At 41.9% G+C, this 144,179-nt stretch overlaps 2 protein-coding genes and 2 long non-coding RNA genes across 6 annotated transcripts; 3 read left to right on the plus strand and 1 right to left on the minus strand.

Moving 5' to 3' along the window:
* The first annotated feature begins 5,008 nt into the window (after nucleotides 1-5,008).
* Nucleotides 5,009-48,052, plus strand: LOC117766746 (neuronal membrane glycoprotein M6-a-like). 2 transcript variants are annotated; one of them, XM_034594091.1, is made up of 7 exons: nucleotides 5,009-5,224; nucleotides 30,088-30,280; nucleotides 31,163-31,319; nucleotides 32,464-32,617; nucleotides 44,244-44,317; nucleotides 44,477-44,542; nucleotides 45,359-48,052. In XM_034594091.1, exons 1-7 carry the CDS (start codon nucleotides 5,188-5,190, stop codon nucleotides 45,509-45,511), a joined length of 834 nt encoding a protein of 277 aa, XP_034449982.1. In that variant the 5' UTR covers nucleotides 5,009-5,187; the 3' UTR covers nucleotides 45,512-48,052. The 2 variants fall into 2 exon arrangements, with proteins under 2 accessions (XP_034449982.1, XP_034449972.1); XM_034594081.1 differs by having other exon boundaries at nucleotides 44,241-44,317; nucleotides 45,359-48,050.
* Nucleotides 48,053-51,149: 3,097 nt separating this feature from the next.
* LOC117766757 lies at nucleotides 51,150-64,828 on the plus strand. Its single transcript, XR_004614743.1, has 3 exons — nucleotides 51,150-51,272; nucleotides 52,103-52,105; nucleotides 64,815-64,828. It is a non-coding gene; the product is annotated as an uncharacterized LOC117766757 (long non-coding RNA).
* Nucleotides 51,771-58,963, minus strand: LOC117766734 (docking protein 1-like). 2 transcript variants are annotated; one of them, XM_034594060.1, is made up of 7 exons: nucleotides 58,831-58,963; nucleotides 57,878-57,956; nucleotides 55,218-55,357; nucleotides 55,004-55,114; nucleotides 54,457-54,526; nucleotides 52,825-52,991; nucleotides 51,771-52,692 (listed from the first exon to the last, which is right to left on the minus strand). In XM_034594060.1, the coding sequence occupies exons 1-7, from the start codon at nucleotides 58,885-58,887 to the stop codon at nucleotides 51,793-51,795; spliced, it is 1,524 nt and encodes a 507-aa protein (XP_034449951.1). In that variant the 5' UTR covers nucleotides 58,888-58,963; the 3' UTR covers nucleotides 51,771-51,792. The 2 variants fall into 2 exon arrangements, with proteins under 2 accessions (XP_034449951.1, XP_034449959.1); XM_034594068.1 differs by having other exon boundaries at nucleotides 57,809-57,956.
* Nucleotides 64,829-76,623: 11,795 nt separating the features above from the next.
* LOC117767944 lies at nucleotides 76,624-78,139 on the plus strand. Its single transcript, XR_004614978.1, has 2 exons — nucleotides 76,624-77,667; nucleotides 77,733-78,139. It is a non-coding gene; the product is annotated as an uncharacterized LOC117767944 (long non-coding RNA).
* Nucleotides 78,140-144,179: the final 66,040 nt, after the last annotated feature.

Genomic DNA, 144,179 nt, shown 5'->3' on the forward strand with positions numbered 1-144,179 from the left:
AAAATTCAGTATAAGCCCCAGGGGCACGGTAAACTACAGCAAATATGATTGGCTGTTGGTGTTTCTTGGATTGGCGTGGAAGACTAAGAACAAGACATTCAAATGAGTTGTAGCTTAGTTTAGGTTTAGGATTAATTAATAGACTGGAGTTAAAAATAGCAGCAACTCCACCTCCTCGACCAAATTCTCTGGGAACGTGTGTATTTACATGACTTGGGGGAGTAGATTCATTTAGACTGACATATTCATCAGGATGCAGCCACGTCTCAGTGAGGGACAATAAATCTATTTTATGATCTGAGACTAGTTCATTAACTAAAATAGCCTTTGATGACAATGATCTTATGTTTAACAGACCACATTTAAAAGTCTTTATTTCCTGAGTTGTTGCAGAGGTTGTGTTAATTTGTATTAGATTTTTGTGTGGAATTCTCCCTCTGTTATTGTTTGATTTAAATAATGTAACGGGACGGTGGACAGACACAATCTCTATGGGTTTGTGGTTGTGTGACTGATCCAGAGGGAGCGCAGAGACGTGTTTAGCACTGCAGCTCTGTTAACACGCTATTCAGATCTAAGAGTTAGCTTAGTAGTTAGCAGTGACTTCTCTCTGTAGTTCAGCTCTTACCGTAATGTTGGGATTGTGCGCCCGTCTTCTCTGCTTCGACTCGTCCACACTGGGCCCGCGCACTCATCCTCTCCTCCAGGGAAACAGTGTCGTGTCGACTTGTGTCGAAAACCGAGTCACTCGTCGGACCACGCAAAACACGACCCGGTAGTTTCATGTCTGCAGGAGACAGACGCTTCATTCACGAGGCTGTGATTGGACGAGCCCTCTACCGCGATGACGTTAACGACTGACGTGGCATGTAGCTGAGTGTGACATTTTCAGAGTAAACCTTCACAACTGACCTTTTCACTTTTGAAGCAGCGGTTATAACAGTTTTTAAATTGTACTTTACATTTATATGGGATGAGTTTGTGACTGAGGACCAGTTTATTCTTTCTGGTGTTAAGTTAATGTACTTACATGATTCTAGCTGTTCTGTGTTTGTACCCTCATAGTTGAATGCACTTATTGTAAGTCGCTTTGGATAAAAGTGTTGTGTTTTAATGGAATACTGAAATAGTTTAATAACAATAGGACAATTGAAGATCAAATTACGAGGCAATTTCAGCAGAGTCAACAGCTTAGTATGCCATGGACATGTGAATATGGTGTTGAGTTTGCCAGTATTTTGGGAGGACAAATGGTTGGAACTTTGACATGCGATGACACAACTGATATGCTTTATGTGAAGCAGTGTTTTGGTGTCAGCAGAAAGACTTCTCTTAGAAAACTGTAGTGGTGCCACTCTCTCCATTCCAACATATTGTCTTGGATGAGCTTGACAGGCAAATGTTGAAATAAATTGCACTGTTTTAAAAAAATTTATAGCATTGACCTTTGCTCATGGTATACAATGTAATTCATTATAGCACACTTACTTACATAAGGGAAATCTATATAAGCTACAATTTCAGATTTTATATTTATTTTAAGCCTGGTGTACTTACCCCAGATATTTTAGTTGGTACCTTAGTCAGTACCTTTTAGAAAAAGGTGTTACCTCTGCAACACTGAGTGAAACTATCCTGATTTGCATTTGTAAAGCTCACAGCATTGTCATTTACTGTGAAAGCCTCCCCTAGGCCTAGGAGCAAGGGGGTCACCTGCCAACATTCTCAGGCTTGTAAAACTGCCAGAAACTGGAACCCTGCGTCAATTCCCGGCAGTTTTCTGTGCTGCCTGCAGATTCCTGTGAACAGCCGTTAACCTGAAATTCCACCGAAATTTGCAGCCACACTAACTGACACAAATTCTTCTTTTCATGCAGTGGGTAGGACAGGTTCCTATGGTCATTCCAAACCACAAATGTGAATAGAGCCCTCCAGCCAGTGCCTCCATTCTTGGAGGGCTAACACAACCGCTAGCAGCTCTTGGTTCCCCATATCATAATTGCTCTCCGCTGGGGTGAGCCGGCGGGAGAAGGATGCGCAGGGATGCTACTTCTGGTCAGAGGTGGATCGTTGGGAAAGGACCGCCCCAACACCAGAGTCCGAGGCGTCAACCTCCACCACAAACTGAGCTGTAGGGTCTGGGTGAGTTAACATAGGAACTGAAGAAAACAAACATTTCAGCTTCATAAAAGCAGCCTCGGCTGCAGGTGACCATACAAAAGGAACTTTCACCGATGTCGGTCTGGTTAGCGGTGTAGCAACTCAACTATAGTCATGGATAAACCCACAGTAAAAGTTTGCAAACCCCTGAAACCTTTAAAGTTGCTTTCTTGATGTAGAAGTGGGCGATTGGGCCACTGCCCGAACCTTGGCAGGTTCAGGCAGATCTGCCCTTTCTCCACAACAAATCCCATGATCTGTGCTCGATCCATGAATCTGAGCGGGCACAGCATGATCAGTAGTACTTATCAAACCTAAATAAAGAACATTTCAAACCTGCACCTATTTACCCCTAACCAAATTAATTGGCTGACTCGAGTTTTAAGGTTTCTACAGCACATTTTAGTGTTCCTCAAGGTTCATAGCTATAGTGATAACATCTATCCTTATTTGGATTATTCCCCTATCATTTCCATCTCTGCTGCAAGAGCTTTGATCATAGCTCCTGTTTGTGTGAGGCTTGTCACAGACTTGATTTCCAAATAACTTCTTTATGTTTTGCGCTTCCCTGCCCTCTTATTGAGTAATCAGTGTCCTGTTTCTGAGTCAACGATTTATTCTTTTGTGCATTCTTTAAGGCCTGCAAGATTGGCATGTTTCTGATTCTGGCCCAGTCAATAATGTCAATAACGTTAACGTCAATGTGTCAGGAGGTTCACTCATGTCACCCCAATTTTGGACGCTTATTTGGTTAGTTCTTTGTCGACATGAAGCATTGTTAGGTCCTACTTGTGGCCCAGATCTTGCAAACAGGAGTGGATCACACATGTGCCATCATTCTACATTGTATTTCGGCGGAATCTGGATATGAAATGTGTCCAGGGGTCTCATTTATAACCGTTGCATACGCACAAAACGGGGCCTGAAACGTACGTTCACCACTTCTCACGCAAACGTTTGGATTTATAAAAGCAAACTTGACAGGAAAATTTGCGTATTTCCGCGCAAACTCTGACCCATGCGTACAAACGCTTTGGAGATGGGAAAGTGGCGATACAGACATGAGGTGGTGAACTGAAGCCAGATTATTGATTCACTTCATCATTTACATTAAAACCAACAGCTTTAGTTGTGCTCACGCGACATATCTGTTCCACACGAACCTGTTAATTGAAAAATATATAAAACAACTTACAGCAGCGGAGTTAGAGAGCCGAGTCATTAACAGTTTTTAATAATATCTTCTAACACTGTGCGTGTATCATCAAATCGCTGCAGTGAACGTGACTGTGCCATCAGGCGCACAGAGCGCACAGAGCACACTCGAGATCACTTACAAGAAATGAAGAAAAACTATTCACTTTCCAAATAATATTCCAGAGTGGAGGTTAGATCCACTGATGTGAGGTAATCGGTCCGGTTGCTCTAAATAAATAAATACTGCCGTGACACTGGTGCGTGATTCTGCGTGATGGATGCACGTGAATGGAAGGATGAGGAGGAAGCGAGGGTTCAGCAATGACTGATCGGCTGATATAGATTCTATAGATCTGTGATCTGTGATCTTTGTGCTGAACTGAGTCCAGTATCACACAGATCGATCGATGGAACCGAACCATCCCAGTACAAAAACGAGCATATAATGATAATTTTGTTAAATTCTATAGATTGAGGACATCACAGCTGTCTCTGAATTTAATAATCCTGCAGTTTTGGATGATTAAAATACTAACAGACAATACAAAAAGTTCCCTCAAATTCTGAGAGGGTGTTTTTTTTTGCCTCCACCTTTGAATTTTTTTTATTTCAGGCTCTGTTCTTTCTATCGTACTCACTCTCTCACACATTGTATTATCCACAGCAGCAGCAGAGTATCAGTGTATTTTCTTTATTAATCACATCACTGCTGTCCCATAAAATCGCTCTTCACCTCCACCTCACTAACAAACACCTCGATGTCAGTGTCAGAAAGTTTCGCTTCCTCTTCTCATCGCTTAATGCCGTGACTCTGTCATGACTCACCGTGGAAACCCATATTGATATGACTTGTTCTTGGTTGATATGCAGCATTGTTTTGGCTTAGTTTTGGGCCAGATCTGGCATATAGGAACAGACCACCCAAGTGCCATCATGCCACAGTGTATTTGGGCTAGATGAGAATATTAAATGTGGGTTGGATCTGGGCCAGGATAAAAACATCACTGTGGCCCAGATTTGAGCCAGTTCATCTTTATTTGGTTCAATCTTAGTCGACATGCAACATTGCAACGGCAATTGCTTATTGAGGCTCATTTTGACATTTGAGTCAAGGCAGGACCGGTATTTGCATTAATGTGATGAGATTGGCTAGAACCTGCACTTGAGTTGGTCAAACACGTTTTTGATTGGCTGGTGCCTGCACTGCTGAAGTTGAGCTTTTCTCAACTGCGGAGGCAAAGTTAAGCAACGGAAACACAATGCAGTTTTGCAATCACCACATTAAAAAATGAGCAGCGTTTATTTTTAAGCTTCCAACGTGGTCGTGTGATGTTGGATGTTAAAGTGGATGTAAACTGACAACAGCCGGTTAACACTTATTTTTATATCACATATTAGGTTTTAATTTGCAATGGCTTATTAACAGTGCATGTATAATATGCTAATAAGCTGTTTCTTTTTATTTCATTTAAAATCATGTCCCAATTAATTAATTAAAATCTAATTTAACATTGTAAAGAAAAATAGTAAATGATTGAATTTTTTCTTTTAATGTTCAGGTTTTCTACATTTGATACGTAGATAATTTTGATAAATATCTGTAAAGTAAGCTAAAGCTATAGATATGCTGGAGAAGTCCAGATCGGCTGAGTGAGAAAGAGAGCAGAGCATTAAAACAGGGACCTTCCTGCGCCTCCATCATCTGCAGGAAGAGAAAGAACACACACAAACATAGTCAGCCTCCCACGTACACACACTGTGCTGAGAGCTAGCAAGGGGCTTTAAACAGATCCACACGAAATATAGACAAAGGGACTGTAACCTGCTACAATGGAGGAAAACATGGATGATTTGCAAAACCAGAAAGGTAGGACATAAGAACAATTATCTCACATTAAATATACCTCTCTGCCATTGTTATGTTCAATCATCTCTCTTTGTATCACTGGCTTACTTTGTGTGCTGAAGACAGAGATATAAGACCATATACATATCCTTTAGGAAACAGATCTTTTGTACATTTAATGTGCAAATTTTGTTGGCATATGTTCACACAGATTGTTTTTCTCATTGTTCTGTTTGGCAGAAATGGAGAGAGAGGCTGACAATTTTAATTGGGCCATCTATAGGTCTGCTTATGATAATACCAGGGATTATACAACCCTATTTTGTTATATTTTATAAAGAATGGATGCATAACAAAGGACATGTTTTAGGGTGAGGATGAGAGGAGCTGGCAGACATTGAAGGGTCAGTGCTGTTTTGGAGGCAGGACAAACAGATGGGTGGACAGATGGATAGACGCATGGATGGATGGAGGAGGTGGGAGTGGCGGCGAGAGGGGGTATGGGGGGCAGATGGAAGAAAAGAGTGGGGGACAAAACCTCCATCTAAAGACTAAAAATCAGGAAGACGAGGGATAAGTGGAGCAGTGATTGATACTTCCATTGGGATTTTCTTTGTTTGCCTCTATTGTTGATGCTTCACGCTTGTCTGAACCCCTTCTCTTCTCTCCCTCGCTCTCTGCATGCATCCTTTTTTTCCTGGTGTCTGTGTCTCTCCCTACCCTTCCCTCCATTTTCTTCATATCTCCTTATCACTACCCCTCTCCCTTTATGATTTTTTTTCTGGAGCCATTCTTTATCAGTGTCTTTCAAACCAGATTTTCTAACTTTATCAGCCTGTCTGTCTCTATCTCTTGTTTTCTGCATCAATATTTTTTTGTCTATCTGTCTCCTCAATCATCTATTTTGTCTCATCTCCTTCTGACCTCCATCTCACTCTGTCAGTACCCTCCCTCTCTGCCTCCCTAATTCCCTGCCCCTTTTACCCTTTCTCAATCCAGTTTTTCTTTTTTGCTGCTTTTCTGTTTCAGATCCTACACATCATATACAATTATGGTTAATCATTCTCTTTATGCATATTTGTGTTTTATCAAATCACTATGATTTTTGTAGACGGTAAAAATGGGCGTGTCCATTTTCTTCACCTTCAGTCTGAAGTAACTGGTGCTGCCCACACAGAAAATAAATGATGGAGTATTTTTTATCAAAAGATTTAACAATTTGAAGTAATGCAGGGCACCTGTTAAAGACATGGAGAAAATCTGTTCCTTGTGTACATCAGTTAAATCAATTAGTCATTAAAATAAGCTATGCATTTTTATAATGATAATATATATCAATTATTTTTGTATTATCCTTAGTGCTGCAGTGCAAACTTTTTCATTTGGAGAAGGAGTGATTGTGTAGCAGTGATCTAGTTTTGGTCTTGAATCTGTTTATATCAAGGTTTAATTGTAAAGCTTGTGGCACAAACTGTAATTCTCATAAATTTGTTGTTAAGCCTGCACTGCAAAACACATAATAAAGATTCTAGATTCTGTTAAGAGTCTACTTTTACAGCTTACCCATTCTCTCTAATGGTCTAGCCTAATTTCAATTGAACAAAAACAATTTGAATGAAAAATAACAATATGTTACAGAGTTATCTACCAGTACCTTCTTAGGCATCCCTAGTTGTGGAAGTCTCATTTTTCCTTTAGCCAATGGTGCATGACTAACAGTCAGACACTTCTGTGGCTTGGATGAAACATGACTTAAACATTACTTGCAGTTTAATAGTCAGTGCAAAAGCTTAGGAGATGTGTAAGAAAATATCTGGTCCATTGGTAAAAAGTTATATTGTACATTGGTATTTCAGTGATCTTCCAGCCGACTGACTTTGCACTCATCACAACAGAGAGAAAGAACTCAATGTTACATACCATGTGACATGAAATGGAACAATGAAAATGACAATTGCAGGTGTAAATTAATAAAGCAAGGCAAAACAGTTCATTATATAAAAATATTAAGGCTTTTGGCATTAATTTCCCTCTTCAGTGGCAATGAATCATTGTAAAAGAAGATACATAACAAAATGTCATATGCAGCTTAAAATCATGAAAAACTATTTAACACATGATGAGAATATACAGCATTTATGTTTTTTTCATGTAAGAGCCAATCCCTTGACCTGACATTGGGCAAGAGGCAACATTATAAGTCAACAAACTGAAACACATACAAACAGTGGCTTCAGGAAGTATTCTGACCTCTTCCCTTTTCTTTATTTTGTTGACAAAGATTTTTTGATCAGATTTTCCTGGAGCAGGTCATCCTGCCCATGAATTACTTGTAGTGGTCAAAAGTTTAGGGTGACAGTTGAATGCCAATCGGGTTCACCACATATATCCAGAATAAACGGGATGGGAGGCTGATGATTCCAGAAATAGACAATTTATTAAAGTCGGACAAATGATTTAAAAAGACTGATCGAACAGCACAGGATCATGTGCAAAGTATGGAGTACTGGCCTGTACTTGATATAAATAACAGATTAAAAAGAGAGAAGTTAAAGGCTCCAGACCCAATTTAACAAAGCTAAATTATCATGCATAAAACAAGCACAGCACACTTTAAGAATCCCAACACTGGTGTGATTGCACCAGTGGATTATCACTGCAAGCGATATTATACAATGAAATAACAGAAGAGGGCCTCTAGTTTATGGAGCCAATAACTCACCAATATTCAAGCCATTAAACCAGGATTGCATAGTACCCGTCAACCATATTGCACATTGCCCATAGAACAAACTAAATAAAATAAAACAAAGAAACTAAACCAATTAATCAGAAAGAAAACTAATTCTAAACAAGGCCAAATAATCTAAATGAAATCTAAATGTGGGAAAAAACAGTGACCGTAAATATTCTGCCTGAAGGCAGCCCTATGAAACAAACATGTCATATTAGGTCACACAATTATTAAAGAAGTTTATCAAAATGTTTCAAAACATTTACAAACATAACGCACATCATTATGCCATACCTTCAATTCATTAAAATAAAGCAGAAACCCACGCTGTCCTTATTGTCTTGACGACAAGTACTAACACAGGAAAAGACAACTACACTTAATGTCACAGACACAATAGTATAGACTCTGGATAAATGTTCCGGCGCATTACTTACAGGTATTGTTCCCATTAGTTTGTGGGTACACGCTGACTGGGGGAGATTACAGCGTGCATGTATGGCGACGCTGATACCGTCTCTCTCTCTCACACACACACACACACACACACACACACACACACACACACACACACACACACACACACACACACACACACACACACACACACACACACACACACACACACACACACACACACACACACACACACACACACACACACAGCTGTACTCTGGGCTCTATGGATAGAAATGGGCTTAATGTTTGCGGAACGTTTTCTGCGTGATCTCCATTTACATTAAAGTGACTTTCAGTAAACTTACCGCAACAAACAATTGGCGTCCACACCTGCTGCGCCCACGCTACACTTCCTCACAGGACCGGCAGTGGAGAGAGAGAGAGAAAGGGAGAGAGCTACTACGGTGTCCCTAAATAAACTTCGCCAACTCCCCGCATCCTATAGGCATCGCCGTCCTGTCAGGTACAATTAGAGCTGTGATTTTATATCTACAATGACATAAGCATAACTGGGAAAGTAACACTGCTAAAACTATCCTGTTTTAGCTAAAGCTTTTTATTAAGGATTGACCCCATTACATAATGTAGAATTGCTTTTAGAGACTTTAATAGAAATGTACGTTTTTTAAAATATTATATAATATTGTAAATATTGTAAGGATGTTTATCTACAGATCACAATAAATCTTGTGTTATGTCATTACAAGTGCTAATAATTATGTTAAGCAATGTAGATCACTTTGGTGTACTTGCTAATGAGAATGTTGTTATTAGATGTAATTGGATGGTTGTGTATTTTTCATTGACTGTATATAAAGATGGACGTAGTGTCCGTGACGTCACCCGTTGGTTTCTGAAGAGTGGAAATGAGGCTCTCAGTGGGCGTTTCACCCAGCGCTATTTTACCGGTGCTGACTCCTCCTAGTTCCTGGCTAACCAATAAATGGGGGAAGAGGAGGAGCATGAGTTGAGCTGAGGTGGACTTAGGGACGACTGACAACTGAACCACGCCCACAGAGCTCAACGTTACCTGGTTAGCTCATGCTAAGGAGCTAGGCTACATGCTACCCGCCGCTGCTAACCGGCTAGCGCTGCGGTGTATATGCTTCGGGATGGTCTCGGCCGTCACAACCAACTTAACTTAAGAGGTAAGTTACCCTGAAACAACAAAAACTATTGATTTATCTATTATCATAATCATACTACATATGCTTACATACCTCAAGTCGTTTTTAATATGAAATTGTGTTAATTTACCGTTTATTTAACACGTCTAATGAACAGATTGAAGCAAGTTAACTAACTCAGTCTGAGTTTTCACATCACTTTAGTAAAGAGTCGTGTGTTAAGTGTTCACTTGATTGTAATTATAAGTTAATATTAATAAGCTACACGTGTAAGTTGCATGTGATAGTAACTATATGTGTCACAATGTTCTGATACAGGCTCGTATAACCACCATTACTATTACCACCTCGTTTATTTAGCCTGTTATGGAATTTACAAGGAATTAGACTCAATGCAGATGTGTAATGACAGTTTAGATATGATTTTAGTCTCCACACACCACTGCTGTTAACAGTTCTCATATTTATTATATATTTATCTGTTTTCACAGAGAGAAGTCAAGGGACTTGATGTGGACTGTTATCAACAGCGCTGTGAGAGATTATCACCTTAAATATTACAGATGAGGTAGAAAGACATTTTATATATTTGTACAATATGTTTATTTCTTTCAGTACATCAGTTCTGGCTGAGATGATGTGTGTTGCTTCCACCTGCTGAACACAGAATAAACTGTAAGTACCAGTCTTGGCTGCTTAACACAGCTGATATTGTATTGTAATTATTATTAATTGTATTGTACAGTATCTGTAAAAATCTTTAATCTGAGGTGTTGCTCCTTTGTCCTACTGATGTGACATAGTGATTTCAGCATAAAACATCCTTTATAGTGAGTTTCTTCTTTTAATTACATGAAGCACTGCAGCACCTGATGTCCTCAGCATCCACTGTGGCAGCAGCAACATGGTGGAGATCGGCAGCTTCAGGCTGGTCAACATGAGGACGACCTGCACCAGCTTCATCTGCACAACACTTCATGCTTACCTCCCTCAACTAAAGATGGCATGCAACTGTTTATAGTTGGCAGTCATTTCTTAGTGTCATGGATAATATTGAGTCAATTTCTATATTCATTATGATTGGTAAAAGCATGGTTATCACAACAATGTTCATCTTTTACTTTATGATTTGATATACTTTAGATGTAAACCCAGTTTTCTTTTTTCTTCTTTGCCATAAGAGACAGAACACGGTCAGCACAGCTGTGTCCTTCAGGCTTGTCCATCCCTAATACAATGACAGGAAACATAAAAGTATGGCATTATTGTAGAGGAAGTGTTACTTATAAACAAAGTTTGTGTCCTTATTTTCTGTGGATATTCAACTATGTATTTGAATATGGTTTTGGATTAAACAGTGCACTACCAAGACAATGAATGTACAGTATGGAGTTTTTCCACATTAATAGTATTGCATATATAATTTAATGTATTATGTATTATGTGCAATACTTTGCTTTGATTGTTGGTAAGCTATGAAAACAGGTATGTACCTGTAGTCAGTGTTGAAGTGATGACTCTCAGTGTTCAGTCTGGTTGGAGTCCAGTTCTGTCTCATGTTGGACATCCACAGGTGCAGGATGTCTGAGTCACCTAGAGGAACATTCAATACAAATACACAGATATGTAAAGTCATACATTTGCCAGGTTAACTCCTTCACAGACTTTTACATGGTAAAAATAAAAGTTTATTACTTCAAAGTTCATCAGATCATAATCACTTCAGTTTAGGAAATAGGTGGTGGACATCAGCCTCAGGTTCTCTATGTGACTCTATTCTAGTAAAGTCACACTTCCTGTAATTTATTTACATGTGACAAACAAATTAATTATTCTGCATGTCCAATTATTCAACACACGAGTGACAGATTCAGTAAAGTCTGCCTAAGATTAACGATGTAAAAACTGAATGTAGCAGACAAGTTTAGTTTTCACTGTAATACGTTACAACTAGGGATGCACCGATATGGAAATTCTTGGCCGATACCGATACTTAAAACAACAATCTAGCCGATAGCCGATACCGATACCGATATTTGTTTATTATAGCCAGTGCATCTTTCTTATCAGCTTTCAGGAAATCATTGTATTCATCAATGTGTCTGCTTTTCAAATGAGCCTTCAGATTTGTGGTGTTGAAATCCTTGGTGGTATTACCCTCTCTTGAAATGTCAGCTGAACATGTCTTGCAAATTGCTAAACGGCGATCTTTCTCTGAGACAGTGAAGAAATCCCACACAGCCGACACTGCCGACATTGTCTCTGCTGTTTGTATGTAGTACCTGTTGCGCATGTGCACACCGGACCCGCATTTCTCCGCGCCGGTCAGCCCGCGATTCTCCGCTTGTTGTTGTATGTAACCCGTTCAATGTCGGGTGTCGGGGGTAAATGACGTTTTCTCCAAGCAAGCCTTTAGCCCCCCCCCCCCTCTCTCTTTTTATCTATATGACTGCTTGTGTGGCTGTATTGGATGGGCAGAGGGGGACATTTAATTATGTGATTGGGAAAATTGGGAAAATTAAAACTCCAGGACAACAGAAGGGGAATACAAAGTATGGGATGCATATTTTATCATTTATATCATATAAAATATGTCATTTATATCGTTTAAAATCATTTTTCAGTCTGTTTCCTGGCGCGATACGCTCGCTCGCACGCCGAAACCATCGGTGAAGGGCGCTGGCGCAGCGCGGCGCATCGCAGCCCATGTGAACCGCACAAAGGTTTAACAGGGGGGTGGATGGGAGGCGCCTGGCTTTCCTTGGGGCTGCGCTGCGCTGCGCGGCGCTTCAGCGCCCGGTGTAAACCCGGCGTCAGTGTACCATAATCTGGATGCCAGATTGGCAGGCTGCAGAAAACATACCAATGAACATCGGCCAATGTTATCGGTGAAAGTCAAGTTTATTACCGATACGCCGATGGCAGTAAACGAGGCGAATATCGGCCGCTACCGATATACGGCCGATACATCGGTGCACCACCAGTTACAACACATCAATACTCTGAATAAAGAGCTTTAGGAGACGTAATGCTACTTTAAACAGCTGCTCTTAAAATGCAGATGTGACGTTAAATATTCACGTTTCAGTTGATCACAGTAAATCTGTTTCTGCAGAATAATAATCTGTGTTTGTGGTAAAACTTTAACTATTTAAATTCAACGTTACGTTACCGTACAGCCATAATAACAAAGTTCAGCTCAACGAGTTTCCCACTGCAGCAGCTGCACTAACGTTATTAATTGAACAATAATCTAATATGACACTAATACGGAAGTTACTAACAATAACATAGTCAAGTCAAATAGGTTGGCGAGATTTTTTTTTTTACATAACGTTAGATATCTAACGTGGTGGAGATGTTCTCCAAACACACACAGTTGCCTTCAGTTTAAAAGATTCATCCTCATAAACTGGAATGCTTCTCTCTGCTGTGTCGACCGGTTCATGTCGGTGTTGTGTCGGTTTAATACCTCCCGTACGGTCCTGTTAGCATCGCCATTACTGCTGGTATCTTGCCTGCAAGCTAGCGGAGCTAAGCTAACAAGCCAAGTACAGAGACACCGATACCTGCTAATTAGGGCTGGGTATTGCCTACAACCTCACGATACGTATCACAATACAGAGGCCAAGTAACGATACGTATCACGATGCACGTTGCTTTTGAATAATGACCATGTCCTGCACAGAATTTACTACAACAGCTGTTCTTTATTATTCCATATACCAACAAAGGCAAAGCCTTAAGGATCGCACAACTTAAAACACTTAAAATGCTGGCCAACAAAGATCTTAAAAGTAAAATAAAATAATTATCTTTCTAATCCCAGAGTTATTAATAAATGCAAATTAAATATTCCTTAACTTTTAAACATAAAATAGCCATAATATTCTGGTTTCACTTGACTTTAAGTGCACATCTATTTGCTGTAAGAATGTCCTGAGGACATATCAGTTCTTTTATAAAGACAAAACTATAATAAATTTTAAAAAAGGCGATGCACAGAAAGGATCTGTCGCTCACTTATCTCTGCCCAAGATCCCCGGACACAGTGTTTTTAATGTCCCTCGTAACTGCCGAGTCTGTTGCTTGGACACGAGCGCTGTTGCACCACTTCAGTTAAGGTCCACAACTCCTTGGCATTCTTCCGCACCTCAGTGGAGAGTAATGCTGCGCAAATTGCGGGCTGCTGCTCTAAGAAGTGCTCCAACATATCACAGGCGCTGTTCCATCTCGTAGCTACATCTGTCATGAGCTTGTGCTCCGGGAGATTAAGTAGCTTCTGCTTTTCATTCAGGGCATGGCTTGCAATTGTGCTTTTCCTAAAAAAAGCCACAATGCTGCGAATTCTTCCCAGTAGACGGGAAACAATTGGCGTCTTGAGTGCACGTTCAACGGCCAAATCCAGACTGTGCGCAAAGCATGTCACGTTCACTAACTTCGCCAGTTTCCTTCCATGTTTGTTTTGAATTGAGACGTGTGCTGTTTTTGCCTATGCTGCCACCTATTGGCATTATTGTGCACTGCACCATAGGTGATGTTTCACTTTCAAAACTGCCGTCACAGCATTTGATGCCGTATCGTTACAGTAGCATCTGCATCGATGCGTGCATCAGCAAGGAGGACGTCACGATATATTGCCATATCGATTTTTTTAGCACAGCCCTACTGCTAATCACTACTAACACATAAATAAAATACAGTATTTTACTTACCAAAGAAACTGGAGCACAGACGTCTTTAACTTCTCTGTCAGGAGATCCAGCCGAACATCAAACTGTATTATTCATCTGATATGTGAGTGAAAACCTCGCCACAGACTCAGGTCGTGTTCAGTGACGGGGATTAGCCTGTTAGCTCAGGTGAAGCCGAGCAGGCAACAGGCTAGAAGATGGAGTGGCGAGCTAACGGTGATGTCACCTGTCCATCAAGTGATAATTATGTTAGAAAAACATTCAACCTCCTCAGAGTTGTCATGAAGGATGAACTTAGTGATTGAGACTAAAACCGTTTTTTTAACCAGGCTGTAAACAGGTTTAATTCTGCTCTAAAGTTAGGCTTTTTAACATGGGAGTCAATGGGAATTTACTCCTTCTTGGAGCCAGCCTCAAGTGGCCACCCAGTGAACTGCAGCTTTTTGCACTTCTGCATTGGCCTCATTGCTCAGCCCGGGTTTTAGCCGCTTGGTGTAACTTTCTTTACTGCCAAAAATAATTTGGATAATTACCAAAAGTATGGACCTAGCATTGCTTATACCAGCTAGTAATGACATATTTGAATAATATAACTTATAAACAATCTTTTATTGTATTTGTTTCTATACAAACAGCAGCACCAGAGTGAACATCTTGTCTTTATAATATTGCAACTTTTTCAAACAAACATAGACTTGTTATTCACTGTGATTAATTTAACAGTTTCAGGACTCTGCTTATTGATTGTAGAGAAATGTGTGGGAGCCAAAGTCTGCCATTTAAAATTCAAGTGTTTGTAACATGGTTAGCAATTACATAAGGTATTTGACATAGATATTCATGGTCAAAAATATGAAAAATCTTCGTCCTTATTCTCCTGCATGTTATTTATTATATATGTATATGTGATTTAAATACTAATGACACCTGCAATCAATGTCAATTCCTGCAATATTTGTGCTCTATAGACCTTACTCATCTAATGTAATTCTTAACTTGACCAGTATTGTCAAATACTATTCATATCATAATTACAATTATGACACCGCTAAGACTGACAATGCTGTTGTTGACTGGGGATTTAGCATAATTTTTCAGGCTAGCGAGACCAATGAGATGGTGTGGGAGACACGGAAGGTCGGGTTTATCACAGACCATTAATGATTTGCTCAACTTCAAACGGGCCCAAGAAACAGGATGTTTTCCGGCTATAGCTGTTTTCCTTCCTTTTAATGGTAAATGGTCTGTATTTATATAGCGCTTTTCTAATCTTGATGACCACTCAAAGTGTTTTACAGTACAGTTTTACATTCACCATTCACACACACATTCATACAGTGCATCTATGTGCAACACTTTTCTCTATGAGAAGGGTTCAGGACACTTCAGCATTTGAAATGGGGAAGACTGGGATAGAACCAATGACCTTCTGGTTAGAGGACAATCACTCTAAACCCTGAGCCACAGCCGCCCACTCCACATGTATCCCATGGAGTTTGGTTGTCTCAGCGGCAGTGGGAAGTTTAGGCAGAGCACGGAAATGAGCAGCTTTGGGAAAACTGTCAACAGTTCTAAGGATTACTATGTTACCATTAGATAACAGAAGTCCTTTGTCAAAATCCTAGGTGATATGGGACTATGGGCAGTCTGAGATTAGTAGAGGTCGAAGGTAACCTACAGGTGGCTGGTGTGAGGTCTTGCTCTGTACACTCACTGTGCTTGCGGAAATGAACTCTTGAATGTCTCTGTCCATGGTAGGCCACCAAAAGTACCGTTTGAGCTGGGATAAGGTGCGGCTAACTCCTGGATGACAGGTGAAGTGCGAGGTGTGCATCCACTGCAAAACCAATGACTGGATAGAATTAGTCACAAAAGAATGATAGGTGGACCATATCCTGGCTCAGGATCCTGGGTGTTACAGTCAGAGATGGTTTCAACAGACATATGTTGGCAGGACAGAGCATCGGGCAAACAACAAAAGGCTGATAAGCACCCTCCAGCCAATGCCACCATTCTTCAACGCCAGCTTGCACTCTGCTGGGGAGAGGCGACAGGAGAAGAAGGCGACAGGAGAAGAAGGTGCAGGAATGCAACTTTTCATCTCAGCCTGCGATAAGCCCCGACTCCAGTGTCCGAGGCATCGACCTCCACCACAAACTGCCACGCTGAATCCGGCTGATCTTCTCTGGGTCTGCCTTCACCTGCCCACTCTCAACAATGTAACCAAGGGAACTCTCTTGACATGAAACTCCAATAATTATCAAAAGAAAAGGGTATTGATTTTTTTTACTGAGATATGACTATGCACATCCGCAAGGTCTTATCCTTCTTTTGGATTAAGAAAAATGCAGTGCCTACACAAGAGGAGGACGGTAGGATGATGCCTGCTGCTAGACTTTCCTTTACGCATTTGGCTTCCCTTCGAGTTATGACAGATTATACTGCTAGGCAGGGGAGCCCCAAGGAGGAGATCCATTGTCCATTGTCATATGGTCTGGGAGGTGGTGAACACAAGGCCAAAGATTTGTAATCTCTGTAGAGATGGAGGTCAGGGAAAAGACGGTCCTGCCAGAAACCCCACTTCTGTGGGCGAGCCAATTATTTTTGTGGGTACAAGTACAGGTATCTTAAAAGTGACCAGCTGATTACAGCACAGGCACTCACCAGACCGTATTCTCCGTAGTTGCTCCACAGGAATGAGACGAGCTCTCCCTAACTTTAGGTTAAGACATTAACCTCGGTTCTCTGAAACATGAGTGAGGTATCTCACTATGGGACACGCCCTCCGCGCTGTCCCCCAGAAGCAATTTTACAATAAGCCATTCCTGACTGGCAGGCAGACGTGACATCTGTCACCAGAGGAGGAACTTCTTCCTGCTATATATAGACCTGACATCACGTCATCACCTCAGTCTAAAAAGTAAGCACACCTCTTCCTCGCTCCAGGCAAGGAGGGTGATCTGGTGAGATACCTCACTCATGTTTCAGAGAACCGGGGTTAATTTCTTAACCTAAAGTTGTCTTCCAACATTCGTTTCCGTATCTCACTATGGGATATGGCGACTGCCGCATTGCCAGATAAGCTTACCTCGAAGACCAATAACTAACCAATCAGTCAGTCAGACAGGCACATTTGTGACGTAACTCACATTCAGGACTGGATGAGACCATGTAGGTACAGTAACATCCAGATTATAAAATCTGGATAAGGTATGAGGCGTTGCCCAGCTGGCAGCCGCACATATCTTTTCAACAGACACGCCCTGGAACAGTGCCCATGATGCAGCCATACCACGAGTGGAATGCGCCCGCAGACCTATGGGGGGTTGTATTCCCCAGCAATGATAGGCTGAGGCAATAGCCTCCACGATCCAGTGTGACAAACAATGCCTCGTAAGAGGTTTCCCCAAGTGTGAAGTAGTCCAAGACACAAACAGCTGCTCTGATTTCCTGAAGCCAGATGTCCTGTCCACATGTCCACAAGCTCGTAATGTGCGCACCGGACAGAGCGCATTCAGCCGTTCCTGCTCCAGCGTGGAGAACAGTGGAGGATGGAATGCCGACAGCTCAATAGGACAATATGATAATGCCGAGTTAAAACCCTTAGGCACAAACGCGGGATTTGGTTTTAGCAACTTTTAAATCCCCCATAAAAAACTGCATGCATGACAGATTCACTGATAGTGCGTGAATATTGCTTACGCGCTTTGCAGATGTCAGCGCCAGTAAGAGAGCCGTTTTGAAAGAGAGCATCTTAAGCTCTACCTGCTGCAGTGGCATGAAAGGTGCGCAAGATAGCGCCTCGAGCACCAGTGTCAAATCCCACAGTGGGGTTAGGCTCCTTGACACCAGCCGCATGCGCCGAGCGCTTTCATAAACTGTCAAATGAGAGGATGCTGTCTGCCGTTTTATCCCCAAAGCCTATGTGACATGCTGAAATAGCAGCTTAGTACACTTTGATAGTGGAGAACGCCAGAACATTGTCTAGTAGTTCCTGTAGGAATGTCAAAATCACAGGTATAGGGCTCCGAAAAGCCTCCACCCCTGCTTTTGCGCACCAATCCTCAAACGCGAACGGTGAACTTAACGAATCAGTTTTCATGTGATGAACGCGAACGTGACGTTCACTCACGTTTATCGTGACGTTCACTAACGTTCATGTTTATTTTTTAAATCATCATCGTATCAGGCCATCATGAAATACCAGGAGCGGGCGAATGTGTGTGTGTGTGCGCTCCCAGACAGCGGACACTAGGGCTGGGTATCGCCTACAACCTCACGATACGATACGTATCACGATACGGAGGCCACGATACGATACGTATCACGATACACATTGCTTTTGAATAATGACCATGTCCTGCACAGAATTTACTACAACAGCTGTTTTTTATTATTCCATATAACAACAAAGGCAAAGCCTTAAGGATTGCACAACTTAAAACACTTAAAATTCTGGCCAACAAAGATAAGATGTTAAATAAAATAATGCTCCTTCAACTCAGAGTTATTAATAAATGCAAATAAAATATTCCTTAACTTTTAAACTTAAAATAGCCATAATACTCTGGTTTCACTTGACTTTAAGTGCACTTCCATTTGCTATAAGAATGTCCACAGCAAACCAGTTCTTTTATAAAGACAAAATTATAATAAAAAAAATAAAAAAATATTTTTTAACAAACTTAAAATTGGCCTTGTACTGGCAGCTAAGGCTTAACATGTTTTCAGATTTTTGTGCAGAAACACCAGTTGATCCACATGCTCAGGTTTCAGAGCACTCCTCTGAGCTCTAACTATGTCTCCAGCGGTGGAGAACACCCTCTCTGCGGCAACACTTGTACCTGGGATGCAGAGGGTATTCCTAGCTAAGTTAGATAGTAAGGGGAAAGCAACCTGGTGCTCCCTCCACCAACTGAGTGGATCCCCAGTAAGAGCCAATGGCTCTGCCTCTTTGTATTTCTTGATTTCATCAAGTGCCTGATCATGTAGTGACATAGGTGAGTCTTGTCTTTTGGGAAGAGAAAATGTCTCTCCAAATAAATCTGCTAGAGCACAGGTAGAGTCCTTTCTTCTCTTGCAGGGTGGGGAAGAACAAGTTTTAGCCTTTTCTTGTTCTGGTACATAGTTCTGGTTCTTCTGAAATCAGAACATAAAAATGTACTTATAACCATAGACTGTATATAAAGCTTATAACCAAGACCACATAGCATTCATAAATACAAAAGATGAGTCACAGTTGTATAGTTATATCATTACATTATACTGCACAACCTGCTGTACCAAAGTCAAGTGAAAAGGTCGTTTTGTTTTTCGGGCAAAAAAACACTTAGTAAACTAAGGTTAATTAACCCCCACCTGAGAAATCCGCGCTGCCTCTGCTGCCACAGTGGTATACGTGTCCTGTCTTTGGTCTTCTTCCAAGAAGGGCAACGCTTTAAAGCGTGGATCTAGTGCTGAGGCGATGCACAGAAAGGATCTGTCGCTCACGTATCTCTTCCCAAGATCCCCGGATACGGTGTTTTTAATGTCCCTCGTAACGGCCGAGTCTGTTGCTTGGACATGAGCGCCGTTGCACAGCTGGGCATGCAGCGGTGCTATAACAGACGGCGTAGGGGTCTTTTCTTCTGACATAACGAGTGTTGCAACTTTTAGCGGCTTCAGGGCTTTAGCCACATCTTCAGCACAGGCCAGGTCCACTTCAGTTAAGGTCCACAACTCCTTGGCATTCTTCCGCACCTCAGTGGAGAGTAATGCTGCGCAAATTGCGGGCTGCTGCTCTAAGAAGCGCTCCAACATATCACAGGCGCTGTTCCATCTCGTAGCTACATCTGTCATGAGCTTGTATTCGGGGAGATTAAGTAGCTTCTGCTTTTCATTCAGGGCATGGCTTGCAATTGTGCTTTTCCTAAAAAAAGCCACGATGCTGCGAATTCTTCCCAGTAGACGGGAAACAGTGGGCGTCTTGAGTGCCCGTTGAGCGGCCAAATTCAGACTGTGCGCAAAGCATTTCACGTGCACTAACTTCGCCAATTGTGCCGCGATTGTCATATTAGAGGCATTATCTGTCACCAACACAGGATCCTTGTCAACAAGCCCCCATTCATTAACCACGTCCCGTAGCAAATCTGCAATATTTGACCCGGTGTGGCTTTCAAACATAGCTCTGGTCTGCAGGACGTGTGAGACCATTTCCCAGTCTGGAGAAATAAGGTGGCATGTGAGAGTTACATATGACTGGGTCACAGAGAGACACACACAGTGAGATTAGAGCTCGTTCACGTGAAGCAGCCGGTCAGTGACTTACCGGCTGCTTCTTAACAGTGGAAACAGTGAAAACACAGAGTTTCTCTGGTCACAGCTGCTCAGAGATCAGCGCCGCCGCTTCTTGATCAGAGCAGAAGCTGCAGTTGGTTTGTACTGAGCTTCAGTTTCTGTGTCCGCCTCCAGTCTTACCTGCTCTCACTTATTGTTTTAATATTTCATCAACTAAAATATGCGTCACATCGTATTACCCGACGGTTGATTGCTGTACGTGGGAAAAAACAGAAGAGGATGACAGCACACTGAAATGGACTTTAGTCATAATTGAATACAAACTTGCTGCTTCTTATTTTATACATTTCCCACAAATATGGGGAGGACTCAAATAGGCCTGCATAGTTCTGTGTTTAATTTATTTCAAAGTAGGCCTACACATGCCAGTATATTTTTGTATCCTCTTCATAAGAGTTTGGTGTTTTCCTTTGTTGTAACAGGTAAAAATAGCAACAGTTTTCTTTATTGTCGTTCTATAATTTCATAAATGCAACAAACTATAGTTTATATATAGATATAGTATAACTATATATTAAACTTTATAAGCTGTCTCATCAAATATGTTTTGCGGCTCCAGAAAAATATTATTTGGGGGAAGAGGGGACAAAATGGCTCTTTTGATAGTAAAGGTTGCCTACCCCTGGTGTAGAAGGAGCCCTGGTGCTTTGAAAAGCTTTGATGACACTCTGTGGAAGTCCAGCTTCTCACAGGCCAAGCCCATAGAGCCATGCGCTCCAGATGAGGGTTAAAAATCTCTCCGTGCGCCTGTGACAGGAGATCCCTGCGCAGAGGTAGAGGCCATGGCTGAGCGCACAATAGCTGGTATATCTCCGCTAGCCAGTGTTTCACCAGCCAGCGGGGAGCTATTATAATTAGGGCATGACCTCTCTCCCGCACTCTGGCAAGAGTAGGAGTGATCAGCTCTAATGGGGGGAAAGCGTACAGTAGAAGATGCGGCCAGTCGTGCGCTATAACATCCACCCCGATTGGAGCGTTCTGGCCGGTCAGGGAATAAAACATCGGGGACTCTGCGTTCTCTTCTGACGCGAACAGATCTATTTCCGCCAGGCCAAATTTTCTCCATATCTGAGCTATCACCTCACCATGGAGTTTCCAATCGTTGTAGCGAGGGCTGCCCTTGGAGAACAAATCTGCTCCCCAGTTCAGTATGCCCAGCACATGTGTGTCCTGAGGGATAACAGATGAGAGCCGCTCCAAACAATCAGTCTGTGTGCCCATGTAGGAAGATGACGTGAGCACAGCCCCCCCTGTTGATATATGCCACCACGGTGGTATTGTCTGTTCTGTCCAGAACATGCTGCCCTCTGAGAAGGGGCAGAAAATGTTTCAGTGCCAGTGATACAGCCAATAGTTTCAGGCAGTGTATGTGAACGGACTGCATTTGCAAACTCCATGTTACACTCACTGCCCTCCCCTCTTGCTTGGCTCCCCAGCCCGCAAGAGAGGCATCTGTTGTAATAACTCTTCGTGCCAGCACCGTTCCCATGGCAATGCCTTTGGTCAGAAAAACTGTGCATCTCCACGGGTGCAGCGCGTGGACACAAGCCATGGAGACTAAGACCTGGCGATGACTGTGGTGCGTCGGGCTCAGTTTGCAGTGATTTCTTTCTGCAAGATATGCGCATTTTCATCCTGCGTCTGTGACTGCGATATCCCGTTGAAACGGGGTGGAGTGGACGCAAATAGAAGCCTGTAACCCCCGGTCACAGATTTTATTACCCACTCTGATGCCCCACAGGCTTGCCACTGTCGGGCTTGAGCCTCCAGCGATCCTAGTGCCTGTGCAGCGGCAGGTAACATGGGCTGCGCCGTTCCAGCGCTCATATTGCCATTTGCAACAGGCAGGCTGGCTCGCTGTCCCATAGGTGGAGCCATACTGCCCCCTTGTGGTGTCATGCGAGCCCGCACCACCATGTTCTGCTCCTCTATCATGTGAGGTTGCGCCCTCAGCACGTGGACTGGATGAGCACCGCATGTGATATTTATTGAACATTTTACAGAGTGGAAAGGGATTTGGTGTTTGTTTGGGCACAAGTGCTTGTGCACTTTGTGCTTTTGGAAACACTCGGCTGCGGCTCCACAGGGCTCTTGCAGCGCTGACCTTTCTCTTCTTTGTGTTTACGTGAACTGTGAGCGCTAACATGACCTCTGCATGCCTTTTTGTCTGGAACAAGCCCCTTGGAACGGAACATCTTTCGCCAGGAGGGAAACAGGGGTCTGGCTGAACCTGTCCTCCCCCACTGGAAGAAGCGTGCTAGGTAACGCGCGTCTTCCTCTTGGCACCCAGAGTGGCAGGATGGGCAGCTGGATCACCCGCCGTCACGCTGGAAGTGAAGGGCTTCTTCGCCCAGGCGCCCTTGAGGTGGCTTGCTCTGAAAAAACGGCAGAAGCTGTTTGGTGGAAGCTTTTGTTCTGGGGAGCCTTTTACCCTCATAGCGCGACATGGTGGTCTCTGTGAGGGCTTCAGGCCAACACAATTCCAAGCTGAGCAGCCACTGTCTTACAGTCCTCGTGCAGGTCCATGCCAGGTCCTGGCTCCATGCTGGGAGCCAGGTTTGGGCTGCATGTACCATCTTCGGTCGTCAGCTTTGCAGCTGGTGGGGTGAAAATGGATTCCACGTCCACCTTGTCATCCTCAGAGCAGAGGCTAATGGACTCCAGTGAGTCGGAGTCACCACCGACGGTTACGCCCTGTCCGGACATTAGGTCGGTCTCGTGCTCGTCGGAGTCATGTAGCGGTGCAACAGCGTCGAGCTGATCGCCCCAGTGGGGCGAGTTTCCCTAGGTGCTCTCCACTCTCTCCTGTGGACGGGGGACGGCTACCCCCATCATAGGATCCAACGCTGACAAGTTAGCTTGGCGCGCTAGCCTGCGTTGGTTGGTTTTTGTGGAAAGGCGATTCTGGCGATGCTAGCGATTCTTGGGCGTGTTCCAGCCCGAGGCATGTCGAACATACAGAGTGGGTATCTGCCCCCGAGATTTTGTTACCACATGTGCACAACCTCGGCAGTACCTTGCTTTTGTCCATGGTGAGGGCAGGAGCAGGGTCCATGGTTGCCATCTCTTCCGATAAAACTGGAAGAGGTGAGTAACTACTATGGTGACTATCTACTAAACTCAGGAAGCTATGCAGCGTTCAGGTAGCGCTCGTCGACAGAGTAGTTAGCCCGTTAGCTACACCTGCCGTCTGAGAGGATGCTTCTAGGAGCGAGAAGAGGTTTTAGACTGAGGTGATGATGTGACGTCGGGTCTATATATAGAAGAAGGAAGTTCCTCCTCTGGTGACAGATGTCACGTCTGCCTGCCAGTCAGGACTGGCGTTGTGTAAAATTGCTTCTGGGGGATAGCGCGGTGGGCGTGTTCCATAGTGAGATACCGAAACGAATATTGAAAGAGAACCTATCCCTGCATGTGCTCCTCGAGAGGTTGTTAAATGGCAGGGTTGGAGAGGTCTGCAGGTGCAGGCTGGATGACGGAGAGATACAGGGGGTATAGGAGTGACGAGAATGGCCTGCCTTCTGTCTGTAACATTCTTGTAGACAATTGTCCCACATGATTGCAAGCGACACAACTGAGTTAAGATCAGTAGGTCCATCTCTGGAGGCTAACAACACTGAGTATTCGGCTGCAGTATACTCCCTGACAAAGATTTACCAAGAACATCAGGGTGATCAAACACATTTCAGATTTTAACCATTAAATCCTTACATGTAAAGGATGAGACATCTGTTTGAGATAGTATGGCCTCTGCCCAATCCAGAGCTCTTCCCCATTATAAGCCCACCGTATATTGTACAGTACCTTGGATGCCTCAGAGGTGAAAGTGACTGGAATTGAAGAAGGAACCCATGACCTTTACCTGGTCACAGAAGAACAGTGTCGGGTCTGGTGCATATGATTCCCTGCAAAGATTGCAGATGTGAAGGTGACTGAGTTGGCTGATTGGCTTGCACTGGGGGAGAGGACAAAAATATGAGGTAAGCAATATGCTGAGTTTATAGAGATAATTGGTCCATGATGGCCTGATTGCATTCCATTAGATTTCTTAAACCATCATGTTCTCCAAGGCATATTTCTTGGTTAGGAGTTTGGTGGATGGCTGTTGGGTCTGTTTGGCCAGTTTGTTCTGTCATAACGTCTGAATTTGGACACAAATACAGAACACAGACCACAGAGACTGTTTAACTAATTAATCGACTAGAGAGAATCATGAGACCCACAGAGGAACAAAGTCAGATAGGAAAAAATTCAACAGGGGTTTAAGAATAAAAAATACAGAAACTAAGTCAGCCATGAAGACAAACACAGACATGACCTGCCCTACTCTGCCTATGATTGGATTTTTTCTGATATTCTTATCCTAATTTACTAATCACCACTCCTACTACCTACCCCAGCAAACAAAACAACAAACCAATCAACAAAAGCAACATTACTAAACAATCAGAGACAGAGTAAGGCTGGTGAGGTTTTTGTTGTCCTAGGAAAAAAAGGTTTGCTACTGAATTATGCGCACCAGAGGTGATTCAGAAGGGATTATACTCTATGCTTATTGAAAAGTAAGTAGGTATACGCCTTATACCTGCATATACCCTGCACTACACCACTGTTTGCAAACTATCAAGGGTGTACTCTGCCTTTCACCTAAGTAAACTGGGATTGGCAGCACCCCTGTGACCCTTATAGAGGGATAAGTGTTTTGGATAATAGATGGATGGATGACAAAAATCCTAGAACAAACCAGGTTAATAAACACCGGCCTAAAACCTTGCTGTGCTCTGAGAGCTGCATCCATTCCTATTTGATCTGTCTGTTGTTGAGGTTTTGTTTGTCAGGTTGGAGTTTTTGGTACACACTTCTTTGGAGAAGCTTTTTTTCAGACAAGTAACACATCCCAACACTTGCTAATTATCTAACTTTTGTTAAATTTAGATCAGTTTAACAGGATGCATAAAACCCACCACTTCATGATGTTGGGTGTATGACAGGAAATGTTTAACTTTTAATGAACTGGGTAGAGATTGACTCACTGTAATTAACCTTTAAATATGGTAGCATGAAGGAAATTTATTTACAAAGTATGTTTTTCAAGTAAAACCAAGAAGAAGAAGGTTACGTATATAATTATAAAAAGTCATAAAAAACATTGACACCATATAATCAGTGGTTTATCCAGGCATGCCACTTTCTGAACCTACAGAAATGAAAATATTTACCCTAAGTTGTGCAATTTGTAAGTTGTGTAATTTGTTGAATTAATTTCTGATTTATTGTAGAGGTTAATGGGAAAACCGAGAGGGCCCCTTGTGCATTATATCCTTTTCATTATTATGGCCACTAATATAAAGGAATTTAATGGAGGGAGGAATAAGTCGATACAAATTGACTTAGCAGGCCTACAGAGGGTGAGAGAGGAGAGGGTCAGGAAGGAGGAGAGAGGGGAAGAAAGAGATACTGGAGAGAATGAAGCGATGGACAAGGGGTTTGCTCCTTTTTCCTCTCTCTGAAGTTAATTGAATCACTTTCCACTAACACAAGAGATGATAAATAGCTTTACTGTGAACCGCTAGCTCACTTGGATGGTTGTGGTTGGTGGAAGTGGTCAACCCCAACCCTGAATGCAAAACACAATTTTGCAGTTTCTGAAGTGACATTTCTTTTACCACCATCAGCCCAAGTTTTGATTTATACATAAGAAATATCAAAACACAGATCTCTATATAATTGAATGAAAAAAGAATAAGTCTTGAAGTACTGTTCTATTCAAGCAGAAGCAAGCAAAGAAGCAAAGAGTCATTTGTTGGGTATTTGATTTTGTAGCTCCCAGCTCTGAATTATGCCATACCGATGTTAAATTTCCTGGCCTGCACTTGTGAAGTCCTGGTAGTGTTTCCAGTTTGTACCATTTTATAGAGCCTCTCCAAATTAATCTGTGCATGACTTAATGACCAAAGTTTGTCCCTCTTCTGCTCATCTTACAGAGTAAGTGATTCAAATTCTCCATTCACACAGTTACAATAAAAATAAATAACATTCTGTTAATGAATTTAACTGTGAATTAAGTGTAACTTAATGGACTAATCTACTTAAATGTTTGTGGGTTGAAGCTGGAGCATTCTGCTGGCTGAATGGTTAGAGCATATGCTACATAACAGCAGTGTCCATAATTTAATTTGTGCCTTGGAACTTTGCTGTGTCATACTTCGCAGTTGACAACCAGATAAAGGCTAGAATGCTGAAAAAACATACATAAATATGTGCTTTTTCTCCTGGCAAGTGTGCAGTTGGAAAAATCATTTTGGTTTGTAATTGAACAGATGTTCAGTCTCATGCTGAGACACTACACTTTAATGGCATTGTATATAATTATGTAGTTATGTAAAGCTTATGTTTTCACCCATGCATGTTTGTTGGTCCATTTATTTACAAGAATACACAAAAACATGAAACCAATTTACACCAGGGATAGGGCCTGGCCCTGGGAAAATCACATTATATTCTGATGCAGATTTTTCACTTGCTTGAACTATGTTTATGTAACTATGTTATGAAAAATGTATAATTTTTGGTTATCAGAACAATTCTTTCATTCTTTTATATTTCTACTATAAGAAATGATAATCATGTGTATTGTTGGGCCTTGGTGTGGTTGTGCATTCTCCTGAGTGCTATTCTAGTTAACTATTTTAACAAAAATATCGTGTCGCTTTAAAAAATTCTTGGTGACACATTCATCGATACTTACAGTATATCGTATTTTAACATATCTTTGAGAGCTGGTTGAGTCAGTCACAAAACTATTAATGAAACAGCTGTGCACTGCCTAACTTTTATGCAGGAGTTTTTCTTTAAGATAATGTCTATTTAAGTATTTTTTTAAACATTTACTACATGTTCTACTTGTTCTCTGATGACTCCTTTTACTTGATTCGCTTGCAAGATCATCCCATATTTTTGCTTTGTCATGATGGGGTTGTGGGCTGGGGAGCAAATGATGGCTCATCTCTTTTTTGACCAACAGGACACTGTCACGGTGCAAACCATCAATCAATCAATAAAATTTTATTTGTATAGCCCATATTCACAAATCACAATTTGTTTAATAGGGCTTTAACAAGGTGTGACATCCTCTTCCCTTAACCCTTAACAAGAGTAAGGAAAAACTACCAAAAAAAATAACTTTAACAGGGTAAAAAGAGGGTACCTGTGCTATAAAAGAATAGAAAGCCTTGCACAGCATTATAGTTTTCAAATAGACAGCCTTTTGTAATCAGTAGTTGTTATCAATACGGATTGAGTAGCAAGTTGTATCTGTAAGTATTGATTCCTGTGTTATTGATGTGCTCATCTCCAATCATGATTTTACAGGCAGTTGAACAATTTAATGGGGATTCATTATTTATTCATCCAGGCTGTACATGCGCACTGATCTAGCCCCGCAGGTAAACATAGGTGAAACATAGGAGAGAGAAAGAAAGGAAGAAAGAAAGAAAGAAAGCACCAAGCACCACACACACACACACACACACACACACACACAAACACACAAACACACACACACACACACACACACAGTATAATTGCTTAACTACTGCCACTGGATAAAAAATTTAAGTCACAAATTATTCCTTATTCAATCAGTACCATGAAGGCCTAAAAATCAATGCCAGCGTCAATCAAATCACACAGTTATTGTTGAGAAATATTGATAGTTATCTGGAAAGAGGCCACCAGGAATGTAAACAATGAAATTGTTGAAGAAAAACAAAAATCAAGTTACAAATACACAATACAAAATTATAAAATATGCAATTGAAGTGTAATAGATAGAGCCATCGCTTTGATGTCATTTTCTATTATAAATAGACAGTAATTCGCTTTTTCGATTGCTGCAAGATACACTAACCAGCTGAATGTGAATCTTATCACAACTTTGTGCGTTGAGACAGCAGATGGATGTTTTATGTCATATTATGTGTAAATATTTGTACCTCTTTCTAAAAAAAAGAAAATAGCCACACATATAGGCTGAAAGCAGTTCCTTTTGTGTTTAGCTTGTCCCAGATTTTACCAGGTCAATGGACCTTTCTTGCATTTTAAGCCCAAGTATGGAAATGTAAAGAGGATTATAACATGGCTGAAATTCAGGATTCATGGTCACAAATACTCGCACACACACAGTGTCAGAAAGACATACACATACATAACTGCAGATATATAAAAGTATAAAAGAGCACTCTGTACAAAAGACCCTAACAATATCAAACACATCCGTCACTGTGCCTGTGCATCTGCCTCAGAACTGTCACACAAATGTAGCCTGAATCAATATTCTTTATGTGTAAAAATAAAGGTAAAATCCATATTTGTCTCCTGCATAACCACACTGAGCGCGTAGCTCATGAGTAATGAATGCTTTATTAAATGGAGTCCGTAAATGCAAAATGGTACCTTCTTACTAGGCATCACAGCTAGTTTTGTTCCTCCATTACTGGCTCACGTTCTATAGTGAAACAGACATCTGTGTGCTGATCATTTCTCACAAACCAGACTTTGTGTCAATTTAAATAGATGCTTTGTAGGTGTATCTGTTGAGTGTGTGTGTCCGTCACTGTATGAAAATACAGCACATGTATGTGCATTAGTGTGACTGCAACACTTGGAGCGCTGTGCTGCTGCCATGACAACACTGCAGGCAAAGTGGGTCAGCAGCCTCCTGCCACACCCCTGTTGGCATGGCAACAAGGCTGGTCAATTAAACTTCAGCAGCACGATGACTCACACACTCACACACACACACACACACACACACACACACACACACACACACACACACACACACACACACACACACACACACACACACACAAACCCCTTTCTGTGCAATGAGGAGGTGAAGGAGGGAGGGAGGAAGAGTGGTGTCTAGGCTTCTCTTTATCTTTGTTCCACTCTCTGTAGGATTGACGCTCTGTCTACATGTATGGTTTCAGTGAAGCTGAGTGGCTGCATGTCTGCTTATATGAAAGTGTGTGTGTGTGTGTGTGTGTGTGTGTGTGTGTGTGTGTGGTTTCACACACACACATGCTGAAATCCAAAAGCTGCTGATATTATGATATTTTTATACGGTGACGTGATGACATCTGCACAATTATTGTTTCACTGTCCAAAGAAAGTGAATGTTAATAAGAACATTATCCTTTTATAGTTTCAGTACCTCTAATCATTAATAAAGCAACAATTAATGAATACACCTTAGGACACAGCTGCTGCTTTGCAGCACTTTTCATTTTGGCACTCTCAACTGAGCTTTGAGTCTTTCGAAGCAGTGGTGTTCACATTTCTGATACACATCTCCTCCTTTGGTATCCTCTGATATTTTTTTTTACATGGTTGTGGATACATATATCCATTACTGGTCTTGGATGTTTCAGTTGAATTGATTTGATGAACTCTGAATTATCTTGTACAATCAGAGTTTCAGTCAGCGGTTGACTGTTGAAGACTAAAACTGTGTGTTTTGTGTTTTTTCAGGCTGTAAGGAGTGCTGTGAGCGATGTGTGGGCAGTCTGCCCTGGGCCTCTCTCATTGCCACCATTCTCCTCTACATGGGCGTGGCCTTGTTTTGTGGGTGTGGCCACGAGGCTTTGAGCGGCACTGTGAGCATCCTGCAGAACTACTTTGAAGTCATCAGAGCCCCAGGAGAAACACTGGATGTGTTTATGATGTAAGTGACTTGTAAGTGTTTTTAACCATCACTTCTTACACAGATCAAAGGACCTCACCTGTGGGTTTTCTTGTTTTACCACAATCACTTTAAATGGCAAATGTTCTCAGCCAAATTCTACCAGCCTTTCTGAATGTTGTAATTCCCCTTCATATACGGCAAAGCCCTTCTCAGATGAACAGTGAGTGAAGTTGAGTGAAGTTTTCTGATTCAAGGGGAATATTTTGTACTATAAACAAGGTACATCATAGTGACCTGTGAGGAACAGCGAGCATTTAAAATAGCACAAATGAAGACTTTTTGATGTTCAAACACCCTAATCTACTGTATAGGTAGCAACAAAAAGTCTTCTCATGTGAGATATAACGAAACATTGTAGAATATACATGACATTAGCATCTTGATACAAGGGAAAGATCCCACAACTAAAATAACCATTAAAAAGAACGAAACAAACACTTTTGTGAGGTCTTTAGCATATATGAAAACTCAAAAAACCTTCCACAGATCTTTTAAGGTAGTGATCACCATCCTTTTCAAGCCTAAGGGTTATGTAACACATCCCTCAACATTCTAGACCTTTAGCAGGATAACTAAGAGCAGGTCCAAGACAGACCTGAACAGCTCTAACTATAAGCTTTATCAAAAAGGAAGGTTTTAAGCTTACTCTTAAACATAGAGAGGGTTTGAGCCTCCCGAACTGAACCTGGAAGATGATTCCACAGGAGAGGAGCTTGATAGCTGAAAGCTCTGGCTCCTACTCTACTCTAGAAAGGTAAGCCTGAATAAATACACAAATAAATAAATACTCAGTGAGAGCTCAGACTGTATGTGTGTGTGTGTGTGTGTGTGTGTGTGTGTGTGTGTGTGTTCTCTCCACAGTATTGACCTCCTGAAGTATATCATCTATGGCCTTGCAGCTGGATTCTTTGTATTCGGAGTCCTGTTGCTCGTAGAGGGTTTTTTCACCACTGGAGCCATTAGGGATCTCTATGGAGAGTTCAAGATCACTGCCTGTGGACGCTGCCTGACTGCATTCGTAAGAACAATTTAGAACTAATAGAGTTATACACTGATATTTATTTCTATTAATCCTTTTAAGCTGGGTATAGACAGCAAGATGTTTCATGGTAAATGACAGTGATAGCTGGTGTGGTTAGAGGGCAAGTCTGGTGATATCATCTTTTTCTTACTGTCAAGAAATTACCCAAACAGTAACTATATATGAAGTTATACAAAGCGTCTCCACTGTACACAAATTAGGTCAATTAACCTAGATATGGGTGCAGTTTTTGCTGGTGACATAATCTGGAACTAGTGTCTGCGCAGTAAGGATCGTGGAGCTGTGGTATGCAGATGTCTGACCAATCAGTAGTAAGTTTCAGCTGACAATCATCACATTTGATCTTGTTTTTAATGCATATAATAACAAATTAAAGCCGAATTAAAATTAAAATTAAACCATTTTTAAGAAAATATTATTTACCTAAATGGAGTGGGGTTCCAGACCTATACTGCAGCCGGCCACCAAGGGGCGAACCAGAAATTTTGGGTTCACTTTTAGGCAACTGTTCACGTCAACCATCTTTATATACAGTCACTGACAGAGACCAAATCCAATGATAAATTGATCCTACTGATCAGTGTTTTGTGTATATCCACAGACTGATAATTTTATTTGTCTTTGTTAAAAAAAACATCAATGAGCCACATAATTGCATTGACTGACCTGTTTCTTTATTATCATAAAAATGACCGCTTATTATTGAACTGCACACATACTGCTTGCTGTTGCCTACTAAATGCAATATTCTACATGTCACATTATCATATGTATAAAATGATCTGGTAATCCTAATTAAAAAAAAAGATATGTTTGATTAAATAACATGCCATCGATGTAAAACCTAACTTTAACTGATTTACGTGTACTTTATCGATCAAATTGTTTTTGTATAGCCCATATTCACAAATCACAATTAGTTTAATAGGGCTTAACAAGGTGCGACATCCTCTGCTCTTAACCTTCAACAAGAGTAAGGGAAAACTACCCCAAAAAACCCTATTAACAGGGGGAAAAAATTTAGAAACCTCTGTATACAGCATAAATATCCTGTTGGGGACCTTTCTTTGAGGACCCCCTAATCCCCCCAACTGCATTATCTGTGATGGTGTGTTTGCAGCTCATGTTCCTGGCTTACCTGTTCTTCCTGGTGTGGCTTGGAGTGACAGCATTCACCAGCCTGCCAGTCTTCATGTACTTCAACGTTTGGTCCATGTGTCAGAACACCAGCTTGCTGGAGGGAGCCAACCTCTGCCTGGACCTGCGTCAGTTCGGTAAGTGCCATTATGACATGAATGATCACTGATGTGGCATATCTGCCCTATATAGTTGTTGTTCTAGTCACTGAAATTTTTGCCATCTTGACTTTGTGGTGGTTTATATTTGTTTATTTAAAACAGGGACAGTGTACATTAACATATTGCACCAGATGTGCACAGGGCACATTTTTATGTGTGGTCCCTTAGTATATATAATGGACATAAAACAATAAAACATGATAATTTCACATCACAGAAATAAAAACACCTGATCAACAGTATTTATACATTCAAAGAGGCCTTATCAGACCTTGGGGAGAACATCCATTATAACTTTCATTTAAACTGATTTAAACTAATACAGCAATATAAATACTGGTCATAAACAGAAAGTTTTCAAGATTATTTTTTTCCAACACTTTTGGAGCTCGTTTAAATATTCTAAAAAATGGTTGCATTCCAGTTAAGCAGATCTGTTAAAGGCAAAGGCAGAATAAGTCAGATTTGGTAATATCAATGATGGTCTTTACTTACAGTCTGTATGTAAATAGTCAAATCTAAAATCCCTCCAACATTGCCATGGCTGTCTCTGTACAGGGCTGTTGCAATGTCTGATGCCTCTGGGGTTTCCCACACACAGCCAAAGACAAAGTGGTTGCTTTTCACCATCTTTTATTAACCACGTGATACAAACATAAACTCACAAAACATAAACTTAAAAGGGTTCAGTAATTTCTGCTGGTCTCCAGCTTTCCAGCTCCGCTCAGTCTCGGTCCCTCCTTTATGAGCTTTGCTCATGTGCGTCTCAGTCCTTTTGCGTCTCCTGTGTTTCTCTCCCAAGTGTCTCCTCTGGCAGCTTAGCTGCTGCCTTTTGAATCCAGGGAGAGTTGATTGGACAATCAGTCTCAGCTGTGCCACCTCCCTGGTTCACCTAGAGGTCTCTCTGAGTCACCTCCACAAGGCCATAAAAACTGGAACACTATCATATTCCTCTTTCAACTTGGTGAAATTTGACGTTCATTGACCTTGCTTTGGCCTGAGAAGAGCTGTACATTATGATGTCATTGAGACCACAGCTACAAGTTCTATTTATTTTGAAAGAAATATTTCATTTTCTTCACTGTGAGATTTAGTAGTGGAAATATTTTTCCTATTATCCATAGAAACTGTTTATCTGCTTTTTGTATTCTGTCTCTGCATCTTTTACATATTAATCCAAGCAAGTGCTGCTCATAGATGCACTGTATGAATGTGTTTGTGAATTGCAAACTGTACTGTAAAGCGCTTTGAGTGGTCATCAAAACTAGAAACGCGCTATATAAATACCAACCATTAATCATTTACCATGGAAAACCACTGTGTAGTGCTACAACCTTAAGTGTAGGGGCAGCTAAGCAGAAAGATAAGTAAAGAAACACGGTCATTTTATTTTGTCATTTTCATTTCTTCTCTTTAGTAACAGTATTTCAATATTTATGAACTGTCTTTGACATGTGATACCTACAGTGAACCTCTATGACACATGTGGACATTGATTAAGGTTCAGTTTTTGTTCTGCATCAGTGTATTTTGTACTTTTTGTTCTACTTAAATGACCTAAGACCTCTTTAATCCATCTTTGGATAGATAAACACAGAGGTGACACTTTTTATGGGTGGATCAAGTCTGATTACTGAAAAAGGAGCGCAGGAGCATTAGAGATGAATTCACTAGCATGGACCACAGCACTTTCGGATGTGAAGGGAAAGGATGAAGATTGATGAAGAATGTCATTGTCAGGCTGTTCTGGGAGGATATGCCGTGGACTGGACGGATGGACACTCAGTGTGGGGATTCCATCTCAGGCACATTTCGACCCAAGTTGATGTTTGGGCTTGATAAATATTAGTGAGGTTGATGCGGATGTAAGAACTATATGCTTGGTTTGGTCTGAGATGCCCAGTTTGGCTGCAGTGGATGCTGCTCCGATGCGGAAGGAATGGGAGGAATTGTGATCGGACGATATACCTGAAATGCAGAGTACGCTGTGTAGTTACTTTTGAAAGTAGAATCTGGTGGCCATTTTTTTTCAGTCTCTGAGACGAAGAGAGGGTGTTGTGATGATGCCATGGCGGTAATCCTGGAGCGGATATATTTGATCAGAGGCTTGTATGGGCTGAGATATGAATCAAGGCAAAAATGGAGATGGGGAAAGAAATTCCCAGCTTATCTGTCTTACTGCGTCGGAGCGTAAATATATGAGTCAGGAGTATACTGTAGATGGACATGTCTGATAGGCTGGGATGGCAAGAAGGGTTGTAAACAGATTCAACGAATTCAGAGCACCTCAAGAAGCCCCAAAAAAGCTAGCAAATCATGACCTCTAGGCAGGGCTGGCGTGTATACTTCTGCTGCTCTAGGCGAAAAATAATTTTACCACCTCTCTTTTTGCAACGTACCATACTAGGAACAACACACAAACGCCAATATGACAAATTAGAATTGATTGATTGATTGATTGATGGAGACCGGGAGCAACCTTTGTTGAGGATATCTAGGACTGCGGTGTTATCGGTTTGGATCAATCTATCAAATTTTATTTGTATAGCCCATATTCACAAATCACAATTTGTCTAATAGGGCTTTAACAAGGTGTGACATCCTCTGCTCTTTAGCCTCAACAAGAGTAAGGAAAAACTACTAAAAAACGAAACCTTTAACAGGGTAAAAAGAACGTAGAAACCTCAGAGAGAGCAACATGTGAGGGATCCCTCTCCCAGGATGGACAGAAGTGCAATAGATGCCATGTGTAATGGAGAACATCAGAAAGATAAGGGTATTTACAGCATTGGTTAGAATAAACAGTTTGTAGCATAACTGAAGGTCAATGAATTGATGGATTATTGTAAGTAATGGTAGAGTATCTGAGTAGACATATTGTATATCAAGCAGTCTTGTAATCATATTCCTCAGTCAGCAGCCACCACGATCAGGATCCACCATCACGATCGGATGCCACCATAGTCCACAATTGTGGTCCACCACCACTATCAGATGCCAACACGATACAGGATCCGCCATTATTTTCACTATCAGCCAGCACGATACAGGATCCGCCATTACGATCACAATCTCTGATTCGCGATCCACCATCATAATCCCTGATGTGTATCGCGATACAGGATCCACCATTATGATCACAATCTCTAAATCTGGGATGTGGCTGTCACCGTGGCCCTGGATCTGCGGACGATAAGGCATAGAGACTCCGGGGAAGAAGTCAAGTCAGTAACATGTATTGATGAGACATACATTTTTTGGATGTGATAAGGAGGGAGAAGAGGGAAGAGAAGTTCCATGTGTCGTGTGTCCCCCTACATTCTAGACCTCGATGGTGCCGAGGAAGGCTGCCGTGTCTCAAGCTCCCCCACAGCTCTGCTCTTTTTTCTGTTTTTTTGTTATTTATTCAGCTTTATTCTGCATTGTGCACTCTGACAAAGCGAGCCCTATCATACTATATGATAGAGAACAACTTCTGCTCATCGGGTTGACGGTGAAAAACACTTTTTCACCGCCCATGGCGCTGTTTACCTGTCGTACCTGGAGCACGGAGGCGACGAAGGAAACAAGGGTCGCGGGCCGGCGTCCTAGTCCGGCTGAGGAAACGTGAGAACCGGCCTCCACTACCAAGTATTCTTCTGGCTAATGTTCAGTCTCTGGATAACAAGCTGGACGAACTTCATAACAGGATGGTTTTTCAACGGGACATTAAGTTTTGTAACGTGATGGTTTTCACGGAGACTTGGCTCGACCCCTCGATCCCGGACTCCGCCATTGTTCCCGAGGGGGTCTCCATTCACCGCCAGGACCGGACAACAAACTCGGGGAAGAGCAAGGGAGGAGGTGTCTGCTGCATGGTGAACAATTTTCAACCTGTCACTGCTCCAGTCTGTAGTCCCCGCATGTTTCAAGGAGACCATCATTGTCTCTGTTCCCAAGAAAACAAAAATCCTCTGCCTGAATGACTATCGCCCAGTAGCACTCACCTCGACCATCATGAAGTGTTTTGAGCGGCAAGTCAAACCCTTCATCACCTCCTCCCTCCCTGACTCTCTGGACCCTCTTCAATAGGTCGACTGCAGATGCCATCTCCCTCACCCTTCACACTGCCCTCTCCCACCTGGACCAGAGGGACACATATGTGAGAATGCTGTTCATTGACTACAGTTCAGCATTCAATACCATCGTGCCCCTGAAGCTCGTCATCAAGCTCAGAGACCTTGGGCTCAACACCGCCCTCCGTGATTGGATCCTGAACTTCCTGACGGGCAGACCATAGGCGGTGCGGATAGGCAGCACCACATCATATAGGCTTTATGGTAAAGGCAGGTTTTAAGCCTACTCCTTAAAGGGGACATAGCATGCAAATTCCACTTTGTTAGTGCTTCTACACGTTAATGTGGGTATCTGGCATGTCTACCAACCCAAAAACTCTGGGGAAAAAACACTCGCGCGTTTTGTTATGGTTCCTCTAAGTCAGAAACGTCATGCTTGAGCGATTCGATTGAGCTTCCTGGGTTTTGTGTCGTAACAAGGCACTGGAAGTCTCCCTACATGGTCTTGGCCCCCCCCGTCCCCCCACACTCATTACGCCGGGTTTACACCGGAGGCAGCGAGGCTGCGAGGCAGCGCAGCGCCGTTCCCAAGCGCGCAGCCGCCGGGCTGTTCACACGGGACGAGCATTTCTCCGCTGGTCAGCCCGCGATTCACTCACATGTGGCATTTGTCTGGATCGTTGGGACTGGGAGGCTGCAGCAGTTGCTTGGGCGCGACCGCTCGCTCTCCCATGCGTGAGCTGGAATTTGTGTCAGCGCCACACAGCCAACAGTGTGGAAGACTTCCGCAGTGTTCAGCACTACTGTACGCCGGGTTACAGTAGTTACGCCGGGTTAACACCGGACGCGGAAGCGCCGCTGCGAGGGAGCGCAGCGCCGTTCTCAAGCGCGCAGCCGCCTGGCTGTTCACACGGGACGTGCATTTCTCCGCGCTGGTCAGCCCCATAGACTGTATATATAAGGTCAGCCCGCGATTCTGCTTTCTCCGCTTGTTGTTGTACCCGTTGAATGTCGGGGTTCGGGGGTAAATGATGGTCTTCATAGCCCCCCCCCCCCCCACCTCTCTTTCTCTCTCTGTCTGTCTGCTTGTGTGCTTGTAGTGGATGGGCAGAGGGGGACATTTAATTATGTGATTGGGAAAATTAAAACTCCAGGACAACAGAAGGGGAATACAAAGTATGGGATGCATATTTGATAATTTATATCATATAAAATATGTAATTTATATCGTTTAAAATCATGGGGGGAGAGGGGGGAGGGGGGAGCTGGCTCATTAGCATTTAAAGGAACAGGCACTCAAAACAGGTCACTCTGTGGAGGGCTGTTTTATACAGGGTAAAAAGGGTGCTGTTTTAAATGATCCTTGTGGTATTTTGACCAAAGTATGTTACAGACATTTCATTAAGACCCCAAGGAACCATATCAACTTGTGGTAAAATGGGCATGCTATGTCCCCTTTAATGTAGAGAGTTAGGGTTAGGGTGTCTGCCTCCCGAACTGAAACTGGGAGATGATTCCCAGGATGAGTATGGACTTTCTGGACCATTCATGCCCCCAAAGAATGGCAGCTATGACTATGGGATATATCTCATGAAGCGCAGATGAAAGACAGCAGGAGTCTGAATCGAGAGATTTAAGCTCTAGGGGCCAAGCAGAGGTGAAACCATCTCCATCTGCAATAGCCGCCGAAACCTGTGGAAGGAGCTGCATCTGTGAAAACTTGGATATCCTCAGGGTTAGTGATGAAGTCATCAGAGAAGAACAAGTTGCGACAAGCACATTTCCATTTTGCATGCATCGTCCAGGACAACTCTATCATGGAGAGAGGGGACGGCTGCAGCTCTGGTCGACAGGTTAGAGACGAAGGATTTCCCTTGAGGAATTATGCGGATTGCATAATTGAAATGGCCAAGGAGGGACAGTAGTTGGCGTTTGGTCGATCTGTGCACCAGAAGATTGTTTGACAAGAACAGAGTGATGCGTTTTTTTTTTTCTGCAGGCAAAAATGCCTGAGAGGATTTTGAGTCCAGGGTGATGCCGAGAAACTCAATGGAGGTGCTGGGACTTGAGTGTTTCTCTTCGTTAAAAGGAAGGTTTCTGATAAAGCTTTTGTAACAGTGAAAAGCTCAGAGGTGTGCTGAGGTGCTGTTCTGGTCAGTCTGCTGGTGTGGTTGGATTGTGCGTGGGATGGAAGTTTTCTGGAAGCTGGTGAAAGGAGAACTCAGGCACCAGCTGATGTCTTATGCAGAAGAGTTTAATGTAGACTTAATACATCAAGGAGACCAGAAGGCAGTGGCGGATTTAGCAATTTGGGGGCCCAAGACGAACACAGGCATGTGGCATCCGTTGTTCTCTACCATTTTTAATCCTTATTTATCTAAGAAAGTCTTACTTGTATTTCTTCCCAACCCAACAAAACATATTAATAGTTTTACAAATGTAATCACAGTAAAATCTTATTTTCATAAACAATATGATCTCTGTACAATAAGAATGTACAGTATTGTCCATTCACATGGAAGATCTGTTATCTATTACCTTGCTTTTCAGCAGGATATCTGATTGATGATGATGGGCCTCTGTCTTATATCTTGTTATAATTAAGTGAGAAGATAACACACAAGACAATAGGAGGTCAATTTACAGAGTTACAGAAATAATAACAAAATATACTTTTTAAAATGATTACCATTTCTCTTTGTCCCTTTGTCCCCTGTCTTTCTCTTACTCTCCTCCCTTGTCCCTGCTTTCTCTTTCTCTCCCTTGAATGTTTTTATTTTCATGTCTTTCTCTTAAAAACGCGCTCACGTTTTTTTTAATCATCATGTAAAGGCCATCATGGGAAATACCAGGAGCGAGTTAAAGTGTGTGTGTGTGTGTGTGTGTGTGTGTGTGTGTGTGTGCTCACACACCCACTCACTCAGAATGACACATGACAGAATGACACTCAGAGAGCCACATGTGAGGGATCCCTCTCCCAGGACGGACAGAAGTGCAATGGATGTCAAGTGTAAAGGAGAACATCAGAAAGATAAAGGTTTTAGCAGCATTGATTAGGGTAAACATTTTGAAGTATAACTGAAGGTCAGTGAATTGGTGGATTAATGTCATTAATGGTCAAGTGTCTGAGGAGAAATACTATGTATCGAGCAGTCCTGCTGCAATCATAGTCTATGGTCAGCAGCCAGCAAGATCATGATCCACCATCAAGATCGGATGCCACTATAGTCCACAGTTATTGTCCACTGCCGCCATTAGGATCCATCATCAGCTGCCACCTCGGTCGTGGTCCACTACCAGTATCTGATGCCAACACGATAAAGGATCTGCCTTTGTTATCACGATCAGCCAGCACGATGCAGAATCCGCCATAACTTGAACTAGTTCATTTTCATCTGTATGAACTGAACTATAAACAAGTTATTTTTAAGTGTGAACTGGCTCAACACTGTTTGTGTTTACGCCCTGAATCACTCAGTGGACGCGCTCATGGAATAGTCCATTGTAGTCCACCTCTGCCAGAAGGTAAAACAATATACCAACGCCAACAGAGTAACATTAACAATTGTGACCCCCAAGTCTGAAGATGTCTCACAAAGCATCCCAATATATCTTCCTCACTTTGCGTCACCCATTCCAACATCACATCCATGAAAGGCTAGAACTGCTGTCACTCTCTATGTTACATGTAGGTGTTGGCATCCTATTGGATAGTTAAGCCTAAAGTATGCACTCCTAAATCACGTTTTGTCCTGACGTCTTGCCACTGGTGTAATGCCTCTCTGTCTGGGGCATCTGAATTGGGTAAGAAAGTAGTGGAGCAATTGTTCAAGCTGTGGCTGGGTGGGAAAAGGCTCTACATAGCTCGCAGGAGAGGGATGTACAGTCTGCAAAGATACGGCAATAAAGCTGGGAATCTAGATCACCTTAGTAGGTTCCCTGACTGAATCGCTGTATCCGGCCAGCTGCCTGGGTGGCGAAATGGACATGGTCGCTATAGAAGCCTGTACCTGGATGAAGGGATGTATGTAGGGATGAGGTAGGGAGGTAAATGAATGAGGGGAAGGGAGGGTGGGTCGAATTAACTGAGACAAACGCAGCAGGATGGGTTGACCAGTATAAGAAGGGTTAATGGGTAATTAGAGGAGTGGTCAAGGCGTGGTCTTGCTCCCAAACCTAAATTAAATTATTAACTTCATTACTGAAGGAATCGGACAAACAATGTGTAACTTAGTTGTTTTCCTTTTGTTTAGCACAATTAATTCAATCGAGCTTTAGAACTTTGTATGAGATCTGTGTAAAATGTCTACACCCAATAAACAAGCGTTAACACATTAGTAAGAGGAAACCTCTGTTGTGATGAAGGTGATTGATGAAGATTAAGTGGATTCAGCTTCATGAAGTGTGACTTTGAAATGTTGAGAAGTTTATATACTCATCACTTGAAAGAATCCTGATTTGCAGCAGGTGAACTTTGGATTTAGGCTGCAGCTGAAATGAATGTAAAAGCTTCTTCAATAGCATCACACAGAGACAATCAAATGTCTAAGTGCTTTAGGGAATATTTTTAAATTTACTATCAGTGAGTTATGAGCAGCTTACTGTACGTACCCTCACTGTTTTCACACATTAGCCTGCACTTACATGTCAATCACATGATATATTAAGATTCTATACTTCTCTTATGAATGTAGTCAGTCAGTAAATTTGAATTAGTCTCCTGACGTTGTTTGCTGTAACAGTTTCACTTTCTTTAATCTCTTTCTCTCCACTCAGAAATACAGTGCACGGGTTACTGAAGCAGGGTTTGTCAATCCAGACTTTCTTTGTTAACCCTGAGTTAAATCAGAGTAGGTTGAACCAGCCTCATAGTAAAGGTCTCTGTTGTCACTCTCCCTGACTGAGCTGCTGGCCTGACCCAAAATCCAAGGCAAAACAGAGAAACATCACAAACATAATAAAATTAACCTTCAACACATCATTGCTGTAAAACAATACAACACACAACTCAGATAAGATTGTTTAATAATCTGAATAATAATAATATGATCTGAGTTTGTGTATGTGTTATTGTTGATTGGCATTGGCAGAAGGTCTATGTTTGTATATATATATATATATTTTTTTTTCTCAGTTGTGGATTTCCAGGGATTAGGCAGATGGGACTGTGATCTGCGTCCTGTACTAGGAAGGGAGTTCAACATACAGAGGATATCTTTCATTTATCTGGCTGAACATAACCTGAAAAACACAGTCAGGCAAAGCAGTCACATGACACTGGATATTAGGGATGCACCGATATGGAAATTCTTGGCCGATACCGATACCGATACTTAAAACAACAATCTAGCCGATAGCCGATACCGATATTTGTTTATTATAGCCAGTGCATCTTTCTTATCAGCTTTCAGGAAATCATTGTATTCATCAATGTGTCTGCTTTTCAAATGAGCCTTCAGATTTGTGGTGTTGAAATCCTTGGTGGTATTACCCTCTCTTGAAATGTCAGCTGAACATGTCTTGCAAATTGCTAAACGGCGATCTTTCTCTGAGACAGTGAAGAAATCCCACACAGCCGACACTGCCGACATTGTCTCTGCTGTTTGTATGTAGTACCTGTTGCGCATGTGCACACCGGACCCGCATTTCTCCGCGCCGGTCAGCCCGCGATTCTCCGCTTGTTGTTGTATGTAACCCGTTCAATGTCGGGTGTCGGGGGTAAATGACGTTTTCTCCAAGCAAGCCTTTAGCCCCCCCCCCTCTCTCTTTTTATCTATATGACTGCTTGTGTGGCTGTATTGGATGGGCAGAGGGGGACATTTAATTATGTGATTGGGAAAATTGGGAAAATTAAAACTCCAGGACAACAGAAGGGGAATACAAAGTATGGGATGCATATTTTATCATTTATATCATATAAAATATGTCATTTATATCGTTTAAAATCATTTTTCAGTCTGTTTCCTGGCGCGATACGCTCGCTCGCACGCCGAAACCATCGGTGAAGGGCGCTGGCGCAGCGCGGCGCATCGCAGCCCATGTGAACCGCACAAAGGTTTAACAGGGGGGTGGATGGGAGGCGCCTGGCTTTCCTTGGCACTGCGCGGCGCTTCAGCGCCCGGTGTAAACCCGGCGTCAGTGTACCATAATCTGGATGCCAGATTGGCAGGCTGCAGAAAACATACCAATGAACATCGGCCAATGTTATCGGTGAAAGTCAAGTTTATTACCGATACGCCGATGGCAGTAAACGAGGCGAATATCGGCCGCTACCGATATACGGCCGATACATCGGTGCACCACTACTGGATATCAACTCGATAAGTAAAACCAGGTTTTCCTGGGTAAATGAGTAAGTAACAGGTGCACTTAAAACCCTGTTAGAGGATATGTTGTTTTCTATGCGTCTGTGTAAGAACAATAACTCCCTTCTTAAATGTGTCTGGATTTTTACTTTTCAACAGGGTCTCCAGGTTCTCCACATAAAACCAACACACAGTGAGAGGCGTTTTATTGTGTGTCTCTAAGCACTGCCCTCTGCAGTACAAACATAGAAACTACAAATGGGCCTCTGTAAGCAAACTGATGAAAATTTTTCATGGGCAGCAATCACAAATAAAAGAAAATAGCTGGCTCATTAAGGCTTGGATTCTACACTCCCAACTGCAGCACAAGGGGGTCATTCTCCCAGTAAAAACTGTAATCAGTTTAAATGCTCTTTCATCACCGTTAAAGGGATAGTTCACCCAGAAATGAGAATTCACTCATTATCTACTTACCCCTATGCCGATGGGTGGGTGAAGTGTTTGAGTCCACAAAACACTTTTGGAGTTTCATGGGTAAACTGAATTGACAGCCAAATCCAATACAATTGAAGAAATTAGTGAGCTATCTTCAGATGTAAAAAAAACAACAGAAAAAAACCATGCCTCCATACTCCTCGTGTGGTGTCATATGAGTGTCCGGAAGCCCCGACATTTGAATTCGACTTGAAATGGCCTCATTTACACAAAGTTTTAATCCTCTGATATCTTCCTACGAGCTGCATTCAGTCATACCGTCAGAAATGCTAACGTCTGCTACTTTAGCCACTTCTGGTGGACTTTTAAGCTTAAAACAAGCTTAAAATGACCTCATTTCGAGTTGAATATGAATGTAGGCTTACGGACACTTTAATGACACAAAACGAGCAGTATGGAGGCATGTTATCTTTTTCCTGTTTTATTATGTCTGAAGATAGGTAACTAATGTCTTCAATTGTATTGGATTTGGCTGCAACACTGTTTACCCCTGAAACTCCAACAGTGTTTTGTGGACTCAAACACTTCACCCACCCCTCCATCTGCATAAGGGTGAGTAGATAATGATTGAATTTAAATTTCTTTGTGAACTATCCCTTTAATGTCAAAGATGGATGCATGAAGCAAATAGACAGTTTGTGCCAATTATATATTGTTTATTGTTAAGTAGCTGTGACCATCCTTGAGGAGAGATGGTCACAGTTTGTGCTGATGATATAGTTTTTCTCTTTTTCTTTTCTTAAGGAGCAGTGACCATCTCTGAGGAGAGGAAGGTGTGTACAGGATCTGAAAAGTTCTCCAAGATGTGTGAATCTAATGAGGTAAGAGAACACTGGGAGATAATCAGGCAGGATCATGCTGTTTTCTCTTTCCTCTAGCTTTATATTTGATGTAATTTAGATGAAAATATCATGGTTTGTGACTTCTCAAACTCAAATTAATTTACATTTGAAATGACAGCTGTATTGTGTGTTTTGCAGCTGGACTTGACATTCCATCTGTTTGTTTGCGCACTGGCAGGAGCAGGAGCTGCTGTCATTGCCATGGTGAGAATCAGTACTTATTGGCACTGACTGGTATGCCCTCCAACTTGTGGGTAAAGCTTACAGTAGGAAACAAATGAACACACATTATCTGTCTTATCATTAGAAGTAAAAAATAATAGAAAGGCCTCTCCACCTAGAGAGAGACTGAGAGAGAAGGGCAGAGCAAATCTAAACTTGTATGTGTGCAGTGATACAGAAGATGAGTCAGCATGCTGTTCAGATATCTGAGGTGTGGAAAGGATCAGTCCTGTCAGATATACCCCACAAAACCACATGCATACAACATTCATTATGCATTAATTTTCTCTACCTGCTTATTCCTGCTTAGATTTTCCTGCATTCATCCCACGCTGCTTTTGAGAATATAAGTTAGAAAATAGACAAAGATCATATATTCTATTTCTATTTAATTCCAATTTTAACCTGCACTTACAGGCTTGTGGCCTTTTGTGGGCAGCATAAACAAGTTGTAAACACAGCGTCGACCAAGGATGGTTTAATCTACACTGGGTTTCAAGATATTTTTAATTTACATTGTTGAGTGTGATGTCAAGTTCCACAGACCAAACCAGAACTGCAGTCTCATGTCTCCAAAATGTAAATGTGCCATATTTAGCTATGAAGGCTATTATTCATCTGCAGCTATTAAAAATAATTCAGGTTGAAGTTCAATGGTAGTTGCCTCTACCAATAGGCTACAATGGTTGCCCCATACAAACGGCTGATGTCTGTTTGCACTGTTGTAAAGTGTATGTAGTGCACCTGGTTTGCTCCATTTGTACTATTTTTAAGGTTTACCCTGACTCTTCGTCTCAGGTCCATTTCCTGATGGCTCTAGCTGCTAACTGGGGCTACCTGAAGGACGCCAGCCGGATGCAGAAGTACGAGGACATCAAGTCGAAGGAGGAACAGGAGCTGCATGACATCCACTCCACACGCTCCAAAGAACGCCTTAATGCCTACACATAAACATCCCTGTCAGACACACTGATGATGATGCATGCGCACACAGGCACTCACACACACACAGACACAAAGGGCATGATACAAGCCTAAGTCAATCAGAGATAAATAATATATACATAGGTGAAAAAGACAACAAAAACATGTGTTCAGACACAGATACAGAAACAAGTTGGCAGACATTAACAAACAAATTATGACTATACACTAATACCAATATCATCCTCATGTCAGCAGTAGATCATTGGCTCTGGGGGTCTGTGCTAACACCATGTGAGTTTGCTCCATGTATATTTTCAACACAAAAGAAAAAACAAAAATGAGGAGGAGAAGAATAAAAAAAATGTTACACTTTGAATTTGGTCCCTGTTTTCCTGAATAGTCGTATTAAATTATCCTGAGTTTGAATTTGCCTTTTTTTTTTTACTATTATTTAAAGATAGCAAATATTTTAGTGAAAGGTTGCTCATTAGTTGTGGCAGCAAACTACACCATTGCTCAGCATGCAAAACAGCTGTCACAGAAACATATCATAGAAATGTAACGAGCTGTTAGCATAACACACAAAGGCCAACTATCTACAGCAGATATGTGCATGAGTCTGGTATCAATGAGCTCATCATATAATATGGGAGCCACTCCTGCTCAACAGCCTTGTACTTGCCGTACACCATACACGTTATCACTCTCTCTCTTTCTCTCTCTCTCTCTCTCACACATACACGCACATAGATGTGGCTGAATGGTCGGTGTTGTGCAGGTAATGTTGTATGGTGGTGTCATGCTGTGTCGCACCACTAAATGATGACTGGTATTGCAGAGAAGTGTGGGCCTTGAGGAAGCATGTACCCCCTGGTTACAAATAGGATGCTAATTTTTCCTACCCTTCTCCCTTTTCCCTACTTTTTCATCCAACCTAACCACTTTCTCCTATGTGTCACCTCCTCATCTTGAGCCCACATACAATAATTGTTCTGCATACTTGTTACACATACTGAAGACAGCATGTCACACAAGTAGTTAATTCTTGAAATTAAATTCTTGAAATGTTTAAGCAGGTGGGTTATTGTAATAATGATAATTAGACAAATTATGGACTGATAAAGTACTCTGATGATCATGAATCAATTCTAATTCTCTTAATGTTAAGGCTTCTGTCATCAGAGTAAAAGTTAAAGAATTTCAAAGAGGCCATTCAGGCTTTGCGTGCTCCCTCCCTTTCATCCCCAGTTTGTATAAACTTGGGAATTGTCCTCAGAAACAGCACATCATAACAGCACAAGGTTTTTTGAAATGTGTACTATTTTCATCACTTTGTTGAATAATGTCTTTTTCTCACTTTTTGGGTTTTGCCACATTTTAATCGGCATTGTGTAATTTTGGCATGGGGGTATTTAAAAGTGGCAGTTGTGCGGAGATTGGGCTTTTATCACTTTTACATTTTCATGTAACGATTTTTCATTTCAGTGGTTCTGCAAGAGGCCCTGTTATTTTCCTTTCTTTAATTGAGCCCTAATCTAAACAAAATGTACTTGTCATTTAATTTTTCAAACATCACTGATGCTAATGTGACAAACACTGGTGAACTGAACAGATGGTTACTGTGACTTCTGGGTGGTGTCTTGGTTGTGGCTTTACTATTTACTACGGTTTTTGGTCTCAGCATGTTTGGGTTTAAAGATAGAGGATCTTTCCAAAAAGCATTTTCAGGAGCAGCTTTTTGTACCAACATGTGAGGAGTTTGGTTGAGTTTCAGAAGTCGGTTTGATACCAAAATGGATGTGACAGTATGCAGTGGTGGGAACAGGTAGAAGGAGATGAACTCAGCAGTAGCTACAGGGACTCCATTGGAGTAGTATTGTTGGTAATGAAGTCCAAAATGAATGATTCTTAATTAGGAACACTTTATATGATAAGTTTGTGGTTTCCAGATTAGGCTATACACTGTATTACTTCTGGATGAGCATACCTTCATGGATTTTCTATCAATCTGCAAAGATTGGATTTTTAAAACTGTCATAGTTCTAACTGGAATATTGTTTTGAAATTACACTTAGACTTGTTTCAACCTTTAGTTATGATACCAAAACTTTATTATATTGGTCCTTCTGGAGGGATACATTTTTTTGTAAGCGCAAAAGTGAGATTAGAAAATGTATCAAAAAAACTTTTTGCAGGGGTTACATTTGTATTCAATATAAAATTGAATTGACCCAGCCATTAGAATAAGATGATTGTATGTGTTGTCCTGGTTGTAGCTGTGAAGGAAAGAGGTGATTCTCTATCTGCCAGTAGAGATGATTGAGAGATTATTCATTGTGTCTGCAGAATGATTCCTGAACGAATGATGAAGATGGTGATGACTGGTTTAATTTGATGAATATACCAGCACACATACACACAGATGCACTACACCATGACATTACTCTGAGCCATAATTCTTTCTTTACCAATATCATTTCACTATTTTACTATCAACTTTTAATCTCTGAAACGTTTTAAATGTGAAACCATTTAATTAGAAATATAAATGTGTTTTTTCATTTTTTTTATGTGCAGTATCAAGCACTATACCCAAATTGACTCTGTATAAAGATATACATATATGTGCAACAGTTGAGGGGAGAGGTCAAGATAATGATCTCCTGCTGGTCCGGAGTCTGGAGGGGGGGTGATTCGTTGCCAATGTCCTGAGCTTCTTCTTTCTACGAAAGCTGCATTAACACACACAGGAATTGTATTTGCTTCCTGGGCAACACAGCAGAAGCTGTACATGAAAAACTATTTACACAGAAAATGGTGGGTGTGCTGCAGATTATCAAGTTCTGGGCCTCTGCGAGATGATTTTCTTATGGTATATTATTTCAGCTAAGTATATTAGCTGAAATAAAATAGATGGCCCTTCACAGTATGGCTCTGATACAATTTCAGTTTATTTTCACAATAATTACTAAAAGGATAACAGTTCAGTATCATGAATAGACTAGATAGAATCTAACATTTGTCTGTTAAATACTGATGAACCTGTTAGTTTTCATAGAGACAGAAAGTCAACAAAACATCCAAAACACATTTCAGTGTCCAAAAAGGCACTGAAGTCATTTTTTACAAACCACATGGAATCAAATTTCTTCCAGTATGAAAGTGATACAACAGACTTCAAATATATTTCTTTGTGTTGTGTAAATGCAGTTGCATGTGACACAAACAAATTGAAAAAATGTGTACCATCAGTATAGAATACTACTCCTTCAGACTCGTGGCCTGTTCAGGGGTTTCTTGGCTGCGTACAGTCAGTATTTTTAAGGGTCTAGTTTTACAGTAACAGTATTTTTTCATTTAATTGCCTGACAATGGATGTCATGTCAGTGTTTTTAACATCAGGTAAAAGAAAATAATGTTTTTTGTGCACTTATTGACCATTGTGAGCTCTCTCTCTCTCTCTCTCTCTCTCTCTCTCTCTCTCTCTCTCTCTCTCTCTCTCTCTCTCTCTCTCTCGTTCTTGGTGTGTAAGTGCATTGTGGTCCACTGTGGGACCTGTGTGTAGTATTGCAGCATTGGTAATAACCTGAAGAAATAACAATGAAAATGAATGCATACATAATAAAGAAGATAATATTGTACTAGATTGAAAAAAAAAAGAAAGAAAATCTAGTTGTTGTTTGTGGCATGGTTATGCATTCAATGGTCATAATTTTAATGATTAAAACAAAAATATTAATATTTCCCACTGGCACTGTTCTGCTGTTTTTTGTTTCAAACTTTTCAGTGTGAAGTTTTGCTGTTTCCTCTTGATAATGGTGTTGCTAAGCTTGCTTGCTTATTCCTTTGTTTTCCACCAGAGCAATATATTGTAGCAGTTTGCCAGAAATCTATACACATAAATCGCTGGCATACAAATGCATGAATCATCTATTATTGCAAGTCCTAAGTGATATGATCACGTTGTTATTGTTTATGCTAATAAAACAGATTTGCAAACATGGTGTAATGTATTGCTCTGGCCACCCATTATCCTTTATGACAATAAACTCTTGAATCTTTACTCACCTCTGCTCACATCCTCTTCCTCTTTCTGGGCATAAAGGCTACTGTCTCACCACAGTTGCTTGTGTCCGCCTCCGATTTTTGTGACTATATTTGACTTTGACCGTGACTCGTCTGATTTTCTGTGCTGATGTGCTTTGACATTGCATGTTTATAAAAGAGTCACTGATGCATAAGTAACAGCTTCAAATAATAAGCAACAAGCGTAGTCAGCACAGCTCAAATATCCAGAGCACTTTATGTAACAGACGTTAATGAGGCAAAAATTATCATTCAAGCTAGTTCCAGTAAATTTAACAAAAAAATATTTACTTAAGCAGTTTGAGCAGAACACAGAGTGATCTTTACCAGAAGGTGTCACTGTGGCCTAAATGATTTACTGTTTGAACAGGCAAAAGAAGATTCAGCTACTGTTTAATCCAGTAAGAGAATGTGAGCTGCTCTTATTTTCTTAATTTCTTTGTCCTTAACTCTGTAGTCCACGTCTCTTTGTAAAGATGAATATGTGTATTGACATGTACTAATCCTGAGGCTTTCTTGTCTACCTGCTGACCACAGCTGAGAATGGACCAACTTAAACATTCCATGATCCTGACCACAAATCCATTTGATTCAGAAAAACTGCCCATGTCAGTGAGATAAAGCACACAAAATCTGACCTTCTGTGCAACAACAGCTCAGCTGCTTATCACAGGATGAAAAGTCAGATTCTCTTAGCCTGAACAAAGTCCTTTCTTGTTCATCGTGAACTGAATCACAAATCTAAAAGTCGATGATGCCGTGGTCTGTGACCTTATATTGATCATCATGTTTTCCATTGTTGCATTATGTCAGTTTGGACATTTTGGACATAGGGAGTAGAGTTTTTTTGTCTCTCCATGATATTCAAGACTTTTTGTACTTCACTCTGGTTGTTTAGTAGCAGACTTTATCTTCTTTACTCCTTCAATTTTGTACATATCTGTGCCAACAGCTTGGGCAGACAGTGTCTTTTTTATTTGTAAAGACATTAACTTGCTTGCATATATAAATAAAACAAAATAATACACTTGTGTATTATTGTGAGTTTTTGTCTTCATTTCACTTAAAAGCACTGTCACACTGCAACATGAATATTGAAAAAAACATTATCTATGACAACATGCCAGCACAAATACTACCAGTTTAGAATACACACACACACACACACACACAGATTGGTGAAAATCTAAAAAGTTGTAAATGGGTTCTTCCTTGGCACGTACCCTTCCACCAAGTTTCAAGAAAATGTATTCAGTAGTTTATGTGTAACCCTGCTAACAGTCAACCAGAAAGACAAACATTAACGAAAACATAAACTCCTTGACATAAGTAAATATAAATATCCTTACTAGAGGTTTCTGACTTTCCTAAAAATAATCAAGTTGCAGGTGTAAGGGTATAATTCTACAACTCTAAATATCTATAAGGACAAGCATGTTACTCATGCATTCACAAGCAAAATAGCCTGTCAGACATGTACTATACTCATACTACTTCCCTGAGAGTATTAAAATTGACACAAATGGACTCATGCTTACCATTCTTATCCAACATCCATTATTCTTAATGAGAATGGTTAAGGGATTTGGCAACTTCTAACATTTTGTCTTAATAACATACAGTATTAATCGAAGACCTGGTACCATTTATGTGAAATCATTCTGATGATCAAATGATGAAGTTGAATGGTTGAATTAATGTCTATTTAAAAAAGAAAATTCTGTTACATGTGTCAGTGGTACATGCTACTATGATCAGAAAAACATGAGAACTTACGATGCAAAACACTAAAAGATACTAAAATAACAATACCTCTTTGGTTTCCTTTATTTACAAACAGCTATACATGTATTAACTTTAAAAACAACAATTTTGTTGCATGTGTAACATGTAATAAATGTAACATAAAATCATGTGTTAGAATTTCAGTCAGCTTAAATATGATATGTACTTTTTTTCACAAAATATTTGTAAATTGTCTTTGTTTACTCAGGATGTGTTATCATCTTTGTGCATTTCTTAAAATCTGTAAATGTAGCATTACCATTACAAGAGGTCTGCTAATATAATTGTTATCACAAAAACAGAAAAGGTTATGGTCACTTAATGAGAATGATAATGATAAGACCAGTAAGGACATGTCATGTCACTCACTTATCATGACATTTTTTGATATGTTAATATTAAGTCAGAAAATGATAACCTAAATGATGACATCATCAATTGTCCATGTCATTTGTTTCTGATGTGTTGCCAGAAACAGAAAAAGAGGGAGCAGAGCAGGGAGGGGTGGTGTTAGAGGATGTTGAGGGACAAGATGACTTGCAGACTTGAGCATACAGGTGGGCAAATGGGTCATGTGTGTTTTCAGTATTATGGAAGACCTTCTCCTTCTCATTCAAAGGCTCAGTATAAATGGGGTCATCATCTGTAAAACACTTAGTTTTTTCTTTGCTGTGGAAGATGAGATGTTTACTCTGGACTGGACCAACTCTGTCATAAACCTCTGAGTAGACTGAATCTGGGTAGTCCGTGTCAAAGCAAGGATGTGACGTTGAGGAGCTAGGAAGGGGAGCAACAGTTGCTCTTGAAGTGGGGGGTTTGAGTGGAAGAACAACTGCAGGGTCCACATACAGAGCCAAGGACAGTTGTAGTTTTGATACAGACTGAATGCATTCTGCTGGGTTAGCATATACAGGGTCTGATTGGCAACTTTGATGACCTCCAGAGTGGCTGTCATTTGTGGGAACCAATGGCAGAGGCATGAGAGTGATAGGAGCTGGCTGTGCTGATACACATTCTGATTGTGAAACCAGTTCTCCTTGAATACGAATACTCTCTTCAGAAGCTCCACATTTCCCCTCCTCTGTCCTCAGGTCCCTCTCCACAATAGCCATACCGGTCATATCAGGTATTTTGGGGAGAGGGGAATTGGTCTGTTTGTATGTTGTGATAACTCTCTTACCCTCTTGATTTTGGTTACCTGTTGTAATAGCTAAAGTCTTTCGGTTGATGGTGCTCTGGATCAGGAAAAATATTTTCTCAGCCTGCGGTGTCTCGAAGGTGAATGTTCCAGGACCAGAGTCACAGCGTCTCCCTGCTTCAATGGTTAAAGCCAGCTGGTGGGAGAAGACAAAGAAGAACATAAAGCATGTTCTGACCAGCAGCACTTAAAAAAGAAATACAATGAAACACTCCGGTAATAATTAATTGTGAACAGTAAATGGAGACATTATGATTGTTTATGATACCTTATCTTTTCCATATCGTCTCAGCAGTTCATAAGGCCACTCCCTGACAAGTTTCTTTCTCTGTGTTTCTCTCAGCTGCAGTGCCTCCTGTCCCACCTGCAGCCAGGCGAACCCCTGTAGACCACAACGTGTTGCTGCATCCGTCCTCTGAACTATAACCCAGAATTCTGCAAAGCAGGAGAATATTCTCTGTTATAACTATGCACATAAAATAAGTAATCATTTTTCAAAATGATCCTTCAGGAATAAAGAAGAATTTTTAGGTGTTAAGACAGTAAGATTGCACAATTTCTTTGCAAGGTTCGGGCCTCTAAGTAAATCACTAGTGGCATTATGGAGCCATGTTTTTATGATGGGGCCTGGTTTGGTGTCTGTCCTCTGTATGTGCACTGCGATGCATTTGCACAATTCCATTAATTGATAATTGGTAGCAGGAGTGAGGCAAGAGACAAACCAGTCTCTAACCCCTTCAGACAAAACACACCTGTGTTAAGTGCTGTGAAACACCACTTAAATAAAAGTATACACATTTTCTTTTACTTATGACTTATCCCACAACAAGAGAAATGCAAAAATAACAACAACACAGAAAGTTATTGAGCGCCAAAACTTAATAAACAAACAAAACATATTTTACGTATTCCCTACGATTCACTTGCAAACACAATATGGTTTGCAAATACAAAACACCATTAACAAACTAATGCATTTTGTTTCGCAAATACAAAATACACCTGACAAACAAATACACTAAATATTTCTGATATATAATCTTCAGGAACAAATAGTCTTCCGCAAAGTCCAAAAAAAATTATTCCACAAGTTACAAAAAATGTCTCCTACATGTAGAAAAATAAAGTACAAAAAATATATCCCGTTAAGACAAAAAAATTATATTCTACAAGTACAACACAAAAAAGACTTTTGTCATGATTTTTCCCCATTGTGTCAATCTGAGGATTTTCCCAGTTGAATGCAACCCCGATCAGTCATTGTGGAAGAGAGAATGATGGCTTTCTGGCAGTGTAAGCTAAAAACACTAAATATGTGACCTGGTGTGATGCTATCTGTCCTTGTGTTTTTGTGTCACCTTAAATATGTCCTTCTCCCTCAAATATGTAAACTGTCCTTTGGTCCCTTGAAAGGCGCTATAAAAATGTTTGTTATTGTTATCATCAAATGAGTGATGTGCATGAGTCAACACTGCGGTAAAACCAGCTGTTGTTTGTCTCTCCGTAGTCAAACCAGCCACCTCTAAATTTTGAGTTTTCCCGTATACAGATGTTTACAGTACATTTTGAAACGGCCCAGAGCAGCATTTTCTGTACTTGTAAAAAAAAAAGTTTTGTAACTTGTGGAAATCATTTTTCTGTGCTTTTATGTTCTGTTTCTGAAGCATTATTTGTTGGAAATATGCAGTGTATTTGTTTGTCAGATGCGTTTTGTATTTCCGAAACAAAATGCATTCGTATCTGATTGGGGTTTTGTTTTTGCAAACCACATTGTGTTTGCAAGTGAATTGTAGGGAATTTGTAAAACTTGTTTAGTTTGTTTTGGCATGAATTTAGCTTCATACAGTTAATCAAATGGTGGGGAAAAAAGAGAGGAAAACCAATGAAGTAGAAGATTTACCTTCATCTGATGAGGCATATATCTGGTTCTCCTCCAAATGAAGCTGATTTGAGCCTGAGCGACCTCCTCCCTGAGAGAACATAATGCATGTACACCAGGCATTGTATACAAACTGATATTATACTACAATATGGAGGGCCAAGTGTCTCAGAATTCTCTCCCCTCTTTGCCACCCACCTCTCCTCTCTTCCCTATTTTTCTGCTGTATAGCCACCCACATTGAGTCTGGTTCTGCTAGAGGTTTCTTCCAGTTAATGAGGGAGTTTTTTCTCTCCACAGTCGCCAAAGTGCTTGCTCATTGTGGTAACTGTTGGGTTTCTCTACAATTTTTAAGGCCTCGACCTTACTATGTAGAGTGCCTTGAGATAATGTATATTGTGATTTGGTGCTATTAATGTATAATTATATAATTTAATTTATTTTGTAGTCCACAGAAACAAAATAGGTATGCTGCCTTCTTTTTTCCAGTTTTTTTCTAGAATAACTCAGGTTTAAGACAATTGTCACAATGTGACAATGTGACAAAAACATTTCTGTTTCATCTCACCTGAAACATGCTGTGACACAGTTTTTTGACCCAGTCCACACAGTCGTCTTTGAGTGCAGCAAACACCAATGTTCTATCCTGTGTTTCCACACAAAATGCAGACATGTTCTCCTGCAAGCAGCAAAAATAGGATCTTGTAGTATTTATTTTAACCATTATTGCTACATGGAACGATTGTAAACGGACTATAAATATGTAAAGATTATGACCTCACCATGGGGCAGGCCTCAGCGTTTGAAGGCAGTCTGACAACACTGATCAGCTTGGACAGTTGAACCACCTTCAGCTTTTTCTTCCCAAGAGGCTGGTGGTGTCTCCTGACTGCGGTGCCATGATCCACTTCTGCACCACCACCTGGGGGATAAATGACAGACACACAGAGACAGGTCAGCCAGGTTCAACTACAAACCCATCCAGACTTAACTAAAACAATCAGATCGATTCCATTGTAACTGAGAGGGTTTGTTTTTGATCTGGACCCAAAAGCTGACACATAGATGGATTGGTTTGTGATTGAGCAAAAAAGTATTTTAATAAAGTGCAGAGGCAGGCAGGTAACAAGCTTGGTGCTGGCTGAGACTGAGCCTGTGATCCAGTGAGCTGGAGATAAGGCAGGCAGGTTGGCTCTGGCGATCCTGAGGCAAAAATAGAAAAAACATGAGGAGGATTTACGAGTTACCAGGTGTTGGACTCACGCCAAGGGCCAGGACTGCCGCACTCACACACATACTCACATGCAACACAGGGGAGGAGGCGAACAGGAGGGGAGCAGAGAGAAAAGGGGGAAACACTATAGAGCAGGGGTATTCAACTAAAATTTAAAGAGATCCAGTTAGAGAAAATTTCTGGAAGCAAAGGTCCGGAAGATCATAATGTCTAACTATTTGGTGTGATATATATTTAAGTAGCCTAGTAGTTGTATCAACATCTGCATGTACTAAATACCTGACTGTCAAATCAAATGAATTCAGTACGATTCAAAAACTTTTGGACAATATTTATTGTCACGTAACAAAGAACTGAACATATATGTATGATTGCAGATATGTATAATGTTCTCTCATTAACTAAATAAAAGTAGGGCTGCATTTCAAAATAAGAGAAAATAAATAAAATGTGAAAATTGTGCATGTTCAAATAAAGGGCTTAACTTCAGAAAAATAAAATAAAGGGAGCAAAAGCTTGAATTTCCCTTTTTCTGTTTCACATCTTGACTCAAAAGTCTCAACCAATTTTACAGATAATAAATCTCAACACATCTTAACAATTGAACAGTTTTAGAATCACTTTCTTCCCCTCTTATATCCCACTCCCCCACTTTGTTCGTCTGTTTCTCTCCCTTTCTCCGTCTCACTCCTGTTTCTCTCCCTTTCTCCGTCTCACTCCTGTTTCTCCACTTTCTCCATCTCACTCCTCTGTTTCTCTCCCTTTGTTTTCTCTACCTGTATCTCTATCTTTCTTTTTCTTTCTACCGTCTTTTCATGTGTAACTTGCCTCTAACTCTCTCATCTGTCTGCACTGTAGAGTCGCAATGTTTACCGCCTGGAATGCACAGACTTGATTGGCTGAGTAGTATCACGTGGGATGGCTTAACTCGCATGCAATTGGTCTGTGCGTTTCCTCATCCGCTAAACCACTACCGTAAAGACTACAAAAGCTGCACCGGTTACAAATAGAAGCGCCCCGTCAGGTTTTAAATCATAACCTTCTGTTTTGGCTGTAGGTCCGGGTCCGTACGGGACGGCTTCTGGGTCCGGACTCGGACCACGGCCCGCCTGTTAGTGACCTCTGCACTAGAGGAACAGCCTGAGCCGTGACAGTAACGACCTAATTTCCAAGAGAGAAAATATCATCCAAGAATACACAAACCCACCCTTGAATCTTTTAATGGAAATTCAGGCTGTATTAGATTTTGCAGATGGATTAATGGATGTGAAGGGCAAGGACGAAGATGGATGAAAAAAGGCCCTGTTGGGCTTGTCTGTGAGGATATGCTGTGGACTGGGCGGATAGATACTCAGTGTGGGGATTCCGTCTCAGGCACATTTCCGCCAGCTGATGTTGGACCCCCAAAAGTCAGATATAAATTGAGTGGAGTTGACTTTGGGCTTGATGGATATCGTTGAGGTTGTTACGGATGTAGAAACCTTATGCTTGTGATTACCAGTGGCGAAGGACCTTTAGGGTTTAAGGTTCAGTGTGTAAAGGGCAGGCAACATCGTCTCAAACTGAGTGCTCATCACTCCCCCTCCATTCCTGAGCGTGAGGAGGGCTACGGTGGCCCTCATGCGTTAAAACGCCAGACGACCTCACTGAGCTGTCTTCTCTCCAGTGAGGAGGAGTCTATAGATCAATATATTTACTAATGTCACCTGTGTATTTCGTATGTAAACAGTAGTTGATAGTTTACATGTAGAAAATATGTTACCACGCTGTGGTAGTGCTTTATTACTGACGTTTGGTAGCTGAATTAGCTGAATGCTAATGCGGGCTAAAAATGCTAATGGTAGCTAACGTTAGCCAACAGAGTCGTTTAGCATGATAACAGGGAGACGGTGTTAGCAGGAGACACATGCCTTCTCGGTTTACGCACTGAAACAGCTGACAGCTGTACTGAGTTGAGCAAGAGAAGAGGGGGAAGTCCTGGAGCTGCAGCAGTGAGGAGGAGGAGAGAATGAACCACTGGGACCAGACTGAGGCTACAGGTTTCTGTTACAACATGTCACCTGACATCACCTGACTGTGTGTCTATTACAACACTGAACTATAACCATGTATGGCCAAACCCTCCAATATAAGACCAACCTAGCAATAAAGTGAAACATCACACCAAGACAAATAGTTGTAGAAGTAGACACTGTAAGGTTGCTGTACCTCCCATATTCTGGATCTCCAGTCGACCCACTTCTCTACTGGTGGAGGCAAACAGAGACAACAACACTGGCTTCCAGTTCTGAGAAGAAAGAGATGAATGGTTAATGATTGGTAATGACAGAGTAATCAGAAACTGGTTAGGACAGTTCAGGGCGGTCTGACTTTGCAGTAATTCAAAAATGTTGTACACACATTACATATGGTAGTCCTCTATACTTTTCTCCACCTTTCCTTCATAACACCCCCCTTCCATTCCCACACACCTGCAACATGCTCACGCTAAATATTGTCTTCATGAAAGCAGTTTCAATCCTTCCAAATTTGATAAAAAGAGGTAAACATCCTTTCTCTGTTGTCCATATATACAGGTACAGAAGAGCATCAGCATGAGATAATGGAAAAGTAAGTTTTACAGTGCAGTTAACAGTGATTAGTAATGGACTCTTTGTATTTCAAACTTATCTATACTAATCGCGGTTAAAGGTTAAAGTTAAATGTGTACTTCAGTGCAGAAGCAGTAGCACACAGCATAGGTGCATACTACCTGTTAGTACTTCACAGGAATGTGTTTTGTAGAAACTGTTGTGTTTCAACATGTTCCTTTGGATTCTTGCGCCCGTTTCTCATTTGTGCAGAACAAAGAACAATTGATCCCAAGCTATGGCTCATGTCTCATTCCATTAGCAAACAGTTGAAACTGAATAAAACTGGTTGTGAATGTCACTTGTTAGGTACTGTGCAGAAGGCACAGAGCCATAGTGTATTATTAGCTTGTAGGATAGTATATTATCTCGTAAAGACGTATGCCTTTATTTTACTGTGATCCATACACAGAATAATTACCAAGCAATACAAGAAAACAACTGTATGCTCAACTGCAAATATGTGACTCAAGTGCTCACTAAAACAAGAAGGCAAAACAGCAGAATGTATGATCATATGTCCATACTCACTTTGCCAGTTTTGTATGGTTGGAGGTAAACCTTCCCTGTTTTGGTGTAGGTGTCCATCTGGGAAGCAAATGCACTGCCCTTTAGATTAGGAAATAGGTATATGGGTTTCTGTCTTTTTTTTCTCCTTTGGGTTGGGTCACGCCCACACAGAGACATTTTTGAAATATGATCCTTACCTGATATGCGTGTACACACAGGTAGAAGCAGTTATGATTGCAGAAGAGAAGAGATTCAATACACTTTTCTGTAAATATCTACTGACAAATACATATATATTATTTTATGTCTAAACAGCAATCAATAGTTAGTTAGAGAATTAATAAATATAAATTATGCGGCCTACTATTGACATTAAAGATGAGCTTAAGGCCCATGTTTGCCATATTAACACATATACTCAAACACATATATATGGATGGCTGGATATATTCTAATATAATTGATATTTTCATTCACATTTTGTGAACACCAAGGAGGCTTTTCTGACGGCTCAACAACTGGTGAGGAACCAAAGAGACAGGCAGAAATACAGTGTACAGCATTTAGATTAAGCACAACAGACCCATAATAAATATTACCTTGGTGAAAATAGTTTTTTAAGGACATAAAAACTAGTATGACCCACAATTTTCTCTTATTATACTCACTATAGACAAATCAGAAGTTCTAATTCTCTTTACTAAACACCTCAGAGATGCATTATCTAATGATATAGCTACTTTGGATGACATCGCCCTTGCCTCCCGGAAAACCACCAGAAGTCTTGAAGTTATCATTGATTCACACTTGTCCTTTGATTCATATTTAAAATTTAAATTATTTACATTTCACGGACTGCCTTTTCCACCTATTTAGGCTGTTTTTAGCCTCAATGTCCCCTCCATAGGCATAGTGGTAAGTGGATAATGACTGAATTTCCATTTTTGGGTGAACTATCCCTTTAATGTCTAATCAATACGCATTAGTAACCCCGGAGTCCTTTTGATATATAGTGAGCAGAAACTGAATCCAAACGCACCACTAAGACAACAAAGTCAGTAAATTAAAGTTTAATGTGAAGTTTCCTCAGATTTATTCTATGATGATTGACATAAGGAGTCTCTGGCATGGTCGCTGTGCTTGACGTAATGTGGTGTGTGGTGTATAAAGAGCAAAGCAGCATTGAAGGAGATGAAGCCAGGAGGGCTTCCACAGAGTGATTGGCAGAAGGCAGGAAGGAAGCAGGATGCAAACTAATCGGCGGAAGAATTGGCATCTGATGCAAACAGAGACAGAAAAGAGTGTAAGTACTCAGGCGAATGACAGAGAAAACAATAGAACTTAAACCAATACTAACAATACTACCGCATAGTAGGACTTTATAATCTGGTTATGAGTAGAGGGTTGACCAGGGTTCGTTGCATTTCGAGATGAGGATGCGCCTAAGATGGCTGCCTTAAAGCTCCCTATAACACGTGAGGCACTTGTTATTGCTCAAAAATCAGACCTCTCTCTTACTAAAGGCTTTTTGTCCATGTCTAAATCAGGAGAACGTGAAAGCTGTTTGTGTCCATACTTTTTGAGGATGGGGTCTTGATGCAGAAACGGACTCCACATACAGCTAAGTCAGTAAGTGCAGAGGATGACTTAACTGGTGATTGGAGCATGGTGGTTCAGATTGTTGTCCCTTCTGCTTATCGAAAGCAGGTACTGTCTCTTGCACATGATCACCCATTGTCCGGACATTTGGGTATTACAAGAACCTACATTAGAGTCCTTAGACACTTCTTCTGGCCTGGTTTAAAAGGGGATGTGGCGCAGTTCTGTCATACCTGCAAAATCAGTCAGATTGCAGGAAAATCAAATCGTTCCCTCTGCTCCTCTCTACCCTGTATCAGCCCTCGGTGAACCATTCGAGCATGTGATTGTAGACTGTCTTGGCCCGTTACCTAAAACAAAGTCTGGTAATGAGTTTTTGTTAACAGTAATGTGTACTGCCACACACTTCCCAGAAGCAATTCCTCTTTGTAGGATAACGTCTCCCCTCATTGTTAAAGACTTGACAAAGTTGAGGATGGTCTTGAACTGCATGATGCGAGTCGACAATGTCCCAGACTGCTCAACTCTTAGGTACTGTCTGAGATGTCTTCATTTCTTCCCCACCTCTCTGAAGAACAGAAGGCTGCTATTGAGACTCTAATTCAGGCCCATCAAACTACAGTACAGTACTTATTGAGCTGTGTGTCCACTCGTACTAGTGAACTGTTTGTTGTTCCTCAACTGCCTTTTGTTAGCTGTGGGATTCTTTGCTAGACTTTTGGCCATGAAGCTGTAGGGGAGAGTAGCCATTTGGTTTCAACATTGTTTTCTCCTTTTTATGTGCTGCCAGGGAGGTTCAGCTTTTGTACTTATCTTTTTGTTAGGCAGAAGTATGTTTGGTTCTAGTTAGGGATGCGTTTTGTTTGTTATTTTGTTAGGCTCTCCCTGAAGTCATTTTGCTTCTGTTGTTGGCAATAAATAACCTTAACTGACCTGCTTGACTCTTGACATCTTTTAATCTGGTCATATGTTACTCCCCCTACCCCTAGACCAAGTTGGGGACGTAACAGGAGGATATAGAATCTGTAGCCTGTGATAGAATGTACTGCCAAACTGTTTCTCAGGGGATACACACTGTGGCCTGTACCACTGACTGACTGACCATCATCGATCTCTGGAAATAACTGACTGAATTTATTGACTACATGGAGGCAATAAATTTGTATCCGTCTCCACAAGGACACACGTGTCCTGACAGTAGCTCTCTTTTATACAGTTTTACAAATCCCAAAGGTGACAAAAGCAACTCACTTCTCTTAAATTCAAGACAGATCATGTAGATATTGTGACCAGTCTGTCCAGCTTGGACACTTGAGCCATTATTCACTGCTACTGCTACTGCAATGTTTTAAAGTAGCTGTGACAAATGTTCCTTTTTTTCCTTTTTGCAATAGAAAAGTAATGTAACAATTGCCATTCTTGCCTCACAAAGTATCACAGGTCCTTGTCACAAAACCACAAATGGAAATGGAGGTAAATATTTTAATTACTGTGACATTAAGAGTTTGTCCACTGTGTTCCTGAGAGACTCCAGCATGGTCTCTTAATGTTGGATCCTTCCGTTAGTACACCAACATATACATGTTATTCAACTGCAGAACACTACATTGTTAATTTCCACAGGATAGTATTGCCTCAGATCAAATACAGCCATTGTGCACTTACAATGATGATATAAACATTTGAACACCATTATTGTGGGCCAAAACCTCTGCTTACTGCTTTTATTCACTACAACCTAAATATTGTGTCACCACGGGTGCCAAAGACATGTCCTCCTTCCTCCCTAAATTGACTACAAACATTGCTCTTTATAGTCAATTTTACCTGTATACTTTTCTAACTATGCATTGAGCAATTGTACAGTGTCTCTGATTCTTACACATCATTTGATTCATTGTTAATATCAAACCATTGATTGATGCAGCTAGAAAGTGAATGTGTTTCACAGGAAACAGAATCCTGTGTATTTAGCATAAGATAAATTAGGTTTCAAGAATGGATGGAAAGTAAATTGAAGTCGAGGCAGATGAAGGTTCAGGAGTTTCATCTAAAAACCTACAATGAGTTGGAGTGTGAAAGTATGCTGATGTCAGGTTCCAGCTTCCAGGACAGGTAAGGGCTCCAATGAGTCCAAACAGACAGAGCAGGCAGGCATCTAAACAGAGTGCTGTAGTTGGACCATAAATGTGTGAGTGCTCAGTTAGCAAAACAGGGCAAAGAAGGCAAAAAGTGGTGCTACTACCACTGAGGGTGTTTGACAATGGAGTCTTATGGGTTTAACCAGTTCTTATATTCTGCTTCTAGTTTGCAGAGTTGTTTTGTCAATGTGTTCAGGTGAGCTGGTAGATAAACAAGGACAGGTAAGCTCTTGTAGCGAGTCTGCGACACAACACAAAATCACTCCGACACCACAACTCTCTTTAGATCTCATTTACTGAATGAATCTGATGTGACAGGGACTGCATCAGTTCACATCCTCTTCTCAGACTACTGTCTCCTTCAGCTCCAAATGCAGACAGAGTATAACAAAACATGTATACATTGTAGACAAAACCTGTCAATTGAAACGATCGTATAGTGATTCATTTTTGACAATCATACCTGTAATGATACAACATGTGACAGGGACTGCATCAGTTCACATCCTCTTCTCAGACTACTGTAAAGGATGCATGAAATAATAATGTAAACCAAATGCAAAATAAACATAAATGTGCCCTGCCTCACATGTCTAACCCATTACAGAGTAAACACAATAACTCTACGTGTACAAACAACCAAGCATAAAATAATAATGTAAAACAAATGCAAAACAAAATAAATATACCTATGTGTCTGGCCATCACAGAGTAAGCACAATGACTTAATGTGGGTTCACAAACAACATTAGAAAAGTAACAATACACTTCAAATTTGCTCTACACAAATCCCACAAGAAAACTACATCTCAGATAATGCGATGTAGAATCGCCAGGCGCGACTACATCGCATTGTCTTAAAGGGGACATTGTATGCCCATTTAACCACAAGTTGATATGGTTCCTTGGGGTCTTAATGAAATGTCTGTAACATACTTTGGTCAAAATACCACAAGGATCATTTCAAACAGCACCCTTTTTACCCTGTATAAAACAGCCCTCCACAGAGTGACCTGTTTTGAGTGCCTGTTCCTTTAAATGCTAATGAGCCAGCTCCCCCCTCCCCCCTCTCCCCCCATGATTTTAAACGATATAAATTACATATTTTATATGATATAAATTATCAAATATGCATCCCATACTTTGTATTCCCCTTCTGTTGTCCTGGAGTTTTAATTTTCCCAATCACATAATTAAATGTCCTCCTCTGCCCATCCACTACAAGCACACAAGCAGACAGACAGAGAGAGAAAGAGAGGGGTGGGGGGGGGCTATGAAGACCATCATTTACCCCCGAACCCCGACATTCAACGGGTACAACAACAAGCGGAGAAAGCAGAATCGCGGGCTGACCTTATATATACAGTCTATGGGGCTGACCAGCGTGGAGAAATGCACGTCCCGTGTGAACAGCCAGGCGGCTGCGCGCTTGAGAACGGCGCTGCGCGTCCGGTGTAAACCCGGCGTAACGAGTGGGGGGGGGGGGGGGGGGGGGGGGGGGGGGTGGGCCAAGGCCATGTAGGGAGACTTCCAGTGTATTGTGACAACACAATACACAGGAAGCTCATTCCAGTCACTCAAGCATGATGTTTCTGACTTAGAGGAACCATAACAAAACGCGCGAGTGGTTTTTTTCCAGAGTTTTTGGGTTGGTAGACATGCCAGATACCCAAATTAACGTGTAGAAGCACTAACAAAGTGGAATTTGCATGATATGTCCCCTTTAACAATAACTCTAACACTTCTTACAGTATAGACTTGTGCTTTACACACTATAGCTGTAATTGCTCTTTCAGAAAGTAGTCACAGTAACATGCATTAAATGTTGGAATGACACTTAGAAGCGGAACACTCCATAAACATACCTGTCTCCTTCAGCTCCAAATGTAGACAGAGAGACAGGTTCCTGAGGGCGCATAGTGCTATCTTTAAAAAGCCCACGATTAAAGACCCACCAGCTCACGTTTCAAACAGATTCTCTCCACTCAACGACGCACCCGTTGAGAAGCAAACTCTGGTCATTGGCGACTCAGTCCTGAGAAACGTGAGGTTAAAAGATAAAATGACAACCCAGACTTGGGACCAGGAAGCAGAGCTGCAGTGCTACACACTTCTCTGCTTAAACCTAAACTAAGCTACAACTCATTTGAAAGTCTTGTTCTTAGTCTTCCACACCCATCCAAGAAATACCAAAAGCCAATCATATTTGCTGTAGTTTACCGTGCCCCTGGGGCTTATTCAGAATTTTTAAAGGAATTCCCTGAGTTTTTTTCAAACCTAGTCCTAAAACCGATAAAATTATTAATGTCGGTGACTTTAATATTCATGTTGACAATAAGAATGATAGCCTTAGCATAGCATTTATTTCAGTACTAGACTACTATTGGTTTCAGTCAGTGTGTACACCAACCTACTCATTGTTGTAACCACACACTTGACTTTGTATTATCATACGGTGTAAAAATTGAACATCTAATAGTACTTCCACATAATCCAATTCTATCAGACCATAATTTAATAACCTTTGATTTTTCATTATCAGAATATATGCCACTAATAAAAAACTCCTTTTCTAGATGTCTACCTAATAGTGCTGTAGCTAAATTTAAGGAAATAATTCCAATTACATTTAAACCCGTATTATCCGTCTATACAACCAACGAATTCTTTAAAAACCCTAGCTCCACTGAGATTGACCATCTTGTCGATAGCTCTGTAAAGTCATTACGATTAACATTATAATCCATAGCGCCTCTAAAAAAGAAACGTGTAAAACATAGTAAATTAGCTCCCTGGTATAATTCCAAGACACATGAATTAATTTTAATTTTAATTAATTTTGGATGATAAACCCTATTTTAAGGTCTTTCTACAATAAACTAGAAACATAAAGACCAAAAACTCAGACATCAGCCCACTGTTTATCTGCCTGGGCTCTCCTCTGCAGATTCCCTCGCTTCGTGACGCGTTTGACGTCAAACGCGTCACAAAGCGAGCAGCGAGCGCTTCTGCCTCCGGAGCAGACATTGCATTTACGCTGTTTTTGAAGCAATTACTGGATCAATTAAAAAAATTACAAAACGTTTGTACTCATAAACCTCCATATTCTTAAGAGACATTCTGTGGAGTGTAAATCGCTACTCTTACTCTTTACTTGTTTTACAGTCTATGGCATGCTCTTACTGATACAGTGCGACCCCCAGTGGACTGATTAGGAATAGCAGCTACTTTTATAGAAATGCAATTTATGTCTTTCTGTAATTTTCACACTTAGCAAAGTCATCCGGCGGGCCGAGCTGGACCCCCTGGCGGGCCGGATGCGGCCCGCGGGCCGTATGTTTGACACCCCTGCCTTAGAGATACATTATCTAATGATATAGCTGCGCTAGACGACATTGCCCTTGCTTCCAATGAAATCGTCAGGAACTTGGGAGTGATCTTCGATCCCGATTTGTCCTTTGATTCTCACTTAAAATAAATTTTTAGGGCCGCCTTCTTTCACTTGCGTTGAATTTCAAAAATCAGACATGTCCTTTCTCAAAAAGATGCAGAAAAACTAGTCCACGCCTTTGTTACATCCAGACTTGATTATTGTAATTCCTTATTAACAGGTTCCAGCAGTAAGTCGTTAAAGACTCTGCAGCTTGTCCAAAATGCTGCAGCACGTGTCCTGACAAGAACCAAGAAAAGAGACCACATTTCTCCTGTATTAGCTTCGCTACACTGGCTTCCGGTTAAATCTAGAATAGAATTTAAAATTCTCCTCCTCACCTTCAAGGCCCTTAATAATATGGCACCATTATACCTCAAAGAGCTGATATCACCTTATCAACCCACTAGAGCACTGCACTCCCAGAATTCAGGCTTACTTGTCGTCCCTAAAGTCTCTAAAAGTAGATTAGGAGCCAGAGCTTTCAGCTATCAAGCTCCTCTCCTGTGGAATCATCTCACAGTTTCAGTTCGGGAGGCAGACACCATCTGTATGTTTAAGAGTAGACTTAAAACCTTCCTTTACGATAAAGCTTATAGTTAGAGCCGGTCCAGGCCTGTCTTGGACCTGCTCTTAGTTATGCTGCTATAGGTCTAGAATGTCGGGGGACACATGACACACGGAGCTTCTCTTCCCAGCTTCTCCTTCCTCTTCTCCATCCTTATCACATCAAAGAAATTAATATCTCATCAATACATGTTACTGACTTGACTTCTTCCCCGGAGTCCCTTTGCCTTATCGTCCGCAGATCCAGGGCCGCAGCTGCGGTCACATCGTGGATTATGATCTGTGGATCGCGTATAAGAGATCGTGATCGTCATGGTGGATCCTGTATGGCGGATTCTGTATCGTGCTGGCTGATCGTGATAATAATGTTGGATCCTGTATCGTGTTGGCATCTGATAATGGTGGTGGACCACGATTGAGGTGGCAGCTGATGGTGGATCCTGATGGCAACAGTGGACAATGACTGTGGACTATAGTGGCATCCGATCTTGATGGTGGATCATGATCTTGGTGGCTGCTTACCATGGACTATGATTACAACAAGACTGCTTGATATTTAATATTTCTCCTCAGATACTTGACCATTACTGACAATAATCCATCAATTCATTGACCTTCAGTTATGCTTCAAAATGTTTACCCTTATCAATGCTGCTAAAACCTTTATCTTGCTGATGTTCTCCTTTACACATGACATCTATTGCACTTCTGTCCGTCCTGGGAGAGGGATCCCTCACATGTGGCACTCTCTGAGGTTTCTACGTTCTTTTTACCCTGTTAAAAGGTTTTTAGTAGTTTCTCCTTACTCTTGTTGAGGGTTAAGGGCAGAGGATATCACACCTTGTTAAAGCCCTATGAGACAAATTGTGATTTGTGAATATGGGCTATACAAATAAAATTGTATTGATTGATTTATTAACTGGGTTAACTCGGGTGGAAGTTGTAAGGATATAGAATATAAATATACAGAGTGTTTATTAAATTAACACACTTGCTATATTGAGTTCTGACGTCGGGCTCATGATTATTCTAACTATTAATATAATATAGTAACTAGTATTTTACACTGGAGGTGTAGCTGGGACGGAGACTAGTCTCAGCAGAAAAAGTGAGAGAGGAGAGTACTCAAGCTACTCTAACAGAAAAGGTAAGTACATTTAAGTAAATTACAGGTATAATTGGACTTTTTTAAGGTTAATATTCACATTATGCATATAAACAACTGCCAAAACACACAATCACAGTAAGTGGTAAAGACATAACATTTTTGGTAGATTCAGGTGCCACAGAATCAGTCATTAATTGTGAAGAGCTTGATACTACTCCTAAAATGATTGGAGCAACAGGTGCAAGAGTCATAGAGAGAAACACTGTACCATTGTCATGAGGTTGAAGGAATTTTTAACATTCATTGTTGTTGTCACTACGCTGCCCGATGAATCTTATTGGTCGAGATTTGATGTGTTCATTGGGTTTTATGCTAATTTCAACACCACAAGGCATAGTAGTAACTATAGTCCAAAGAAGTATGGAAAGGAGGATTTGATATATGCATATCAATGGAAGATTCCAGACTCTGCATTCACCTCTGTATACAGTGCCTTGCATAAGTATTCACCCCCCTTGGACTTTTCTACATTTTGTCATGGTATAACCACAGATTCAAATTTATTTCATTGTGATTTTATGTAATGGACCAACACAAAATAGTCCATCATTTGGAAGTGGGGAGAAATATTACATGGATTTCAAAATTATTTACAAATAAAAATCTGAAAAGTGTTGAGTGCATATGTATTCACCCCCTTTACTGTGAAACCCCTAACAAAGATCTGGTGCGACCAATTGCCTTCACAGGTCACATTTCCAAGTCACATAACTAGTAAATAGGGTCCACCTGTCTGCAATTTAATCTCAGTATAAATTCACCTGTCCTGTAAAGGTCTCAGAGTTTGTTAGAGATCGTTACTGAACAAACAGCATCATGAAGACCAAGGAGCTCACCAAACAGGTCAGGGATAAAGTTGTGGAGAAGTATGAAGCAGGGTTAGGTTATAAAAACATATCCCAAGCTTTAAACATCTCACGGAGCACCATGAATTCCATCATCAGAAAATGGAAAGAATATGGCACAAGCGCAAACCTACCAAAACAAGGCCGTCCACCCAAACTGACAAGCCGGACGAATAGAAAATTAATCAGAGAAGCAACCAAGAGGCCCATGGTAACTCTGGAGGAGCTGCAAAACGCTGTGTGGCGGAAACCCAACACTGCCCATCACCCTGAGCACACCATCCCAACAGTGAAACATGGTGGTGGTAGCATCATGCTGTGGGGATGCTTCTCTTCAACAGGTACAGGGAAACTGGTCAGAACTGAGAGAAAGATGGATGGAGCCAAATACAGGGCAATCCTTGAAGAAAATCTGATGCAGTCTGCAAAAGACTTGAGACTGGGGCGGAGGTTCATCTTCCAGCAGGACAATAACCCTAAACATACAGCCAGAGCTACAAAGGAATGGTTTAGATCAAAGCATGTTAATGTCTTAAAATGGCCCAGTCAAAGCCCAGGCCTAAATCCAATTGAGAATCTATGACAAGACTTGAAAACTGCTGTTCACAGACGATCTCCATCCAATCTGACTGAGCTTCAGCTTTTTTGCCAAGAAGAATGGACAAACATTTCCATCTCTAGATGTGCAAAGCTGGTAGAGACATACCCCAAAAGACTTGCAGCTGTAATTGCAGTGAAAGGGGTTCTACCAAGTATTGACTCAGGGGGGGTGAATACCTATGCATCCAACAGATGTCAACTTTTTTGTTCTCATTATTGTTTGTGTCACAATAAAAGGTATTTTGCACCTTCAAAGTACTATGCATGTTGTGTTGATCAAATGAGAAAACAGTTTTAGTGGGGGCTGGGTTTCATCTCTTTCTCCCAGTGTCCAGTGCGTCAGAAATGTGGCTCTGCAAAATAAGATGGCTTTGGACATGATGCTTGCCAGCCAAAGAGGTGTTTGCCACATACTCAGGACGGATTGCTGCACATACATACATTTCTGACAATATGACGCATATCGTTTCCCATTTAAATGACCTATTGTCCAAGGAAAAGAACAAGGACACTCAGATTCCATATTGGTGGAATTAGTGGTCATTGTTAACTTAAACTGGTTGAAAAATGTGTTATTGTAGTTTTTGACACCAATTCTGATTTTCATTTGTATACTAGTGTTGTTGGCCTGTTGTATTGTCCCTTGTGTTAAGGCTTAGGTTACATCCTTAATCAAGTCTACAATTGGACAATATGTTCAACTTCATGACTCTCATTTAGAATGGAATCCTCCATTTCAAGATGATGAGTTTGTATAAAAATGATTACTGTTTAGTGAGCATAAAAAATGCTCACAGGGGGGAAATGTAATGGAAATTTTGTCATTTGTGGAAGTGATATTGCATGAGCAGACATGTATGTGGAAGATTGACCAGATTGTTTATCTAAAAGGGCAACTTTAGGTTTACAATATATTGCTCAGAGATTTTAACTTTCTTTTTTTTCTTTACCTCTTTAAAGCCTCAACTTTATGGTATTTCTTTGTATATGGTTGGGGTCTCACTCCAGGGTCTTCCACAGCGACATGAAGGCTGGATGGCTCCCACACTGATAAGACATCAGGAGGGTAATAAATACCTTTACATACCCAATGGTAGGGGCCTGTGGGTAATAAGAACACAAACCTAGCCTCTGTTCTTTGCATATTTGTACATGTCATTCAGGGTGATTATAATGTGAGTCTATCTGCAGATGCTGAATTAAACTTACAGAAAGAAGTGTTTGACTTTGTGCTTGATTCACAGAAATTGCCGCCACATACTTTAATCTGATTATTTAATTTCTTACTTTTGTATGTTTTTTTAATCATCCATAAATCTACCAGAGGCTAAAGGACTGAAGTTTTAGTTGATGATGATGACGTAAAACAACTGGACCTCATCCAACGATCACGATGACTGGTGTCCACAGAAGGAAGCCATCATGTATGGAGCAAAATATTTGGTGCCATTCTTCAGGATATGGAGGAGAGAGACCGGATAACAAAATCCTTAATTCTTTAATGAGAGGTGATGATGATGTCAATAAACCACCTTCAGTTTCCTCTGAGATGACAGACCAACAGACCTTTATGTTTGATTGTCTCTATTCTCAGATTCAGTCTCTTACCTTTTACTTTAAAGTTGGTAGAAACATTTTTAACAGAACTTGCTAATTCTATACCTAGAATTTGTAAATGGATGAACTTCAGCAGTCACAACCTTCACAGGTAAGTATTCACCAATGTGACATGAAGAGTCCTCAAACGTAAACATCTGGAACTGTACAACCTGAAGTTCCCCAAGATTCATTTTAACGTCGATAAAGAATGTTTACTGCTGTTAACCCTTTAAAAGTATGTAAGTGTTAACAACAAACACGAGTAAGTGTTTATTTAACCTCTGATATTTATGACTAAACTGTTCTGAGCACATTTTCCATTGACTACAGATGACTTGCCTGTTTTTTGCAAATTTACCTCTTTCCTTATAATAAATCAAACAGGACACTTTGGTGAATTAATGTTTTCGTTTTCATAAAATGTTGTCATAAGACACATAATCAAAGTATTAACTCATATCTTAACTATCAATGATTGATTTGATTAAAACCAAAATATAAAAAGGGTTACAGTTCCAACAACACGTTCATCAAAGTGTTTTCGTTTGATTATAATACTGTGCATGTTGCTGCTGTGACTTTTTACCAGATGTGCTCCTTAGAATCATGAGTAGTAAAATAGTTTCATAGATAACTTTTCTGGACATTAAACTACATACATTTTTAATCCAACAAAAAATGAAAAACTGTTGTGGATCAAGGTAAACATGATATTCACTGTAGGAAGATTAATCTTTAGTGCTTAATATTTAGTGAGTATAATTTACAGCAGAAATGTTGAAACCACAATAGTAAAGTAATATTTCATATAAATCTTATTGTTAGGACCAGGTTTTCCACCTCCTCCTGTGCTCAGTGTTTTCCCTTCCCCCCCTGTTTCTCCCCTGTGTGAATTCTACCTGGAGCTGGGAGGAGCCTCCTGTGGCATACCTGCGCAGCTGTCTTTCATCTCCTCATCAACTCCACCTCACTCTATAAGACCTCAGCTCATCTCCCCTGTCGTCGCCAGATCGTCCGTTCACCCGTGTGGTAACTAATCTCGGCTTCTTGTGACTACATGTCTCTTGTTTTGTTATACTTATTCACCCGTGCTCCCTTTGCCACAGAATCAGCTGCGCACCTTCCGTTTGTTCAACTCTTTCTGCTCCGGCCTCACCCTGCCTGGACTTTTGGATCCCCACTGCCTGCCACCACCACCCCAGCTCCGGCTTTGAACAATAAACCTTTTTTACTACCATCCACCAGCTGTGTTTGTGTTCTGCATTTTGGGTCCGCTAAGAAAACAGATCATAACACTTATAGCATTTGTCGTCTTTTCACTATAAGAGTAAAGTCCAAAGACTGGAGTAACATAAGCTGCTCTTACATTTAAAATGTTTAACAGTGTGTAGTTTAACTAATGATTGTGATGGAGGATAAATGCAAACAGTCCAGGAGCCATTACTCATCAAAGTTCATGTAGCCGCTCACATCTGTTCTGACATCTCTTCATGTTCTGCAGATGAAAAGACTGATGGACACGACACTATTTAACGTTAGCTCACACACTAACTTCAACTACAACTCTTTAGGCTTTTCAGATTATTAAACATGAAATTGACCTCAGATGATCATAGCTAACTGTGCTAGCAGCTAGTTTTCAGCGCAGTTGGGAGCTGTGGTTGGTAGCCGTAGGTGGGTGTGTTTACACTTCGTGAGTTCGAGGTCAGAGGTTGGACCCAGCTCCTCCCTTTTATCCAAATATGGTAACGTCCGCCTCAGCCTGGCACCAAATAGCCAAAATGGCGCTGATCAAATTCGAAACTCTCGACTTCAAAATGGCAATTCACAAACCAATTGATGACGACACGGTAGGTTGCCACTTGATTGCCCTCCTGTGCCTGCCGATTCTCCGGCTCTGCGCCGCAGCTCGTGGCTACCAGCTAAAGGAGCTAGGTCAAGCTCCTCCCTGGCTGGCATGGCGCTAAGATACTCCAGCTCGGATCTTCTCAAACTCAATCAGCCCACCATTCCTGGATGCCTGGACACCATCAAACACCCTCACATGCCTAATGGACATTAAAACATGGGTGCAAAGAAACTTTCTAAAACTCAACTGCAATAAATCTGAAATCTTAATCATTGGCCCAGACTCCCTTACCCGCCCAACTCTGGAATTCAAACTCAATATTGATGGCTCCATCGTCAGCCCCTCCACAGAAATCCTTGGAGTCATCCTCGACCCCACCCTCTCATTCCTGCCCCATGTCAACCATATCACCCAAACAGCCTCCTTCACATCGCCCGCCTCCGACCCTCACTTTCATCTACTGCTGCAGAAAAACTCATTCACGCATTTGTAACATCCAGACTCGACTACTGCAACAGTATACTCTTTGGTGCCACAAACAAAGTCCTTCACAAACTCCAATATGTCCAGAACTCTGCCACCCGCCTACTTACCAGTACCCGCTCAACTGATCACATCACCCCAGTCCTAGATGACCTCCACTGGCTTCCGGTAAAATACAGGATAACCTTCAAGATTCTACCAACTACAAGACCCTTAACAACCTGGACCAAGCGCCTAACCCGGGGGTGACAGGGCATTTTCAGTCACCGACATTGGAACTCATTACCACCCCACATCAAAAATGACCCTACACTACTAACAATCAAAAAGGCCTTAAAAACCCACCTCTTCAGACTCCCCAGCTAAACCCCTCCACCCCATGTTTTTATTTTCTAAGTATACCTGCACTTTAATATGTAAAGTGTCTTTGAGAGCTTTGAAAAGTGCTATATGAATGCGATGTATTATTATTATATTATTATTATTATTATTATTAACATACCACATTGCATACAGAACCTACTTCAGGATTCTAACATTTTATCATTCAAGTACTGATTCAGGGTAATTGGGTAATTTTGGTAATTTTACATCATGGTATCCTTGTTTACGTTACCATCTGTATAATAACAATAATAATACATTTTATTTAAAGGTACCTTTCACAGCACTCAAGGTCCCTTTACAAGGCAGAGATTAAAACAAAACAACAAAAGAAACAATGTATCAAAATAAAATTAACAGTGAATAAAACATTAGCCAGTTAAGTTAATGACGGTAAAGTTGAGGTGCAGAATCTTAGAAACAATGCGGTATTTGACCAGGAGCCAATGATGCTGCTGAAGGACAGTAGTGATGTGATTAATGTCGGGGGTTCTGGAAATGATAGGGCGGCAGAGTTATGAACTAGTTGAAGTTTATGAAGGAATTTATGAGAGAGACCAAAAAGAAGGGAGTTACAGTAATCGATCCAGGATGTTACCAGGGTGTGAATGAGAATGGCGGCGCTGTTGGGTGTGAGGGATGGGTGGAGGCCAATAATCTTACGTAGATTGAAGTATGCGGACCGAGTAACATTATTAATGTGAGCTTGGATCTAGTGTGCTGTCAAGGATGACACTTAGACTCTCAACGATAAGGGAGGGAGAAGCTAAGGAATTATCAATAGTGAAGGAAAAACTGTCTGATTTTTTTAAGGTGGATTTAGTGCCAATAAGGAGAGCCTTGGTTTTATCACTGTTGAGTTTGACAATGTTTCAGGAGAACAAGGATTTTATTTCCTATAGGCAATCAGAGAGGGAGGTAGTCAGGAGGATGGAGGTAGGTTTGGTTGACAGGTAGAGCTGGGTGTCATCCGGATAGCAATCGAAATTAATGTAAAATTTACGGAAGATATGGCCAAGACAAAGTAAATAGATAATAAATAGAAGGGGCCCCAGGACAGAACCCTGGTGAACACCAGTAGTGACTGGAAATGGCAGGGATTTGAAAGATTTGAGTTGGATGATATGCATGTATGACACATATGACACTTAATCATAAATACACAATTCCATAAGATGAACAAATGTGAAAGAAGTGTTTCTAACCAGTATGCTGATCAGTAAGCCTTTAACAACATATAGGTCCTTCGTCCCGACCCTTAGCTATGACCTTTAGGAGCCAGGACTGCAGTCAGACAAAGAAATCTGCCTTGGCATTTTGGCTCAGGTGCCCCACCAAAATCATTAAAGGGGACATTGTATGCCCATTTTACCACAAGTTGATATGGTTCCTTGGGGTCTTAATGAAATGTCTGTAACATACTTTGGTCAAAATACCACAAGGATCATTTAAAACAGCACCCTTTTTACCCTGTATAAAACAGCCCTCCACAGAGTGACCTGTTTTGAGTGCCTGTTCCTTTAAATGCTAATGAGACAGCTCCCCCCTCCCCCCTCTCCCCCCATGATTTTAAATGATATAAATTACATATTTTATATGATATAAATTATCAAATATGCATCCCATACTTTGTATTCCCCTTCTGTTGTCCTGGAGTTTTAATTTTCCCAATCACAAAATTAAATGTCCCCCTCTGCCCATCCACTACAAGCACACAAGCAGACAGACAGAGAGAGAAAGAGAGGGGTGGGGGGGGGCTATGAAGACCATCATTTACCCCCGAACCCGACATTCAACGGGTCTAACAACAAGCGGAGAAAGCAGAATCGCGGGCTGACCTTATATATACAGTCTATGGGGCTGACCAGCGTGGAGAAATGCGCGTCCCGTGTGAACAGCCAGGCGGCTGCGCGCTTGAGAACGGCGCTGCGCTGCCTTGCAGCCTCGCAGCCTCGCAGCGGCGCTTCCGCGTCTGGTGTAAACCTGGCTCTGTGTGTTTGTGCCAGTGTTACAGTAGTGCTGAACACTGCGGAAGTCTTCCACACTGCTGGCTGTGTGGCGTTGAAACAAATTCCAGCCCACGCATGGGAGAGCGAGCGGTCGCGCCCGAGCAACTGCTGCAGCCTCCCAGTCCCAACGATCCAGACAAATGCCACATGTGAGTGAATCGCGGGCTGACCAGCGCGGAGAAATGCGAGTCCCGTGTGAACAGCCAGGCGGCTGCGTGCTTGGGAACGGCGCCGCGCTGCCTCGCAGCCTCGCTGCGTCTGGTGTAAACCCGGCGTAACGAGTGTGGGGGGGCGGGGGGGATGAGGTGGGGGGTGGGCCAAGGCCATGTAGGGAAACTTCCAGTGTATTGTTACGACACAAAACACAGGAAGCTCATTCGAGTCACTCAAGCATGAAGTTTCTGACTTAGAGGAACGATAACAAAACGCGCAAGTGTTTTTTTTCCAGAGTTTTTGGGTTGGTAGACATGCCAGATACCCACATTAACGTGAAGAAGCACTAACAAAGTGGAATTTGCATGCTATGTCCCCTTTAAGACATCACCCATCAGTACACCACCCTTCAGGATCCACATAAATATAACTGGTAATTCATGTCGCCATTACCAGCGCCACCTTTCTTGCACCTAATTTATTATTCCCAAAACTGTCTACAAAGCTAAGCAGTAAGTGCATTGGGCAACCCATGTGGTGTGTGATATTTTTTAAACAGAGCTAAGAAAACAAAACAAAGAATGTTGTTCTGCCTGGGGGTCACGGTGGACTACCTGGATTCCCGAAGCTGTGCAGGGATTATTCTGCTCTGTATTACCACAGTTTTCAATATATGAGACTGTTGATTTTCGGTCCATTCTGAATGACCTGATCTTGTTGTTCTGACAGTCTCTGGGATGATCAAGATGTGGGATATGATTCTCCATGAACTTCCAGTGGGTAAGTCGATGTCGTAAGACCTTGGCGTTTCAGCTGGGCCTCTGATGGTTCCAGCCTGTTTTGTGTTTTTCACAGAGACACTTTGTCCTGGCCTGAGCTTTTTCCTTTTCTTTATGTGGTGTTTTCTGTTGACAATGTTTGTTTCCCCCCTCATCTCTTATCATTCCTTTGGTAAGCCTAGAGGTCACGCCACTGTGAGTCTACAGTCCCTGACAAAAGTCTTGTCGCTTGGGTACAAGTTGACCTTAAGTGCCCCTCAAATATATTTGTAATCAATTTTTTTTTACAAGAAATGGCTAATTTCAATCCCAACAGCTTTTGAAATAATGTTTTGGTGCCAAACGAAACTGCTGAAAAGCATTCTAACGTTCACAGCTTGGTAAAGCCCACTGAGTCAGTTTTTGCAAAGACAAAAGTCTTGTCGCCTTGTCATATGATGCACCCAATCCTAGATTACAGCCTCACCTGTGATCAATAATTGATCAATCAATTAGTGGGTGTGTATAAAAAGAACCCCAGCGCACCAGACCTTCACATCAACTGCAACTTGACCTCTGACAACATGCCTAAGATTCACCCTGAGACCAAAGCGTTGATTATCAAGAGGCTGAAGACCAGATCCACTGCTGAGGTGGCTGACACCTTCAATGTGTCTCAGCGTCAAGTACAAAGAATAAGAAAAAGATTTGAAGAGACTGGAGATGTTTTTGACAAGCCCAGGTCCGGCAGACCCCGCAAGACAACTGCTCGGGAGGACCGTTTGTTGGCTCGAAAATCCAAGGCCAGCCCCTTTTCCACTGCAGCAGAGCTCCACCAGGCCTGGTCACCTCAAGTCCCCGTGTCAACCAGGACAGTTTGTAGAATTCTGTCTCGAAATGGCCTCCATGGTCGAATCAGTGCCCAGAAACCAGCACTAAACAAAAGGCAATTAAAAAAAACGTGTGGCATTTGCCAAGGCCCATAGCCTGCTAAAAGGATGGACGCTGGAAAAGTGGCAGAAGGTGGATTTCTCAGATGAATCTTCGGTTGAATTACATCACAGCCGCCGCAAATATTGCAGGAGACCTACTGGAGCCTGCATGGATCTGAGATTCACCCAGAAAACAGTTAAGTTTGGTGGCGGAAAAATCATGGTCTGGGGTTACATCCAGTATGGGGGTGTGCGAGAGATTTGCAGGGTGGAAGGCAATATCAATAGCCTAAAATATCAAGAAGTATTAGCTACCTCTTACATTCCCAACCATACAAGGGGTCAAATTTTGCAGCAGGATGGTGCTCCATCGCATACTTCCATCTCTACATCAAAGTTCCTCAAGGCGAAGAAGATCAAGGTGCTCCAGGACTGGCCAGCCCAGTCACCAGACATCATTGAGCATTTCTGGGGTAGAATGAAAGAGGAAGCATGGAAGACGAAACCAAAGAATCTTGATGAACTCTGGGAGGCATGTAAGACTGCTTTCTTTGCTATTCCTGATGACTTCATCAATAAATTGTATGAATCATTGTCGAACCGCATGGATGCAGTCATTCAAGCTCATGGAAGTCATACAAGATATTAAATATGGATCTCACAGCACCACTACTTAATTCACTGATGTTATGCAACATATTTTTGTATTTGAAGTAAATTATTTGTTCAATTTTCACATTACTCTCTGTAGGCGACAAAACTTTTGTCTTGCCAAAATCTGACCTTTCTGTGTTCATTAAATGATCAATCTTTCTTCAGTGAAGCAAATTTATTTTAGTATATTAAACATAATTTGGGAGGGTTTTAGCTTTCATATGAGCCATTTCTAAAACCAATGGATAAATTAAAAGTCAGGTTATAAGCTGTTGTTTCTACAACATGGATAAGTGACAAGACTTTTGTCAGGGACTGTAGTTTCTCCTGACTGACAGGCAAGGGTGTTCTAATGATTTGACTGTGGATGAGCTATGAGAGAAAGGAGTAGCTGTGTAAACCATGTAGATCGTCCGCCTTATTGAGGAAAGATTTCACCTTTGCACAGCCCTTTCTGCCCCTCTGTTACTTTTAGGATAGCGGGGGCTGCTGGTCACATGTGTTAAGTCGTATTCTCTGGAGAAGTCTGTGAATTTGGTTGCAGACAAACGTTTCCGGGAATCCATGACGTGCAAAGACGCGGGCTGTGGTACTGAAGGAGAGGTTAGTCCAGGGGAGACAGTGACGAAAAGCTAGTCATTTATTTTGAGTTTGATTTGTGTTTAATAGTTAAGTAAATAAAGTGATGCTGCACAGCAACAGTTGTGTCACCGGCTGTGTGGGAAAGCCCTGTGGCATGGTCAACTGCCATACACAGCCAGATGATGATCCTCTGGTACAGGTGAAGGTGCTCTCCCAGTCCCCTCACCTGACAGTCTCATAGGACTTAACTAAGTGTGACATCCTCTGCCCTTAATCCTCAACAAGAGTAAGGAAAAAATACAAAAGAAAAAGACTTAACAAGAGAAAAATGTAGATCCGTCTCCCTGGATTGACAGTAGTGCAATAGATGCCACTTTAAAAAAGGGGATATTTACAACATTGAGTAGAATAAATGGATAGTAAATAAATTGAGGAGTTATTGTCAGTAATGGTAGAGTATCTGAGTAGGAATATTGTATATCAAGCAGTCTTGTTGTAATCATAGTCTACGATCAGCTGCCACCACGATCAGGATCCGCCACCATAATCCACAATCCAACGTCATGATCCACTGCCGCCATCAGCGTCCATCATCGGCTGCCACCTCGACCATGGTCCCTAGCACAGAACCGTGAGTAACACCGTGGTTAACTTTGGTGCGCACAGATGACTCATCATTAATTTGCACAAATTGGAATCGATCTGACAAATAGTATTTGAACCAGGTTAGGGCGTTTCCTTTAATGTCAATTAACTGTTCTAGTCTCTGTAATAAAATTTGATGATCAATAGTGTTGAATGCTGCACTAAGATCTAACAGGACGAAAAAAGACACAAACTTTTGATCTGAAACTATTAGAAGGTCATTAGTGAGGGCTGTATCTGTGCTGTGATGAGCTCTAAACCCTGACTGAAAGTCTTCATATCTACAGGGCGGCTGTGGCTGAGGGGTAGATCAGTCGTCCTCCAGCCTGAAGGTTGGCAGTTCGATCCCCGGTATTCCCCATCTGCATGCCAAAGTGTCCATGGGTAAGATGCTGAACCCCGAATTGGCCCTCATAGAACAAAAAAAGTGCTGCTAATAGATGCACTGTGTGTGTGTGAATGGGTAAAACTGTAATGTAAAGTGCAGAGTGGTCATCAAGACTAGAAAAGTGCTATATAAATACAAAACCATTTCATATACATTACTTTCCTGGAGAAACTCCCACAGCTGATTTGCTACAACCTTCTCGAGGATATTAGACAGGAAGGGGAGGTCTGTAGTTGCCTAAAACCTCTGGTTCTTTGAGAAGGAATTTGATTTCAGCTAGCTTAAATGTATGTGATACATATGTGGTATGCCCCGAAATATTTTATTTAATTACCTTAACAGTAATTTTTGCGATTTTCAGTGTCTAATATTATTCCTAATAACATACGTGATAGTCACGTGGGTTTATGTTTCATATGCATTATGGAGAGATCAGTAAATGACAGCAGCACTCAGGTGGAACTTTTGGCACGGGAGCAGTTGCACCTAGTACTGTCTCTTTGGGGGTAACTTCCGCCCACATGTCAGATGCTGTCTGGATGATGAACTGAATGCTCCGTGACTTCAATGCTGCTGCATTCATGCTATATTTTACAGGTTAGTAGTGGGTGAGAGTCATCTACATTAACTCCTTACAGCTTAGCTTTATCACCACAAGTGTTATTGAGACATATTGATGTCGTTTTGATTATTTTGTCAGACTGTTAAAAACTTTGAAACTCCGCTAGACAGTGAGGCGGGAGGCACAGCCTAGGGGATGTCTAAAATAAGGGCGACATCACATTTCGCTCAACATATGAAAACATGCACAGAGAGACACACACACACACACACACACACACACATCGACTCAGCTCATGTCTGTGACCTACTGTATAAACATAGATTTATTTGACATTCATCACCATATAATGATCGATACTTTTCTTCACTGAGTAAACTGATTCTTCAAAGCTGTTCATTTATTTATAGTTGAGACTGTACTTTGCATCTCTCGCAGTTATTCTTGTATTTGTATTTCACCATATTCATGTCTGTCAGGGACCATTCAAAAAGGCAAAAGGACAAGAAGTAAAAAATGACATTTTCTCCTTTAATATCGAAAGTTGCAAGCAAGTCACAAAAGTAAGTAAATTCTATGTAACAAAAGAAACTAATAAAGAGCTACAAAATTAAGGGCACTAACTCAAAAAGAGGCCAACTAAGCAATAAAGAACACAAGTTTAACTCAACCAAACATAACCAAAACTGACATCCTCCCACATGACACAGGGAGATTTTAAAGACATGGACTAATCTCAGACAAACACAAGGGGGGGACTGTACTATGTACTAACATTAATTAACTAACACACTTAAGATGTGCAAACATAAATACAATATATATAAAAAAAACAATCTACAAAGAAATGTTTGTGTAAAGCAAATGATAAAGAAACAATAAAAAGAAAGGATTTGATAATTCTTAAATCAAAGTCTCCCCCCTTTTTCAGTCTCTGATGGCCTCTTCCACTTCCTATGGGCTGTCTTTAAAAGGCCATCTTTGCCAGGTGTCAGGCCTTTTACTAGGGGAGCTCAGTGAGACAAACAAAAAGGTAAGTGTTAGTAACAACTCAAAAGACCATGTGACAAAATGTGTGCACCTAAATTAGAAACAAACATAAAGAGTGTTACATTTGAACATAAAGGACTATGTGTTGTCATTATTTGTAAATGTTTGGGTGTAAAATGTGATCAAATGTAAATAAATACTAACACTGGTAGGCAGCTGCTAATGTGGCCACCACACACTCCCCCTCCTCTGGACACTCGCTGGAACAGCAGGAAAGGTAGTCTGCAGTGGAATTCTGTTTGCCTGGTATGGGATGAACCTCAAACTTGAAGGGCTGCATGGCTAGGTACCAGCGGGTTATTCTACTGTTCGTGTCCTTCATTCTCTGTAGCCACCGCAAGGCCTTGTGGTCCGTTTCCAGGATGAATTGTCTTCCCAATACATGAGAAAGTCCAGGGCCCATTTGACAGCCAGACATTCTTTCTCCACCGTAGAATACCGGGTCTCCCTCTGGTAGAGCCTCCGACTTATAAATGCAATGGGGTGGCGGCCCACCGAGGGTCCTTGGAGGAGTACTGCACCCCACCCACGATCTGAGGCATCAGTTTGCAAAATGAAAGGTTGCTCAAAGTCTGGACAGTGGAACACGGGATGTCCACTCAAGGCCTGCTGGATGTCTTTGAAGACATTTTTGGCTTCCTCTGTCCACCGACGTTGGCTGGGCCCCTTGAGACTGGTCATATCTGTAAGCACAGCCGCTCTGGCAGAGAAATTCGGAATAAACCTGTGGTACCAACCTGACATGCCCAAAAAGGACTTGAGTTGACTTCTGGTCTGGGCCAGAGCGCAGGATTGGATGGCCTGTACTTTCTGGACCTGGGGCTTGATGACCCCGTTGCCGATGACACAGCCCAGGTACGCTGTCTCCTTCAAATTAATATCAATTAATATTTACAATGCACAATATGTAGCTTCTCAGTTCTGCATCATGTTCTGCAGAGGAGCTGTTACTGCAGCACAATGTTTTTACATATAGGCTTTGATTTGAATATGGCCACAAATATGATTATTGCCTTGTATGAAAGTAGTCCCTTGTACTCAAATAAATACCAGTACTACACAGTATGAAGCCGTGCATTTTTCCGCTCCTGCAAATATTTCACAATAAAAAAAACTTTTTAAACAAGGGAATGGATTCCATTAACAAACTCTGGAGTGCTTTTATTTTGAAAAGACTTACAGAAATTTGTTTGTGACATAAATTCATCAGATAAACATTAAAACTCAGGTGAAAGATCATTTTCTCTGTTTATTCTGCTGTGAACCAAAATGTGTATCTGTCTATGTGTAGCAGGTATTAAAACTAATAGTGCATTCCACCAAAAATCCCTCAGCTTTTGTTAATTATTGCTGTTTATTGTATTGGGTGTTTTACATGGGTTTGGCGCCCTCTATTGGTCGCGGGCGGACATTGTGTTTATTTTCCCGGCTCTCGCCAGAATGCACTGGAGCTGGCCGAGAGTATTTTGTACAGCGCGACACTAATGTGTAAATTTCTAAGCTGAAGGCATATGTAAGTGTTTAGAATGATTCATTTGCTTGTAATATTATCATAGCAGTCGAGCCGTTTCATTTTGTTGGGTTCATTTTCATTTGTGAGTTAGTTAAGAGTGTTTTAGCGAGCTAGCAAACATGTTTTATGTTTCTGTGCATGTGCGTTGGCGTTCGTCATTTTGTGTCCTCAAGTATGCCGTTTGAACTGTATATTTTTTTATGTTAGGCATTTACTGAAGACGAATGACCAACGCTGTTTCTTTTCTTCTGCTAAAACACTGAACAGGTATGTTTTGTTGCATAGGACTATTGTTGTTGTAAATTGAAAATGTTAATCTTTTCATGATGTGTGACTGTGGTATGAGTGAATGTGATACATTCAAAGACAATTGTAAATCATAGTTTTGTTATTTATTTTTATAAATCCTTAAGTATTTTTGCATTTATTATTTCTTATATAGGCCTTTTTGTTTGGTGGGTGAGGGGATCTCTGTCGTGTATACAGGACTGGGGTCTTTTGTCTTGTAAACGAAGATAAGGATCTCAGAGACAGATGGTTCAGGCCAGAAGTCACTCCAGGGGGCTGGGACAGAGATGGAGACAGGATGTCTGCCCACCCTGATCATACATCGAAGAGACTCATAGATAACCTTCTGCTCCTCGCAGGGAGGGGCCTGTAATGTATAAATGTATTGATTCTCCTATGCTCTTTGCTCATTGATACACGTCACGCTAGGTGATGTGTGGCGTGAGTCCACCTGCAGGTGTTAGAATTGAACTTACCAAGAGACAATGTATGACTTTGTGTATGATTTCCATGACAGTACCTAACAGGATAAAACATGTACAACAGAGACAACTGACATCATGTCAAAACTGGACGGGTCCACCTAAAGAGTACAATCTTTATCTTCAGCTCTATAAGCTACCTAGTAACCAGGTTCAGAGAAATAAAAAGGGTGATCAAGCCTCAAAGATAAGACTGTGATGTACTACTTTTGTGTTCCCCTCATCAGCTTCCAGCTTGTATATGTGAGCCTGTGGGTTTTTGTCTATGACAGTATATACTGCCGCCGCCCACTTGTCTGCAAGCTTCTTCTTTCCTCTCTCACCTTTGTTGGCGAGGAGTACTCTGTCACCCTTGTTCAGGTAAGTTCCTTTGACTTTTTGATTGTAACCCCTGGCCTGTTTTTCCTGCTCTTTGATGCAATGTTTTTGCGCAATAGTTACTGCCTCTTGGAGGTGGGACATAAGTGTATTCACATAGCTGCTGTAGTCACCAACCACAGGGTCCTGTAACACTTGTTTGAACATGACATCAACAGGTAGTCTCGGAACACGGCCGAACATGAGATGGAAGGGAGCGCATCCAGTCGTCTCATGCACCGTTGCATTATATGCAAAAGTTAGAGTCTGTATTTGTTGGGGCCACTTGGCCTTCTCTCTCAATGGCAACGAACGAAGCATATTACCCAGAGTCCTGTTGAATCTCTCAGTTCCTCCATTTCCCATTGGGTGGTATGCCGTAGTGTGTGACTTGGAGACTCCTGATAACCTGAGTAGTTCCGCTATCAGCTCACTTTCAAAATTGGCCCCTTGATCTGTGTGGATGCGCTCTGGAAATCCATAGACACAAAAGACGTTATCCCATAACCTTTTAGCAACCTGCTTTGCTGTCTGATTTGCGCATGGAAATGCGTGGGCCAACTTTGTGAAGTGATCTGTCAAAACGAGAACATCCACTGAACACTGTTTGCTGTCTTCTGCGCTCCAAAAATCCAAACACACTCCATAGGAGCTGAGGTCCTGATACTTGCGAGAGGAGCTCTGGTGGATGGATCAGGTGTCTTAGCCAGGATGCACCTCTGACAGCATTTGACGTAGTCTTTTATCTGATGCTCCATCCTAGGCCAAAAGAATCGCTGTCTTGTCAGTTGAATTGTTCTTGCCTGTCCCTGATGTCCAGCTAAATCATGCACACCCCGCAAGGCCTTTTCTACGAAACATCGAGGTAAAACAAACTGGTGTCTCTTTTGTTTACTTAAGGGATCCTTGGTAACACGGTAAAGCACTCCATCAAGAACTTTAAGTCTCTCCCACTGCTTGATGAGCACCAAGGCCCCTGTCTCCAAACCGACTCTCTCCCTCCTTGAGGGTCTCATTTTCCGACTCAGAAACGGCAGAACTCTTTGTCGGAGCTCCTCCAGGGAGAAGGTAGGTAACAGGTTGTGTCCTGGTGGTACGAGGTGCTGAACAGACTGGACTAACTGAGCTGCTCTACACTCTGTGGCACCATCCCATTGGTCATGAGCATCAAGAAGTGCTTTCACAACTCTGTTACATGAGAGTGGGAGAGGATGAGACTGATTTGCATACCCTGGTGTGGATCTCTTTGTCTGGAAACACTGTACCTTTAGACGAAAGGCATCTTGAACCCCATCTTCCCCAACTTCATCAGATTCGGTAAGTAGACTGTCATAACACTCTGTGATAAGCCTCTGACCAACTGTCCTAGCGAATGGGTCCCGACTGAGGGCATCAGCCACGTATGTTCTTGGTTCCTGCAATGTGCTTTAGATTGAATGTGTATGGAGCGAGCTTGGCAACCCAGCGCTGTTCGCAGGCGTCAAGTTTGGGTTTGGTCATTATGTATGTGAGTGGATTGTTGTCTGTCCACACTGTGAAAGAAGTGCCTTTTAGCCAATGGCTGAACCTTTCACACACACTCCACTTAAGCGCCAAAAACTCTAGCCTGTGAGCTGGATACCTCTTTTGGGAACTGCTCAGGGTCTTACTTGCGAAAGCTATGGGACATGCTTTACTTTCACCAACTGGTATTTGTGACAATACTGCACCAAGCCCGTCCAAGGAAGCATTGGGCGAATCAGTGGGCGTGAGAAATCAGGGTGGGCAAGAACCATGCAGTTCAATAGATTCTCCTTCAGACTGACTAAAGCAATGTCACATTCTGGAGTCCAGTCATCAGGTTTAAGTTTCCTGTATGTCCCCGCATTTTCCTTTACTTTCCCTTTTCCTCTTCTCTTCTGTCCAGCAGTGAGAGCAAAGAGTGGTTTAGCGATGGAAGAGCAATTGGGGATATAATGCTGGTAATAAAATACCATCCCCAAAAAGGATCTGATCCTCCCCCTCAGTTGGTGCAAAAACGAGCAGGTCATCCAAGTAGCATAAAAGGCTGCTGAAGTTCACCGAATATACTCAGCATCATGCGCATGAATGACGCAGGACTATTGCACAGTCCCTGTTATACTCATGCAGGCCTAGTGGCGTAGTGAAAGCTCTGTATTTCTTGTCCTCTTCAGCCATTGGGATGTTATAAAAGCCAGATGTCAAATCCATTGTGCTGAAAAAGGTGTTTCCTCCCAAAGCAGCCAAACAATCTGATTGATGTGGGAGCGGGTGGGCATCCTTTAATGTTCTCGCATTCAGCCAACGGAAATCAGTGCAGATCCTCAAACTTCCATCTTTTTTCCATACCAGCACCAATGGTGAGGCATAATCACTCACAGATTTCCGTATGATCCCCTGCTCTTCCATTTCTGTCAGAACCTGTCGTAGTGTCTGATACTGAGCAGTGGAACTCTCCGATAAGGAAGGCGAAACGGACGATCATCGGTAAGTCGGATCCGATGGACAAAGTCCTTTGTCTCACCACAGTCCAATGCATGCTTTGAGAAGACGTCATTGTAGCGCTCAAGTAACTGAACTAACTTTTCTTTCCCCTTGTGGTCAGAATGACATGATTTTATGTCAAAGTTGCTAAGACCAACATCTCGCAGTCTCTGTTCAAGGTCTGAAAGATTGGTGGAAGTGGCGTGTTCTTCAGGGGCAGTTTTCTCAACCTTGCTAGAGCCTTGGAAGACCTCAAAATCCTCAACAGCCAAGCAGGGGGACACATCGGCAAGCTTACAGTTTCTTCTTAGCGTAATGGGTCTATCAGACAGATTGGTGACCTTCATGGGGACCCACCTGTCACCCCACAGCGGTGTCACCAACCATGATGTTTCGCGGCATTGATTTGGATGAAGTGGGTTCAACAACCACAGTACTTCCTGGGGACATAGGTGTATCTTTAGGTAGCTTACCCCAAACAAGGTGTTCTTGCCTCGCCAGAAGAATGACAGACTGCTTGAGCTTGACTGTGCCAATCTTGTTTGGCAGCTCCTCACCCCTCCAATGGGATGTGTTTGCCATGAGGTCCAAGAACTGCTCACACTCAGGAGATGATGAGAGACTGTCATTGGCGATGAGCCGCCAATAATCATCACTGTTTTTCAACTGGTGCATAAGGAACTTTATCACATTTGTGCCAATGATAAGGTCGTCTCGCTGACCTGGTACCACAAGAGCTGGAACAATGCAACTGTAGTGGAAAATTGCACTGACCAGTGTCTAAGGTAGTGGAAATCCCCCTGACCAGGTGTCTCACTGCTGTGATACTGTCTACCTGACAGGATGGAACCCTTATTTGGCGGTGTCTCACTGCTATGACCTTGATCAACAGGGTGTATGCCCTTATTTGGTGATGTTTTCTTCCAACTGCTACAGCGGACGGACAGACACAGATGATGATCTCATGTCTTTCATGTCTTTTTTTCATATTATGTTTTATGAAACTTTGTATAAGTTCTGGCTTTTGTGAACTTGCGGCCAGTTCCATTTTGAGAACCCGTGCTTGTTGTGTAACCTCTGCAGAGCTTACTATTATAAAGACTCAAAGGCAACTCCAGTCTGAGAATTTCATTATTTCAAATCTCAAGATGAATTTCCATCACACAACTCTCCCCATACACTTTCAGTTCAACCTCGTACATACATTTTGGTTTCGTGAGTTTTCCTCCCCACCCTACTAAAACTACTTCTTCGTCCATTTGTTTAGGTTCTGACAATATGTTTTCTTTGAGCATCTTTTTCTCTGCTTCCTCACTGAATGTACAGGCCATGGAACCCGAGTCTAGCATTCCTCTCATCTGGAATTTATTATTTACACTGACTGGAGCGTAGAACAGTTCATCGTATGGTTCAACTGTTTGTGTGTTCTGAGCTATCACTTTCACACCAACTGGTGCTGTACTGCACGCCTTCACAAAACACTGTTCAAGTCCATTGTCACTTTTGAGGGTTTGTTTACTGTCACCCACACATCCCCTCCCCAAATGTGAGTCGATTACTTTAAAGGCTGCTGCTCTCGAGGTGAGTTTGTGACCTGATGCTCCTGTCTGAAATTGTTATTCGGACAGTTCCTCTTAATGTAGCCAGGCTTGAAACAAGACAAACACAAGCGCTCGTGTCTACAGTGAGCAAGAGTGGAGTGCTCAACAGACTTGCAAACCCTGCAGAATTTCTTTTGTAACTGGTCGGGTGAGTGCTGTCTAACTGCTGCCTGATTGTTTTGAGCAAGTGTACGGTTGAGGAGGCCAATGAGAGTCTTAATGCAATTGTCATCAATCTGAGGGTTAGGTGTGGCACTCACTTCCAACTGGACAGGAGGCGACACTGCGCAGCTAGCTGAAGCTGACATATCAACTGCAGTTGTTTGAACATGAGCTGTCACATTTCTAGCTGATGTAGGGCAACTTGGCTCGGTAAATAACTTTTCCTTCAGTTCAATTTGATAACGATCAACCTGCTCCTGTATTTAACTAGCAGTCCACTTGTCTGGTGCTTTGAACTTTAACACTGCAGCAAGAGAGGGATCTGGACAATACTTTACAAACATCATGGTCACCTCTCGACTGGGATCATCAATGTGTCGTCCTTGTCTCCTCAAGCCCTCCTCAGCTGCGTCGACAGCCTTGTTAAGGCGGATCCAATATTCAACTGGGTTATCTCCTGTTACAGGCACTGTGCTATAGAAGTCAGCAAGAGGCATACTTGAACATGTTGCATCACCGAAATGTTGTTTCAGTATATTCGTTATCACTTTTGGGTTCTCGTGGGGTTTCAGTGATGGGTTGCTACGTAGGGTTATCTTCACTACGTCTTTAGCTTTACCCATTAGCTTGGATAAAATCTCAAGTCGTGTACCCCTTTTTCTCAAATATGTGTCCATAAGCTCCTCCCACTTATTTACAGAATGCTTGTCTGAACCATCTCCTCTAAAAACAGGAGGCTCTCTCACATCGGACTGCATGACTAACTTCACACCAGTCAGGTTAAGAGCTGAGTCAGTGAGTGTATGGCCTGCACCTGAGTTCTGAACCTGTGCGCCCTCATCTGTCTTAACCTCCCCCTTTAACTGAGCTGATAGAGTCTGTCCCACTTGCTGAGCGATGTGTGTGATTAGATGATTTAAAGCTGGGTCACTAATGTCTGGAATTGCTGAAGGCATTTCAGCGGATCTATTGGTAGGGAATAGACTATTAGATAATCTGGTGGAGCTAAAGGCTGGTGAGCCCACATTACCTGGAGCTCTAACTGGAGTATTACACAGCTCACTTAAAAGTCTTCCCCTCCCAGAAGTAAGACCAGAATCACCAGTAGGAACATATTCTCCCCTTCCCACATTGTATGCCATTTTCTTCTGATTAAACACTTAGGTGAGTGCCAAAGAAAATAATAACTGAGAATGTTCTTTCACATTAGGCAATGAAAAGAAAAAGAAAATACAATAGGCAACAAATGTTTTTTTTTCAAGTGAAATACAAAAATAAAATGGAATCCCAATGTGACAACGTCACTTCAAGATAAAGTTATTTTAACTGTGACAATATCACTTCAATGCAAGACAAAAAAAACAACCTTGGGATGGCATTCAGCAACCTCCGGTGACCAAGCTGGTGTTGATCCACGATGGATCCGGGTCACGGCACCAATGTAACCGGTCTATCCTTTGTGCCGGTTACCTGCGTTGTGTGTCAGTTTATGAAGTAGAAGACCGGGACTTGATTTTCGGCACAGGACTTTTATTGCTGCTGAATGTGCTCGCTCTCGGCCAGCTCCAATGCATTCTCAGTACATTTACAAATCTTGCCTAATAAAAACAAAAAGGCCTGTATAAGAAATAATAAATGCAAAAATACTTAAGTATTCATAAAAACTATGATTTACAATTGTCTTTGAATGTATCACATTCACTCATGACCAATAGAGGGCGCCAAACCCATGAAAAACACCCAATACAATAAACAGCAATAATTAACAAAAGCTGAGGGATTTTTGGTGGAATGCACTATTAGTTTTAATACCTGCTACACATCCACCAGTGCTGCCGTCTGGAATCGTGACCTGACCAGCGCCCCCTGAGCCTTAGTGCCCAGTAGGTCTGTAAGAGCAGATTTTTTAGACTTGAGATCTTTAATATGATCTCGATTTCCAGAGGATTCTATTAAATTCAGCAATTCCACAATTTCCGTCTCTAGATCCTCCATAGATCTGGTAATGTCTCTTGTAACATTGAGAGTATACTGCTGACAGAGCTGCTTTATCTCAACCTTCCCACAGTCCCACCACAGTTTTAAAGAAATAAAAGAATTTTTTCTTTCTTTAAAACCGCTCCAAAAAAACATCCTTAAAATGTGTATCGCATAAAAGAGACGTGTTAAAATGCCAGTATGCACTTCTGGACTTTAAATTAGAGATAAAAACGTTGCAAAAAACCAGCGCATGATTGGTAAAACCAACAGGCAGTATGCCGCACTTTTTGAAGATATTAAAATTATGTTTAAAACAATAAAACCGGTCTAATCTCGCCATGGAAATTAAATTGCCTCTGCAATGAGTCCAGGTGTACTGTCTTTTATTTTCATTCAGTCTTCTCCAAACATCACAAATGTCATGAGCCTGCAGCAGCTGCCTCAGTGCACGCTGCGATGCATTCTGGGGCTCTAGGTGATTCCTGTCTAAAACATAATTTTCTGTACAATTAAAATCTCCTCCTAAAAATAAGAAATCTTCAATTTTAACTTTGCTTAAAACTGTGTCTAAAACCTTTAAAAAACAGACTGTCGGGTCCTAAGACAGGAGCATAAACATTCATAAAAACAAAATAAAATTGCTCAACCTTTGCCCTGACCACCAGTAGTCTGCCCTCCTCCACCTCCTCCACTTCCAAAGATTCTGGTGTGAAACTCTTGGAGAAGATGATGCCCACACCCCCACTGGTTGTGTTTAGGTGGCTCAGGACCACCTGCCCCCCCCCACTCTCTTTTCCAGTCATTCTCATTTTCGAGTCACTATGAGTTTCTTGTAAAAACATCACTTCAGCTCTTTTAAGTTTCATTTGCTGGAACATCAGAGACCTCTTCATAGTATCTCTGGCTCCGTTCATATTCAAAGAACTAATGTTTAAAAGACTCGTGTTGTAAAATATAAAAAACACACACAAAAACAAGACTGATTGGTAATCAGGATGTAAAACTTTATTCATCATCTTCATCATTGTTTTTCTCTTGTCTAATTTTTGGAACAATCTTCTTTAGTCTATATATTTCCTGGTCAGTGAAGCCTCCTCTGCCTTTGCTGCTCATGTGCAACCGGGCAGAGTTTGAAAGCTGCTTTTTATCAGAGAAATAATCTTCTATTTTCAATCCTTTCATATTCTTTGTTTTCTGGAGAAACACTTTTATCTTCCCCACACTGTAACCGCTTGTGCTCTTTTGGCTTCCTGTCCTGAAGTCGGAGGATTCACTGTCAGCAGAGTCGGTCTCCATGTTGGACTCAGACTCTGCTGCTCCTCTCCCTCCTTTCTTCACTGTTCCTTTTTTTGCCTTTGAGCTTCCACTGTTGCTCCTGGTCTTTCTTTTCAGATGAGGAACTTTAAGCACCTCCTCATCTCCCTCCATGTCAATATCACTTACTTGATCTACCTGTTGGACCCCCCCTGTCACCTCCTGTCCTTCCTCACTCACCTGATCTATCCGTTGGACCCCCCCTGTCACCTCCTGTCCTTCCTCACTCACCTGATCTACCTGTTGGACACCCCCTGTCCCCTCCTGTCCTTCCTCACTCACCTGACCTTCCTGCTGGACCCCACTTGTCCCCTCCTGTCCCCTCCTGTCCCCCCCACCCCACTCACCTGCCCTTCCTGTTGGACCTCCCCTGTCCCCTCCTGTCCTTCCTCACTCACCTGACCTTCCTTTGGGACCTCCCCTGTCCCCTCCTCACTCACCTGACCTTCCTTTGGGACCTCCCCTGTCCCCTCCTGTCCTTCCTCACTCACCTGACCTTCCTTTGGGACCTCCCCTGTCCCCTCCTGTCCCTCCTGACCTTCCTGCTGGACCCCCCATGTCCCCTCCTGTTTTTCCTCAGTGTCAGCTGTTTTATTTCTCTGTGGACATGCTTTAGCTTGGTGTCCTTCCTTTCCACAGCTGAAGCACTTCGTGTTGTTTGATGTCACAAAAATCACATAATCAAACTCTTCCACTCTGAGTTTAAACACCAAGTTCAGGTCCTCAGTCCTGTTATTCATAATCATAAATAGATGCCTTCTGTGCGACACCACGTGTTTTAACAGAGGAGACTTGCATCCTGAGGACACTTTCTTTAATTGAGACACTATCTTTCCGTGTCTGGACAGTTCTCTGATCAAAGTCTTGTCTCTAATAAACGGGGGGACGTTAGACAGAGTAACTTTAACCGCTGGTGTGGCGAGAGGCAGAACAGATACGAACGTATCGCTCACTTCAATCCTGGTCGCCACCACCGTGTTCCGCCTTCTCTACGCTGTCTAAAAAAATGACAACCGCGTTGTTCATTCTAGCAGCGGACTTCACGCTGCTGTGCCCCACCACCCTCCCCATGGCCAGGCTACACTCCTCCACCGAGCAAGGGAAGGCCGGCGCGATCTTAATGCCGTGCTTCCGGGTTAACTTGGTGAGGTCCATGGCGTTTAGCACACCAACCAGCACACGGCCGACTGCAAACACTCACACACACGCACCACCTAACACCTCCTCCGTGTACACAGCAACACCAAAAAACCCTATAACCGACAATACACTATATATATATATATATAAACAGAATTATCAACAAATAGAACAAACCGCTCATTAACCGCAACCATCTCTCAGCTCACACACACTCCAGAGAGAGCGAGAGCGAGAGCGAGAGGTTTGGTTGGTTGGTTGGTGTAATATAAATAAATGTGGGTGCAGAGAGACAGAAATAAGGGGAGAAGTGTTCAGTGCATAATGGGAATTCCCCCAGCAGTCTAGACCTATATCAGCATAACTAAGGGATGGTTCAGGACTCACCTGATCCAGCCCTAACTATAGCGTTTATCAAAAAGGAACGTTTTAAGTTTAACCTTAAATGTAGAGATGGTGTCTGCCTCCCGAACCCAGAGTGGGAGCTGGTTCCACAGGAGAGTTAGAGCCTGGTAGCTGAAGGCTCTACCTCCCATTCTACTCTTACCGATTCTAGGAACCACAAGAGAGCCTGTATTTTGGGAGCGAAGTGATCTATTAGGACGATACGGTGTTATGAGCCCTTTGATATATGAAGGGGCTTGATTGTTATGGGCTTTGTATGTTAGGAGCAGGATCTTGAATTCTATTCAGAATTTTTCCGGGTGAACCAAACATTATTTGTGGAAAGGAAACATGATTGATGATTTTTTGTTATCCTCTTTTAAGGGCACTATAGGTCTGTTAATTTAGTTTCTTGAGTATTGTATATTCTTAAAACTTTTGGGGGGAAAATAAACCCAACATTTTTTTAAACTTAAAATTTATGTTGTGTGCCTTGACTGCTTGGTCCACGGAATTTCGTGGCAGTGGTGGGATCATCCAGTTATTTTTTTGTTTTTTTTCTCCTCTTCCACCTCCCTGAGATCTCAAAGTTTGCAGAGAGGTAGAAAAAGTGGAAAGGGAGGAAGAGGAGATGTTCCAAATCGTCTCACTGCATCAGAGGCACAAGTGAATTGTGAGGAGGAGAATGGAGCTTCTGGAGGGGTGGACCCAACAATATCTAACCTAGTATCCCTTCTTCGGTCCCATGTGGTCTAGCAGGAGGCCAATATCCGACAAGAGCAGCGCTTTAGAGTACTCCAACACCAATTCAAGCTCTTACAAGTAGAAGTGCTGACTTGCACCTCCCTAGCCCCTGAGTCTCTGATGGCTGAGCCTGAACCACCTGAAGTTGACGTCACTTCTCAAACTGCTCCCAGTGTAGCGTGAGGGAAAGCGGGGATAGTGAAAGGTTGCCACAACGCCACCTGGGGAGTTTCACCTCCAGGAAATACTAAAGTATTGTAAGTGCAACAGCACAGGTTCGTTTGAATCACGGGGCAAGAGACATGTTTAACTAGTACAAAAGAACTTTAATATAACTCCAATAAATGCAAACAAAAGCACAATGAAACAAACAAACAGAATACAAATTAACATATGAAATAAAACACTTCTGACAAGATCACAGGGACAGGGCTGGGACTTACCACGGCGACGAGAACCAAAGAAAAAGGGGAAGGATTAATAAACTAACCACCCGTGACACTGCAAGCCAACAAAACGGGTTGTGAAGAAAACACCACCACCAGGAATTGGGTCGTCGCCTCAGGCCCACAGCACCTGACCAACAATAAAAAGATAATTAAAACATGTCAGGGTTGAAAACAACAAAACAAAGCAACAAAATAAACCAAATACAAACCAATGTAAATGGGATTAAATGTTACTAAAATCAGGGCGTCCCTCCGAGGTGGTCACTCCACGCGCCGTGGAGGTGTAGCGTGGAGAGCCACAGTGAACGAGACAATACTTTTAAAAATGACACACTTCCTTGGTCCGAGCCAGGCAGTCTTTAACTGTTCGAACCGTGCCTTTATCAGCCGCAACAGTTCATAAAAGTGTCGTTTAAACACAGTTTCAGAAAAGCCAAAACACAGTTTCAGAAAAGCCAAAACACAGTTTCAGAAAAACCAAAACACAGTTTCAGGAAAGCCAAAACACAGTTTCAGAAAAGCTAAAACACAGTTTCAGAAAAGCCAAAACACAGTTTCAGAAAAGCCAAAACAGCAGGTCTGTCTGCAGCGTGGTGGCCAATGATGGCCGACGAAGGAGCAGGGCCTCTAGAAAGGCGAATAAACAAATTTAGTAATTCAAAGGACAAAATAACAGAATTTGATGATTAATGGGACTATACGCACCACCCTGTCAAGCCAAGGTACAGCCACAGCAACCCGGAGGGTGGGAGTCTCCCCAGCCGTAGCTGAATCCAGCTGTAGCATAACATGAACAATCAGCTGGGGTAAGATAAGCAAGAGATAGGCAGACAACGTTACTTACCAAGCAGACCCGTAACTGCACCCCGAAGGTCCCCGGCGGAGCGATCCCACGCCAGCGGTCAGTCGCACTGCGTATGAGGGGGATATTTAAGGGAGGCGCTGGCTGTTGCACCACAATGCCAAACTCCGCCGCGGCAACAAAAGTACCTCTTCAACGCTTAACCCGAAGACCCACCGGAGAGGAGCAGAAACGGAAGGAGGGCGAGCCAAGCACGGCCGCCTCCTTAAATACGGGGCGCCTGACGTCGCCTAGCGACCAGCGCGCCATTAGAACAGGTAAAGCGCCCCGCAGCGGCAGGGAGGGAGCGCGCATCTGGCTACATCAGCAATGAGGGTGGCAATCAGTCCTATGCCTCAGCAGGTCAGTCTCGGTTTCATGAGCCTAGATTGAGAAAAGCTTACAGATGCAAAGCTAGAAGTGCATATGTACACATTGATATTAATGACTCTCCTGATTATGATAAAGTTGAAACAACCATTCTCAAAAAATATGATATAAATCCTGAGACGTATAGGCAGAGATTTCGCTTTCTTGAAATAAATCCTGATAAGAGCCGAAAGGAGCTATATGCACTGTTGAAGGAGTTGTAAGTTAAATGGATAAAGCCAAAATGTACAACACTCCAGGAAATTGGTGAAATGATAATCTTGGAGTGATACTTGAGAATGATTTTTCCTGAGTTGCAGGTTTGGATTTAAGAACACTATCCAGGTTCAGATGCTGAGGCCGATTAATTGTCTGATGTTGTCATGGCTGCACAGGAAAATGGTCAGCCTTGAATCTACGCCGGATGGGAAGGATAGGCCCTCAGTACAACCAAGTGGGTAAGCCTCCAATGAGGGAGATCCAATCCTCAAAGCCTTCAGTCAAAATGGTGGTGTGTTATTTATGTGGAATGGACATGTCGAGGTGCCCCCAAAACTCATCCAAGATAATACAGATGTGTTTTGTACCACAAAGTATTGAACCAAGTGTTAAATTGGACCAAGGTGCAAAAATGACTTCGATAGTTAATGGTAAAACCCTAAAGGCACTCTTGGATTCAGGCAGTGACCAAACTCTTGTCCATAGGCATTTTGTACCACCAAGTATTTTCAGCACCGAGGCACAAAAAACGTTTGGCACCAAGAGCTTGAGGACTACCCCATACCATCCTCAGATGTTGTAGAAATTTGTGAATGACACTGGTACAGACTGGGATCAATGGCTGCCCTATCTCCTTTTCGCATATAGAGAAGTACCCCAGGCCTCCACTGATTTACTTAATATCATTAAGTCAGAAAATTGATATCCCTACTGGGTTACTCCACCCTGGCTGTTCCCCTCAGTGTCTACTGATTTCATTTTTCTGGCAAGGACATAAAGATATAGCCGTTTTGGTGGAAGATAAATTGTATACATTATACAAAATGTTTATTCCAGTAAACACAGATAGATCCAAAGATTATATTACAGGAAGAACAAGTTTTGGTTTTAGAATACCAGAACCTCAGATCATTTGTCAGTTTACACGGTAAAGACTGTAGTGATTGCGGCAGCATTACGGTGGACAGAAGAGTTACAAATTAGTTAGTTTTTTTGTGCATGGATTCGTACTCAGCATTGATGTTGTTAAAGTCATTTTCAGACAACAGTAGGCAAGGTTTAGGGTGACTTGAGATATTTGAGACTGTATAGATTTAAAAATATTAATATTGCGACTACTTTTATGTGGATACCGACGCAGAGAGGGATAAAGGGCAATCAAGGGGTGGATTTGTTGGCTAAGCAAGCGCTAAATCACGAAGAAGTCATGGACATTTCACTCGGAAGCAAAAACAATATTCAAAGGAAACATTATTAAAGAATGGCAGCATAGCTGGGATGCAGCACACACAGGGAATGTGAGCACAGTGAGGACAGCGAAAAGGAGCACCAAGGAGGAGAAAATTGTGACTAGGCTGAGGATAGGACAGACTAGACTTAATAATACACTGCACTTAATAAACAGAAATTCTACATTATTTTAGGCAATTACTGCCAAAAAGAGGAGTCAGTCAATGTTGCCCGAAAAATCTCAAAAGGGAGTAGCTATTGGCTCTCTGAAATGTAACAAAGTCACCAGGTTTGTCGCTAGTCACTAGATAAGACATTTAAGTTGCTAGGGAAGGTGAAAAGTCACTAAAGGTAGCGACAAAGTCGCTAAATTGGCAACACTGGAGTCAGTGGAGCATATAATGCTTCACTGCAATAGGTATGTTAGAGAACGAGAACAAGCTAATGAGGGAATTTGCAAAGCATGGAGTGGAAGTACAGAGCTTGGAAATAGTATTTACCATTGGAAAAGGGAGTATGCTCCATTATCTGAGGGAGACAGGATCGGTCAAAATAATTTTATATGGCCTAGATAACTCTGATTCACACACCAACAAAGTAGCTTGCCACCCATTTATGGCATTTATTACATAGGGCAATAAGAGATACAGTAGATGACGGTAATGCACCTTGACGTTGGTTGCCACCCGCCAATAAACAGAACAAAGAAGAAGAAGAAGGTACTTTTTGGAACTAAAATGGTTCTTCTATGGCATCACTCTGAAGGACCATTTTTGGTCCCAGTTAGTCGCTTTAGTTTTCTGTGTGTAGCCTTCTTGTCACCACTGACCTGATGAGAGTGCTAGGATGATTTATGGAATGGATGGGTATATCAATCAATCAATCAAATTTTATTTGTATAGCCCATATTTACAAATCACAATTTGTCTCATAGGGCTTTAACAAGGTGTGACATCCTCTGCCCTTAACCCTCAACAAGAGTAAGGAAAAAAATACAAAAATAAATAAACTTTTAATGTGGGGAAAAAGAACGTACAAACCTCAGAGAGGGCCACATGTGAGGGATCCCTCTCCAAGGACAGACTGAAGTGCAATAGATGCCACGTGTAACAGAGAACATCAGAAAGATAAGGGTATTTACAGGATTGGTTAGAATAAACAGTTTGTAGTATAATGGAAGGTAAATGAATTGATTAATTATTGTCAGTAATGATTGAGTATCTGAGTAGATATATTGTATATCAAGCATATGCACAATGAGTATACAGTATAATACTTACAATAATAAATGTACCTTTACATTTGTATAGTATTAGTTGAAAAGAATGAAGGAATTATTTGACAAAAAAATATGGAATACCATAAGGCAGGAAGGTACAAATTTTACAAAATATAGGCTACTGTACATCTTTCAGGTGTGGTTTCTTGTTCATGCAAAATGGAAAACTGTGTGACAACATATGTTTGGTACAGGCTTAAAAGAAGAAAGGCTTTATTTATAGTGCATACAATGTGAAGGCACCGCGAGTGGATAGAAGAGAGGGCAATAATCACTTAATTGCAGATTACAGTTGTCAGAAAATGTTATAAGTTTTATCCTGCTGCACTGGAGTACCAAGACCCTAATGTCTAATTCATATCTTGCACATTAGCAAGAGGAGGGTGAGGGCTGCAGGCATGAAAGACAGCGAAGCAGAATGTAGGCATATCTAATGCTCCATCTGGTCTTGAACATATCAGAATTTCACACTCACGCTCCTCTTCTCCTACTTCATTGTGTGGCTGTTGTTTTTTTGTTCCAGGTCTACTTGTGTAACACCATCCCCAACTTCATCACGTACCATTTAGACTTTTCCTCAAGCTAATTCTGTCCTTACCTGGGTTAAAGACTTGGCCAGGGAGCAGGACATTAGGGACTACGGACAGGGGGACAACATTTTCCAAATTTTGCCCTTCACGCACACCAGCACCATCCACCCACCATCCCTTAGCTCTGATACAACAGTCTATTTGAAATAAGCCCTTGGTTGGCCATCAGCCTTGTAAAGGCACAAACGTAGCCTCTCACAACTATTTCCAATTCTAGTTTTATAAACCAATGCTCTGTTTTGCAGCCATGTACCCTGAGTGTGCAGAAGGAGCTGGGACAGTGAACCAACCCTGCAAACAGATGGGGATATGTGTCCGTCCCTTGAGTTCTGGTAGAGCAGCATGGGGAACCTTTTTCGTAAGAAGGTTAATTTGAATTTTTATAACATCCTAACAGCCATACTAAATTACTGAACACTGAATAGATTATACTTTTTTACCTGTTTTGCATCTCTGCTCTCGTTTGTGTTGTTGTGATTTTAAATATTGCTAATCCTAATATAGGGTATTAATTCTGGATTTTTGTTAATGTAAAACAGAATGTAATGTAAACATTTTGCATCTGTGAAAGGTTTTTGTTTAACTGGACCAAGAAACAGACACAGACACAGGAGCGGAAAAGGTAAATGGGTATAATGATTATTTGCAAGGGGAATGGTGATTGTGCACAATAAAGAAAGAAATGAGCACTAGAAGTTTGCATGTAACTATAAATAGAAAAACTTGCTTTTTAACATAAATCAGCCGACAGTTTATGCCAACTAAACTGGTAGAACAATCTGGCAAGGAATGGCAGGAGAACCAGGGTATTTGTATTGCTGGGTTGATGAGAAGATGGAATACAAGTCTGCATTGACCAGGTGAAATGAGAAGAAAGCTGCGCCCACAACACACACACAGTCACTCACCACAAAAACGTGCCTGTGTAACACTGTCTCTGTTGACAGTTGACTTGAAGGGACATTTAAAAATGTCAATGTTTTTTACAGTGTAATTTAACTGCCCCAGCAATATATTCCACATCTGAATGCTTAATGAGTTCCAAACATACTGTATTTTTACAGAGTAATATGTTAGAATTGGTCTATGTATCTTGTAACACGTTTGAAGTGGACTTAAAATTGTGATGTATTAAACTATTTTTTAGACAGCTTTATCTTTGCAATGTACAAATACTGAAAATCTGTGTATTTCACTTTTTAATATTTTTTTCTTTGTACTTTTGTAGGAAATAAAAATCAATATCTGATATTTAATCATGATAAGAGGTTAGGAGCTGCCTCTCAGCTTGAGGGTGTTTGCATTCACATAAACAGTGTAGAAACTTCAGCCTGTTTTTTACATGCACTCAAATGGTAAAAAGGAAAGAGCGATGAGCCTCACACTGCTCTCCCAGTATCAATATAACCACCCCGGCAGTTCAAAGTCACCATTTCATCATTCTCATAGTCTCATTGAGCATTCCAGTGTTCTATTTAATATCCAGAATGCTGCAGTAGACTCTAAGTACTTCAATGACTGACTGGATAATATGTCTGTTCTTGCCTTAGGGGGCTCATGTAAATCTGAACTCAATCAACATCCTTCTCTACCCATGCCAGCTTCGGCCATATATGGTAAACTGTCATCGACATAGGCTACTTTACAGCAAGCAATCACAAGCCCATTAGACTATGTGATGCTGTGGAGCAGAATGATAGAGAGAGCATGAGACAGATGGAGAAAGAAAAGAGGAAAATAAAATAGAGAGGATGTCAGGATGTTGAACTATAGGGACACATGAGAAGGAAGAGTAATAATGCATGGGTGGATGAGTGCTTCTAATTTCAGAAGTGATTCAGATGGAAAAATTAACAGCACTGAAGGTGAGTGGCTGAGGTGGCTGTCATTCATGCCAATCCGGTGTCGAGGGCGGGTCTCTCTGCCCCTGTGCTTCACGAGGGCACAGAGCGAGACCAGAGCACAGCCTGAGCTGCCGACGGGTGCATCCCTCGCATTTCCATTTGTTTTTAAACCATTTTTTTCATTTATTCTATAAATTGCCTCGTTGCTATGCCGTCTCTGGAGCCAATCATTGGATTTAACAGAACAGAGTTGTTGGCGTCCTCCTGTTGCTACAGTATGTTTGTGAGTTGCCTCCCGAATGCTGTGTGACCTCGGCTGAATCGCGAGCGCTGTGTGGCGGCGCTGAAAGCTTCAGGAACCGCGAGGAGAGCAGAGGATTCCGAGCGCCGGGAGAGAAATGAGGAGGAAACAGCTGTCTGTGGCTGGCATTGTATTCGCATGGAAACTGCTGCTGTCTCTCAGGTGAGACCTGGCTGTGTGTTCTAACACACCTGGCTTTTTACATGTCCATGTAAAGTTTGAAGGGAGCTCCTCGTTGTATGTGTAGCTAAATAGTTTGCGACTGATATGGAATAGTGTATTTATTTGGTATCGTGGCAAAGGGTAAGTTATGCTAACGTGTTACTCAAAAATAAATTACATTTTATATCTGTTTAAATTGCTACATTTGAATACATTTAAAAAAAAAGGTATTTTTATTCAAGTTTAAATCTTTTGTTACATTCGTGTTTGGTATTGGCATTTAATTACCCCAGAAATGTTAATGCAGTTTACTTAAATATATTTATCTGTGGGTCTTTGGTTTGTATGTTCTTATTTTATTTTTAAATATTGAGGACCCGTATATTGTGTCATATGGTGTACTTTTAATATGATAATGTTTGGCAAGGACACCTCATAACTCTTGAGGTGTCTTTGCCAAACATTATTATGTTTATGTTAAAAAAAGCATAAATCTTGGTTTACCCTCCAAAAATTTAAATCAGCCTTAAATACCTAGTGTTTTTTGCCTTAACCTTTCTCAACAACTAATTATTCAGCGATTACGCCTGTGTGTGTGCGTGCGTGCGTGCGTGTGTCAAAATCCTACATCTATTTGTCAGTCTAGTCATGCATTAAAGATCTCAAAAACAATATAATATTGCTAATCATAGTTATCATAGCATCTGGTGTTACCCATCTGAAGGACTGACTGTTGATATAAGAGTTTTTTTTTAATAGTGAAAAAGTATGAAGCCAACATGGAGGTAGAGGAAGAGTTTGCTGGTTAAGAGCCTGAGCTTATATATACAGTATATCTCTGTGATCCTCTCACATGATGCACCACTTACGAAAACATGTATATCCAAGGCACACGTTTACACAAGTGTGAAACAGGAGAAATAGACCAACAATGTTTATAGATACAGTAAAGAGAGGGAGCGAGAGACGTCTTGAAAGACCATTTAGAGCTCAGCTGTTAGCTGAATAATCCGAGACTCAGCAGTCGATTTACTTTTTTCAGTCAGTGAGCAGTTACTTGAGGTGACCAAAATGTTCCCAGATATTGCTGCAGAGTGAGGGCTCCTTGCTTTCACGCTACCATCCATAGCAGAATTATTCCACTGCGACAAGTTGTTCTGCCTGCCTGATTTTTTGGGGATTGGTACAGGCAGCAGCAGACCCATACTAGGTATGAGTCTGAGTGAGCAACTTCATACGATATATTTTTCTGGCTTTGTATCTAGTATTGGCAGAAAATGTTGCACATTCGTTAGCAGGCATTTGCTTGGAGAGCTAACTTGTACATTGTTGTCACTCTGCATATCCTGCTGAACATCCTTCCAAATCAGGATAGTTGACAAAACATTGCTCAACAGTCCACCTGTAACAATTTTATCGAAGCACAGAATCCACTGCAGTAAATAATAAAGAGAAGTATAATGCTGATTGATCTGTTGCTGCATTATTGGCCAGTAGCATCATACAGTAGTGTTGGTGTGTTTTATAAAATTTGTTAAATTTATAGCCTCTTAGAGGGGGGGCAAGAACAATTCAATGTGATTAATTGTATGGAAGTGGAAAAGGGTGCATACTTCTGGGCATTGTCTAAATGAAGAGAAGTGAAATGGGCATAATTGTGAGATCGTTCAGGGAAAGTTCCAGAAAATGTCAGACTTGGTCCCAACTCTGCAATTTATCTTAAGCCTTGAAGAGAGCAGAGATGCTGTAATATCATGATGTTGTGATGTATAAGGTGAACTGACTTACCCCTATTGATCCTCATAGTTAAAAATACAAGCACTAATATGAAGGTGCCATCAGAAGTCAGGAGGTCAACCAATTTCTCGGAACACCACTGGTCATTGGAGACCATAGTAGCTGGGGGCTCTGTTTTAGTTAGAAGTAATAATATCCATTGGATCTTGTGGAATGACAGTTGAGTTACTTTCTGTTCCACAAGAATGGCTCGTGAGATACAGTCTTCAAAACAACCAATAATAGCAGATTTGCAAAAGGCAAGAGCAGAGCCAAATTATATTAACTTGATTCCCTATATATTTACCCTCCTCTTCCTTTCTCCCTCAGCTGCACATCCTTTAATAATAGGGATGTTCACTGTTTTTAACTTTTACTTGCTTTGGTATTTTAATTTAAAAATAAATAAATGTGGATTAGAGCAAAGCTTAACATAAAAACCAGCTGAAAAGATCAAAACTGCAGTAAATCCTCTTGCAGGGTCATGGATGAATTCAAATACCAAATTTTAATGGGCTTATAGTCTGTCACTCAACGGGAGCTGGGCTGGATCTGCCTTCAGGTTGTGAATCCTGCGTAATACTCAGTATTTGTTTCTCCCTCTGTTACCTTTTGTAGTTTTATTTTTGTTAGTGTTGTTCTTTGTTTAAATGCAGAGGAGCATTATCAATAGTCACTGGCCATACCATACTATAACAGTGCATCTAGAGGAATGTATTAGATATTAAACATTTGGCAGCTGTATGTTACTGTGCATATGTGCGGTGTGCTTAGCATGAGTGAAGACATAGAGGTTTATTATAACAGTTGATTTCATAGTACTTTTTCTCTTTTCTCATTTCTGTGAATATTATGAAAGTCCCTTCCTCAACTGCTGTATGTAAATGCATTAGGAGGTCAGATTCACAATGGTGTTGAATCTTTTGTATTTTTTGTTGATTGTTGTCCCACTAATTACTGGAAATAATGTAATTTTATTGGAGACAGAACAGGATCAAATGACGAACACAAATGTTAGTAAGTCAATTAAGCAGTTTCACTGCAAGAACTTTCCCCAGGAGCTAGGAACCTTTGCAAGAAGTCTGTTCATTTCCACCACAGGGACCCCTGTCTAAATAAGTTTTGAGGAAAATAAATCAATTCAATTTTATTATGCCTCCACGCCGATGACAGCCAGTGGCCGGAGGCATTCTTTTTTTAGTTTTTTCTGCTCGTACATTAGGGGTGTGCGATATTAGGAAAAAATGCGATACTGATAACGTTGTTTAATATCGCGATGATGTTATGACTTGCGATAAATACACATGAACAGTCCCTGGCTATGGACGCAGAGAACACAGACAGCTCCACAGCCGGGAAAAGGCGCACAGCCCGGTCACAGCGCCACCAAGTCCGGGGCAGACACCAGGGAGCCATACACAGCTCCACTAAGTCCACTTACAGTGTTAATGTTTGGACCTTGAAAAGTAATTTTTTTTCAGTCTTTAGCGGCTCTGTCAGTAATTTACTGCTCCTCTGTAACTCTATCATTCGCGCTGCGCCGTCTGCGTCAAACCAAACAGAGCGCTCCCCGCCACCTCCTTCAGCTCCATACTTTTACTAAGTTTATAAAGTCTGTTTTTTTTTACCCAGACTGAGTTTACACATGTGCCTGATCACACTGTTTGTTTGTGTGTGTGTGTGTGTGTGTGTGTGTGTGTGTGTGTGTGTGTGTGTGTGTGTGTGTGTGTGTGTGTGTGTGTGTGTGTGTGTGTGTGTGTGTGTGTGTGTGTGTGTGTGTGTGTGTGTGTGTGTGTGTGTGTGTGTGAGAAGAAAAGAGCAAGCGAGCGGCTGCTCTGAAGAAAGATTTAACTCATTAATATAAGAATCAATCATTATGTGATGATCAGTGTTGATATTGTGGCGACAAACAAATCTACTTTTAAACTGTAGTGAGTCAGAGACGTCAGCTGAGAGAGAGAGAGAGAGAGAGAGAAAGAGAGTGTGTGCGCTGTTACTTCCCTCAGGTTCTGGGATCATAAATAAGCTTCATAATTCTTTTATATAATCAACCGCTCTTGATGAATCTGACCTGGGACAAAACGTGATCACTAGAAGTTTCAACAGTAGAATTTAGTCGGAGGAGGCGGAACAAATTTGTTTTCAAATTCTCTGTTTTCTCTCTATTCTCTTCTTATTATCTTCTTCTGACAATGATTCACTGACGGAAAAACCCGTCAATGATCTGAATGTCTTTCATTTATCATCTAAAGCCAAATATATTGACATGCAGAGCGTGAATCATCATGGATAAAAATCAATAACGTGAGCTTGCACATCATTAAAACAACAATTACGATGGCCTCACAAAGTATGTTTGAGTTTTTCTCGAATATGATATTTTAAGATCAACTTGAGGGAAATGTCTTTTAAATTTAGTACAAATATTCCCTTGGACTCAGGGATCACCTGATTAGAATTTGGTAGTCAAAGGTAAAGGTCACTGTGGCCTCCAAAACATGATTTTGACCTCTTGAATGTGATATCTCAAGTCCGCCTAGAGGGGATTCCTTCAACTTTTGATCAGTTGTCACGTAAAGATGAAGTGATTCGATTCAGCGGTCAAATGTCACAATGACCTTATATGAATCTGAACAAAAAAACATGTCGAATTAAAGCTGCAGGGAGACATGGTTGGGGCCTCGCAGTCCACGCACGTCGGGGTGTGCTTTGGCTGTAGTTGCTTTGTAGTAGTTGTAGTTGTAGTTGGTTGACAAGGCTCGGTATTGTGTTGTGCGTTTGCACAGTGCATGGAATAGTTAAATGTCATATCCTGTTGATGCATGCATTTTGTTGCTTGGTGGTGCTGTGATTAGGGATTTCACGATATGAAATTTTGGTGCCACGATTATTGTCAGAGGAAATATCACGGTTTCACGTTTTTGCGTGCGTGCGTGCGTGCGTGTGAGCCGCTCCTTCGGAGCTGGTCAGAAACCAAAAGTAAACAAGGACTTCTCCTCTCGCTGTTTTTCAGCCAGCGTTGGTGGAATTAAGGCTGTTACATCAGTTTCCTCTTCTCAACTAACGTTTCAGTGGGTCGCGCACACAAAACGTGACTTGTGAGAGATTTCACTGCACGGCGGTTACGTGACCATAGTTAATAGTGAAAACTGTGACTGCAAATGGCAAAAACCAAGCAAAAATTATATTATTCATTGAAATTTTGTAGGGGGCGCTATCAAGCCATTTCCCACGACCATATATGGGCTGCACTGATCCGATAATAATATACGATATCGGCCCGATATTGACTCTGGTATCAGATAATGGGGCTGATCCATGGGGCCGATCTATTCACTTCAATTCTAACTTTGCAATGCTTGCTGCATCATGCGTCAGGAGCACGCCCAGCATGCAGCTAGACTTGACTCACGACCAGTGGCAGCTGGCCAATAAAGGGGGCTAGGGCGCCGCCCTCCCTTATTTTATTCTTTTATAAAAAAAAATCTAACATTAACTATGATAAACTTGTTTGTTTACATCCCACCGCAAGCTGAACGTGCTGCGAGGCTCAACGCCCAACTCGCTGATCAGATACTAGGAGTGGAGAGAAGGAGAGAGAACACGTATTCCCCTGTTATTGTCATTGGGGACTTTAATAAGGGCAACTTAACTCACGAACTCCCCAAATACAAACAGTTAGTTAAATGCCCGACCAGGGGAGAGAATACTCTGGACCATTGCTACAGTACCATCAGCAGGGCTTATCATGCAGTTTCCCGCGCTGCTCTGGGTCTATCCGACCACGCTCTTATTCATCTGATCCCGGCCTACAGACAGAAACTCAAAACTTCTAAACCTGCTGTGCTGAGATCTAAGAACTGGAGCAGCAGTGAAGCTGTGGAGGAGCTGCGTGACTGCCTGGACAACACAGACTCTGACATTTTTAGAACTTCTTCCAGCAGCCTGGACGAATTTACAGATGCTGTGACGTCATACATCAGCTTCTGTGAGGACAGATGTATTCCAACACGCACCAGGGTGAGTTACAACAACGACAAGCCCTGGTTCACAGCAAAACTCAAACAGCTTCGTTTGGAGAAAGAGGTGGCCTTCAAGAGGTTCAGACTGGCTAAATACTCGTTTGGCAAGGAGATTAAGGAGGCCAAACGACAGTATTCCAAGAAGCTGGAACAACAATTTGCAGCCAACGACTCCTTGTCAGTCTGGAAAGGCCTTCGGGTGATCACCGGCTGCAAAACCAAATCCCCCCACTCTGTGGAAGACCTTCAACTTGCAAACGACCTGAATGACTTCTACTGCAGATTTGACAGACAATGGACCAGTTCTAACCCTACCCCACATTCCGAACCCAAAAAGCAGAGGATCACAGACCTTAATGACTACAGACCAGTCGCCCTGACCTCTGTAGTAATGAAGACCTTTGAGCGCCTCGTGCTGACCCACCTCAAGGCCATAACCAACCACCTCCTCGACCCACTGCAGTTTGCCTACAGAGCCAACAGGTCTGTAGACGACGCAGTCAACATGGGACTCCACTTCATCCTCCAGCACCTTGACTCCCCCGGCACCTACGCCAGGATCCTGTTTGTGGACTTCAGCTCCGCATTCAACACTATCGCCCCAGCTCTTCTCCGAGACAAGTTGACACAGCTGAGCGTGCCTGAGCCCACCTGCAGGTGGATCACTGACTTCCTGACAGACAGGAAGCAGCGAGTGAGGCTGGGCAAGCTTGTCTCTGAGCCCCGGACCATCAGCACTGGAGCCCCACAAGGTTGTGTGCTCTCCCCTCTACTCTTCTCCCTCTACACCAACAACTGCATCTCCAGCCACCCCTCTGTCAAACTCCTGAAGTTTGCAGATGACACAACCCTAATTGGATTAATCTCCAATGGGGACGAGGCCGCCTACAGAGAGGAAGTTGACAGCCTGGCTTCCTGGTGCAGCCAGAACTTCCTGGAGCTGAACGCTTCGAAAACTGTAGAGATGGTAGCAGACTTCAGGAGGAGCCCAGCCCAAACCGCCCCCCTCACCATGTGCGACTCCCCAGTTAAAACAGTGGAGTCTTTCAGATTCCTGGGGACTATAATTGCACAGGACCTGAGGTGGGCTGAGAACATCACCACCATCATCAAGAAGGCCCAGCAGAGGATGCGGCAACTGAAGAAATTCAACATGCCGCAGAAAGTGATGGTCGAGTTCTACACGGCCATCATTGAGTCCATCCTCACCTCATCAATTACCGTCTGGTTCGCTGCCTCCACTGCCAAGGACAAGGGCAGACTGCAGCGGATCATTCGGTCAGCTGAGAAGGTCATCGGCTGCGACCTGCCGGCTCTCCTACACCTGTTCCACTCCAGGACCAGTAAGAGAGCAGGCAAGATCATTGCTGATCCTTCCCATCCCGGCCACCACCTATTCCAGAGACTCCCATCTGGAAAAAGGTTCCGGGCCATCAAGACTAAAACCTCGCGCCACCTGAACAGTTTTTTCCCCATGGCAGTGGGGCTCACAAACAAGCCCCCTGCATCACACTGACTCCGCCACTCCCCTCCGCACATAACTTATAACTTATATATTATTGGCACTATCCCGGAACCAATCACTGCACCTTAGCACCGCACGTGCCCATAACATAACTTATTGTTCTTTCTGTATATATTGTTGTTTTTATGTCCGATTGTTGTTTTTATGTCAAAATGCACCAACCACACCAAGGCAATTTCCTGTATGTGTAAATATACTTGGCAATAAAAAGAATTCTGATTCTGATTTACATTTTTATGTGTTTAAAATTCCCAATAACGCGTGTTGTATAAAATATAAATAATTATGTTCAGTGGAAATGTGTGGGAAACGAACAGAGCATACAGTCTTTGGTTCAGGGGCACTGGAAACGAGTAGCCAATAAGGGACTGTTACTGGGCAAGATACGCGTATAGCAAAGTAAATTTGGCCAATCAACACAGTCGAAAATAATGCCCGAAGGGCGATGCTGCTAGCGCCCAAGCCCTGTCACTCAGTGTCGGTGGTGGAGGAAATCAGAAGGTACTAGTGACATGACGGCTGCGGGTACGCATGAAACAGCATCGCAGCCGTGATACATACACCCAAGGATTATCCCGTAACTGGTACAGCACAAAGGCTTGGCAAGCAGGAAGTAGCCATGTAAATGCAGTCTTTTGCTTTCCATGTTGACTTTTTAAAACTGCTGGAACATATACAGCATGGACTTTTACTGGAGTAAGAGATATGAAACATTTATCCGAGAAAATACAGAAACATGAGTCTATGAGGGCGCACATGAAAAATACAATGAAGCTAGCCATGTTAGGCACAACTAACATCGCTGCGCAGCTGGATGCAGGCCACAGGATTGGGGTGAGAAAACACCATGAAGAGGTGGATAAGTTGACTGTGTCATATTCAGCGTGTATTTTCTTTGTGTATAGCTTACTCATAAGATACCCAGCAGTATATGGCACCTCCCTTCATTTTGTCTTAATAGTGTTTGTTAATAGTACTGTATATGTTTCAGGAATGTGTACTTAGTAAACACCAGAAACCAGACTCAGTCTGTAGTCTAATGATGCATACTCCACTTACTATATGAGCACAAGGGCAACAACTAATAATAGTTTACATTATTTAAATCAGAAATGTTGTGAGGGGTGGTGGTAGCACTGAAAAATACAACACAACAAACTCCATCAAGCACCTCCAGAAGTGTCATGCGAGCACGCTTAGCTCCTGCAGTTGAACAAAACAAAAGAAGAAGACAAAACGACAAAGAAGTTAACTGAACTGCACAAGAAAGTTTGCAAACACATATCAGAAGAGTAAAGAGATGTAAAAGCAATGAGCTTCACCACAGATATCTGTAGCTCAAATGTGTTACCCTTGTCGCTTTTAGGTTTAACTGTCCACTGGTTGGACACGAGTTGTAAACCCTCACAGTGCGATGCTTCAACAAAAAACTTTATTTTGTACTTTTGACCAAGTTAGTTAAGCTACTAAGTTTGATTTCTGTTTATTTTGAATGCTTTTCCAAGTTGCTGCTGGTGCACAATTATTTATTATTTAAATATAAGTAACAATTCAGTACATTTATATCTATGTGTTAATTTGTTACAAAAGTTACAAAGTTAGGAGGGTAATGTTTAAGTCAAGCCTGATGCCATCAGTCTCTTCCACACTGCAAGGTATACAGTTTATTAATTCAACAATGGTATCGGATCGGTATCGGTCATCGGCTGATATGCAAAAACCAGGTATCGTATCAGGACTGAAAAAGTTAGATTGGTGCATCCCTAGACCATATGCAAAACCCATATTCAATGGGTTTACCCATAAGTAAATGTTTGTCATTTTTGATGTTTGCTAAAATTCATTAGTTCTCATGCATGTTTAGCCTCCTAAAAATGCAATCAACTGCAAAATAATACTCATCAACATTCGCCGTTTTGCCACGTGAAAAGGTGTATATAATGTAGATACTTAGCATTTTTTTTCTTTAATTTTTTTTCTTTTTCTATTGCCTTTTTCTATTTCTTTATTCTCTTGTCTACCTCATTTTGATGTGCCTGCTGCTGTAACAACTGAAATTGTGGATCAATAAAGTTTTATTTTATTTTATCTTATCTTCCATCAGCGCCACTGCACTGAGGCGCATTACTCCACTGGTCAACAAGTGACTCTGCTCTTCTGATCATCACACTTAGAACTGATATTTATAAAAACCTGCTGAATTTGTATTTATGATACTGGATAAATGGGGTGTCGCTTCTTCTGCAACAAAGAAGTTAAAACACTGCGTTACGTCGTAATCTGCAGGTGTGTGTGTGTGTGTGTGTGTGTGTGTGTGTGTGTGTGTGTGTGTGTGTGTGTGTGTGTGTGTGTGTGTGTGTGTGTGTGTGTGTGTGTGTGTGTGTGTGTGTGTGTGTGTGTGTGTGTGTGTGTGTGTGTGTGTGTGTGTATTTCCCTGCTCGTCTCTGTCCCTCTTCATACACAGACTGATAATCACATGGGCTATTCACCATCTAGTCCTATATTCTAAAATAGTTATTAATCGATGATGTTGGATCTTGACTCCAGATCTTTCCGGTCACTTTAACCCTGATGTCCTGACTGTGCGTATCACGTTACGTCTCGTGTTGTGTCGCAGGTTTAAACATGTGTCTCATGAACTCTAGCGAATCAAACGAACACTAAGGCCCAATCCCATTCACCCCTTGGCCCTACACCTACCCCTTGTTTTCAATGGTTATCTTGCCACTTAAAACGGAGTCACAAGTGGTAGTGGTTGAAATCGTCATCAGTAGTTGTTGATGTAAACAGACGAGACAACACGTTTTGCAGTGGATGTCATTGTGATAACATTGTTGAGAGCTTAAATACACCCATGCTATTGTTTGCAGTTACTAAAGTGACAAACCTATAATATCGAAATAACATCTATGCTAATGCAAGGGTTAGAAGTGAGGGTCTGAAAAATCTTAGCCCTACCCCTCCTTCCCAACAGGTATAGGGACAGCCTACCCCTACACGTGAACGCCCAAATCGAAGGGGAAGGGCTAAGGGCTAGGGCCAAGGGGTGAAATGGCATTGGGCCAAAGTAAACCTCAGTCCTGTACGTGTCCTAATAACTTGTGATCAGTGATGGTGTTTATTGTTAAAGCGAGCGCAGGTCAGCGGGGGAGTGAGGGAGAAGCAGACTCCGACAGAGACTCTGACACAGGACGACCGGACCTTCAATGTGCGTCTGTGCTGAAGCAACGGTGTTATAATTTTTCAGAGGTAGAAATCCGCTGAAACTATGAACGTAGTTGAAAACATGATAATGTTCAGTCCCTGCATCGATGCAGAGTCATCTTCCTCTCTGCAGGAACCCAAACATTAACGCGTGTGCTGCTGCTGCTCCTCCTCTCTGTGATGTATGCGTCAACCTAACTTGATGTTGGTGTAACTCTTTTCCAGCACTATGCTCATTCTCATTGGCTGTTCGTGTTGTCTGTCAAAACATGTACGGGATGAGTTCAATCGAAGTTATATCGACATGTCTTAAATTTCTATCGAGGAAAAGTTATACCGTGATATAATGGAATGATGGAAATGGCCATAACCGAGCAAAATTTTTAAATTACCTTCAAAATGGCTAACTTCCTGATGGGTTTACGGTATGGGTCTTGTTTTGTAAGTCTAGACATGGTACATATATACTTTTGGCGTGTTGCCAGAAACATGTCATTTCTTGTTGCCAGTAAGGGGCTGTAGGAGTCATTGGAATGAAATAGTCGGGAGCTTTCTTGTCAGCTGCCCCTCTCGGTGTGCGTTTATTCACATGACTTTTACCTGCAACAGAGAACTTCCTGGTGCCATCAAAACATCTGCTTTTAACCCCTCCCGTTGCATTTGTTACCATGGTAACCCCGCAGTTCTTTGCAGGAGCGAGTAACATTGAAAACCACATAGTGCAAACCAAATAATAGTGTAAACCACATCAAACAGGCTTTGGAGAATTCTGTCCATCGGATGTGTCCACTGCAGGGCACTATGATTTAGACTGAACACACGAGATTCCTATCAAAGATGTGAACTTTGGTGCAGATTGGATTAGGGCTTTAACTAACGATCAATCTGACAATTTTTTTTCCGATTATTGATTGGATAAGAAGACAAAAGCTACATTAACAGCGGTTAATTCGAAAAGTAATTTAATCTTCACACAAGTTTGATCCTGAATCTGAAGAAGAAGAAGCTCAAGCAGACTTCAGAAGCTGAGTAGGATGTTTTGAGCTGGTGAGTCAAAGATTTTTTAAAATCTTTTGTAAGCTTTTTTTTTTTGTGTGCCTTGGTACAGTTACTTACATGTAGTTAGCTCGGCCGTGAATGCTAATTGTTACTGTCCACTGTCTCGCTATTATCATAAGGAGTTTGGCTGAATAAACAACAGGACGGCTACAGAAGTTTCATGACTGATGAGATATTTTATTTTTAGACCAGAGAACCTCCCGCTGCGTTGAGCCCATGTGAATGGCAAAGAAAGTCCAGGCACAATTCTCCGGAAATCCTCCGCAGGACATGAAAAATGGCTCATGTGTATGGATGTCCTGTACATGGGTCAGAATAGAGGTACATTTTGCCACTCTCCCCGGCACAATGGTTGAGGATGCTACAGTCCACAAGATGCGGCAGAAGAGCTGCAAGAGGAACAGTGGATGTGCCAACACTGAACTCCTTGCAAGACACAGTTGCCTAATTGATTTTTTTAAAGAATTGTGACACATTATGAAATGTTTTTTTATTATATGTGGAGCCTTTGGAGACGTGGGTGACACTTTTACATTTAAAAACCATGAAAAAGTGTATTTTGCATAATATGGCCGAGAGTAGAGCATTCACAGAATCAATGATAATTACTATTGTTCAATAAATCTAAGTATAAATCGAGAATCTTTTTTTCGTATTCATATTGTACTTGTAAAGGGATTTGAGAGGTCATCAAGACGAGAAAAGCGCAAAATAAATACAGACCATTTACTGTATCTAGATATTTTACCTAGATTTATCACTTGGCCAACAATATCGGCAGATGTAAGCCTTTTTGGTATTGATGGTATTGACATTTTTGGTATTGGTACTTTTATTTTACAGAATGAACAATGCAAAAAACATGTGCATTTGTGTTTACGTTTTCATTGAAATTTTTTTTCCTAATTCTACAACAAATGAAAATAAGAACAGAAAGAATGGCGGGTGTATTTCTTACTAAGTCAACTATGAAGTAGTTTGGGTTGGGCGGTTCTCAAGACCATAACCCACTAACCTATTTATTTTAACCTAGCCACTTCTGACATTGCCGATTGTTGCCATGTGAGTTTGTAAATAGAATCCATTTCCCCCATTTCCCCCAATCAGGCTATTACTATAGAACTATTACATGCCCTGACCGACACACTCTGAACAGGCAACCACACAGTGCCCAACATCATCATTTGCATGTGTGTGTGCATGTTTGTTTGAATGCATGTGTGCGTTTTTGTCAGTGCATGTCATATACAGCCAAAAGAACACTTTACTGCTAAAGGAAACATGTCGCTGAGAACCACAGTCAAGTGGAGCTCCGCCAGCCTGTGTGTGTTGGGAAAGTGATGGGGGAGGCGAGGGTGGTACAGTCTTCGAACCAAATTAATATTTGTCTGAAAGCAGTATTGAACCCCATCCCTGTCACAGCACTGGGCTGTCCTGGGCTGTAATGGTAAAAGTACCCCAGGGGTGGCTTGGAAATGTTGTGTTACTGATTAATCCAGCAGTTCCTTTGTCTGAATAAGTACTGCAGTTGCAAATAGGCTAGAAATGCTAGTAGAGGACCCGCCCCCAACCCTAACCCCCCCTTGTAGTTGTTTCTTGGCCTCTGCTCTCTGGCTGAAATCAGCGTCATGATCTGAAAATATGCAGAGAGAAACACAACTGTCTGATGTGTTTGTGTGTCTTCCAAAGGCCCATTGCCCATTGGCTATCCACTTACTGAAAAGCTGTGTGTACTTGGGTTAGCCCAGTCCTTACGTTTGCATGTTTAAAAAAAAAAACTGTGGTACATTATGCATTGATACATTATGCATTTTTGAATCCTGCCAGACACAATGGCCTATGTTTGAGGTGAAAATGAAAGGGCCTGCAGTAGATAATCGCATATTCCAAATCTGGAGAGCAGTGATTGGAGATAATTTGTGCTTATGTCAGTGCACCAACTAATGACTCAATTCTTGCTGCATTGTCAGTCACACAGAAGAGCCAAGATGACGAGCCCCTGGCAAATACTTAATTATTTTGTGGTGAAGCTGAACACATCCCTCCATCTTTCATGATAAACATCAGGGCCTGTCCCAGTTCGATTTTTCCTTTTGGTAAACACATGGAAAAACATGTCATCCATGCAGAATTGATGTTGTTCCAGTAGGTATTGGATGGCTTTTTTTGTGTTTGGAAAGCCTGTCTGACACAAGAAATGTTAAAAAATTTGCAAAAACCTCAGGAAAGAAAACTATTTTCAGATACCAGACAGTATAATTGAAGTGATATTTCCCTTTAAGTTGGCATGTGCTTGTCTGTTCTTTCTTGCTTTGGAATGTTTTGATCAAAGCATGTTCTAACTTTTCTGTTAAAGTTGCACATTTGGCTGTGTGTGTTCATTAGTGCATTGTATTTCCTCGAGTAGCAACAGCTTTCTCTCTGCTCCTTTATTTGTCCCACAATGGGGAAATTTGCTGTATTACAGCAGCATGAGTCAAAAATACATCAGCAAGTAACATGCACTACTTAAGTGTAAGGAATATATATTAAAAAAAATTGAAATATAGAAACATGAATGTAATTAAAACAGTATATACAGTGTAAAGACAGGAAGTAATATGCAGTGTGAATGAACTACTTGTAAGTTGCTTTGGATAAAAGAGTTCACCAAATGACATGTAATGTAATGATATTTACAGTGAATGGATTGCACATGAGCAGTTGATATTGCACAGACAGATACATATAACACAGTTAATATTGCACAGTTGAGACTTAAAATGTTTAAGTGCAGGACATAATGATTGTGGTGAGTGTAGTATTTACTAGGAGCAGAGCTGGTTGTATAGTCTTACTGCTGCAGGTAGGAACGACCTGCAGTATCTCTCCTTCAGACACTTAGGGTGAATCAGTCTGTCGCTGAAGGAGCTGCCCAGTGCTGTGATGGTGTCCTGCAGGGGGTGGGACTAGTTGTCCATCAGAGAAGACAGCTTCACCATCATCTTCCTCTGTCCCACCAACTCCACTGAGTCAAGCGGGTATCCAAGGACCGAGCTGGCCCTGCTTATCAGTCTATCCAGTCTCTTCTTGTCAGCAGTGGAAATGCTGCTACCCCAGCAAACTACTCCAAAGAAGATGGCAGATGCGACCACGGAGTCATAAAAGGTCTTCAGGAGCGCCCCCTGCACTCCAAAAGACCTCAGTCTCCTGACCAGATACAGTCTGCTCCGGCCCTTCTTAAACAGTGTTTACGCTAATGCATTTTTTAAAAGCCCCTACAAGGAGTTTTTAACTGGTTATGAAACAGTCTAATTTTAATATGACTGCCTCTTTATGAGCTACAACAGCAAATGAGACAATGATGGAGAAAATTGACTATTCTCAAGGTTTGTCGCGGGGACAGATTACCCGCCAAGTCAGAGCAACAATTTACGACAGTTGGGCTGGAAAAGCCTATGTTTAGGCAGAGAGAGAGGAAAGAGAAGCAGGGGAAGCAAGCAGGGCTATGTGCTGGGCTATGTGCTAGGCTAAAGGCTAGGCTAAAGGCTAATCCGTACAGACCAGCACTCCCGAGTCTGTTCTTCGCCAACTCCAGCTCTCTTACAACCAGTGGTGTATAAAGTACTTGAAAGCCATACTTGAGTAAAAGTAGAGAAATCTTACCTGAAAGTGACTCTGGTAAAAGTAAAGGTCACCTGTAAGAAAATGACTTGAGTCAAAGTCTTAAAGTAGCTCATATTCAATATATATGTGTATCAAAAGTATCTGGTGTTGAAATGTACTTAAGTATCAAAAGTAAAAGTACAAGTACCAAAATTAAAAATGCAAAGTGCTTTTTCTAGTAGGCCTATACAGACACAAAACAACCCAAAATTGTTCTGTGATGGAAATCTGGAAATACAAGAGGCTGGAAACACCAAAGTTATCTACGTGTATTTTAATAGGGGCTTTCTGCAGAAAGGATCAACACAGAGAGTCACAAGGATCTCAGAGTGAAGATGGAGAACAGTCCAATACAAGGATCTTATATAGGAGGACTAAGGCTGTCTCTCTGAACCAATCCAGACTGGTTCTGTAGGCGCAGGTTGAGAGAGGAATCTAAACACAAACAACTGATTTACATGTGTTTCCTAAGGAGATAGGCAGACGTACATTCCGTTCTTTGGAGGGTAAATAAGTGGCTAAAGGGTCTGGCAGTTTTCAGGTCATAAACAGTTCAGACCATAAAACAGCTCAGGTCATAAAGTATTTGGACAGTTTGTATATATGTAGATACAGGTCATAAAAGTCTTGAGACAGGCTGCAAAAACTTACTTTCCAAATACAAAATAGTTTGTCAACCATACTTAGTTAATTTTTCTACTACAGTTCTCTTCAGGATTTATTTCAACTGACTGAAAAATTATAACAAAAATATACATATACTGTATAATTTTACAAATTTTTAACCCCAGATGCTGAGGTTCAAATAGTAATGGACTAGTGCATCTGAACTTCAAAGAACCAACACAAGAGAATAAACAAGTGCCTCTTGTGTCTGCCTAAGAACACTAATAGACCACAGTATAACCACTAAAAAATTCGGTAAATATCACTAAACATGGACCTTTCACTTTCTAATCAGTAGCAGGAATGACACACAATGATAACTCAGCAAAAGGAAACAAGTTCTAGGCACACAAAATAGGATAATTTCTCTTTTGTTAACAACCTGGACAGTGCTAGTACAGAGAAGAAAAAATCTGTGGACAGTCTAGTTTTGCTGCAGGCCATATTTCAGACAGAATAATAAATACTGAACTGAACCGAGCTCCTGCATGAGCACCTGGATAATTCTAAAGGGAATAAATGGATGGGGAATGTGCTCGTGTTGATTAAGTCCCTACCCCCCTACACACATCGCTACTACCCATTGGATGGTTTAGTGAGGTCCTCGGATCGGCCCTGCCAGAGTTGGTCACGGCCCTGGCGGAGCGCCGAGAAGACGATCAAACTTGACTATCTAGAGGAAGTAAAACTCTTAAAAAGTTTCTGTAGGTGAATCTGCAGAGGGATCATTACCGGTACAGCCTGCTCGACCCCGGTCGACCAAGGCAGCCCGACCAACCTCCGGACGCTTAGGGTCTCATGCCGCCGGGCCTGCGCATCTCCCGAGGCAGGGGGCACGCGAGAGAGAGGTGCGCTGTGCGTGAAGGCGCGCGTTGCGCCAACCTCCGCTGCTCAAATAACGAGCCAGTTTTGAGAATATAAGAAGTAGAAAGCACAGAAATTTGTGTTCAAATGTAGCGAGTAAAAGTAAAAAGTCGTCAGGAAAATAAATACTCAAGTGTTGTGCCATAATGCATTAAACGTGATACCATAAAATGGTGTGCCTTTCGGCATTCAATAAATTTGGTTATCAAAATAAAATATAAAATATAAATATTTTATTATTAATATTAAATAATAACTTTAATTGATTAAAGTTACCTCGGGGCCCCACCCTTCAAAGGAAGAGAAAAGATAGCCAATTGATTGAATAAGTCTCATAAAAGTACTAACTACGAATTTGGAACTCTGATTAACAATTAAATTAATAACTATAACCAAAATTACCATATAGATAGTTAGCTAAGTTGAAGGATATGGAGTTCTTGACAGTGTAGAGGTTGGCAAAATTCACTTATGCAACATTAATAAAAAAGCATTTGTGAAAGGAAAACATTTATTATGAATATAATAAAGTATAAAAACACAAATTACTAACAGTGTAATTACTAAACAAAGATGTGTATATGAGTATACGTGTGTGTGTCTGTGTGCTTCCAAAATGGCGGCTGGCCAAAGAGATAACACCCTTCCCCCACCTATTGGAATGTTTACGACCTGTAAAGATAATGAGGTGAAGAGTTATGCGTGTGTCTGTGTGTGTGCCAAATTAGACAAAGTTACTAGATTGGATGCAACGAAAGACTGTGCAGAGCATAACAGACTAACATTACTTTCTCAATAACTTGTACCCAAAATATCACAACACCACAAATAAAACTTATAAACATCACACAGAATCGAATAAACAGTCTTGCTTAGCCTAGTATAATTATTAAGCCCAGTTGTGTTACCCGTCCGTGGAAAGTGGAAAAAGGAAGTTGCTGTGCAGTTCGCAGTTTTGTGTCGTCTTGCAAGTCTGTGGCTCTTGCCTTGGTGATTTTGTTGAGCTGTGTAGCTCAGTTGCTGGTTGAAGTTTTCCTGCAGGACATCGCATCGCTGCTAGGAGGGTTGTAAGAGCTTGGAGTATGAGGAGGTTTCCTTGGTAAGATGAGCTGGAAGCTGCACCTTTGTGCTCCTCTCGAAGAGTTGGATGAAAAAAGAGGATGTGAGCTGGAGAAGATGCTCGACAGCCTTCCCTCCTGTGGAAGGATTGTAGGAAGAGGCAGAAGAGGGGGAGAACAGGCCTTATATTGGCCCGGTGACCTCACAGGTCATGGGGTCCAGAGTGACCAATGGGAGTTGAAACTTGTGTCCCCTGGGGGGGTTTTCACACCTCTGTGTGACGTTGATGCCCGCTGGGAGACTGAGTTCCTTGCTCTGGTTTTTTATGGCCCCTAGGAGACTGAGTCCTGGAGGAACATGCTGCTTCAGGCTTTGACGGCACATGTAGGCCGAAGTGTGGTTTCACAAAAAACCATGGCCCAACACAAGTAAAGTACAGATATGTGAAAAATCTACTTAAGTACAGTAACAAAGTATTTGCACTTCGTTACTTCCCACCACTGCTTACAACCAAGATGGATGAGATCAGTGAGAATTATAAACAGCTGTATACATGGATCATGATATGTAATCAGCTGACGTGCTGTGGTGAGCGTATTTTGTCACTTTCGGTATTCGTTGGTGTTTGTGTATTGATCGCTGCTCTTCTACATCTCTCCTTATTCTGCTATTATCTGATCCACTGAGGCTAATTTGGAGGCACACTTACACTCTGGCTGTTTTTCGCACTAATATCTTTCCCTGTCTTAGCGACTTCACAGTGATTTACACACTTCTCCTGTCTGGTGTTAGCTGGCAACTTAGCTTTAGCAGCTAGCGATGGCTTCTCCTTCTCACTCCCCTGCTCTCTCCTGCCCAGTGTGCTTGATGTTCAGTCACTCCTCTGCCTCCTTTAACGATAACGGTATGTGTACTAAATGGTCTGTATTTATATAGTGCTTTTCTAGTCTTGTGCTTTTCAGAACAGTTTTGCATTCACCCATTCACATAAACATCTATGTACAGCACTTTTCTCTATGAGAAGGGGCAATTTGGCGTTCACCATTCAGTATCTTGCCCAAGGACACTTCAGACACTTAAATGTAGTTTATTTACCAGGATGGAGGCAGGGATTAGCCATTTGGAATCGTGGCTCTGCACCATGGAAAGTAAATCTTTAGTTGATGTGTGCAAGCCAAGCTGCTTTAGCTTCTCCAGCCCCCCCCCAGCAGCCCCTGAGCAGCCGCGAAGCCAGGGCGACTGCGTGATTGTCCGAAATAAGAAGTGTAGTCCTAAACCAAAGCTCCCGGTTCACCACGAACCTGTTCATGTTTCCAATAAATTTTCGCCACTTAGCGACACACCTACTGAGGGACCAACGTGAAGTTAGCGACACCGGTGACCACTGTTAAATGTTTTCCTTGGGACAGAGCAGGTGACATAGAGTCATATTTAAAACTGCTGGCTAAGGGTAAGCGTAATTACAGTAAATTATTGTTATTCACGTCGGCAGTAACAACACTGTCAGTCAGTGGTCACATAAATCAATATAGATTCGGTGTTTACATATGCAAAGACATTGATGACCTGTACAGCCGCATGTCATCCTTTCACCGCTGGCTCTTGAGGTGGTGTCCACAAAATAATGTGGACTTTGTGGATAATTGGTGAAGTTTTTGGAGAAAACCTGGTCTGATTAGGAGAGATGGCATTCATCCCACTTTGGATGGAGCGGCTCTCATATCTAGAAATATGGTGACCACTGAAAGCGCTTTACAGTACAGTTTGCCACTCACCCATTCACACACACATTCATACAGTGCATGTACGATGGCGCCGAGGAAGGCTGCCATGTCTCAAGCTCCCCCACAGCTCTGCTCTTTTCTCAGTTTTTTCTGTTTTTTTGTTATTTATTCTACTTTATTTTGCATTGTGCACTCTGACAAAGCGAGCCCTATCATAAGTTATGATAGAGAACAACTTCTGCTCATCGGGTTGATGGTGAAAAACACTTTTTCACCGCCACCAGCAAACAAAGGAGAATACCCATGGCGCTGTTTACCTGTCGTACCTGGAGCACGGAGGCGACGAAGGAAACGAGGGTCGCGGGCCGGCGTCCTTGTCCGGCTGAGGAAACGTGAGAACCGGCCTCCACTACCAAGTATTCTTCTGGTTAAGGTTCAGTCTCTGGATAACAAGCTGGACGAACTTCGGAGCAAGATGGCTTTTCAACGGGACATTAAGTTTTGTAACGTGATGGTTTTCGCGGAGACTTGGCTCGACCCTTCGATCCCGGACTCCGCCATTGTTCCCGAGGGGGTCTCCATTCACCACCAGGACCGGACAACAAACTCGGGGAAGAGCAAAGGAGGGGGTGTCTGCTGAATGGTGAACAATCTGTGGTGCTCAGATGTGGAAATTATTTCTTCGGGCTGTTCTCCGGACCTGGAGCACCTCATGATCAGATGCTGACCTTATTACATCCCGAGGGAGTTTACATCGGTCGTTATAACAGCGGTGTAAATTCCGCCACATCCCGACACTAATCAGGCACTGGACGAGCTGCATGTGGTTATCGACAGGACAGATACATCACGGCCTGAGGCTGCGTTTATTGTGGCCGGTGATTTTAACAACGCCAAGATGAGGAAAGTCCTGCCGAGATACCATCAACACATCAGCTGTCCTACGCGTGGTGCGAACACACTCGACCATGTTTACACTCCCTTCCGGGATGCGTATAAGGCCCTCCCTCGCCCCCCATTCGGCAAATCGGATCACGTCTCAGTTCTGCTGCTGCCTTCCTATAGGCAGAAACTCAAACGTGACAGACCGGTGACTCGGACCATTCAGCGGTGGACCGACCAATCAGACTCGGCTCTACGGGACTGCTTCAGCACGACGGAGTGGTGCGTGTTCCAGGATGACAACATCAACACGTACACGGACGCGGTCATCTGCTACATCAGCAAATGCATCGATGATGTCGTACCCAGGAGACTTTACAGGGACAAGGTGGAGTCTCACTACAAGGGCTCCAACACAAGGAACATGTGGGCTGGACTCAAAACCATCTCTGACTACAAAGCAAAGACCAGCAGTGCTGATGTATTGTCTGCATCTCTCCCAGAGGATCTGAACACCTTTTATGCACGCTTTGAGAGCAACTCCCCGGCTGTGGAGATACAAGAGGCCCAGGAGGGCCGCTGCCCCCCTGTAATATCCAGGGCAGACGTGTGGAGATCTCTTAACCAGATCAACACACGCAAGGCACCTGGACCTGATGGTATTCCTGGCTGAGCTCTCAAGGTGTGTGCAGATCAGCTGGCAGATGTGTTCACAGACATTTTCAACCTGTCACTGCTCCAGTCTGTAGTCCCCGCATGTTTCAAGGAGACCATCATTGTCCCTGTTCCCAAAAAAACTAAAACCCTCTGCCTGATCGACTACCGCCCAGTAGCACTCACCTCCACCATCATGAAGTGTTTTGAGCGGCTAGTCAAACCCTTCATCACCTCCTCCCTCCCTGACTCTCTGGACCCTCTTCAGTTTGCCTACAGGCCAAATAGGTGGACTGCAGATGCCATCTCCCTCACCCGACACACTGCCCTCTCCCACCTGGACCAGAGGGACACATGTGAGAATGCTGTTCATTGACTACAGTTCAGCATTCAACACCATCGTGCCCCTGAAGCTCGTCACCAAGCTCAGAGACTTTGGGCTCAACATCGCCCTCCGTGATTGGATTCTGAACTTCCTGACGGGCAGACCACAGGCGGTGCGGATAGGCAGCACCACATCATCCACCCTGACTCTAAACACCGGCGCCCCCCAGGGCTGCGTGCTCAGTCCTCTCCTGTACTCCCTGTTCACGCATGACTGCGTGGCCACCCACAGCTCCAACATCATCGTTAAGTTTGCTGATGACACGACTGTCATAGGCCTGATCACCGGCGACGATGAGAAGGCCTACAGAGAGGAGGTCAGAGCCCTGACATCTTGGTGCCAGGACAACAACCTCCATCTCAACGTCGGCAAAACGAAGGAGCTGATCGTGGACTACAGGAAGAGACAAGGAGTAGAACATGCCCCCCCCTCTCCATCAACGGGACTATGGTGGAGCGAGTCAGCAGCTTCAGGTTCCTTGGGGTCCACATCAGTGATGACCTGACCTGGACCCACCACACAGACTCCATCAGGAAGAAGGCCAGACAGCGGCTCTTCTTCCTCCGCAGGCTGCGGAGGCTCAACATGGATGCCAGGATTCTCTGCAATTTCTACAGGTGCACCATAGAGAGTATCCTGACTGGCTGCATCACCGCCTGGTACGGCAGCTGCACCGCCCTGAACCGTAAGGCTTTGCAGAGGGTGGTGAAGTCTGCCCAGCACATCACCAGGACGGAGCTACCATCCATGGAGGACCTCTACACCCAGCGGTGTAGGAAGAAGGCCAACCGGATCATTAAAGATCCCTATCACCCCAGCCATAAACTGTTTTGCCTGCTGCCGTCTGGCCGACGGTACCGCAGCATCCGGGCCCGCACCACCAGGCTCAGAGACTTTTAAACTCCTCCAATCTGCAATAGCTCCACTAAACCAGCACCTTAGCATATTTGCACTATTGCACAATTGTTTTTTTTCTTTAGGTGTATATATATATTTATTTTCTATTTTAAACTTTTGATATTCTATTTTATATTATTTTATTCAATATTGTTTTTTGCTTGTAATATTCGGAGCATTGCTATAAGAGAGCCTGTGACCCAAGCATTTCATTGCCAGCGACTGCTTAATGTAATTGTTGTGCATTTGACAATAAACTCTTGAATCTTGAATCTATTAGGAGCACTTTTTTTCTATGAGGGGCAATTTGGGATTCAGCATCTTGCCCAAGGACACTTCCGTATGCAGATGGGGAAGACTGGGATCGAACTGCCGACCTTCTGGTTGGAGGATGACCGCTCTACCCCTCAGCCACTGCCACCCCATTAGCTCAATAGTATAACACTCAAATACGTGTTTTAAAACAGACATCACAGAAGCTGGAGAGGAAAATAGCCTCATCAATTACAAGAAAGCACTCAGAAATGCTAGAAACTTATATTATTCATTAATAATAGAAGAAAATAAGAACAACCCCAGGTTCCTCTTCAGCAGTGTACCAGGTTGACAGAGAGTCATACCTCTACCGATCTATTCCTCTAACTCTGAGGAGAAATGATTTCATGAGCTTCTTTACATATAAAATTATAATCATTAGGGAAAAAATCCTACACCTTCTCCCCATGAATAGCACAGATACATCGTCGAGCAGAGAAACCATAGAATTACCTGTAGCACCAGATTTATATTATAAACACCTTTTCTTCGATATATCTTTCATCCTCTAAACCATCAACTTGTCTACTAGACCCTATCCCAACTAGACTTTTTAAGGAAGTTTTTCCTCTAATTGACAGTTCCATATTAAATCAGATTAATATATCTTTGTTAACCGGCTGCGTACTACAGGCTTTTAAGGTAGCGGTAATTAAACCTCTGCTTAAGAAGCCCACTCTTGATCCAGATGTTTTAAATAATTATAGACCCATATCAAACCTTCTCATTTCCAAAATCCTTGAAAAAGCTGTTGCTAATCAGCTATGTGATTACTTAGATAGTAATGGTTTGTTGGAAGACTTTCAGTCAAGATTGAGAAATATAGATTGTGCATTGAGCAGATGTTGTAAATATGTATTGATATTAATGTGAATATGGTGCATTGAATAGATAAAGTTACATAACTGCCTTTCTTTCTTTTCTTTGTATATGTATGGGCGTACATTGAGCCTTTAACATAAATTGCAAAAATAAATAATATGACCCTCCGAAGTAGGTTTTTTGGAAGCTATTGGGGTGGTAGATGTCGGCTTACATTTGGAATTAAAAAGTGACCGTGGGCTTGAAAAGGTTGTAGACAACTGCCATAGATTATAAGACTCTATTACAGAGACTTGAACAACATGTAGGGATTAAATGAAAGGCATTAGGCTGGTTTAAGTCATATTTATCAGATAGATTTCAATTTGTTAATGTTAACAATGGGTCCTCTGCGCACACACAAGTTAGTCATGGAGTTCCACAAGGTTCTGTCCTTGCACTGATATCTTCACCTTCAGGCAACATCATCAGAAAGCACCACATACACTTCCATTGTTACGCAGATGACACCCAGCTGTACATATCTATGAAGCCTGATGAATGTAATCACTTAGTTCAACTTCAGTAATGTCTCAAGATCAACATCAAGGCCTTGATGACGCACAACTTTTTACTTCTAAATTCAGAGAAAAATTAAGTCATTGTAATTGGCTCTAAACATCTCAGAGAAACCCTATTTGAGCAGATAGTCACCTTGGATGGTATTAGCTTGGCCCCCAGCTCCACTGTGTGGAACCTTGGAGTTATGTTTGACCAGAACATGTCATTTGACCTGCATATCTCTAGGACTATCTTTCTTCCACCTGTGCAAGATTATGAAAATTAGGAACATCCTGTCTCAGAAGGATGCTGAGAAACTAGTCCATGCATTTGTTACCTCCAGACTGGATTACTTTATTATCAGGATGTCCCAGTAAGTCTGTGAAAAGCTTCCAGCTGGTCCAAAAAGCTGCAGCACGAATGCTGACAGGAACCAGAAGGAGATATCATATTTCTCCTGTCTTAGCTTCTCTGCATTGGCTCCCTGTAAAATTAAGAAAATAATTCAATATCCTAATCCTCACACACCAAGCTCTTAGCAATCAAGCCCCTTCATATATCAAAGAGCTTATTACACCGTATTGTACCAATAGATCACTTCGCTCCCAAAATGCAGGCTGATTTGTGGTTCCTAGAGTCTGTAAGAGTAGAATGGAAGGTAGAGCCTTCAGCTACCAGGCTCCTCTTCTGTGGAACCAGCTCCCACCCTGGGTTCTGGAGTCAGACCCCATCTCAAAATTGTTTGATAAAGCCTATAGTTATGGATGGATCAGGTGAGTCCTGAACTAGGGATGAGTGAGTACACCATTATCTGTATCTGTTCAACCAACAAAATTATCTGGAAGGGGCGGGAGTTAAACCGGACGTTGGTATTTTAAGCCTGACATGGATATGGGTTGATCAGAAGTTGCAATATTTATTGTTTATTAGAAAACTAAAAAATGTACAGAACACCCTTGTTTTTGGTAACAAGAGTAAGAGAACTATTCAGAACAAGTTTTTTGTAAACTTCAGTGAATAAACTTCAGGAAATCAATGAACACAACACATGCAGTATTAAGAAGTATTTAGTAAAATGCCGGTTTTTATACTCAACATTTTCTTTTTGATAGAAATTATTTTTTGTGTGAGAGAGAGGAGCGCTCGCTCTGTGTGCGTCTAGCCGGGGAAGGCGAACTCTGACTAGGCCAGTGGAGCCCACGAATGCTGCCTGGCTCTCAGTCTATTATTGTTATTACTATTATTATTATGTTAATTGTTGCTGCTACCATTAATAATCTTTACATCCATAATCGTCACTCATTGTTTTCAACAACTAGTCTGTCAGAGTTGAAACCTGATGCTACACAACTGTTCCTGGTCTCTCTCTCCTCTCTCTCCCCCTCTCCTCCCCCGCCACCCACATAGTCTGGTTCTGCTAGAGGTTTCTTCCAGTTAATAAGGGAGTTTTTTCTCTCCAAAGTCACCAAAGTGGTTGCTCATTGTGGAAACTGTTGGGTTTCTTTATAATTGTTCAGGTCTTGAACTTCTATGTAAAGTGCCTTGAGATAATATATATTATGATTTGCCTCTGTACAAATACAATTTTATTTAATTAAAAAAATATAGTTTTTTGTCTTTATGTCTCACAGCTTGTGGTGCTTAGAACTGACATAATCAATCAATTACCTTCCTGCACTCTTTCGTTTGAATTTCTACTCCTCAAACCCCAATGCATCTTTTCTCTTTTTCTGCTTCCTATTTTACTAGTTTCTTATCTAAGGTTTTCGGTGACATGGTCACTGAAATTGCTCAGTGCACAGTGTGACAGCTGTGCTGAGATACAGTAAGTCTGGCGTTGCTTACATACATGATAAACATATAATTGCATTGATTAATATGCATTTTCTAACATTTACAGGTAAATGTGAGATGACATATGCACACCAATGTGCCACACTCTGGTTTATGCAAAGAAGCATTAGTCATTTAACTATTTCTAACATACATGATCAGATTAAGCTTAGCATGCTGTATTCATGCACATTATGAGAATCTTTATAGCGCCAAAAGAAAAAACTGTCTGCAGATATAAGATTATAAAGCTGAAGTTCAGTCCAAGCAGATGTACAGGAAAATGGAGATGGACAGATGTGGACATCTCTGAGGAAAAAGTGGGATAACTTGACTTAAAAGTCAAAGTTCACTTCAAATGCTGTTCAGGGTCTGAAAAGCCATGGAATACATTTCGCTCTGACTAGTATACTAAACATACCCTCAATCATGGATTCTTGGTAATGTTGTGTGGTGGCAATTTCTATTGTATAATGATACACACATAACATTGTCTTTCGGAAAGTTCAATTCTAACACCTGCAGGTGGGCTCACCCCACACAGCCACCTATTGTAACGTGTATAGAATGAGCACAGAGCACAGGAGAATCACTTCACTTATACAATCAGAAGCCCCTCCCTGCGAGGAGCAAAAGGTATCCTTCAGCCTCTTGAAGTCTGACCAGGGTAGGCAAACTTCCTGTCTCAGATCTCCGTCCCAGACGCCTGGTGTGACTTCTGGTGTGAGACAATCTGTCTCCGAGATCCCCTATCTTCATTTACAACATCAAAAGACCCCAGTCCTGTATACAATGCAGAGTTCCCCTATCTTATCTCTATCAGACACACTAAGTAACCCCTGCTGTGACCATTTACTAAGTCACACATGTGGGGGGCCATACACTTCCTTCTGCAACTTTCGTAGTTAAGTCACAGAAAACATTTGTTCATACTTTCTTCTACATACACATTACACAAATGCAAATTCTGCCATTACAGTTGCTTTCCTGTTCAATTTTTGCTGAGAATGTTTGTTGCCATGCTGTTACATAATCATAGGGATATACCAAGGTCTCCTCACCACTCTCTGTATGGCCAAATGCAAAAGGCTTCTTCTCTCTGTCTGTTCGTGTCGCATTCATGGGGATGTTTTGTTGCATAATCAGAGAGCTAGTGATAAATAATTCTGTCAGCACTTCAAAACCAAACCTCTCCCAGAGAGGGCAGGGCTTTTTAGCCTCTTAGTTTCAGAGAGCAGTTGATATGTTGTTATTTATTTTCAGATGGATGCTCAATCAATCAATCAATCAAATTTTATTTGTATAGCCCATATTCACGAATTACAATTTGTCTCATAGGGCTTTAACAGGGTGTGACATCCTCTGCCCTTAACCCTCAACAAGAGTAAGGAAAAACTACTAAAAACCCTTTTAACAAGGTAAAAAGAAGGTAGAAACCTCAGAGAGAGCCACATGTGAGGGATCCCTCTCCCAGGACGGACAGAAATGCAATAGATGCCACGTGTCAAGATAAAGGTTTTAGCAGCATTGATAAGGGTAAACATTTTGAAGCATAACTGAAGGTCAATGAATTGATGGATTATTGTCAGTAATGGTCGAGTATCTGAGGAGAAATACTATATATCAAGCAGTCCTGCTGCAATCATAGTCTATGGTCAGCTGCCACCACGATCATGATTAGCATATAAAATCATCAGCATATGATTTTATATGCTGATGCATATTATTAATTTGTTACCTTATCACAATGAAGTTTGAAGAACGGTTTTAAGCATTGCACAACAGATAGAAAATTCATGTTATGAATGGAAATCACCTTTGCTATTGACTATATCATTTATATGAACACAAAAGTCTGATTATCTTATTCAGTTTCCCATGAGCTTTGCTTTCCATCTATGAAAAAATCATCCATAATCTTTGAATTTCTTTTTTCTTTCTGGGGTTTATGTTAAAATTTGGTCTTTTGTGACTTCTGGTAGGTTTTTGTCTCTGTTTTGTCTCCCTTTCTTGTTTCCTTGGGTTAATAGCTTGTGCCAGGCCAGGGATGTCCGCTATATAGCTTCTAGTTATTTGTCAAGGTTTTTTTTTTTTTCTAGCTTTGTGCTGCTGCTCCCCAAGCATCTTTTGAAAATGTGTCAGGGAAACACTTGGGGGAGATCTTTGCATCTCTACGTGTAACTATGAAATGCCTGTGTTGCTTCAAGGGCAGATTCACCAATGTTCAACTTGATTTGCATGGTTTTAGCAGTGCATATTTGAATGGTATTAAACTTCCCTCCCTAAAATATTTCCCAGCATCGAGCTGCAGTCCAGAAGCAGCTAGTTTTTGTAAACATTTGGACTAAAAGCTGTGACATCTAATTCTTTGCTTTCTTGCCTCTAAGGCAGGGCTCCAATCTAACTTTTTCCTATCGTAGCACTGGTGCTCCTTACCGAAGATTTTAGGAGAACCAGCACAAAATGTAGGCGCTGGAGAAACTCACACAGCTGACTGGCTACAACCTTCTCGAGGATTTTAGACAGGAAGGGGAGGTTGAATATTGGTCTGTAGTTGGCTAAAACCTCTGGGTCCAGGGTGGGTTTTTTGAGGAGGGGTTTGATAACAGCTAGGTTAAATTACTGTGGTACATATCCTGATGATAATGACAGATTGATTGTGTTCAGTAACGTACTATTAATTAGGGGCAGAATTTCTTTGAGTAACTTAGTAGGAATGTGATCTAAGATACAAGTTGTGGGTTTAGATGACAAGATTATTGTGGTCAGCTGAGAAGAAGAAGCTATCTAAATAATTAGTAGGATTCTCAGCTGTTTCTGAGATCTGCTTGAGGGTATATTAATGTCAACTGAGGGCAGGAGATGGTAGATTTTATTTCTAATAGGTAGAATTTTTATCATTAAAGAAGTTCATAAAGATATTGCTACTTAGGGAGGGAAGAAAACTGGGTTAGATAGAGGTGTGACTCTCTGTCAGCCTGGCTACAGTGCTGAAGAGAAACCTGGGGTTGTTTTTATTTTCTTCTATTAATGTTGAGTAGTAGGCAGCTCTTGCTTTGTGGAGGGCCTTCTTATATGCTTTAACACTATCTGTCCAGGCTAGGTGATTTACAACACAGTTGTTGGAGCGCCACTTCCTTTCTGGTTTTCTTGACGCTTTTTACTATGTTTAACACGTTTCTTTTTTAGAGGCGCTATGGAGTCTAATGTTAATCCTAATGAGTTTACAAAGCTAGCGACAAGATGGTCAATCTCAGTGGAGCTAGGGTTTTTAAAGAATTCATTGGTTATATTCACGGATGATACAGAGTTATGTGTAATCCAGTTATGTAATTGGATTATTTCCTTAAATTTAGCTACAGCAGTTACAGGTAGACAGATACAAACTCAGGGAATTCCGTTAAAAATTCAGAATAAGCCCCAGGAGCACGTTAAACTACAGCAAATAGGTTTGACTGTTGTGATTTCTCGGATTGGGTGTGGAAGACTAAGAACAAGACTTCCAAATGAGTTGTAGCTTAGTTTAGGTTTAGGATTAATTGATAGGCTGGAGTTAGAAATAGCAGCAACTCCAACTCCTCGAGAGAGTCTCGGGGAATGTGTGTATTTATATGATAGGGGGGAGTATTTATTTAAGCTGACATATTTTTTAGGAAGCAGCCAGGTCTCAGTGAGGCACAATAAATCAATTTTGTGATCTGAGCCTAATTCATTTACTAAAATAGCCTTTGATGACAGTGATCTTATGTTCTAGAGTCCACATTTAATTGTCTTTGTTTGTTGTGTTGTTGCAGAGGTTGTGTTAATTTTTATAATTTTTTTGTGTTGAATTCTCCCTCTGTTAATGTTTGATGTAAATAATGTAATGGGACGGGGGACAGACACAATCTCTATGGTTTTGTGGATGTGTGACTCATCCAGAGGGAGCGCAGAGAAGTGTGTAGCACTGCAGCTCTGCGTCCTGGTCCCAACTCTGGGTTTTCATTTTGGGTTTATAGACTGAGGTTTATTCCTAGATAATAGAACTGCTCCATACCAAGTGGGATCTGTTTCTGTTGTTAATTAGGCAATCGCCTCGGGCTGCTCAGGCTGCACTCGGAGCCTGATGCTCTTTGTGCTCTTTGTTAGTCAGTTGCCCCAGGCTGCACATGCTCCTCATGTACAGATGCCCAGTTCAAAGGTTAAATGCCTGATGCTGCTCATACACTAATGCCAAGTGTAGGCACACAAAGGTTAACTGTTCACAATCTCGTCATTCACAGATGCATAGTACAAGCATATAAGCACACAAGGTTTTCTACAACAAGGCGCCGTCACTTATTGGTAGCTGAATCTACGATCTGGCAGTGTTGAGATGGCAGGGCAGAGTATATGAAGCAACTTGATTAACTGATGAAGCACATCTGGTATTCTGTCCCTACACCTGTAGGAAATCAGGGGAAAACCCTGTTTCTGCGTGCATTTTGGGCACCGCAGGAAGGATAAACGCGTCACTTCCTGTGTCATGTGATGCGAGACCACGTCCACTAATCATGCATTACGGTCCATGCCATCAAATATAGACCACATCGTAAAAATTGTATATAAATTGAATAAATGTTGTTATCACTACCTCTTAATTGGCGCTATCACTACCTCTTAATACAAACAACTAGATTTGTTCAGGTCAGGGCTCTGATGAACCGTGAGGAATTTGGGGCTGATTTGACAATGCACAGAGGAGTTACAAAAATGTCCTTTTTCACAGCGAATCGGTAGGTGGTGCTATGACCATGAAATACATTTTGACATATGGATCTGTTCAAGTAATCCAAGTGTGTTCATGTGTGAGGAATTTGTTGCTGATTGGACAATGCTCAGTGGAGTTACAAAAACTTCCTTTTTCACAATAAATGAGTTGGTGGCGCTATGACCTAGAGTTAAGTTTAATATAGATCTGTTCACGCTGGGACCTTGATCATGTGTGAAAAATTTGGTGCTGATTGGACAATGCACAGTGGAAATTTAACAATTTCCGATGTCATGGGGAATCCTTGAAATTTGACATCACGCCACTGACACGCCTTCAAACGAAAACTCACAGTTTTCCCAATACAAAGTTTGACATGGCTGTGGTCAATGGACAAGAAGTACATAAAAATGTAAGACATGTAAAAAACAAGACATTTCCCGTTGCCACTAGGGGGCACTGGGATGGTAAGTCAAAGTTTTTAATTGGATGTCGTCATGCCAGGACTCTTGTCATACATGTGAAGTGTGGAGTAGATTGGACCATGTATGTCCGAGATACGATAACGTCCTGTTTTCATGGCGAGTCATTTCAAAATGACGCCATCCCATAGTCACACCGTGTGACGAAAACTCACACTTTTAAAATGTTTCAATCTTTAAGTGGTTAAGATGACACTCACCAAATTTGAAGTTGATCTGACAAAAGCTCTAGGAGGATTTAAAATGCATGTATAAATCAGCCAAAATGGCCACTAAATTCAAAATGGCCGACTTCCTGTTGGGTTAATCAAAATGGTCCCTGAGACTTTTTTGTTCGTCTGTACTGTTGGGACCTGGTATTTGTGAACTACAGTTCCGCCATATGTGTAGTCAAAAGCCTAAGGCCGCATGTTCTTTGTTCTGGAGAAAACCAGAGCCTCCAGAACTCAGTCTCCCAGGGCGCGTCAACGTCACACAGAGGTGTGAAAACCGACCAGGGACACAAGATTCAACCACTATTGGTCACTCTGGGCCCCATGACCCATGAGGTCACCGGGCCAATATAAGCCCAGTTCTCCCCCCCTTCTTCCTCTTTGTACGCAACCCTCCGAGAGGAGCCCACCTCTCTGTCTGCTCAACTTCCATGGAGGAGAGGTGCAGCTTGCAACTCACCTCATCAAGGAAACCTCCCAATCCAAGCTCTACCAACCTTCAAGCAGCGACTCGAGGTCCTGCCTAACAACTCGCACAGCAGAACCACAACCAGCAAAATGACTTCACTGGACTTCGAACAGCACAGCAACCCTTTTTTCCCTTTCCATGAACAGGTAACACAACTGGAATTCTGCCAACCTCTACACTGTCAATAACTCTATATCCTTCAACTTAGCTAACTATCTATATGGTAATTTTGGTTATAGTTATTAAATTAATTGTTAATCAGAGTTCCAAATTTGTAGTTAGTACTTTTATGAGACTTAATCAATAAATTGGCTATCTTTTCCCTTCCTTTGAAGGGTGGTGCCCCGAGGTAACTTTAATCAATTCAACTATTTTTAATATTAATATTCAATATTTTATTTTGATAACCAAATTTATTGAATGCCGAAAGGCACACCATTTTATGGTATCACGTTTAATGCATTATTGCACAGCAGTACCAACAGATGGTATTACCGACGCCTTACCATTGCTCAATATTTTGAGATCAATCATCATATTTTTACAAAGTTTCATTGTAAAGTGGCCCTACAGCTGATTGAAGTTAACAAATTGCACCATTGTTTTTCTTTCTTTTTCTTAGGTGTATATGTATATTTAGATATATATATTTTATTTTCTATTTTTAAACTTTTGATATTCTATTTTATATTATTTTATTCAATATTTTTTTGCTTGTAAATATTCGGAGCATTGCAATAAGAGAGCCTATGACCCAAGCAAACGAGCTACAACCAACAACTCTGCTTCTAACATGTGACAAGCGCAAAAATGAAAAAAACAAAAAGAAGAAAATATATCCCGGTGAATATGCATTGACACACTCATAGAAGACACAGACGGAGATTTCGAGAGAGTTTGTGGTGATAAGAGCTGACTTTGGTGCCGGGGTGCTGTAAACATGATGACGTGATCTCTGCAGCACACTTAATATGTTACTTCCGGCCTCTGCTTGCTGCACCTGGCTGCTCAACCTCTCGCCTAAATAATGCAGAAGATTTGTTGCTGTTGTGAACACGTCTGTGCAGAGAACATCCCTCTGCATTGTGCATGTGTGAAAGGCAAAGTCTGGACTGGGGCTGCATGATATATCGAAAGCGTCATTGGGATATCAACATGCGATATCATCAACGTATCGCAAAACACTGCCTTAACTGCGATAAATGGTGTTCCATGTGCTATTTATTCATGCGCTGCATGTCTATCGGTGGTGGAAAAGTGTATAACCAGCTACCTCCTGGCAAACCACTGCATCGACGGTTGTCAGAAGGCAGGTGTTACAGCATTTCCTTGCTCCCTGGAGCAGTCAGAATAAGTCGGTTCTCCACGCAGCTTGGCTGGATCATGCAAATGCCTATGCGTGTGTTCCCCAGGAGCTCATTACTTTCGCTCTCAACTTTTTCCATTTTCTAGCATGTATCCAGAGCTTTGTAGGAAACTACTCAAACAACTATCACGTCTGCTACACAACTGAGGAGATCTCAACCGGTTGGTACTAGATGCAGAAAGGAATAGCAATGGGTTGCTTCATCTCTCCCATCCTTTTAACAACAGCATTTGAGATCATTCTGATTGGTGGAAGACTGATATTCAAAAGAGTCAGATCCCCTAAGCCAACAGCAACAATGGAGTTGGACAACCTGGGAGGCTGTAAACAACAGGACCATTATGTGGGCAGACGGCTGATCCAGTTTGTCAGGCAGGAAGGGCGAGAGTCAGAGCAGCTGTGCAAGGGAGTAGTCTCTCCTGTTCCTGGAGGGGACTGGAACATGAGATCACTGCAACCTCCCTTCGACGGGACATCGTACTGTGGTCTATCCCCACTAGGACGGTCATCATGGCTGAATTGACAATCCCATGGGAAGAGGGTGTTGGGACCTAGAATTTGTGAACAGTAGTCACTGTTCACAAAAGTGGGATTTTCGTCAGTAAACGGCACAATCAATTTCTGTGGACGTTCAGGTGAACGATTGTTCACAGGAATCTGCAGCCAGCACAGAAAGCTGCCAGGAACTGCCGGGGATTGATGTGGGGTTACAGTTTCTGGCAGTTTTACAAGCCTGAGAAGCTTGGCAGTTGACCCCCCTGCTCCTAGGGGAGGCTTTCACATGTAAATGATAAAAATGTTATCTTTACAAATGCAAATCAGGATAGTTTCACTTAGTGGTGCAGAGGTTACACCTTTTTCTAAAAGGTACTAACTCCCTTTTAAGAAAATCTCTGGTATAAATACACCAGGCCTAGTATAATTATAGAATCATAAATTGTAGCTTGAATAGATTTGCCTTATATAAGTAAGTATGCTATAATGAGTGTAATCAGTGATACAGTTTTCAGGGTAGATCTGATGATGCATCTAAGAGATGTCTTTCTGCTGACACCAAAACACTGTGCTTCACATAAAGCATATCAGCTGTGTCATCACGTGACAAAGTCCCAAATATTCGTCCTCTCAAACTACTTGGAAAAACTCAGCACCATATTCACATGTCCATGGCATACTAAGCTGTTGACTCTGCTGAAATGCCTCATAATTTGGACTTCAATTGTCCTATTGTTATTAAACTTTCCCAGTATTCCATTAAAACACGAAACACTTTTATCCAAAGCGACTTACAATAAGTGCATTCAACTATGAGGGTACAAACAGAGAACAGCAAGAATCATGTAAGTACATTAACTTAACACCAGCAAGAATAAACTGGTCCTCAGTCACATACTCATCCCATATAAATGTAAAGTACAATTTAAAAACTGTTATAACCGCTGCTTCAAAAGTGAAAAGGTCATTTGTGAAGTTTTACTCTGAAAACGTCACACTCAGCTTGTGAATGCGTCCATTCCTGAAGATGCCACGTCAGTCGTTAACGTCATCACGTTCGAGGGCTCGTCCAATCACAGCTTCGTGAATGAAGCATCTGTCTCCCGCAGACATGAAACTACCGGCTCGTGTTTTGCTTTTTGGTCCGTCGAGTGACTCTGTTTTCGGTGTAAAAAACCTGCTGAAGTCCACACAACACTGTTTCCCTGGAGGAGAGGATGAGTGCATTGGCCCCAGTGTGGAGGAGTCGAAGCGGAAAAGACTTGCGCACAATCCCAAAATTACGGTAAGAGCTAAACTAAAGATAGAAGCCATTCCTAACTGCTAAGTAACTCTTAGATCTGAATAGCGTGTTAACAACTGTGGGATTAGCGAGAAAGTTGCTAAAAGAAGAAGAGAGCATCGAGTGCTTGAGCAGAACTAGTGCATGTTTAAATATGTACCAACTGCTTAAATTTAAGAGTTTGTTCCCGTTAAGTTTTTTCATAAAGTGACTTTTTGTCCTGTTGTATTTTATAGGAAACTGCCCGTCTCTTCACACCTCTGAGGCAAATGGCCGGCGCCACGAACCGGAGCAAGGGTAAGATTAAAGAAGAGACGCGCTGTGCTGTATAAAATACATTGTATAAGTTTACTTTATCTGATCTATTTCATCATTGTGTTTTCAAAGCCTGAGCCCCCCCCCCCACAACGAGGCAGTCACTGCACATTAGGCTGAGACTCTAGCTGCAAGTCCGGATTTGCAGTGTGGAAAATGACGCCATTGTATGTAAGTAACTGTTTAGTAATAGTGTTTTTTACTGTGGATCTTCCAACGGTGATGTAGCGAGGCTATTTCCGTTAATTAATAATATAATTATGTTACTCATGTTGTTTTCCAGCTGCCTGTACTATGACGTACTAAGACGTACTACGAGCCAGTATGAAGGAACTTCCGGTGCATCCAACCGGACCTTGCAGCTCTTGCAGCAGCATTGAGAAGTTCAGGAGTCGACAGAGAAGAAGGGGGGTGAGATTAGATTCATTAGATCATTTTTCGGTTACATGTATAGGTGTATGTTGTCATTGAACTGTGCTAATTGTACTGATTGTGTTTACAGCTGATTGAAGCGGGGCAGATGACATGGAACCATCCTTCCACAGCCAGGAGCTCACCGACCTGTGTGCCACACTTCAAATAAGACTGGAAGCTACACTGAATCTCACAGCTACACACCACAGACGTCTACACACTGGAGCAGATTCGGACAGAGTCCCACAAAGAACTTATGACCCAGAGGCAGCAAAGAGACATTTCAAGCTTCACCTGATTAGTTTTTTACTGGCTAGGCCAGTTGTGTTTTTACATTATTTGTGCTGTATGTAAATAAAGCTTTGACTCAACATATACCTTGTTGATGTTTTTTTCCCTCTACAATATGTTCAACATTTAACATCAAGCATCACATGAATAAATGTAGTCTTCAGTAACTGCAGTGCTTTTGGTAAAGGCTTACTAATAATTAATATTAATAAATAAACTATTACTAATAATAACTAGTAATTATTATTATTATTAATATTGTGTGGGAGGGGTTTACCCACGTGTGTATTATAATGACCCAGGGTGACCAATAGCAACAGATCTACCAGCCAATCACAAGTGACTTTTTGTTTCAAAGGTCTGTGGTTTCATCCAATGGTGAAGTGAGATAAGTTCTCAAAAGCGATTTCGCTGCGATTCATATTCTAATTAGATCCCACCTTCGCTCCGTGAGTCCCCGGCGGGACTCCCCCCTCCCCAGCCCCCCCCCACTTCGCTACCAGGGGTATGTTTCTGCCAGTTTGTGTCAGGGGCGAACGCGGGATTTGCTTCCTATAAACGGGCATTAACTGCCAGGAATTAAAATTCGGCTTTTCATGCAGTGACAGTCTCTATGGGGTATTGGTTGTGTGACTGATCCAGAGGGAGTGCAGAGAAGTGTGTAGGACTGCAACTCTGCGTCCTACAGGATGTCAGCTAGTGAACAGGTCTTCCAGGTCACAGAGTTGATTTTGACGGCACTGGAGAGTTCGGGTCTTAACCTGCTTAAGAAGTGTTCTTTTAAGCAGACCTCATAGGGAGACAATGGGGATGCTCCTATATTAGCTAGACAAGTGAGTGCACTGTCCAGCTCAAAAGAAGCTGTAAGTCTCTGCAAGTATGCACTGACAGTCTCATTCACTTGTTCACCGTCATCATGCTTCTTATCTGCATCTTACTGCCTGTGGTGGAATCAGGGTGTGGTCCTCCTACAGCACCTCTCTTGTCCGGCTCATCATTACTCCTTCCACCTGGCGAGATTTTTGTGGAGGTGGGGGACTGATGGCTGTCTTGTTTCTTTCCCTCATCTCTGCCGAGCAACTCATCCTCAGCGTGTACAGCAGGCTGCAGGATATCTGCAAGTGGGCAGGTTTTCCAAGTGACACAGCATATTTTCACCATGTGTGCCAATTCAGGCTTCATTCTGCTCAGGTAATGTTCTTTCAGATGGACTTCATAAAGTCCAAAGGCTATCTGCCCATTGGGGCAGGTCTGACGAGGCCACTGTGTGTGTCGAAAGCTGCTGTCCGGCATGCCAGAAACGAACTGCATGACTCCTGTGGCTTCTGTGTCATGCTGGTGATAGTTGACAGGTTCAGTCTCAGAGGGAATTTGTCCCCCACTATGTCAAAAAGGGCCACAACAGCATTTCTAAAGTCAGCGTTATCTCTATGTTCAAAGTCTGGGTTTTCCAGTCGAACGGTCATTCTTGCAGGGGTAAACATGCTCTGAATTCTGTGATAGTCATTTGTGAGGGTCTTGCTCATCAGCCGCCGCAGTTCAGACATGGTGGGTCGATTCTCTCTGACGAACTGTAACAGATAAGCTTCCCATTTCAGGGATTCAAAGTGTCAATTTACAGAGTCTTTTATTACTTTAGGTTTGTGCAGAATGTCTCATTATTGTGGTGAACACTGAGTATGGGGCTGCAACAGTTTGCAGAATTAGTTATAGGGACTGGGCATGGGAGTGAAATCTGAGGTTATATTTGAATTCTAAGCTTGAATTCTGCAAGTGCATGCAATGATTTATATGTCGACATTTACTATGCTACTACTACAACTTATATCCCTTATGTGTTTGAGAGGAACTGACTGACTAATAGGAACTTAAGTATAAAGAAATCTAGCTGTCTTTAAAATTCAACTTCTATATGGATAGACAAACTCTTCTTGTTGTCTGTTACCGCTCATCTTTCCTTATGTTGTTTCACTCTGTCTCCAGATCATTGATTTATCTGCCAAATTATGTGCTGCCCTCTGTCGTTTCTTGTCTCCCAAAGCTCATTTGAAAATAATGAGTACTGGTCTGTTTCTCTGACTGTAACTATCAGCATCATTGCTTGTTTTGAAGACCTAAAAATGAGTAATCAAACTCATGGTGAACACCCTTCTTCTGTTTCTCAGCAGAGAGTGTGTGCATGCATGTGTGTGTGTTTGGCAGTATGACCCTTGCAGTGTCATTTTTGGAAATGTTCCCTTGTGTCCCGTCTGACAAACACACAGGTACAGTGGATAATCAATCTTAACCATGGCATTTTCAAGCTCCTGTCCATTCAAAAACACATATGCACACATAATTGTGTATTGTTGAGATGAGTGTTACTTTAATGATTATAACCGTAATGTATCTAAAATGATGAGAATGTATGATTAGAGAGACTGATGGTCTAAATAGCGATGAGAAACTGCAGTAAAACACAACATGAAAGGGGACACACAAATGTGCTACATAAAGCGTACCTAATCAAGCATAGCTTGGCTGATGAAGCACCACACAGCACGGTGCACCTGTGGCAGGTACCTGAGAGTGACCACAGTGTTTACCACATTATCTATCAATCAATCAATCAATCAAATTTTATTTGTATAGCCCATATTCACAAATCTCAATTTGTCTCATAGGGCTTTAACAAGGTGTGACATTCTCTGCCCTTAACCCTCAACAAGAGTAAGGAAAAACTAGTTAAAAAACCCTTTTAACATGGTAAAAACATACTGGTGACCAGAGAGAGAACCAGTGAGGGAGAGAGAACCAGTGAGGTTCCGTCTTTGGTATCATTCAACCCTAGTTTGTTATGGGTAAATTAATGGAGTCCAGTCGAATGCGAGCTTGATAGAGGTGACCAAGATGGATATAGGAACAATATGCTTGAAAGACCAGTGACCAAGGATGTGGACATTTGTGTGGTCAAATGTTTGTGGTAACTAGTCTGGCTGCTTTGGGTGCTGTGCTGACGTGGAGAGCACAGTTTTTTCATGGTATTATGAAGATATGCCTGAAATGCAGAGGACTTTTGTAAGCTACTATAGCTGTTACTTGTAACTGTTCTAGTTGATTTAGAAGGCTGAGTGCACTTGACGGCTGCTTGTGAATGCACTCCAGAGGTTTCTCACCGGCCGAGTTAATTATGAATTACTGCCGAAAGCGGTGGGACTGTTGTGGGATCAGTGTCTGATTCTGTAGCTAAGTGCCTCAATTTCTGGAAAGATAAATGAGCCCAAGGGTCAGATATCAGGCTGGGTTAAAAAATTGATTCTCTGAGTAAAATCGCTCTTCATTTAAATCATCCGATATCGATTCATAAAAAGGAGGATTCAAACTTTTAATATATGACTTTTCCCATGAGTAACCCCATTTAACATAAGAATAGCTGCAACATTTTAGCGAATTAGCGAGTCACTTCCCTCATCTCATCTCATATCTGTGTCTGAAGACGGATCGAGACAGATTTTGCACACATACACACTCACAGGCCCTGGACCCCGCCCACACTCACAGAGCGACACAGACAGTGAAGCAGAGATGAGATGAGCAGAGTCCCTTAACATGAAAGCGCTGCTGTGTCCAATTTGACTTAGACGGCTGCGCAGGCACTGCACACGGACACTTCTTTTATATTTGTGTGAATTATTGAATGGCAAAATTTCTCTACAAAGAGCCTACAGTGTTAACCAAGACCGAAGATAAAAATATTAATATTTAATCATAACAAAATGGCTGTTGGCCATTATGAAGACAAAAGACCCCCTGGAGTGGTGGGATCATGTGGCTGAGATCACATGTATGTGTTGAGTTTGGGGAGATGCATGTGTGAGGTGTTGGTGCCAGGTCAGAGAAAGTACAGTGCCTTGCATAAGTATTCACCCCCCTTGGACTTTTCTACATTTTGTCATGGTATAACCACAGATTAAAATGTATTTCATTGGGATTTTATGTAATGGACCAACACAAGATAGTCCATCATTTGGAAGTGGGGGGAAATATTACATGGATTTCAAAATTATTTACAAATAAAACTCTGAAAAGTGTTGAGTGCATATGTATTCACCCCCTTTACTGTGAAACCCCTAACAAAGATCTGGTGCGACCAATTGCCTTCACAAGTCACATTTCCAAGTCACATAATTAGTAAATAGGGTCCACCTGTCTGCACTTTTTGGCCTCAATGCAAAACGCTATGTGTGGCGGAAACCCAACACTGCCCATCACCCTGAGCACACCATCCCAACAGTGAAACATGGTGGTGGTAGCATCATGCTGTGGGGATGCTTCTCTTCAACAGGTACAGGGAAACTGGTCAGAATTGAGGGAAAGATGGATGGAGCCAAATACAGGGCAATCCTTGAAGAGAATCTGATGCAGTCTGCAAAAGACTTGAGACTGGGGCGGAGGTTCATCTTCCAGCAGGACAATGACCCTAAACATACAGCCAGCGCTACAATGGAATGGTTTAGATCAAAGCATGTTAATGTCTTAAAATGGCCCAGTCAAAGCCCAGACCTAAATCCAATTGAGAATCTATGGCAAGACTTGAAAATTGCTGTTCACAGACGATCTCCATCCAATCTGACTGAGCTTCAGCTTTTTGCCAAGAAGAATGGACAAACCTTTCCATCTCTAGATGTGCAAAGCTGGTAGAGACATACCCCAAAAGACTTGCAGCTGTAATTGCAGCGAAAGGGGGTTCTACCAAGTATTGACTCAGGGGGGGTGAATACTTATGCATCCAACAGATGTCAACTTTTTTGTTCTCATTATTGTTTGTGTCACAATAAAAGGTATTTTGCACCTTCAAAGTACTATGCATGTTGTGTTGATCAAATGGGGAAAAGTCTATTTAAGTCTGTTTGAATTCCAGTTAGTAACAGTACATAATGGGAAAAAGTCCAAGGGGGTGAATACTTATGCAAGGCACTGTAGTTGCATGCAAAGAGAGTATGTGAAGAGCATAACTTAACTAACATTAGCTTTCAAATAACTTATTACCAAATTATCACAGCAACACAAATCAAACTTATAAACATCACAGGAAATAGTGAAATAGCTAAGTTTAACTATTCAGCCCAGTTGCTTTTTCCTTTTAGTAAATGCTGGGATGTTAAGACTGGATCTGCCACATCAAACCCTTTATCATCTAATATCACATCACCTGGGTTGAGGCGATCTTAAAATCCACTATTTTCATTCAAGTGTTTGTCTGACGTTCTGCCACTGTACTCTTCGTGAGTTTTTGTCAGAGGGACCCTTTAGAGGTGGTAGATGTTTTCGTTAAATACTGTTTCCGTTGTGTCGAATGCTGATGTTACATTTTTACAATTGATCACATTTTGGGATAGCTAAATATGCTGGAAAAGTCATGAAAATCATCACAACTGTCAAAAAACATTTACTTCTAATATGGGTCTTGCATATGGATGTGGCAAAATGGCTCAAAAGCACCCCCTACAAAATTTCAACAAAGCAGCCCCGGCACCACATTTTACCAACATGTATGAAAATCGGTAGCTATATGAACCATGTCCAGAATTACAAAAAAGCCTCTTGCACCCTTACCCTAAACCTTACAGGGAATCAGACATTTTGAATGTAATGTAAATGGTAATGGTTTTGTATTTATATAACGCTTTTCTAGTCTTGATGACCACTCAAAGCTCTTTACAGTACAGTTTTACATTCACCCATTCACACACACATTCATACAGTGCATCTATTAGCAGCACTTTGTTGTTCTATGAGGGGCAATTCGGGGTTCAGCATCTTGCCCAAGGACACTTCGGCATGCAGATGGGGAAGACTGGGGATCGAACTGCTGACCTTCAGGTTGGAGGACGACCGCTCTACCCCTCAGCCACAGCCGCCCCTTACTTAATGTACAATTTGTGCTCGGTTTTTGCCATTTCAATGCATTGTAATTTAACAAACTCCTCCTAGAGGATTCATCAAATTGGCTTCATATTAGGTCAGTGTAATCTAAACACCTCAAGATTAAAAGTTAATATGTGATAATATAGTTGTTTAATTATATTCTCTGGATGGTGGTGGTTTTATTTTAATAGATACTTGTCATGTAAAAGATTGCTCTCATGTAAAAGGTTGCTCATGCATACAAAATTGATAAATGCCTAATGATACAATTCTTACAGTTGATGGCATTGTAATGCAGCCAGGAACATCATAATGCAACATTCTTGTCGTTTATAATGCGTTTTGATTATGACTTACTTCCCCCTCTTTCTTTGGATGGAGGAGTTTTATGCTTTATTTCACCTGTGGAGGAGAACACTTTACTCATCAGAATCACAAGTCGACCAGCAGGAGATATTTACACTCCTGACTTCCCTCGGTCTCCCCACTTTGTCAGAGTGTTGTTACTATTACAGATGTATAATAAGGATTTAGAGAAAGGCAATCTGCCCCCAACACTGTCTGAGGCACTAATTTCTCATATTTTTAAGAAAGATTGGGACCCATTAGACTGCAAAAGTTACAGACCAATCGGCCTGATTGGCTGTGACAGTAAAATACTGTCTAAAATCTTAGCTGTTAGACTAGAGAGGGTGATAACTAGCCTGATTTAACCCGATCAAGTTGGCTTTATTTGATCTCACAGCTCCATTAATAATATTAGGCATCTGATTGATATTATGTGGGTCACGCAGTGCGAGGCCCCCCAAGGCTGATGTCTCCCCTGCTGTGGCCCGTGGACGTGGGAAGGCATTTGATCGGGTAGAGTGGCAGTACTTGTTCTCCACCCTGGTGGTCTTCAATTTCAATGGGACCTTTATTTCATTGATCAAGCTTCTGTATACCAACCATAGAGCTTCAGTTGCAACAAATGGCGTTATCTCGCAGTATTTCAATCTCCACAGAAGTACCAGACAAGGCTGCCCGATGAGCTCAATGCTCTGTGCTCTGGTGCTGGAGGCTCTGGCAACAGCTACTCGCAAAGACCCTGACTTCCCAGGTATCCAAAAAGGCAGTGGTAGTCACAAGCTGATGCTCTATGCAGATGATGCTTTGGTTTTCATAACAAAACCAGAACGCTCCCTTCCTTTTTGAAATCATCAATATGTTTTCTATCTTATCTGGATACAAAGTGAATTGGGCCAAATCAGAGGCACTCCCTCTGACAAAATATTGCCCCAAGACCCTATAACAGAGGTCACTAACAGGCGGACCACGGTCCGGGTCCGGACCCAGAAGCCGTCCCGTACGGACCCGGACCTACAGCCAAAACAGAAGGTTATGATTTAAAACCTGACGGGGCGCT

Source organism: Hippoglossus hippoglossus, chromosome 1, assembly GCF_009819705.1.
Source record: "Hippoglossus hippoglossus isolate fHipHip1 chromosome 1, fHipHip1.pri, whole genome shotgun sequence".
NCBI classification, from domain to species: domain Eukaryota; kingdom Metazoa; phylum Chordata; class Actinopteri; order Pleuronectiformes; family Pleuronectidae; genus Hippoglossus; species Hippoglossus hippoglossus.

Bases quoted from the DNA above. Each gene is read 5' to 3' on its own strand.
- LOC117766734 (XM_034594060.1), bottom strand. From the start codon at position 58,887: ATGGACACCTACACCAAAACAGGGAAGGTTTACCTCCAACCATACAAA. The intron at 55,115-55,217 runs GTGAGGTCATAA...TGCTGCTTGCAG, and splicing joins ACGCTGAGGCCTGCCCCATG to GAGAACATGTCTGCATTTTG. The intron at 52,693-52,824 runs GTATCATAAACA...TTCTCCCACCAG, and splicing joins GACGATATGGAAAAGATAAG to CTGGCTTTAACCATTGAAGC.
- LOC117766746 (XM_034594081.1), top strand. From the start codon at position 5,188: ATGGAGGAAAACATGGATGATTTGCAAAACCAGAAAG. The intron at 30,281-31,162 runs GTAAGTGACTTG...TTCTCTCCACAG, and splicing joins ACACTGGATGTGTTTATGAT to TATTGACCTCCTGAAGTATA. The intron at 31,320-32,463 runs GTAAGAACAATT...GTGTGTTTGCAG, and splicing joins GACGCTGCCTGACTGCATTC to CTCATGTTCCTGGCTTACCT.